The sequence below is a fragment of the Cydia pomonella genome, chromosome 4 (genome assembly GCF_033807575.1).
Source record: "Cydia pomonella isolate Wapato2018A chromosome 4, ilCydPomo1, whole genome shotgun sequence".
Taxonomy (NCBI): domain Eukaryota; kingdom Metazoa; phylum Arthropoda; class Insecta; order Lepidoptera; family Tortricidae; genus Cydia; species Cydia pomonella.
Genome location: NC_084706.1, coordinates 2166748 through 2310926, shown reverse-complemented (window position 1 = coordinate 2310926; position 144179 = coordinate 2166748). Strand labels below are relative to the sequence as shown.

Here is a 144179-nt window from a genome sequence, read left to right as displayed (position 1 = left end):
GTCACTTTGACATAAAGTGCTCATGTCGAGTACTAGTGCAGCGTCGAACACTAGTACTTCTTATAGCGAGCATTCTCAAATCATTAAAATTAAAAAAATTCAAATGCTGCTCTTAAAACTTGTATTAGGTACTTTACACGTTTTTACGGCTTTAAAACAACCGTACGGATTAATTAGCTAAAGTGACATTCTCGTAGATAAGCTTTGATAAATTAAAAATATATTTAAGGAAAGGTAAGAAACACGCCAGATTTTCCACGACATGGGATCAAAGTTGTCGAAAGTGTGTGATCGGATTGTCGGCACATTTGCCAAGTTGGCTGCAACGTCGATTCCCGCGGGCGTGATCGGTGCTCTTACACGGTAAGGAATTGTGTGGATCGCATTTACCTACTCTTTCTTATTTCATTCCAGTCCAGACTGAAGCACGGCGAAAACACTTAGTTTTACAGATGATATGGTATTATCCGAGCTTTGTTGGCTAACAAAGCTACATTTTGCTAGCAAAATTGCATTATGCATATTTATTATAAGTACAGTTCGAAGATGAAGTCGAAGAATCAAAAAGTCACCCCGTCTCACGCTCCACCACAAAACCACGGTTTGCGAACATATTAAAGCAACTTAAAGTTCGGAAACGTTATTTGTGTCGTCAATCGTCATTACATATTGGATTTTGCATGTAGTGAGTGAGAAGTGTGACTGTGTGCACGTTTCCTCCCGCAAAAATGGCAGAACGATCTGTAGGTAGGTACGGTAAGATGTCACTTGCGCTTCGCCCTTCCGACGTGGGCGACGTGGCGGAAGCCGGTGTTGCTCGAAGCTCGGACAATAATTGGGTATTGATACTTACGGTCAGTTTCACAAAGTCTGAGTAAAGTATTAGATAGATAATTAACAAATAAATTAACTGCCAGATAAAACTCCCTGCAAAATGAGCACTTTATGTACCAGTTAAGCTTATTTAAAGATTGTGAAATGCCAACGATGATTTCATTCGTCAGATAAGTGGCAAGTAGCTTATTCAGGACTTTACTTCAACACTGTGAAACAGACCCTTAATTACGTATTAAACATGTGAACTGTGTTGTAGTAATTGGGATGTTTTATGGTAGCCTAATGTTCATTTAAATTGTTAAATCAACATTACTTATCTAAAAATAATAATTACCATTATGATAATCTTACTTACTTACTGATGTGGCGCAGCGACTCGAAGTGGATCTGGGCCTCCAACACCAAAGACCGCCATGCTTCTCTGCCCAAAACCGTTTCTGTCCAGTCGACGGCGCCGAGTTCGCTAAGGTATTCTTGCACTTCGTCTCTTCAGAGGTATCTAAGGGTATTATGATAAACTACCTAATACTTATTAAAATAATCTCCCTTGATCCTCAGTTAGCAGCACGCGTCGTTATCGCAACTTGTTTGCCGAAGCCGAACCCGCGGCCAGAATTGCAAATGGCGATAATTCCAACTACACCAATAAATCAGCTACACACGCTAAACTTTTTTCCTCGAGGGTGCCTCCCGGTTCCCATTGTTGGTGATTGATCGTCTATACCTCAGGAGCATGTGCGAAAGTTCCATCTTGACATGTACGGAATCGTAGAATTTATTGTTTCTTAATTTGTGATCAATGAGACTTATTTTAGATACCTGATACGGTAACGACTACATACATAACTAATACCGTGGTAGTTATACCGGGTGTGGCCTGTGACATTAACATGAGCAAAAAATGAAACTGTAAGCTGTACTCCTCAAACTAACCAACATTTGTTCAGCGGCTTTTAAAAATTATGAAGACTTTAGACTTCCTATTTTTTATACTTATTAAAATACCTTCAATGTACGCCGTCATCAGTGTAATTGACGTTGCTTGTCACGCTTCAAACATGACAAAATTCGCTATACATTGCGGTTTAGAATAAACTTTAAAGTGCGCTAAAAATCAAAAGACAAGTTATTTTAAAAGTCGCTGAAAAAATGTTGCAGTTTGAGAAGTCTCATTTTGTATAGGATTTAGAAACAGCGCGCCAAGCGGGACGAAACTCAAAATCCCATACAAAATGAGACTTAACGCAAACGCGTACGTCACGTTTCGCTATCGAATAAATTTACACTAGGGGTACAGAGCGTGACTCCAACTGGCACTTGGTGGTTTTTAACTACCTCCGTGTACAATAGTGTACAAGTACATGCCTAATGATTACCGATACCGGCCTGATTCGAGCTTTAAGATAAGTCAAATATTAGGTCTAGATACGACGTGACGTTTCTTCAGACAAAAACGTCACATCTGACACTGACATATCCGATCCATATCGTATCTAGACCTAATATCTGAGGTATCTTGAAGTTCGAATCGGGTCGTATACTACTGACAATACTGTGCCGCCCGCATGCATTAATGATATCTGGTTTTCGAATGTCATTTATTGTGTACAGCGGCGGTTTCTTTGTTAGGATCCAATTAGTGCAATACTCGTATACTGCGAAATTCCAGTTTGAATATTAGTGAGGCTGCCTTTGTACCTACTAAATTAATTTCAAATTTTGTTGCATCTGCATAAATCAATCAGAGGTTCCCAGTTTTTTCGAGTGTGATAATATTACGATAGTTTTGGCATTAGCAAAACTGTAAGTACATTATGGGCTAAAATAGAAATTGATATACAGTGGAACCTCGATAGCACGACGAATCTCAAGGGAAGCGCCAAAAAGTTCGACTTATCGAGTTTTTGTAGATTTTGACCGTCTTAAAGAGGTTTTGAATTCGAGATAAAACTTAATGAAACATTCTTAATAGAGGTAATTATACAAACCAGTAAAGTACAGTCTAATTATTTTCTTCGAGTGACAGAAGTTTTTAGTAGCTAGTAACTTTGAGAAAAATAAGTCGTGAAAAAATGCGTCCATTTTTAGGGTTTCGTAGTTACCTAGAAACCATAATAGTTTCGCCGTGTCCGTCTGTCCGTCCGTCCTTAGCTTTGCTCCGAGATCCTCAGTGTTAAAACGAATAAGGGTCTCCAAAAAACATTTTTTGATAAAGTTAATATTTTTAGGAAATAATCGCGTCGAAAAAAAAATGTGCCCCACCCCCCTCTAACTTACACCATGGTTCAAAAAAATATGAAAAAAAACATGACACAAAAGCTTAGTAAAAAGTTTCAATGAAAACTATAGCTAACATGATCGGTCTAGCCATTTTTGAGTTATTACAAAAATCTTATCTTAGTAAAAAGACATACAAAGCGCTAATGCGAAGGTACTCCTTATGCTTGTAATGTACATAATACTTACTAATGAATAGCCCCCGTTTGGCCTGTTCTGACAGAATGGTAACTATGAAACCCTACTCTGAGCATGGCCCGACATGCTCTTGGCCGATTTTTATTTTGAGTTACAGAGGTCAAATTTAATTTTCGAGTTAAGGAGGTAAAAATTTTACTTTAAATAAACGTCGAGGGAATCGTTGGACACTTCGTCTTAAAGAGGTTAAATATTTCGAGTTATGGAGGTTTTGGGCTTTGAAGGGAAGGGAATAGCATTTTATTTCGTGTTCCAATGTACCTAATATAATAAATTTCTTATTATGACGAGTTTGTGAAAAAAATGTGGAATTGAGGTCCTCATTAGCTTTTTATCGCAAGCAAACTTGAATGTCTGAATCAAACCATATAACAATGACCAGACATGACGTTGCATATTTCTTCGAATTTCAAGCTTCTAATTCACCAATAACAATAAAACTCGTCACCATATTTGGCGTCAGTTGATTGCAACATGTCGTGTGTCGTCACATAATGAGCTGGATAAAAAGTCGGTCGGTTCGAAGAATGATCGTTATTTTAAGTAAAAAGCGAATATCTGCGTATAACATCGTTTGTCCGCGTGTGATTCCCTTCAATTAATGCTATAAATGCTGTATTGTGTCCTAACAACCTGTCTTAAATTACGAGGGGATTATTCTGTCTTTTTTGCTTATGAGGAGTTGCGTTTGCGTTTGTTTTATATCGAGTTTTCTATTGTTAGAATAGTTACTGATATCACGTGTTAAACGACATAGAAAAATTACCTATATGTAAGACTGTTATGAAATGGAAGTAAAATTGACAGGAAACTATTATTCTACGAAAACGCGCATAGTGGAGTCCTCGATGTTATAAGTGCATTACTGAACATTACCGAACTGCAAACAAAAACGTCACTTTAGGCACTGATATATCTGATCCATATCGTATCTAGATCTAGACCTAATATTTGACGTATAAGGTTCGAATCAGGCCGTATGCTTTAGAAATAAGCACATAACTAAAATTGAAGATTTGGGAGATTTTAACATTTAGTTTAAGGATATACCCGGGTATATATATATATAGTGGTGTGTAGTTTTTAGGGTTCCGTAGCCAAATGGCATAAAACGGAACCCTTATAGTTTCGCCATGTCCGTCTGTCTGTCTGTCTGTCTGTCTGTCTGTCTGTCTGTCTGTCTGTCTGTCTGTCCGAGGCTTTGCTCCGTGGTCGTTAGTGTTAGAAAGCTGAAATTTGGCATGGATATATAAATCAATAAAGCCGACAAAGTCGTACAATAAAATCTAAAATTTTAATTTTTTTTAGGGTACCTCCCCTACACGTAAAGTGGGGGTGAATTTTTTTTTTCGCTTCAACCCTAAAGTGTGGGGTATCGTTGGAAAGGTCTTTCAAAACTAATAGGGGTTTTCAAGAAACATTTTTTGATAAAGTGAATATATTCGAAGATAATCACTCCGAAAGAAAAAAAAAATGTGTCCCCCCCCCTCTAACTTTTGAACCATAGGTCCAAAAAATATGAAAAAAATCGTGGAAGTAGAGCTTAAGAAAGACATTAAATGAAAACTATAGCGGACATGATCAGTTTAGCTGTTTTTGAGTTATCGCAAAAAGTTTTCCCTTCATAGTAAAAAGACTTCTTTAATTAGGTACTGATTATGCAAATTTGCCTATTTGTTTAACTCGGGTGAAAGGTACCATTTACTACACTTTAAGCTCCAGTTTAGCTTATTGTGACGGAAGAGTAACTACGGAACCCTACACTGAGCGTGGCCCGACATGCTCTTGGCCGGTTATTAATATATGGTAAATAGCGTGCAGACAGAAAGAGATCAAGCAAGTATGACAATTAAACAATTGTACTATTACAATCTCAAACAGATAAAGATAAGATAAAGGTAGACGTCAAATAAAAGCTACACCGGCTCTAACCCTACACCTCTGATCCGAGAAGATTTAAATCCCCCCTCAATTGGAGGAGGGTACCCCAATATGGACCGGCAAGAAACTCGGCGGGACATATCTTTTCAAAACATTACATCTTATAATTAACATGCATTTAATAAGAAAAATAAAATACAATTTAAATTACTATAGAATCCATACAACATATCGCTTTATCGCGTTATCGGGCCGCTGCAGTGTCGCATTTACATGAATAGCCCTCGGTGCGTAAGAAAAGCGATAAATTATTGTTCGATGACGCCCTCGGGAGCCGGCGATTTATCGCTGTCGCTAATTGCCCTTAATTTATGTTCGTTACGGTATCTATACATGTATGTCTACACATAAAGTCAATGCCGAAAGTTGGTGGTCAAAGTTGGACAGGGAATTGTCTAAAATTTATACGAATATAATTAAATATATTAAAACGGGTTACTCACGTATTCTAAGTCGAAAATCGCTCGATATGTGGCGTGTGTGTGGATGTGGGCGCGGATAACTGCAGCCCGCAGTCTGCGCCTGTCCGCGAACGCGACCTCCAGATGAGACTCCTCGGTACGGAGTGAAACATGTCAAGCGATTTTCGATTTAAAATACGTAAGTGACTCGTTTTAATATATTTAATATGTCTGTATCACACGGAAGTTTTGTTATTAAAATTATTAATGTATGTAGGTTGGCTTACGTATGTTTTCTAGTGAATTGTTGGCAAAACTATTGCTATTCACTAGCTAATAAGTTAGAATCCATTTGTAAAATCCGTTTAAGAAAAATCTGAAAGCACAGCGTACTATCACTTATAACCGCGAAAAAATAAAAATGTATAAAAAACGTTGCAGAGGCCAGTGTAAAATGGTATATTCTCTACGTAACCATATCAGTCGTCTAAACAAGTTTAGCACCTACCTAAGTAATAAGACTGCTCGAAGAGACGATAATTCTTACATTCTGAAGGAACCGACTAGTTGCCAATCATCTCCTAAAATAGAAAACCGAATGTTAATTATCTTTTCACCGATACCACTAATTATGCCGTCGACTCAAAGGAGTGGAGTAGCAATGTTGCACTTATCGGTGAAACAGTTGGGTGAATCCCGCAAGCACCTATGGGGAAGAAACCTATCACTATTTAGCAGAGATCTATAGCACAATTAAACTAAGAAAGTGTATACTAGAAATTTATTCAGTGTTTACATGAGAACTGTTATTGACCGACTGACATACATAAAAGTAAACAAACAATTCATAGAACCGTTGCTACACAAATACAAATTTGACAGGGTTCCGTCTACTGCCAGTACTGTGGCCCCTTAAAATAGGCGTAACCAGATTCTACAAATATCACATTAACATAATATTTCAATAGCACCAACTCATTTTTAAGTTTTTCCCAAGTAGATACCTATTATTTCTTACTGTCATTGATATTGGTATCAAATACACTAAACATTTAATTAAATGCTTCCTGACAAGACAAAAACTTTGGCAAAAAATCTCACAACAAGAGACAATATTTTCATTACACCTTTAGCAAGTTAATATTCTAGTGATTTATTCCGCTTTTTAGGGTTCCGTAGCCAACTAGGAACCCTTATAGTTTCGCCATGTCCGTCTGTCTGTCTGTCTGTCTGTCCGAGGCTTTGCTCCGTGGTCGTTAGTGCTAGAAAGCTGAAATTCGGCATGGATATATAAAACAATTAAGCCGACAAAGTCGTACAATAAAATCTAAAAATTTAATTTTTTTGAGGGTACCTCCCCTACACGTAAAGTGGGGGTGAATTTTTTTTTTGCTTCAACCCTACAGTGTGGGTTATCGTTGGAAAGTTCTTTCAAAACTAATAGGGGTCTTTAACAAACATTTTTTAATAAAGTGAATATATTCGGAGATAATCGCTCCGAAAGAAAAAGAAAATGTGTCCCCCCCCTCTAACTTTTGAACCATAGGTCCAAAAAATATGAAAAAAATCGTGGTAGTAGAGCTTAAGATAGACATTAAATGAAAACTATAGCGGACATGATCAGTTTAGCTGTTTTTGAGGTATCGCAAAAAGTTTCCCCTTCATAGTAAAAAGACTTACTTTAATTAGGTACTGATTATGAAAATTTGTCTATTTGTTTAACTCGCGTGAAAGGTACCGTTTCATCCCTTGGTTAACAATTACTATCCTTTAAGCTCCAGTTTAGCTTATTGTGACGGAAGAGTAACTACGGAACCCTACACTGAGCGTGGCCCGACATGCTCTTGGCCGGTTTTTTTAGATTGTATTGTTTACACCGTACTTGTGTAGATATTGGATAGATCTATACCGTTAACAAAACACCTTGTAAACGTGTATATTTGTATAATACGAGTAAAAATTACGTAGGCATAGAAATATTAGATTTTTTCTATTAATTCAGTGTTTTTTTACCTTTGAGGCAACAAAAAGTCAAAAATATTGTTCCATACGTAGCCTGCTACTCGTATAATTCGATCTAGGACACAATTAGGTATGAAACCCTTTTCCGCCATAGCTCCACTAGAAGTTTCCATTTCTTCATTACGATGCTTCCGGGCCACTTCCAAATCAATTAACGGCCCGCGGAAAATGTGAGGCAGCCCAGTCGGTGACGCTGCGTTACCGACAAACTTCGTTATCGAACACATAATGTATACCATAATATAGCTACAATATTTAAGAATTAAGTCGAGACATAATATATTATTACGCTAATGTATCATAAATTAAAGCATACTCTATTTACACATGTTACAGTATACAGGGTGATTTCTGGGTCGTGATCCAGTACCACTTTTTCTGAATCTATAAATGATTTACATTATCATACGGTAGGTAGTATTTGATTGAAAGATAATTAGTTTGATTTTTATGATTTTTCAAGTAAAATTAATCTTATACGAAGTAATCATGGTCACCCTATGACTTTTGACATACCCCGTATGGATAGCGACAAGACGTCACATTGAGTAGGGTGACCAAACTGTATGCAAACATGTTTTTTTCTACTTGTTATCTGAAAAATAATCATAATTATTGGTGATAATAAATAATGAGCCACATCATTAGACTCATCTTTGAATTCTGTGTGATGTCTTGATCTCTTGCTCCACGACCCCGAAATCACCCTGTATATCAAATTACAGTCAACAACAGTAGATTGTTAACCAAGGGGTGAAAGGCACTCATTCCTGTCGAGGTAGTTTGAAATGGTGCCTTTCACCCATGTTAAACACTCTACTTTTCATTTCGAATACGAGGAAAGTAAAATACATGTGTATTTAAAAAACTTGACTAACAAGGAAAGGTACCCAACTGTCCGGTTCCGATTTGATTTATATTTATATATGTTATAGAGTAGTCTAAAATAACGGACACGTATTTTTTTTTAGCTGCCCAAACTCAACCTATTGGGAGAAATTGTCCTCCAAAGTACTAAAAAGTTACTAAATCTTCTAACTCCTATAGAAAGTGATGCTCGGGCAACTTGCTAGTTAATGGCTTGTTTGAGTATATGTTTGAGAGCAGGAAAAAATAATGTACACGTGTTTTGTTATATCTGCTTAAACTCAAGTTTTCCTAAAAAAACACCCGTCTTTATGTGTAACTTTAGCAATAAGACATTATGAAACTTCGAATGTCGATTTTTTTAGGAAAGTGAGTTTTAGCCGATATAACAAAACACGTACTCATTATTTTTTGCTGCTTTCAAACATATACTCAAACCAGCCATTAACTAGCAAGTTGCTTGAGCGTCACTTTCTATAGGAGTTAGAAGATTTAGTAACTTTTTAGTACTTTGGAGGACAATTTCTCCCAATAGGTTGAGTTTGGGCAGCTAAAAAAAATACGTGTCCGTTATTTTAGACTACTCTATAACATATATAAATATATATCAAATCGGAACCGGACAGTTGGGTACCTTTCCTTGTAAGTATAATTTTATAGAATTTCTTGAGAGTACATTCAATTAAAAATTTAGGTAAAAGTATTGTAGTTTATCGAATGGGGGGTTAAATATCAGAATGGAAATTGTACAACTGATCCATTTAACATCAAATTTTAATTGCTTATCGTAATATAAAGAAAAAATCTACTGGGAAAGTAAAATGCTCTAGTCTAGAAACGTATCAATTTCTGCACACTTTTTAGAACAACAACGACCCACTTTCAGAGCATGAGAAATGAAAAATTAAAAGTTACAAAAGGTTAAAATGAAACAATAGATAATATTGAAAGAAAAAGTCAATATTTAAGAGTATTTAGTTATTAAGAATCAATACAATCAAATTCTATAGGAAGCGCTGGTGGCCTAGCGGAAAGAGCGTGCCGACTTGCAATCCGGAGGTCGCGGGTTCAAACCCTGGCTCGTACCAATGAGTTTTTCGGAATTGATGAACGAAATATCATTTGATATTTACCAGTCGCTTTTCGGTTTAGGAAAACATCCTGAGGAAACCGGACTAATCCCAAGGCGTAGTTTACCCTCTGGGTTGGAAGTTCAGAAGGCAGTCGCTTTCGTAAAAATTAGTGCCTACGCCAAATCATGGGATTAGTTGTCAAGCGGACCTCAGGCTCCTATGAGCCATGGCAAAATGCCAGGACAACGCGAGGAGGAAGAAGAAGACAATCAAATTCTATATATTAGAGCAATTGTTACGATACAGCGCCACAAGCCTCGCAAACGTCCCTGGGGGCCTAGCTAAGATAACAATCGTTTGCAAAGAAATAAATCAAAACGATATCTGTCTCTATCGGACTAATACGGAAGAGTGATAAAGAGATAATAGCGTTTCGTTTCGTTTTCTAAAGACAATTGTCATCTTGTCTGGGCTCTTAGGGCACGTAGCCTAGGTGCCAATCGCTAGTGAACGAAACGTCAATGTCTCTGTCGCATTAATATAGAAGATTGATAGATCTTCTCTCTCTCTTCGGTCTCTCGACTACGCTACGCTACGGAGTGTAAACTATTGGCATATTGGCTAGGCAGCCTGTACCGTCAGCGAACACGTCGGCCTCCGGGAGGCGCTGGAGCATATCGTTAAGCAAATTTTTTGCACATCTATGTAACTTTGTATCTGTCCGTACCAGTTACAAGCCGTTTGTACTAATTCGAAAATTTCAACTCAGGGTTGTTAAAAACTTAGTAACATTTTTTTGGAATTAGCGTACACATCAGGCAGCTTAGCGACACCTTCACTGCTACCACGACTTGACAGGACGAACAATAGGGTGTACCGTGGAACACGAAATTTTGAATTCAGGAACCCAATAGGACTCAAAAATTGTGTAATTTTTTGTAGATTACAGAAAACATAATACAATTTTTTTACATATATACACGGTGGGCAAATAAGGGAATTTGCATTTTAATTTTAATTATATTAAGTGCAAAATTTATAAAATATTTTTTCATAAATATATTATTGAGGGTTGGCAATTGTATACTTACTGAACTGAACATAATTTCTGCCAAATGTCTACCTCTAGGAGCAAGCAATTTTTTCTCAAATGTTTGTGTTGTTTAAAACACGTTGTTTGCTCGATTAATGTCGAGAAAAGTGGCACTATTGACTTATTCCTGTGGGGTTGTCTAAAATTACGTGTCTATGCTAAGAAGCTGATGAAATTTAAACAGTAAAAACCGACTATCCAACACAAATTTACTAAGATAACGCGAATATTGCGGTAATTGCGATGATAAGGGCTTACATTTGCCTGCAGTTAGAGGTGGACTTATGTCAGATATTATATTCCGCGTGTACAGTTTTGCCAACTCTGTATAATATATATTTAAAACAATACTTAATAATCTTTGAACATAATATAGATAAAATTACCCATAAATATCTTTTTTTTTATTAACTCATTTCGACCATGCCTAATTTAGGAAAATGCCTTTAAATATACTTCCCATGGCAAATTTATAATTTAAAATCCTACGATGGACTAAACTCAGGCCAAAGTCTAAACATGCAGTCACAATTCTAGCAAAAATTAATCGATAAAATATGTTTTTAGCGTATTTCATTACTTAAATATTACATTACTAAATAAAAGAATGTGTAAAAGTTCAAAAAATTACTACAAACCTTTTGTCTGACAGCTCCTCCATATAAAATCGGACAGATAGTCGGACATGACGAATCTATAAGGGTTCCGTTTTTGGCCATTTGGCTACGGAACCCTAAAAATGTCATAGGGACCGTCATTTGACGCGAGATGTACCTATAGTTTAGCCCAGCACATCCTCTACGAGTATCTCTATCTCACCACCACCACTAATCATCAGAGTGTGAACACTGCGAACCCTTCTCGAGTCCATAATCGTTTACGTTTCGATACACGGAGAAATGCTCCAATAACACACACATTCGTATGAAATAACAATCGCTACATATCAGCCACGACGCGAGTCGCTCCTGTTTTAATAATCGATTTAATTGAGCCAATGAACAATTTAATTAAAATTCTAAAGACACGACTCACGATCGTGGGATGCGAAGCGGTGGCGGGGAAAGTGGGAATTAAGGAGTTTGAATAATGACTGGAAATAATGATAACGGGAATGATGTACCTAATTATAACTGAAGTGATATGGAAATACTTATTTATGCTGTATACATTTTAGGAAGAAAGAAAATAATTGTTATAATTAAAAGCAATGTGCTATAACTTCTCAAACAGAAATGAATAAGTTATGATCTACAATGATTAAGTACTATGTAATATTAATTAAGTTTAGGGTAACCTTAACTTGTGTTTACGGTTTTTGAATTAAATACTTCATAAATAGATCGACTTTATTGGAATTTAAATGTGGCGTCAATGGTCAGATTGTTTTTGTTTATACTTAGTCGGTGGCAAACAAGCATACGGTCCGCCTGATGGTAAGCCGTCGTCCTAGCCTATGTAAATTCTTATTCACAATGGATGATACAATTTTGATTGAAATTTGCGGTGACATTCACAATTTTCGCATCGGGTGATTTTTTAATTTACGTATTTATATCCTATTGTTCAAACTCGATGGGTAGACAGGTATCAGTTCAATACAACTTTGTGATATTTGGCGTTTTTAGGTTATAAATTATATGGAGATATGGCACCTGTCACCCTAACAATCGAGTTTGACAAATTCTGTAGTGAATATATAGGGAGCGTGCATGAACTGTAGGAGGCAGCACAGGAGCCGTCAGATTTTTGGCGCGAGGCGTAAATGTGATGTTTATGGTTCCGATTCAGACCACAAGATGGCAGACCCTCCAACACGCACGGTCCCTATACTCCTTTAACCACAGTTAGGTATAGTGCCACAGTCAGTAGGCTTATTCTGATTGTAATAACAGGTTATAAATTTGATCTGGACGTTACTTTTGACACTGACAGATCATATCCATAACAAATCCAGATCGGATTCACAACTTGTTATTATAATCAGAATACGCCTCAAGCATGTAAACGATCATTTAAAGTACCTATTCCCTATTTCCTGATTTAATATTTCGAATTTACCTAATATTGTTATCGGACTCGGTGATGGTTAGTTCAATTGAAGGTTTAGACAATTCCAATAAAGATCAACTTTTTTTATTGGCAGCGTCTTGTCTAAAAATATGCGATTATTAAAATGTCGGGAGTACAAATGAGCGCGGGGGCGCGCGCGCTATGCAGGTATGTATTTACGGGTTATTGGGGATCGGCGCTCGGCTCCATTCCACTTGTGTTATTGTTTGGGCACTGATCTGCCTCATACATGCCCCACAAGAACATTATTAGGGCCTGGTACTAGGACTAGAATACTTAACTATAGAATTCTGAGTAGAACTCAAAGATGTCTCCACGTATATTGTCCCGTGAGCGTCTCAAATATACTGCGCGTAGCTTGACAACGCCAACATATTGTAGTGCCGCACAAGATATTTGACATAAAGATTATTATTTTAGTCAATTACAACCGTTTATTGAAGTCAAGAATGTATCTATCTACCTTCTAAGAGTTTCGTCTATTTAGGGGTCGTTCAGAAATCATGTGATTATATTTGACCTATTTTTGACCCCCCTACCCCTTGGTGATATTTGGTGATTTTAACGCAACCCACTCCCCCTTGCCACAAGATCACGTGATAATAAAATTATGATGCCCTTACCCTTAGACGCTAAGCAAATCTAATGTCGTTTCTGCTGTATATGTTCAAGATGCTATCGCTCAAAAACAGGCACCGTAAAAACCTGCTCATCACTTATATGTATACATACATACTTTCATATGTATTCATTCGTTTTTCATAGAAATGGCGGATGATTGAGGAAAAACATCTCATAGCTCCCGCAAATTGTGACAGTTCTAAGTTGCGGTTGAAAAGCATGAGTAATGTATATAGTACTTATATAATAATTAGGTAGGTAATTGAAAAACGGTTATAACAAAGTGAATAAAGTTTGATTGAAACCACTTCTTTTCTCCTTGTTTTCCTTTTTTTAACCTCAGAAAAAAAGATCCTTGTACAGATTCCCAAGCTTGGACATCATATAAAAATACACATTGGATGCTAATAAACAAATAACTGTGAAACCGTGAGTCTACTCCGAATTTTTCTAATATTAATGTTTTAAAATTGGTGCGATGAATGTTTATTATTGGGTAAATACGCATTTAAAATAGAGCGAACTATTTGATCTGATTACATTTTTGAGTAATATTGTTGTTTTTAGCTTTCCCGCTTTGAAAAAAAAAATCCACGTGATATCTTCTCTGATTCCCCCCTCCCCCATCGTGATCATTCGTGATATTTTTCTTACCTCCACCCCCCTCATAAACGATCACATGATTTCTGGACGACCCCTTACATGTATAATGTTCAGTCGCTGTTACTTACCGTAAGGAACAAGCGCGTGTCTGGCCATGCTCTTATTCTTGTGCCCTAGACATTTGACCTGTCTATATAGTTTTAAAATATTACATTGTACGTGTTTTTTTTTACTTTAGCTCGTTCGTGATGCGCGTGCCGACTTCTGACCGAAGGGTGAGATATTTCGGCGGTTCCGCGGGAATCTGCCGAATCCTACTCTGTGATAGAAAACTGTCACCGACATGATTTTTTTAGCTTATTAGTGTTTATTGGATATAATATGTTAGTTTGTGAGGTGGGCCTTGTCTAGTTGCCTGAAAATAAATGATATTTGATTTGGTTTTTAATTCATTTATTGTTTTTCAGGACCTTTATACATTATTATAGCTACTTTGTTGCTTCCTGAAGGTCTAATATGGGTAAATCAAATATAGGAAATATAGGAATCCTCATGTTGAAATAATCATTAACACTGTTACACAATTGCAATTGCAACAACAGATTTGCCACCCGAATAAGTTATGCAGTTAGAATACTTAGAATAAATATTTAAGGAAGTGTAGTAGGAACAATATCAAAATCTCGAACATAATTACGAATCTTGCAATGCGTCGAGTTATTTTCTTATTTTCAATTCAAGTTGAAAATGAGTATAAGGAGTAGGTATAAGGAGAGGTATCTTTATTTAGTGCTTAATTAAATTACTCGCCGTTGCAGGAATATTTAGGCCTGTATGTATAAACGTCGTCGCTCCAATTTGTTTTTTTTTTTTTTATTGTTAATCACTGCCAAAAGTCAAACTTTATTGAATACGGCCAATTAGCCTCGAAAACGCAACTGATTTTTTACGATTATGATAACGTTTTTAAAACGTCGTTTCAGTCCTGAAGGATAAAGAATTTTAAGACAACATCTTAAGGGCTATATTCCGCTAACTAATCGGTGCGTAGCCTAAAGATTATATGGCCATAAATTGTGCTTTAGGTAAGTCGTGTCTCGCTAGTGTGACCAGTTGTGGGGGAGATATCTGCGGCCGCGTGGCCGGCGCGTGCGGCGGTCCCCGGTAATGGATAGGTCTCGTGTATGTGGGACCATGTTTGATATTTTTTGGCTAGGCAATCAACGGAACACTCGATATTGTATTTGATCCGTAGAAGTAGTTATATAATAAAGCGAATAAACATAAGGCAGCGATAAATTCTCACTTCGATCGTTTTCGCACCTTTTTTTCACTGTTTTTTTTCACGACTCGTAGGAGCTTGGGGTTTGCTAGGCACCTAATTCCAAGAATTGGCATAGGCACTAGTTTTTACAAAGCAAGAGTCAGTATACAGCAAATAAACTTCCTACAAAACCGAAGTTTGACAGCGATTCAGGGACGATACGATATGTTGTCCCGTTCAAATGTATGGCACTATCCCTTTCGGCTATTGAGGGTTGTCAAAATTCAAGTCGTTATCTTATCTGTGGTTCAGCATGCAAAGGGACGTCAATTTGTGCCAACCCTAGTTTGCTCGGAGCAATGCAGAGCTGAACGAGTAGAGAGCCCTGGTAGTCTTGATAAGTCTATGGAAAATTTGACAATAGTAATTAGGTATTGGCAATGTACTCGTTACGATCATTTCTCACAAACAATAAAGATTATGATTGAAGAGGTAAAACTACGCCATGTTATGATTTTTCCGGTTTTCATACCTGTGAGCCGAGATTTGAGCCCGCGACCTCCAAATTGAAAGTCGCACGCCTTACCGCTAGGCTAGGGTACCAACGCTTGATCGTTTTTAGGGTTCCGTAGCCAAATGGCATAAAACGGAACCCTTATAGTTTCGCCATGTCCGTCTGTCTGTCTGTCTGTCTGTCTGTCTGTCTGTCTGTCCGAGGCTTTGCTCCGTGGTCGTTAGTGCTAGAAAGCTGAAATTTGGCATGGATATATAAATCAATAAAGCCGACAAAGTCGTACAATAAAATCTAAAAATTTAATTTTTTTTTAGGGTACCTCCCCTACACGTAAAGTGGGGGTGATTTTTTTTTTCGCTTCAACCCTAGAGTGTGGGGTATCGTTGGAAAGGTCTTTAAAAACTAATAGGGGTTTTCAAGAAACATTTTTTGATAAAGTGAATATATTCGGAGATAATCGCTCCGAAAGAAAAAAAAAATGTGTCCCCCCCCTCTAACTTTTGAACCATAGGTCCAAAAAATATGAAAAAAATCGTGGAAGTAGAGCTTAAGAAAGACATTAAATGAAAACTATAGCGGACATGATCAGTTTAGCTGTTTTTGAGTTATTGCAAAAAGTTTTCCCTTCATAGTAAAAAGACTTACTTTAATTAGGTACTGATTATGCAAAGCCTATTTGTTTAACTCGGGTGAAAGGTACCGTTTCATCCCTTGGTTAACAATTTACTATACTTTAAGCTCCAGTTTAGCTTATTGTGACGGAAGAGTAACTACGGAACCCTACACTGAGCGTGGCCCGACATGCTCTTGGCCGGTTTTTGTAATGTTAGCCACGAAATGCAACTCAGAGTAATCCTTAGAGTGTATGCTTGCGGGCACCGATCGGGCACGTGCCAATTTATCTGCGGGCTCGGGCACGACCGTGAGGCCGGGCCCGGACTGAAGGCTTACCGCGAACCACGCTCGACGTGTTGTCGGTCACACTTACGTACGAATTTACAAGTGCGACAGAGAGGCAACACGTCGAACGTGGTTCGCGGTAGGCCTTCTGCCCCGCGCCGCGGCGCGTCGAGCGGCAAATCAAAGCCATTCATACATTATTTGACATAGCATTGTTTTTTGTTTCTTATTGATATTATTTATTTTTTAATTATTTTATCCTTTTGTGGTGAAAATTTCCATATTATAATTATTACAATGAATTTATCTGCATTATCTTGTTTTTATTTGAATTCATTTCTGACGAATCACAATGTAGATCTCTTTAAAATGACATGAATGTAATATGTACTGCAATCATATGCTGTATAATAAAGAAATCTGTATCTGTATCTGAATCATTTGGCCGAGCCCAATGTATGAATGGCCTTGACTTGCCGCTTGGCGCCCCGCGCGCCGCTTCGTCCAGAGCGCGGCCTAACGGGCAGACGGGCACTGACGTAGCGAGCGCTGTACAGTCAACATCAATAGTAACGGATGAAACAATGAGCCAAAAGGATTCCGGATAACTTTTCCAAATATAGATAATTCTCTAAAATTTATCTACAAAAGTATATCTTTTACAGTCTAAACTGTTCTACATATAAAACCATCACTTTTTGTTAAGCTGTTACAGAATGGTAGACACTTTTGAAACCTTGTTTGATCCGCTACTTTTGATGCTGACTGTACTAATGTGCCTAATGACCGACGCTTTTGATAACACTCGCGTTGTGAAACATAGAGGGTAGAGTCCGCTTATCCTCTTCTAAAACTTGCCAAGACAAATGCAAGCGTTATGTTATTCAGTTTTATACGTAATTTGTATGTTTACTTAATTAATAAAGCAGATCGGTAATTATGAACAATGAGGTCGATATAACCATAAAATTGTATATTTAAGATTACGAAAACGTTACGGGTATGTTCGTTAAGAACGCTTTAAATCGTGGAGATGCCTGACATCAACCTCAGCATCTTCATTACCGCCGCACTTAGCATAGTTATACTAAACAAACATTATCACAAAAGGACACATTAACATCACGACTTACTAATTCATATTATTCTCTCCCTCGCAATACATTACTGTCATTCTCACGGCACTTATCTACCAGTTACATTGCTATAATCCTTATTTATTCTAACCGCTAAATAAAACCAACGCCAAACTTAATGGAGTGTAATCCCGATTTGCTGTTAACACCCCGTGCGACGGAAATCATAATGGGGCTTATAGTTTCCGATTTGTGATCCAAGTGGTTTAAGGGCCATCCCACACTAGCGACTCTCGAGCGTCGGCGACTAGTCAACTCTGTGGCTGCTGCTCGACGTAACATTGGCGCACCTGCGCACCGACGCCATTTTCCATAGCGCTGACTAGATGCCAACGCGCTTAGGATGTTGCGGTCAGGAATTGTTAGCCTCAAGCGTTGTCCCCATATAGAAGTAGGGTAGGGTAGAGACTGGTTGGACGTGGGCAGTACAGATAAACTAATTCGCATGACTTCAGATAGAATGGCATATAGACATAAGGTCGCCAACCTCCGGGATGGAGAAGGCACTTAAAGAAGAAGAAGGGTAGAAGGGCCTTGCAACTAGCAACCGGTTTGAGCAGGTCACATATTATTGTCATAAACAGGCCAATTCGGACGTGCACTAACATCAAACCGATATTATAATTATGTTGGAAACATATCAGTTAGCTGTAATTCGCGCGGGCGCGTCGCTCGCACTAATACTTGTGCAGACAAGTCGTAGCGAAATGAACGCGCGAATGGCAGCTAAACGTAAGCGACCACGGGCCCGCATCGCACCCATCGAACGCATCGCACGAAGCCAAGAATCTAGTATAACTGGATCAGACATGGCATGAGCGGTGGGGGGAAATGACCCAACGGGATAGTCTTATGTATCTTTCAGTAGGACTAGCAGAGAAAGCGCTATTATTGTGTGTCCTTGTCACAGTCTCTTTTTTTTGGTGGGCAACAAATAACCCGACGAAATTAAGTAGGTTGTTTTTGGTATGTTGTCAGGAATGTAAAACGTGTTTTTAATTTTGTCGCATTGCGTATGTTCCGTCCTTCACGGGTGCGGCATGCACGTTTATAGGATCCTATCATCCATGCACGAAACGTATTCTGTGTAGGTATATAAAAATCACACAAGTGCGTGCACTGATCCGCACCGTAGATCCACATCGTGGATCAGTGGACGCTTACCTTAACTGGCATGATTCCACTATCATTCTAATATCGGTTTGATGTTAGTGCTCATTCCAATTAGCCTGAAATTTGTAAACATTTTATCTAGTTAGTTATAATTTCTAGGGAAACGTTTTGATTTTAATGCTTTAATTTTTTCGAAAATAAAACCTGTTAATTTATAAATTGCTCATTGAATTTGCCTTATAATAATAATAATTAAATCTTTACACACGTCACACAGGAAAAAGATAACGAAGTAAGTAAATAAATACTGTAAACAATCTTGTGTACATATTGAGTATCGACCCTCTGTTAGTCCCGTGTAAAGCTTGTATATTAAGTACCTTAGGTACTTGGAGGTAATAAGGCCTATAGTACTCGTATAATAAGGCCTACCTGAAAAATAATGTACTTACAACAATGTAACCGTTTTGGTTATTAGAATAACATATAAAATGATACAATTAAAAGTTTATTCACCGTTGTTTAAGTATAATGACTAATATATGTTCTAAATAAAGCTAATTACTGAAACATTTTTCATTATTTTACACTTTTTTTTAATCATAAAAATGGACAAGGCCTTATTATGCTACCTTGGTACGCGATTTATCTTTTAATTGTAGTGAATATTCTGACGCATGAACACGTGTATTTTATTTGTATAATGGTCTGAATTTACAAGGAGATACATTAGCTGGGTTTAAATAAAATCTATATTTAATAAATAACGATTTCAAGCGATTTGAAGTTATAGAGTATTTGTTAAGTAATAGAGTCTAAATGTGGTAAACCACTTTCTTGGCTGACTGTACCTGAGGGTAATAAGGCCTGCCTAACTTCAAATCGCTTAAAATTGAAAGCAAGCTATGTCATGTTAAGCCGCATCATTGTAACTTAAGAACTGAATTACAGTTTTTTTCTACCTATTTATTTATTTTAAACTTTATTGCACACAAAAAAAAGAGTACAACAGGTGGATTTAATGCCACCATAGGCTTTATCTACCAGTCAACCATACATCGGAACGAGATGTTCAATAATATCTGAACACGTACTCTAACGCCTTGACAATAGAGGCGTGTTCAGTTGAGATATTTATGAGCGCCTTGGCCGCTCCGATATATCTGATGGTGACTGAACCTAGGAGTGTTTGTTAATCTCGAGAGTTGAACACAACCATCGTGCATAAGTGCAAAGATTGGATGCCCTAACTACAACTATTATGCAAACCTACACTGATTGTCAGATTACCTACACACGAAATTACAGACAACTAATTAATTTCTCTCTGAGCGGACGACGCATTTACAGAGACCAAATAATTCTTATTAGCCAAATCTTAATTATCTCGCGGTCTAGATGCAAACAAAATATTAAGTCCCGATCTCGGTGGAACGTTAATCTAAGATCGCACTTATCATTTAATTAGATCCGTGTCGAGCGCCCTTGTGACTTCAATTTTATTTTATAACGTCATACACACGTTCCTACGTTTCCCCAGCTTACTATAATGCAAATTGATGTTATTTTTGCAAACTCATATCTATTCTCTATCTGCTTTTGTAAGGCCGTACTTGATGCAACGCGATAAAGTACAAATTTCTATGAATTAGAAACGGTACTACAATTACTACAAAGTAACCCCTCGTGGACTTAAACAATAATAACGATACTGTTGTGAAAACTTTACAGTGAATTATGTGTTTAGATATAAGGGCGAAATTAAAAGGAATTCGGATTCCGAAACAGCAAATTGTGCACCATTGTTTGGCGCGCGTCCCTACTGTTACGGTGGTCGTGCTCTATTCGCTGCTGGCCAGTTGATGTGTGCAAATTAGTAGGGTTGCCACTTTATATATATATATTTTTTTAAATTAAGAGTTAAAATATATTGTCTGGTGGTACCCGACGTCTCAGAATATATACGACGCTATTTATTTAAACAAATATTTATTCTACAATTAAATAAGACGATCAGTACCAACATAAATATTGTCTAATGTTTATAAAATTATTTTACATACCTTTATTTAATATGATTTTTGGTAAAAATAAAACAAGGATAGAAGTTTTGTTCAAAATGGGTAGGTTTATTTTTTCCTTCAACCTTGATGCATTTATCCCATTGTTATTCATACTTCTCTATTCCCTCTAACGTTTTATCAAAACTTTCAAAATATGCGTTCGTTGCGTCTATAATTTCATGAGTCAAACGAAATCTTTTTCCACGCAGCACCCATCGGGCGAATAGTTTCCTCATGTCTAAATGATTGTTTGCCACGTCGCTCCCCGGATAGTCTGGAGAGAGTTATTATGATGGGCAAAGTTGATGGCACCAGACTTCAGGACCCAGGTGCTCAAATAACTGTTACAGTACTTATGCAATTAAAACTGCACGAGGCCATGCGCTTGGTGAGGAATAGAAGCCCATGGAGGAACCTGGTCTTCAACAGAAGGTCATGATGTCAAGATACTCAGCATTGAGGGACGAACTGAAGAAGAAGATTGTGTAAAATATTAGGTTTAAGTACAAAATATTTTCGCACTTTTTCGTCTGGAGTGCCTGCAGTTTCAGCTATCTCACAAACTTTGACTCTACGGTGGCTTAATGCCATATCATGGCTGTTTGTCACTATCTCGGGTATAGGGGCCTCAAAAATACGTTCAGCATCATTTCTACTCGTACTAAGACATCGAAAAGCGTAAACCACTTGTAAATCATTTTAATCGACGGAGCAGATTCCCCGTAATATTTGTCAAGTCTCTTTTATAACCGGTTTTTTAGAGAGAAAATAATGTTTCATCAAAACTCGAAACTGACTTTTTTCCATGTTTGTGAGAAAAGAAGGGATTGTTTTTTTTCATAGCTGTAAAAATTTTAATAGTATAAAATACATATTCACCCTAAAAGGTTGAACCACAAGTAAATAAAATGAAAAACTCAAACCAAATATTTACCAGACTTATTTTTCGGTCCTCGTACGGGGGCAAGTCAGAAAATGTATTTACGAAATAACCACTTATGGGCATTGGGCATTGTAAAAACCTTTGACACAGGACAGAAATTTAATAAGATGATAATGTCATTTGCTAGCTTTGTGCCCCTCTAAGTGCACAGCAACAAATAAACGAACTAGCAGCAACCCTACCAGTTCAAACTGCATTAAAGTCTTGCGCATCCCCGGCATATAAAGCCCCAAATTTAATCACGTCCCTCGATATTAAACAGAAAGAGCGTTTTTTTACACAACTCATTACACACCGTGATTCCCACGATATCAGACGTTTTTTAAACTAGCTCGAACATACAGTGACTTAACTTTATTTGTGCTTTAACAGACACACGTTTTTTTTATGAATGCTTGCATTATTTTCACAATTAGTAATGTGTTCACGCTGCATAATTTCTTGGATCCGTTATTAAATTGAATGGACGCGGTATTGTGTCGGTTACAAAGATCGAAACGCGCATTTAATTTATCTTTTGCTTGTTAATTTAGGGGATAGGATGTACTTGGAATGTTAATTTTTTTCTGTCAGGGTTAGATAGCAAAGTTTGTATCAGGATCTTTAGTATTTACAGTTTACACAAATATATAATTGCAATGTGGGTTGTAGAATAATTATAATTACGTAGCTACTATTATATATACCTATACTATTTATTACTCACTTAGCATGTATTAAAAAAAATTACAGGACTGTAGGTTTACGAGAACGTGATGCATGCATACCTACTCAGAATCTCAATGAAGTTAAATCATAATCAAACATAAAACTAGGTAAAAATAGCTTAGCTTAGTTCATACTTTCCTGCTACCCAAAGGTTGTCTGGAAGAGATCGCTTCTTAGCGATAAGACCGCCTGTTGTTACCTAACTTTTACGTGAATTTTCATTTCCTGTCTATTTTTAACTGTATGGTGCACAATAAAGAATATTTAATTTTACTTACTTACTTACTTAGCTTATGTCACTAGGTCTAAAAAAACGAACAAAAGTAGTAAATTCAAAATAAAATTAGACAACGGCATAACTTGACAAATCTGAATACAAACAAGCGAAACGGACCAACTGCCGTCAGAGTGTTTAAAAATTACCTTCCCGTAAAAACTGGAGTTTAAACTGTATTTAAATTTGCATCAGCGGTAGCGATGCAGATGAGTGACGTCACGTGTTGCCCGTGGGGGCCTAATTGACGTCTCCCTGTGGAGGTCCTGTTTTTTAAGTTATGTTTTAACCACCCGTTTTTGTCTTTACCTGTACTGCTGGGTTTTATGGGGTATTGTTTTTTCAGTAGCTTTAATTCTGGTTAAGAGTTAGGATAGACAAATAGATAGTCTGTTCGGAAAGAGAAGAGTTGTGGAATGTAATGGGCCGAATACATTCCACGACTTTTCTCTTTTCGCACAGACTACATAATTATATTTCATTAGTAATATTTCAGTTCTATAAGCGATTGAGGGAGGTAACGGGAAAGCGATTGAGGGAGGCAACGGGAGACCGTCGCGCAGGCAGCTTTCTCGCGAAAAGGCTAGGCGTCGCGATACAGCGCGGGAATGCTGCCTGCGTGATGGGCACCCTGCCAAGAGGCCAGGGTCTGTTTTAGGTATCTTTATTTTTTCTAGGTAGGTTTAGTTTTAGTAGTTTTATTTTATAAGTTGTCATAATTTAATTTTATTCAAAATGTATCATTTTTTCATCATAAATAAATATTTCAATAGTGTCAATTTTATTACTCTTATTCAGACAGAAACTCGTTGCCCAATTTAGTTACTCAATGAGGGTTGCCAACGGTCTCTTCAATAATTTTATCCTTGGAGGATTTAACAACTGGAGTCGCCTTTAAGAGTTTACCGCTCTGTCGAAAACCTCGGCCAATGGTCATATATATTGTATGGATTGACGTTTATCTGACATGCCATACATTTGACGTGCCACTCCCCACGAAAAAATCGGCAGACTGTATGTACAGAAAATTAAGGACAAGGCGTCTCCAGGTGCAGCTAATGCAACAGTAATGCAGCTGCAGTCTCAACCGAATGCCACTTTAACACTTTAATTGGTAATGTAGATTATACATTTTTAACTCAACTTTTGACCCTCGTTTTGTACTTTTTTCCTAACCAGAATCATCGATAATCACGGACAATCGAATGGAGGCTTGAACCCACTAATTCGGCTATTGTGATATAATTCATGTTTAAAATATTTACTTATATTTCTTTATAGGTTGAATTTGCTGCACTAACAGAACAGATATTAGTGTTACATTTGTTCATTGGTATGTTGTATCCGTCTTTATCAGTCTCAATCACTATCACTCCCGGTAGCTACATGGACGTGCACCTAATCAAGGCCGGGCTGAACACGTATTTGTCAAGGCGGCCGGCGGGGACCGATCTTAGAATCAATTTCCATTTATTCGCGGCTTATCCGCGCTCGTGCGTGCCCGCGCCTGCTGCAAATGTACTGTTGTGACCGCAGAGCAGTGCGCGTAACAGAGAAGTTCAACAATTTTTTAGGGCGTCCGCTAGTTGGCGCGGGTGCACGGGGCGGGCGCAAGCACGCGGGTGCCATTATAGGTAAAATCCGCCGCACGCGTCAGCGCCAGTTGGCGTTGCTCATACTATTTTTTCGTTAATGCACTCCGTGCAACTGGGTCAGCTAGCGGTCGCCCTCAGCCAGATAAAAAAAAAACCAGAGATTTACTGCTTATTATACTTAATTATGTTCAATCAAAACAATGAATTCTGAGTTCAGTTCTCGATTACTTGCTTCACCAAAATTCAATTGATACAAAGTTTTTTTACCTATGCAGGCATCAAACAGCTACAACAGAAGAGGAATAAATTTCAATTTGGCAGCTGAAGCAGATGTCACTAAACGGCCCCGTATATCCAGCTTCTTCTTCTTCTTATCTTGCCACCTCTATCCTCCGGGGTAGCTTTGATGAGGTCTTCTACAGTGCACGTAGTTGGCCATAGGGAAACCTCCATCATATGTTGCGTTGTTTGTAGGTCGCCATATTCGCATAGTACATCACTTTGTCCCGAGTTGATTCCCGACTTCAAAAGGTTGTCTTTAGATCGGTCAACTCCTGATCTACTTAGAGACTTCCGGGTTATCCATTTTTCTCTTGCGCCAGGGGGTAATAAGTGCTCGTTAGGTGTTATGTTTAGCGAGTCTTCGTCATGAGGAGGAGCGATTCCGCTAATGTGGTAGAGTTGATCGCGTTTAGTAGGTTTACGACACCCGGTGATCAATCTACAGGTTTCGTTGAGAGCAGTGTATCTACCTGACCTGTGTGTGCAAAGTTTTTCCACACCAGGCATGCGTAGTCTGCAGCTGAAAAACTAAGCGCAAGTGCAACCCCATGTCGTTCCAGTGATCCAACGAATGATGTTATTTCTTGCCGCCACTTTCTGTTTTGTGTTAAGGCAGTGTGCTTTGTAGGTCAGAGATCTGTCCAGCGTTATGCCCAGGTATTTGGGGGCGAAGGTGTTAAAGAAGTATTCCACGGGCTGTTCTTCCTGTCCCGTACGGACGGATTTTATTTCCTGTGTTGCGACTTTTATTTCGGCGTTTAAATAGCATTTCTGTGCATATTTTTGACCATTAGTTAGTCACAGAAACGGAAACTCTTGTACCTGTAAATCTTCAAAAATTGCGTTTCTACGGGACAACGGTAGATCATTTCATAAAATGCTCCTAAAGTCAAGGATTGCAGCTTGCGCCGTGGCAGAAATATAAAACACTCAGAGATTTTTTTTCTTGTCAATTTTATGTTGCAAATTCAAAACCAGCGGAAACAAATATTTACTAAACAGAATGTTGATATTCTATAGAAAAGTGAAGTTCAATAGAAATTGCAAATACCTAATGTAAAAAAACTTTATCTTCATCACGTCGTAGTATCGCACTTTTTAAGGATAACCATGAGTACCATGACCTTGTCAACATTTGACGTAACGTTACACGTATACGTAGTAATTTTATTAATAATTTTGTTTAGTTAAAATATATGTTGTTAATATTTCAGTGAAAACAACCTCCTAAGACCTCAACCTCGTAAGAATTTTAGGTTATATGTCAAATAATAACAAAATCTATCGTATTTGTTTACATTATTTGCAATTTCTATTGAACTCCTCTTTAAGTACTTACTTACAAGGTATAATTAAATTTGGTCGCGTAATGAACAAAAGCAGATTTATATCGTTGCGCGGCCTTTGTATAAGTTTTTACAATCAAAGCAAAATAAAACCTCAATTTTTGACAAACGCACCGCTAACCAGCAACGCTGCTTCAGTCGTTATCCGAATGTCACCTTTAATTGCAATTTGGTGGTTGCACATACTTAGCTAATGAATGTGAGGCTGCAAGGCTGGTAAAATGAGTATTGAATAGTAACTAATTGTTAGCGACACTTGAGATTTGAAGCATAAATTTCATTCCAATTGAAAATGATGCGTCTCTCTGAACTTGCTTTTACTCTGTGCTAACGTATGGCCACGAGGCGCCCGAATAGTCTTAGTCGGTACGGCCGCAAAATCTTTACAAATGCGGGGCGTTATCGCCAGGCCGACTGACCGCCTCAGCTTGAAAAATACCGGATTTATTTAATTTTATGACCCCGCGGCGTGCTGAATGGCCGATCGGACGGGGGTAGTTATGTTCATTTGTTTCTTTGTGACTCATTTTGTTTCGTTTTGGGTTCCATAAATCCTGAAATCCCCTTTCTTTATTTTGTATAAAATGGAAGATTTTGCAGTTATGAAATGTTAGACGTGACGTAGACTGACGTATGGCGATAGAACTTACGTACGTATATAATAAAATATACTCACGGATCTGTCACTTTTAAATCTGGTAAAAACAACAAATAAACAGAATGTTAATATTGGCTATCGCTACAGTTTATATGAGGTATTGTTGGCTAGGCACCTACTTACGTAAAATTGTGTATAGTATTTAAAATATTTAAATGTACAGTAAAATTGTTTATTGTTTATTTATTAACTGACTTACACTAACAGATATACCAAGCATGTAAGTTACTATACATTGAACTTAGTTTAACAAGACAACACTATACGAAACAGATAAACTTTATAAATATAACAAATTATTGTATTACTACTATATACTGTATAAATGACTAATAACACTTATATTAGGACGGTGTAGTCGAGGGTATGGAGATCGACTCCAAATACCGAGTTGCTGTGGCTAGGAGTCTCGGTTCCTTCTGTGAAAATATCGAATCAAATGAAACGTCATTGTCATTATACTGACTTATTAAAAAATAACAAAAAAAAACTGACTTAGCTATCATGTTCACCGCCGTCAAAAGAATCGGGGGTTTATTTTGAGAGCGCTCGACTGTTTATCGACTAATTTGGAGATTAGTATAAGGCAGATTCCCCTGTTTACATTTCCCAGGCCCTGTTAGGGGCCGATCTCGTTATTCAAATCCCCATAGATAATTTCACGATTTGTCACGTTGAGAACTGATTCGTTTTGCACGAATTCTTAGGAAATAGGTGTGTCGGACATTTTATCGATCTTTTATAGGTACAGTCAGCATCAAAAGTAGCGTATCATTTCCTGATAGTTTAATAAAAAAAGATATCTCTCTATACCGGGTGTGGCCTATAACAGGAGCAAATAGTTTAAACATGGATTATACTCCTCAAACTTTAGTACAATATTTTTCTTAATTATCAAGTATATTCCTATTTTTCGTACAAATTCAATATTATATTCAATGTAGCGTACATCGGTATTATTGAAGTTCTTTGTCATTAAACATAACAAAATTCACAATACATTGATTGCGTCTCAGAATAAACTTTAAAACTGTGCTAAAAATCAAAATACCTACAAGTTATTTTTAAAAGTCGCTGTACAAATGTTGGTCAGTCAGAGGAGTACAGCCTACAGTAAAAAGGTTTGCTCGTGTTATATGGCCCGGTATATGTAACAACTAGCTTCTGCCCGCGACTTCATCTGTGTGAGATGATGACTCTGATAATGATGATTGATAAAAACTATCAATCCTTCCCCGGGCCTCAAACTATCTCTCAGCCAAATTTCATCTAAATCAGCAGTTTAAGCGTGAAGAGGTAACCGACAAACACGGAGTTACTTTTTCATTTATAATATTATATAAGTAGTAGGGATTAAACTGTTGCAGCAACCACATTTGAACGCGAACTCTCGCGATATACATATCTCTAGGAAAAATAGTCAATGGTAGTAGCTTTGGCGTGCTGTTTCATACGCTACACTTACAATAATTTTCAAAAAATATGTGCACTTATTCATATTCATATTCCTTTATTGATAAAATTACAAATTTAAAAATTAATAATAAATAAAATAAAAAATTTAACTTTTTTTTAGTTTTTTTTTTTAGTACCTATAAGAAAGGTTATAAGTTTGAAATGTGGTATTAATAGATGAATTAATTCGAATTACATCAAGTTTCTTCTAAAGTCGTGTAAGAGTACTTACATTACGATAAAAGTGCGAGTAATAGGAAATTCGCAACGAGTGGGGATAAATTCTCCCCCCGGTTGTGTTTTAAATCGACACGAGTTGCGAGAATTACCTGTTCGCACATGTAAGCATGTAACGTACGTTTTACTGTACATATGGTCCTTTTAATTTTCGACAGTTAGGTAACTAACACACGTAACGTTACGTAACGTTACATAAGTAATGTGTTAATTATTGCACTAGTGCGGTAAAGTAGCGCCATATGTACTGTAATAGTACATTACGATACAAGTGCGAAAAATAGTAAATTCGAAACGAGTGCCGATAAATTAAAACACAACCGAAGGGAGTGTTTTAAATCGACACGAGCTGCGAATTACCTATTCGCACATGTATAGTACAACGTTTTACAGTAACATATGGCCCTTTAAATGTTCGACATAGTAACGTAACATGCTTCGACGACCGGTCTGGCCTAGTGGTCCCGGGTTCAAATCCTGGTAATGTATTCGTGTGATGATCATGGATATTTGTTCCTGAGTCATGGGTGTTTTCTATGTATTTAAGTATTTATATATTATATATATCGTTGTCTAAGTACCCTCAACACAAGCCTTATTGAGCTTACTGTGGGACTTAGTCAATTTGTGTAATAATGTCCTATAATATTTATTTATTTATTTATTTATGCTAATTTTCGACTAGTGCGGTAAAGTAGCGCCATATGTACTGTAAAATTCGTTATAGGAAACTGTTGTTTCCCTCGAGTGTCGTGGTTCATACGTTTCTGAAAAAAAAACTTATTCTAATAATAAATCTGTTATTGATAATATAATTGATACCAATTGGTGTATGTTGTTCGCATCAATATATGTATAAGTGCGGGCTCCATGGCCTCAATGTGCAATATGACTAATATAAGACAAAAAAAATGGAGACAAATCGTTACATCAATGTTTTGCAATAATGGTATAAATTGCGTTTACATAAATGAAGTCGTTATTTTTGACAGTAATTTGGTGACAATATTTCACGGTCTGTGCTTGCGTTGCACCGCTCCATTGATCCCGCTGGTATGTTTTTTGCCTAGTATCGCAATATGCTTCATTTTCTTTCCAAAGCTCTTATCACGCGAAAATGAAAGTTATCAAAAACCAACTCTACTTCATTCCATTAAAGTTGTATTTAATAATGATAATGTTAGCGTAATAACAGTTAGTGTTTTTCCGCATTATACACCGAAATTAGGATATTGTACGCGAACCGTTAATTCTTTTTTTCTGTAATTTTCTATTGACCTCATTGCTTAATTGTGACTTTCGATATTTTTTGTCTTTTAGTTATAATTGGATTAAAGACAATGAACTTGACAAAATAAATTGGTTTATTTTTTTGTTTCATTTTAAATTTAATTTAGAAGTTTAGTGTCAAATTATTCATGGTATTTAATCGGCAAAATGTTGGAATTTTTTTATTAGAAACACTGAAATTTTAGAAACATGTGCTGTTAGGTATTGAACTAGTTAAATATACAATGTGTGGGAGATCGAGATTTGCTCGGAAAACAGATAAGTATAAAAACTCATAAATGGCGTTTTCCCAGAAATAAGAGCTAGACCGATTTTTTCGCCCCCGCAAACCCCCATAGAAAATTTTGTCGAAATCGTTAAAGTCCTTTCCGTGATCTCCGATAAATATACTTGCTCATTTAAAGGTACTTATATATAAGATTTACTCAAACAATTACATATGTTCCAGACTATTGCCTACGTAATTCAGTTCCATAGTTATTTAATGTTAATTATGAATACTAATAATTGTCGTTAATATTTAAATACGAGTAATAATAACATTTATTTTATGCCAAATAACTTCAAAAATTTGCCTTAATTTGAACGCAACAGTGACTCGTGACTGTTCTACATTTAAATCGTTATAGAAATCCGTTATATCGTCTCTTTCTGGCTAACTAAAAATAAACGAGACAGTATTATTTTATCGTACATCTTAATCATCGTTGAAGGCTGAGGATCCTCGCGTGAGAGCCTTAAAGCCGTCATTAACACACTTTAGTTCCAAAAGAAAACTACGTACAGAAGGTGCGCTGTTCACAAAAGTTGCATTTTTTGTGAATGACATATAATATAGGGTATTGTTTGGATTCCGACTACACACACCGACTGCATTACTGCCGCAAATGTCAAAAAGCCGGGCAGGAACATCGTTTTAGTCATTTGCGACAGAAATGCAGTCGGCAGTATTGTTGCCCTGCAATACCGCGCGGCTGCATTACTGCCACAAATGACAAATTTAGCACAAATGCTCGATAACATGTTCTTATAATACTGCCGACTGCATTTCTGTCGCAAATGTCAAGATTGATGTTGGTGGCCGTATTTTTTGACATAAGCGGCAGTAATGCGACAGCATTGTTATTGGCGGTATTGTCGATACTGCTGCGCCACATTCATGTTATTAAATATTCATTACTCAAAATTATCGCTTGAAAGTACCTACATCCTCCCAGGTCAAAATTTATATCAAATTAATTTGTACTCTAGAGGGTAAAATGCAGTTTTGCATACTGATTTCAATGAATAAAGAGAGCCTGAGTCACAAGAACCTAGCCGCCCCCTAACAATCGAAGTTACGCTTTCATATTAAATGGCATGCTAAAATAAAATAATTTTGGCATGAATAATCAAGTTATATATAATCCATGTCTGGTATTAGTTTTCGTTTTTAGGGTTCCGTAGCCAAATGGCAAAAAACGGAACCCTTATAGATTCGTCATGTCCGTCTGTCTGTCCGATTCTGTCACAGCCACTTTTTTTGAAATTGTAATACAAGTAAAATAGAGCGAGTAAAAAGTTTTACATACAAGACTTCTAATGCTTTACTTTATTTTACTTAACTAAATTATTTAGCAAAAAAATAAAATTCCATATATATGTGTTACTATATGCATATATGTGTGTAGTGTATATATGTGTTACTTACTTATGTAATTACCGCATGTCGTTTCAAAATGTGAGCGGAACTTCTTGTATGGGAGCGTCTTTGGCGGCGGGTTCTTGGTTCTTGTGTCTCTTAAACGCACAACACAAAGCGGGCCGCAGCCTGCTGTATCCAAGTATTTTGTGCCTCGTGCAAAAGGTGCCTCGGTTAATTTATGCAAATTCCAGTTTCGTTGTTTTCTTTACGAAGACTTATCACGGGGGGAGGAGGGATGGTAACTGTTTCAGTAATCTGGCGACACGATTTCACTCATTAAAAGTTTATTTATTATGTAAAATTGTGTCAGCTGTCACCTGTCTGTATTTTAACGAGTAGGTATATATCCACAACCATACATTACTGGTTCATTTCGATTAGGTTAACGCTTTTTTTATGTAGATAAATGCTTCTTCTTTCTTTAGCCTATTTGAGTATCCCGCTGTTAGGCAAAGGCCTCTCCCTTGGTTTTCCATCATTTCGGATTGCAAAGCGGTTGTAAAGCAAGGTGTCAAAGTCTCGCCATCTCCTCCTGGGCCTGTCCCGCCCACGCTTCTCTACTGGCATCCACTTGGTGCCTATGTTAGCCCACCTATCCCCATGGGCCTAGTCTCATTTGAACCTGGCGGTTTTTTGCCAACATCAGCAATGTGAGTTTTAGAGTGCAGCGTAGTGTTCGGGACGCGGTCGGTCCTCTAATCTCGGTAATGTATGTATGTATGTAGGTTAATTATTTTACTGTAATTAAATAATGCTGCATTGGGCGTATAAAAAAAGCTGCCAAGTGCGAGTCGGACTCGCCCATGAAGGGTTCCGTACCATTTATGACGGATTAAAAAAAAATTACTTCCTAGATCTCGTTCAAACCAATTTTCGGTGTAAGTTTGCATGGTAATGTATATCATATATTTTTGTTAGATTTTTCATTCTGTTATTTTAGAAGTTACGGGGGGGGGGGGGGGGGGGCACACACACATTTTACCACTTTGGAAGTGTCACTCGCGCAAACTATTCAGTTTAGAAAAAAATGATATTAAAAACCTCAATATCATTTTTGAAGACCTATCCATAGATACCCCACACGTATGGGTTTGATGAAAAAAGATTTTTTGAGTTAAAGTTCTAAGTATGGGGAACCCCCAAAATTTATTGTTTTTTTTTCTATTTTTGTGTAAAAATCTTAATGCGGTTCATAGAATACATCTACTTACCAAGTTCGAACAGTATAGCTCTTATAGTTTCGGAAAAAAGTGGCTGTGACATAAACGGACAGACAGATGGACATGACGAATCTATAAGGGTTCCGTTTTTTGCCATTTGGCTACGGAACCCTAAAAACTGTAATTTGGGTGGTCGGTTAAGTATGTAGTAATGTCATACTTTACAGCGAATATAGGCAGAATATCTAAAAAAGAGTAAAATCGTCTCTAAATCTGTACAAAATGAATGTAATTGATTACATAGTTACATAATGACGTCGCACACAATAGTGTGTATCAATAAACAGGCTAAGCTTTCCATCGCCGCAGCAAGACTAATAGTCCGTTTGCAGTCCGGTCATCACTCCGGCACAATAGCCACAATGGCCCCAAATAGCCAACAATGCCCCGTTTACCACTCAATGCCCAGAACCCGAAAAACTTGGGGAACCCGATAAGAGTGATTAATTGGTTTAAGTCGTATTCAATGAAACGCCGCCATTTTTCGAGTTGCGAGGATAAGACGGCTTAGTGCCCTGAAGATTAATTCCGTTTGGTAGTGAGTTTGTTTCTAAAAGTAGGATGTTAAAAGTGGCGTTCAGGTATTATGGCTGGTTATAAATATGGTGGTTTTGGCAGTAAGTGCTAATAAATATTGAGTACCTTTAAGATATAAAAAAGATGTTGCAAGAATTTAAGAGACCTACTTAACTTGGGAGGTATATGTATAGCTGTTTCGTTGGTTGTTCATAATATAAAAAAATTGTGGAGCTTTCATGTTCAATTTTTTGAATGGGTAACTGAACATGACCGGTTTTAACATACGGTTTAATAAATGGAGCGTTAAATTATGTGAGCACAAAGAGGAAAATTATACATAAGAATTAATAAGGAATATAAGTTGCTTTAATTGTATAGCCCATTCAGATCGCTATTCATTGTAACATCCTTTCATTAGATGCGAGTGTTTCAAATAATTTAATAAAGAGCGCAACAAGTACAAACAGGTTTGCTTGTACTAACATACCTAATACCAAATGGAAATTATAGGGTATTCAGTGAAATATGAGTTTAGCAATTTTATTAGCGTCTTATCAAAATGTAAAATATTTAAAATTCGACTGTATGGCGTACGAAATAAGGTGTATTAAGTTTTTTGTTATTAGCAAAGGTGTAATAGTAAGAATATAAAGGTCCTGTCACAGTAACCCTTCCGCGGCTGGAGGAAGGGTTCCAATAAAGAAGCTGACAATGCGACAAAACACCGCTGAAAATACTTAATGTTAAGTGACTAGGTCGCTCTTCTTTGGTGTCGGCTTACGTGAGCGAATAACTCGCGAACGCGAAGCGGCGCGGCGTGGCGCGGATGAATTCAATCCTTTGATACCTATGGAAATGTCCTACGTGGGCTTTCTCGTTGTGAACGCGAATGCCGTTGGGCCGCCGCGCCGCGCCGCGTCGCATCGCGAGTTATTCGCTCACGTAAGCCACTGCGTTAGACAGCCATAAGTAAAGTCATCAACTCTACAAATAGGAATTCTCGAAGCTAGAAATCTCGAGGCTCTTGTCCTTCGTCGTGACGGGAAAAATAACTCAATGTCTCGAGAACTCGAGAAATAAATATCTTGTGATAAGTAAAAAGAAATCACGCGTATAACACGTGATGTGTCTATTGTGTGCGTATAACACGTTATGTGGCCGTATACGGTCCGATTCTAAGAATAAAAAAAATACGATAACGATAAGTTCTGGTTTAGATAAGTTCTCATTTAGATATCGTTTGTATGTCGTATAATTGACAGAAGAAGCTCGATTCGGGCAACCGATGTCATTCTGACGTTAGAAATATCGTAGATAGATCTTATTGGGATCACTGCGGAATCGAAATAAATGTCAATTTTGACATGTTGTTTAGTTATCGATCTTTTAAAGATCTTTCCAAGATCTTAAACGTGTCTTAATCATTCTTCGAATCGGGCCGTGTGAAATGTTCGGACGTTTTCTCATAATTTGTTAGACTAGTTAGTGAAAATGTTATAGTATGTTATATATTTGTAATCTATTGACAAAGCTTTTTCATTTGATACCCCACATGGTAATTTTAAAATAAAAAAATAACATTTTTTTCATAGTGTCTGGGTGACCGTTCTTTAACCCACCAACCGCGGCAGCTGACGTGCATGATGCATCATGAAAAAAATCTTTTAACTACTTTACTTCTTATCGCCCGGGAAGAAATAACTAACGAAATATTTACCAGGCCTTGGATACTCTGTTCGCAACTTTCTCAACATTTATAAAGCAATGTAAGTATTTTTTGTTTTCTAAAAATATACCTATTTTTACAACGTCATCTAATACTAGGTATGTATAAATAGCCGATAAACACCAATGCAGCGATGTCAGGAAATGCAATTAAGTGAGGAACTAATTAGGGCTGACAAGCAACGTCATAATTTGAGAGGTCGCGATCGCGTTAATTTAAATAGTTTCGAAGCAATTTAAATATTTGGTGGCAATATACACGCGTCGAGTTACTTCATTAGTGTAGCAAATCATCGCGCGGTGGTGTTTGGTTTCTTTCTAAGTGTCGATGCGGATAAAAAAGAATAGGTACATTTTTTTGGTTAACGTTAGATTAATATAGGCACATAACATGTTAAACTTCCACGTTGTGTACACAACTACACATATTTAATAATTTGAACGGGTCTAACACGATATAATTTCGTTGTTTTTACCTTATCTGACGTTTCAACTGGGTTGCACCAGCTGTGGTCACGGACGACTGACGTCCCAGCAAAATGTCAACGGGCATTCGGAAAAGGAAAATATAATGAAAATACATCGCGTTAGATGCGTTCAAATTATTGAATACTAGTACTTTGCCCCGAACCGAGAACAGTGTCGCCAAAAACTTAATCAGTCACGGACGACTGACGTCCCAGCAAAATGTCAACGGGCATTCGGAAAAGGAAAATATAATGAAAATACATCGCGTTAGATGCGTTCAAATTATTGAATACTAGTACTTTGCCCCGAACCGAGAACAGTGTCGCCAAAAACTTAATAGAGTAGATTCATAGACATATACAGGATGGACAAATAAATTAAAATTAAATTAAATTTTCATTTATTTCGACCATCTGGGATCATACAAACAAACATAATACATTACAATAAATTAAATAAATAAATAAGTTAATTAATAAAATTTAACATTCCGATTAACATAATATTCCGATTACATTAAAATTAAATAACCATGTTAGTACCTACTTATCTTACGTCTAGTGTTAGTATACAATATTATTATTACATATTGTCGAATACATGGAGCGCACTGCAGTGGTTCAGATACGCACCATCCAACCTGCTTGCAAACATTGCTAGGATGCTGTTGGTGCTGGCCCTCACCCTGCTGATCAGCGAGGCGGCGCGTTTGCGCATGATGGCAGAGAAGCTGTCCACGCGCGCCTCCGCAAACATTAACGATGCGCTGCAGTAGCGAGGCAACCCCATCAGCACCCTAAAAGCATTGTTGTATTGCACTCGCAACGCGCTGTACTGTTTCTGCGTGTAGTTAACCCACAGGCTACTCGTATAAAATGAGGTACAAAATGCTCGGAATAATGTTACCTTTACGGCAGTTGAGCTACGAGCAAACCTGCGGGCAATCATGTTTGCTCGAACAGCCAGCGCCCTTCGCTCCCTTTCGACGTCGGCACCGTCCTTGAAGTCAGAGGTGATGATATGCCCCAAGTATTTAAACTGATTGACCAGCTTCAGGGGATTCCCATTCAACTTTAAGGCTGGTACTGTCGGCAAACACTTCCCTCTGACTCCAAACACCATTAACTCACTTTTCGCGGCATTGTACTTGAGCCCATGCGTAATAGCATACCTCTCACAGACCGCTATGAGTTTAGAGAGACCACATGGCGACGCGCTCAGCAGCACCATATCATCCGCGTAGCTAATATTGTTTACGTTAATGCCTTCCACGTGACATCCGATATGCGTACTACTGAGCTCGTCAATTAGTGCGTTCAATAAGAAGTATACATTAAGTTTTTAAATTTTAACTATATTAATCTCAGAGATTATTAAGTTTTAAATAACGGATAGAATCAGGCGTTACTTTGCGGAAATCCATATCAATTAAAACACAAAATACTACTTTGCTAATCCGCGAAAAGATAACGTGCTAGTCAATCAGTGCTAACCCGTTATATTTACTTGCGTATTTTTACATGTAATAATTATTCCCACGCATGTTTAACGGGATCATGCGTACGGGGCACTACCCAGAAGCTTGGAAATTTGGCCGGGTCATCATGGTCCCTAAGGCAAGTGGCAAGAACCAGAGACGATTGACTAACACGTTATTTTTTCGCGGATACAAAGTAATATTTTGTGTTTTAATTAGTAAGTTTGGTTTTAAAAATAAATTATTCAGGTCTGGCAAATACATGCGAAACATAATATCTGACATATCTATATAACATGTGCCTCTAACGGCAGGCAAATAAGTCAGGAGCTTCAAAATTTGGGGAATTCGGGTGCCAATCACTGTCACTTTTTCTCGAAATAAATCGAGAAAACAACGTGTTTTAAACAACACAAACATTAAAAAAATTGCTTGCTGCTAAAGGTATATTTGGCAGACATTTTCTTCCGTATACAATTGCCAACCCTAAATAATATATTTAAGAAAAAGTATTAAGTAAATTTTGCACTAAATATAATTAAAATGTAATATATATATTAGTACGGAACCGTAATAACACCTTGTTCATTTACAATGTCGGTTAAATTGTAGCCTACGCGTCATGAAAACAAATGGATTGTCATTCTTGGAAATCGATCTGATTAAAATACGGTAGAATACACGATGCATAGGTACTTATACACCGTGTTTTTTTGATTTCCGTTAATTTCAAGGGTGCATCCCTGAGCTTAACTTAAGTAATTTCGGAGATAATCAATTTTTATCTGATAAGACCTTACGAGCGTGTATACTCTCGGACGATCGATGTTCGAAATGACATGGATATGTCACAGTAGGTATTTTATTGTTTGGTTGGTTAAATATAATACCCGTGTTATAACAACGCTATATGCAACATTTAATTAATTTTTACCCGACTGCCAAAGGGAGGAGGGTAATGTTTTTCGAGTGTATGTATGTATGTCTGTTTCTTTGTGGCCTCCTGTAGCCTAAACGGCTTGATGGATTTTGATGTATGAGGTATCGTTAGATTCGTCTTGATCACGGGAGTGTTATATGATGTTTTTTGGGGGTAACTAAAAAGTTATAAATAAAAAAAAATTATAAAAAAAAACAAAAAACCCGACTGCACACTAAAAAAGAGGAAAACAAGCCCCACAAGAATATTGTTGTTGATGGCAAGTATCGCAAGCGGGGACCAACAACTATACAACAACAACAAAATGACTATAAGTAACCCTCTGTTGGTCCCCGCTTGCGATACTTACCATCAACAACAATATTCTTGTGGGGCTTGTTTTCCTCTTTTTTAGAGTGCAGTCGGGTTTTTTGTTTTTTTTTTTTTATAAAAGTTTAAATAGAATATATATATATACTATAACATATATATATTTAATAACTATGCCATTTAGTTTCCTTTAACGTACTAACGGATACCCCGAAGTTAACGGAATTCAATAAAAACACGGTGTATATACATACTGGTATATCTACGGCCTCCTAAGTAGCCTAGTCGGTGTCGGTAGTGACCCTTCCTAGGGATTTGGTGGTCCCGAGATCGAATTCCGGTAAGGGTATTTATTTATTTGTGTGTTTATCACAAATATTTGGTGTTATCTATGTAACTAAGTTTTTAATAAATAAGTTCTATAGTTTTTATTAATATTTCAAAGTAACTGTTGTGTATTTATCTGTAGGTAAGTTCGCCACCCCTAGTACGTTACGTACAAGCTTTGCTTAGTTTGGGGCTAAGTCGATCTGTGTAAGACTGTCCTGAAATAACAATCCCACCAAAACATTTTTATGTAAAATGTTGCCAAGACGAAACTAAAGGGCTGGGCACTGTCAAAAAGTTATCAGATCTCTTGTAGAGCTATGCTTCTAACTCTACAAACCATAACTTCACAAACTCTACACCTTAGTCAAAATATGCGGCTTGGCCGTTTCGCTACCGCCACATGGGCGCAAGTGAAAAATTTATTCCCTATTTTTTTTTTATTATACAATGAGTATGTTTTATTATACAATAGTTTTTGTAGTACTCAATGGTTTTTGTTATATTCTATTATACGTAATATTTTATAAAATCAAAAAACATTATTTTTTATACGAGGTAGCAGTTCTAACCTAACCTAACCCTTTTATTTCTGTTGAGTTGAGACCTAAATATAATTATATAATGTCACTAAATATAGAACAAATGTGCTTTAGAGTATGTAATAATTATGGAAGTGTTAATATAACCCAAAATGCTTTTACAGCCCTGGATGGATTTAAGTATCTCACTAACAGATCTATTTATTTTTTTAATAAAAAAAATATTCTTCCTATTCCTGTTCTCATCCACTAAAAGAATAGAATTATCATTACTTTTGGATCACCCCTCGTGCGTTAAAATGCCTTTTATACAAGTTAGATATTTCACTTGCCTTCATTCCCTAGCACAGCAACGCAAGCACTGGTCAATAAACTACTCATAGCCATAAAGCATAAATAACTACTAGCACGCACTAATTAAAACCATTATGGTCACAAGTCGTAAATCATTCTTTATACCCCTTTTGGAGCTAAATTGATCCAAGCCCGCATAAGATGGATGACAACTGTAACAAGACAACTTTTATCCTTTAATAACTGCGCGCGAACCCTTTCTTTATTCACGCTTTAATTCAATTAAACCTTTATAAGACACGTTTTTTGAGGTTAGAAGGGTAAGTCATCCGGCATTGGAAATTTGACCGTTACTTAGACTTAAAGGCCAATTCGAACTTACATTTTGACATGATATTTAAGTAAATGATGTATTTATATCATTCCCCGTGCGGCTCGCGTCAATACATGTATGGACAAGTACGAGCGAAATACACACGCGAATGATAACTAAATGGCGAATGATAGCTGTCATTTTGATGTCAAAGTACGTTCGAGTTGGCCTCCATTTCTCTTTATAAGTATGTAGTTAGAACGTACATGTACCTTGCGACGACGTGGCTACTTGTTTTTATATGTGCGCTGCAAATTGCGGACCCGGGTATGTCCTTAAACTACGTCCAAAAGAGAGGTATGGGCAATGTGAATGTCATCTCGCCTTGTGTGGTAGGGCACAGCACAGCAGATGTCATTCCAGATCTAGAGCAGAGCCCAGCTGGGGAAGTACCTCCACCTTACAGAAAACCGCAGCCAAATAACACTTGACCCTACTCATAGTGTTGTGTTCCTGCCGGTGAGTAAGGTTGCCAGAGCTCAACGAGGGGGGTGGGGTTAGGGTCGGCAACGCGCATGTAACTCCTCAGGAGTTGCAGGTGTACATAGGCTACGGAGACTGCTTACCATCAGGCAGGCCGTATGCTTGTTTGCCACCGACGTAGTATAAAAAAAAAAATACCCTGTTAATCGATTACTGGACGGTTAACTTTTCTTGACATTGGGTAATTAACTGCGTATGTCTAGTAATTGTATCTATTACCCCGGATTCCCGGCTATTAAAGTGTTTTGAGAAGATATTAAATCGTGGCGTTCGGGCTATTTTTATGTCGACTCGGTGCGAATTAGCGTTAAGAGAAAATTACTTAACGCGAGGTAACCGATAGTATCGATATATTATTTATTTATTTGTCAGTCAAATTTATAATAAATATAAATAATTTGAAACAAAATTATTTATATTTATTATAAATTTGAGCATTTTTTTATAGTCTTATCGTGTTGTAAAAGTCTGCGTTTAAGTACCTATATATATGGTTTTATATATTATATACTGATCCAAGAATTTAATAAAAAAAATATTACGTGCCCATAATACGCCATTACCAAACTGAGTCACCCGTAACTAAATTCCTTTATAAATAAATAAATAAAATAAAATATATTATTAAATATATTTATATAAATTAATTAAGTAAATTCCGCCGAAGATATCTAGACTTTATTTATGTATGTGCCTTATATTCTCACAAATACTTTAAATTATATTTTTAATGTATCGGTAGAAGAGATTTTCAATATTTGGTTACGTCAATCAGTGTTCTTGAATAAGATGATACTTTCACTGCAACAAGTACCCTTCTTTTAACTCATGATAGTTTGAAATTATCATATTCGCCCTATTTCGCCAACCTGTTTTCTTATAAGCGAATCGAATGTAATCCATGGTATTGTACGAAGGCCGCCGTTGGCTCTGGACGAGGTGTCGTCGACTAGTTTTATCAATGATGAATGCCCCTTCCCTTGTATTCGGCACATTGTATCGTAGCGAGGAAGACTGCATTCATAGATCCGCATCGTTTCAATTGAATTATTTTATTTCTTTTGTGGCATGATGAAAAATTAATATGTGTGCCTATTCAATATAGCTTAGTAGTTTGAAAAAATAAGGCCGGTATTAAATAAAATAAATAAATAAATATTATAGGACATTATTACACAAATTGACTAAGTCCCACAGTAAGCTCAATAAGGCTTGTGTTGAGGGTACTTAGATAACGATATATATAATATATAAATATTTATAAATACTTAAATACATAGAAAACACCCATGACTTGACAAATATCCATGCTCATCACACGAATAAATGTCCTTAATTACCAGGATTTGAACCCGGGACCATCGGCTTCCTAGGCAGGGTCACTACCCACTAGGCCAAACTGGTATTATTAATAAGTTACTTAAAGATCGATAATAATTTGTTACTATTTTGTCAAGTAAGCAAGTTAAGTTCCAGTAATTAAACATTTTTATGTTTTTCCCGCAAAAGTTTTTTCTCTTTTAAAACTCACTTAATTAGCATACGTTTAAATTTCATTTAACTGACACCCACAAGGAAAACATAACGTAAAGAATGAAAATTTATACTATATTATGCTATTTTATCAAATTTTTCCCGGCGGTAAGAAATGGGTATACTTAGATACCTATTATAATATAATACTAGGTAGGTCAACTTTTGGGTAACTTTTTTTACTTATCAAAAAAGTTGATAAACCTTAAATTTTTGTAATACTCTTGAAACATATTTATTTATCTAATTTTCATTAAGTTTGAAAAATGAGTAAGCGCTTAATATATATTATTTAATTAGTATGTGTAATGTGTACATTACGGTAACAAAACAGAATTATTAACCATGACAATTAAATAAGTATTTAACTAGCAGCTACCTACATTAAAACCAGATTTACGTATGTAACTATCTATTGAGTTAAGCCTGTATATGTGTGTGTGGAATTTATCGACATGCCTCTAAAATATGTACCTGAATATTTTTATTTCAGTTCTTCCTATGCTCCATTCGTCATCCGTTTTGCCTCTACATACAGACAAATAAGTGCAATATTGGATATAAACAATTCTGCACCATCGTTTAGATTATTATTGTAAAGTGAAGTCGCCATCCAGTTACAATTCGATTGATATTATAATTTTTTATTTAGGCCTATACGCTGCGCCGCTTAAACTCTGCCCACTTACAGCGTCAAGCGTCGAAACGACGTAAGCGTCGTCGCGTTATTGCGCGAAAAGCTCCGCAAATACGGAGCTTTCGTACGGGAAAAGGAAGGGTAAGTATCGCTCCCCACCTAAGCGACGTCCCGCTCATTCGCTGTCTAGCGCGCGCGGCAAGCGCACGTCCCTGCTCCGCGTACTCATTCCCGCACGCGATCGCGAAAAACTTTTACAAGTGCTGTGACATTACGCTGAAAATGAACATTTTGTGCCGTGATTTTCATTCAAACTAGTGCCGAACTAATCGACCGTAAGAGTGTTCTGAAGAGGCTAATTACGAGTCGCTAGACTAATTGGCCGGGCCGGCGTTTCATGAAGGTGAGCCGACTTTTATTTCCGTTCGGCAATCCCTCTAATTACGTCAATTAGTGTAATGCGGCGACAGCTTTGAAGAGTTCGCTTAATGATCTCCACCGAGCACGCTTTGAAAAACTATTATAAGTCGAGGACGCACACTCTCAAACTAATTGCATTTATTATACCTAATTCCAATTTAGCGATTGTTGTTAATGAAATTACAATATAATTTCACTTATCGTTAACCAATTAAGTGTCTATTTCATGCTTGAGTAGATGTATAAAGTGTCTTGTAACACGCAAGGTGTTTAAATTTTAAATCAAAGCCGACACGGTGATAAAATTGATATGTATGTTTTTAATTCTGAGTCATTAAATTTACTTATTTTTATGTCTTTTTCTAGGCTTATAGATTTAATTTGGATTTATTTCGGTCATAGATAATATTTTGAAAAGTTTTGTTTTAAGTGTATTGTAAAGTATTAAATATGAATTTAATATCATCTACACGCTGTCCATAAAAAAAAGCAAGTTAGTTCAGTTAGAACACATTATAACTTTGAACTATTTCAAATGACGAATGAAAATAAACTTATCAGTCTTTAGTAGATAAGCAGCGACGTAATGAGAGGTTGCTGTGGGGTGATAAAACTTCCGCTTTTAGAAATTAGATAAACAATTCGTGGTTAGGTTTTTCCATGTTTATTTACTTTTTATCTATTCCTCTACAAATACCTATGCAATTTATTGATGTTATTATCAATCACTTGCGCCTACTTTAAATTGATGTAAATGATGTATATTATTTAAATGAATACCTATTAAAAGTTCACTCGTCAGGTGGCGCAGAAAATAAATGTTACATACAACCTTATACATATGACTTAAAACATAACCCTAATTTTAAATGTACATATCGATACATCTTAAGTATACTGAGGCAAGTGTCAATTTTATAATTTTAAGTTTTTTACACATTTATGATTAAAATGCCAGTATTTACCTCACACTGAAATTATATGCTGAATTTCCAATTGTTTTCAAAATAAAGTGACGTATATTTAGGCAACTAACATCAGTTCATATACTCGAACATGTCTACTGAGGCAAGTCACATGCATCACAGTACGCGGTACAGTTAACGCGGAGGAGGGTAAAAAAAGTAAAAAAAAGTGTGGTATACTAATATAACTCACTGGGTCGACGTGGGAAGAAAACAGATACTAACAATTTAAACTACATTTATTTGATAAATTTTAAATGTTTTGATAGGTAGCTAACATAAAATTCTACTTTGAATCAAATTTTATCTTAAAAAATGACACATTTTGGCGTATTGAACCAGTCAAGTGTTTGTTGGCTCCGCTAAAATTCACTGGAGTATACTTAGGTCATAAGTTCTGTCACAAAGGTTTTGACTGATAATTAAACTATAGGTACAGTTCCCTTATTATTCATTAGAATGGGTTAAAAACTTATTTAATGCTAAATTACTTGCAATATAGTTTAACATAATATGCTGTCTTAGTTTTGCATAATTCTATATATCATTCATGTGTATTGGATTGCCAAAATTGCAACTGTATATGTTTTATTTACTAAACTTACTCGTTGGATGGCAGTCAAAAATTTGCGTGTCACTGAAAAGTACCCTAAGTTTGAAGGGTAATAGTTGAAGTACAGACTTGTCAGAGAATTAAATGCTGGTGATAAAATAACGTTCTAATAAAGTTAATTCATACAAATAAACAAGTGTATCTATTTTATTAATGTGACACTGATTTTTACCCCCCTTTGTAAAGAATAATTTTTCACAATCTAGAAGCATATTTGTGTGTAACGACAATCCCAAAGTAAACAAGTACCTAGTAAATAAAGACGCGATATGAAATTTAAATTAATTATATTGCGTTTCGATCATGGCAAACTTTTTTATTAAAAGGTTTGTATTCCATTTCCCATTCCATTAGCCATAACCTTTGTGATAGAACTTATCACCTAACTAAGTATACTCTTATATCATTAACTGCGATAGATTTCAAAACTCCATTAATTCATACATAATCTAAGAGGGTCCGCCAGAACAAATCCAAAATCTTATGGAAATACATTAGGAAGTTACGTTCCTTTGTAGGTACCTTTGAACCGCTCTCCTGCATAAACCTGATTTCGCGAATATATAAAAAAAAATGAATCTAATTCATCTTGAACTAATTCCGTTAGGTTAGTAACCCCGTAACTTAAGAAAAAACTAAGCTGTAGAAAAAAAAGGACGTACCCCCATCTTAAATGCCGGCAATCCACTTGTAACCCCTCTGATTTTGCGGGTGTCCATGAGTGACGGACATATAGGAGGCTAGATCATTTAAAAAAACTTCGCCAAGTTATCTAAATAACATAATGTTCTATACCAAGAGCCGTACAATGAAACAAAATACAGCTCCCAGCGCGGTTGTCCCAAAAGCCAATTAGAAGGCAGTATCCGCTTGTTTATTCGCTAATTAGCAAGTGGCTCATTAGAGCTACATCACTAGCCCAGTGTAGCGATGCTTCATTCGTTTTAATTATGTACGCTGTGTTCTTATAATTACCGGGAACAATTAAATTGCGCTTTAACGTTTTATGTTAAGCATTATGGCAGTTTTTTTGGATTAACGAGAAGTCTACTGTTCGTTTCTTAATTTGACCGAGTGATTTTAATATCGAAGTTAGGGAATGTTAGAAAACCAGTACTAGGAGCACAATTTAATCGAAGTCACCTAATGGCTTATAGATTGGTTCACGATGATTTTTTTTAACACCGAAAAGAACTATTTCGAGTGCCCCATATATTATTTAGGGTGACCAGATCTGGTTTTACGGAACAACTGCTTTAAAAATACGGGATTCGAGGTTAAAATACGTTTTATTTATTAAAAATCATCATTCTTTTTTTAATACTAAAATTTGGCGTAATCGATTAAATTGCTAAATTTCTTAATGAAAGACTTTAAAAACCATCTTAAGTATTTAAAACACAACAATTTTTATTTTATCCAAAAAAGAAAATATGAAATAATATACATACAAACTTTGATTTTCTTTATGATTTACCCTTAAGACAATCATAAATCAACAATTTGTTAATTATTTAGATCAGAAAATGTGAATTAATTAACTTTATAATAAATACAAACAAATTCTGACTTTCCCAATTAAACACCCTTAAAACAATAATAAATATTAATGTAAGTACCTACACAACAATTTGTGAATTGGAAAATGTGGTGTGTTCAATCGAATATGCGTTCGCGCGGATCGCGCGGTGTTCACCGCTGTGTGCGAGAATAAAATAAATATTGTTCGAAAAGGTATTTTTATAATGAAATGCTAATGAATCATAAAATAAAGGGACAATGTACTGTCGCGTATTGGTTCGCCAAATTACTGGACAATGAAAAATTCCTGGCTGAAATATGGGACAACCCGTAAAATACAGGACATCTGGTCACCCTATGTGCTGATGTGCTGCATACGTAGTAAAATTGGGGTCAAAATATTTTAGACCCTGTGGTTCTAATAAGAAATCCCATTCAAAAGTAATCTTTTGTATGATAGCAATAAATGTATTTTATTTTCAAAATTTTGTGCTTTCCCTGTTGCATCCTAAAGGAGAACTGGCTGACGGTCAGCTGCAGAGAAATATGACCCCCCCCCCCTGAATAGAAGTTTGTATGCAAAGGTGCTAAGCGAATAGTATTACTGACTGTACATAAATAAATTTCCAAGAAAAGTCATGCGATCCGGTGCTCGAACCCAGGACCACCGGTTTTGAAGTCGCCCGCCTTACCGATCACGTTTTAAAATATACGTTTCACGTTTTATATCAATCCCCTCAATATTAGGAAAACAGTATAGGTATTAAAAATATGCTAGTCAAGAAAATTTCAATCTATATTTTCGCTAAAAATATTGGAAATAAAATCGTAAATTTAATTATAGTGTAAATTTACTTATAATATAACTCATTGTTAAATATGCAGTATTTAATGTCATTTCCACACACGAAGTTATTATCGTGATATATATAACAACAGAGTCCTTTCCATTAATTAATTTTGGCTTAATAATAAGGCTATAATATAATGAATGAATTGAGCTTGTTTCGTTTAATTAATCCGTGTTAATTGGTCGATCGGTGACGTAACCGCGCTTCGAACATTACATTATTAGATTTTGTATAATGTTTGAACTTATTAGGATATGAAAAATAATCCCGTTCCAATTTGATGTTCATATTGTTTTAATATTCGATACGGTTCTTATTATGTCCATAAATCACGGGGCTGTTGATTTCTTAGAACAAGTTATCAGGTTAACATTATCACAAAGCTTATTAGAAATAAATGATTTTTGCTTAATACAAAATTCATAACTAGTTCAACGAGGGGGGGGGGGGGGGGGGCGGGTTTAGGGTCGGCAACGCGCATGTAACTCCTCTGGAGTTGCAGGCGTACATAGGCTACGGAGACTGCTTACCATCAGGCGGGCCGTATGCTTGTTTGCCACCGACGTAGTATTAAAAAAAAAAACTAGTTTCCTATATATTTTCTTTCAATACAGCAATTCTTAAGGAAGACAAAAAGAACATCAAGCTTCTTTGTTATGAAAAATAAATGCCATTAAAATTGAAACATTCTCAATCCCAAACTGGCGGTATTTTACCGGTCCAAGGCTTAAGATTAATTTGATAATACACTACATACATACATACTGCACTGACATATTCAAAATGTTTTGCATAATTTATGAAGTATTCGGGATATTGATTGGATGTAAAAGCCTGTAATTATGTTTGACATCCATCTTGCATACCTGTACCTAATAAAATTGTAACACTGACAATGTATGATTGAATAAATGAATATGAATAGGTTTTAAGAAATGTACTTCCTTCGTTTCGAGCGCGATAGTACGACACTCGAGGTCCCGGAGGTAGACTGGCTATAGTAGAAGACATCAACATCTAGCTACCCGCATTTATTATTCTTAATATTGTTTTATTTTTAAGGTGTGCCTATGTATGTATAGGTACATAGTATCTACAAACAAAGCAATTGTCGCTTAATGCAGTGTTCGCAGTTCGCACACGTTATTATCAGTTTTGAACGATGACTGAATGCTCGTTTTAGAAACAACAAAGAATGACAAATTCCCACAGTGTCACTGTCACCGCTTCTAGCCCGCAATGTTGTACAGCTGTTAAATACCACTTCACTAGACCCGGGCCAGTTTAAGTCAGGCTTCTAATTAAGAAAGTGGACGACCGAAACGCCTTTCCCTACAAACGTACTCCCCATTTTCCTCTTTGGAGATTAACATTATTGAAAATATTTTGATACAATTTGATGTATATCAACTACAGCTAAGATATTCGAAAAAATTAAAAGATGAGGTTTGTTTTTTTTAGAATTTCTTATTATTATAAGTTCGGAGAGTTTAAAAAGGAGATCATCGATTTTGGGCCCACTTAGTACTGACGGCGTGTACTGATCATACTATTTTGATAGTTAAATACGCATTGTATTTCGCATAATACACATTATTATATGTCCAAATAAAAATACATTTTATTGTCCCTTTTTACCGACTTCAAAGGGAGGAGGTTATCAACTTCATAACTCCGTCATTTCTGAACCGATTTTGAAAATTATTTTTTTGCTTGAATCTATTTATATACAGATTGGTCCCGTTTTTGTCAAAACTCAGTTCTGATGATGGGATCCATGAGGAATCGAGAGAACTCTTCAAATGTGAAGAGCATACATATAGTGATTTTTGTATTTTCATCAACAAATCAAGCATTTACATTTGAAAAGTGACATTTGATGAAGTGGAACTGCTGATGATGATCAGAATGGAACTGTTCAATGACGCATCGTCGTTCACGTCACATTTTTTTGTCAAGTTTGGGTTCTGACGATGGGGTCCATGAGGCATCGAGGGAACTCCTCCAATGGTCAAGGCATATATATAGTGATCTTAGTATTTTCATTATCAAATCAAGCATTTACATTTGTAGAAGTGACATTTGATGAAGCGGAACTGCTGATGATGAACAGAACTCTTCAACGCCACATAGTTCACGTTTGGCAATGGGTTCTCTTTGCGTGTTTGTGAAGCAGTTAGGTTTTCAAGGTACATTTTTGTCAAGCTTGGAATTTGATGATGGATTCCATGAGGAATTGAGGGTACTTCTCAACTCTTTTAAGCAAACTTTTAACCATGTTTAATATTATTTCATGCATGGTGTGAAAAAATGTTTTTTAAATATAGTCGAATACCCTATTGCGGGTATTTTACCAGTCTTTTTAATTTCATTGTATGAGATCCAAAATCAATAATATTTTTTCTTTCACCGGTCTCCCTCATTGAAGTCGGTTTTTTTTCTTAATAATTATCTCTTAAGAATTTTTGTTGAAGCTGCGGTCAAGTTATACGTATTAGGAATAGCTGACAATCGAGAACAGCGTTTTGTTTGTCAATAGGTTAGGTTAGCCTGATATTGCGCTATCGGCTGCGGTCGCTGCGGGAAGAACAGACCGCAAAGCTGGCCAATTGAACCCTTGTGTCATGGCTGGCTATGATAACGATATTTTTATGTTTATAAATATGATTGTTGAATCATAAAACCTATTCAAAGGTACTAATAGGATATATAATAAATTATTTTATTAGAATATATTAACTGATTAGTGTGCCGCTGTGCCCGGTTGGCCGAGCGGTTTTAGGCATCTGACGCGATTAAAGAGGACGCTGGTTTGATTCCAGCGCTGGGCACTGGAGGCGTTGGTCGTTATTTATAATATCGTATAATATAGCATCTTTTCAGTTTCCTATTCAAAGGTAGAAAAGAAGAATGATATTTTTTTATAATAGTTACCAACTCTAAGTAAATACTAATTTATTATTATTATTATTTATATTAAGGTAAAAATTAAACTATTTTTTGTTGAAATGCTTTAATAAAAGCGTTAAGAGAAAAATGAAATGTCCTTAATACACATATTTTAGAGCATGGATATTTGTTCCTGAGTCATGGGTGTTTTCTATGTATTTAAGTATTTATATATTATATATATCGTTGTCTAAGTACCTTCAACACAAGCCTTATTGAGCTTACTGTGGGACTTAGTCAATTTGTGTAATAATGTCCTATAATATTTATTTATTTATTTAAATAAATATATGTATTAACGTGTGTATATGTGTATTACAGTAATGTTGGTTAACAGCGGTTAATTTTAGCAATCAGTAGGTAACATAAGACAACTTTAGAAATATAAATGACGAGAACTATAATCCTATAAGTATTGTCTTGAACATAGGTATACACATTCCAATATGTAATTTGAATTGCAACATTATGATTCACCCTAGTTTGGTCCTAATTAAGTACTTGTTTAGTGAGAATCGCAAACATATGGCGGTCTCACCCTTCATTAGTCTACAGTTCGTGTAGCCAACATGCCAATCGTTAACGCTCCGTAGCGAACGAAATGCAACTGTCACTGTTGCACTGATATAGAAGAGTGTTAGACAGAGATGACTACGCTACTTTACGGAGCGTTAACGATTGGCATGTTTGCTACGCGGGCAGGGCTGTCAACTGTTACTTTTTAAGTCTGGCATGACATATATTATTTTAATAATTTGGGCAGTTTTAGATTGCATTTTGGTTACCTCTTTATGCTAAATAGCTTAATCTGATGTGTTCTTCTTATGAATGTTCGATGTTTTCTTTCGTGTTTCAATGTAAACACTAAAAATAACAAATAAGTGCTCACCTATAAAACAACTGTTTTTGGCTCTCATGATAAGTTCGTCTCTGTAAAATGTCGGCTGTATTATTTGTACTAAATAGATCTTAACGCTTAATTTGCATAGTAGTAAAATCTTATTGTAAGAGCCTATTGCAATGGAGTCCACAGTATCATCCCACGCGGTCACCAGCAATGCTGTGGCGCTGTGCACATTGTCAGAATTTTAGTTTTTAGTATTTATTTTAAAAATAATACTTCAGTTACTTTCAATACGATAAATAAAATTAACCTTAAACATGTTTTCATGGTTTTTTATTTTCGTAGCGCCACTTGCACCATCCCACTAACTCGAGGTTAACCGGTTAAACCGTTAACCCAGTGTCAAATTGTACTGGTAACCATGGTAACTCCAGGTTTAACCGGTTAACCCCGGGTTGGTGCTATGGGGCAAGGGCCTAATTATACTGTTAACTTTATTTATACAGTGTGTCCCTAGCCATTGGATAAAGCCGAAAGGTACATATACATTAGGGTATTTAGAACCAGTGTACAAAGTATCATAACAGCCGGTGTAGCGGTTTCGAAGAAATTAACAAATTACCAATTTTTACTTTGGAGCAGCCTGTATGTTAGTAGCTCCTAAGGTAATATCCTCAAACAATAGTATGGAACCTTGTTCAACCTTTTTGATTATCTTTTTTAGTTATGACACTAATAAGCTGCTGACTTTTGAAAAATGTCATCATTTTCAAATATTTCGAACAAATTGTCAAAAACACTGCCAAAGATTAACACAGTGTGTTTCTTTTTGGTGTCGATTATTGCAAATAACTTTTGTTCGTAAAAATATTTTTTTATCTTTAATTAAAAAAATATTAACGTCAGACCATTCCTGAGAAGTAACCCTACGTGGGATTTCAGGGTTTGTCCAATGGCTAAGGTCACCCTGTATAACATGAATAATGTGTTGATATTTGTAATGTAAACCGCAGAAATAATAATTGATACTACTGTTATATGTTCTATATCATTCTGCTGTTATTAAAGCGGACATCCCGACGACAGTAGGTACATATGTCATAATTAGTTTTATCATTATTCATATTCAGAAAAAAATTGTCAGTGACATTAAACTTATCTGCATTACTTCCGCCAGCTTGCGAATGTGAAAAAACGAATACAATTGGTGAAGAATATTCAGAATTCAAATTTCGTCATTCAAAATTCCAGATCTGGAAACACTTTCTCTAACACAAGCGTTAAGTATATCAGCTAAATACGGTGCCACTACGTCGATTACAGATTGCATGCCTTTCACAGAGATCCTCCAAAGGTCCTCGGTATTCTTTAATTTCAAGGACTTGAACGTTGTTATGATTTCATGGGGGTCAGTAGAAGTATAATTCCATGCTGCATTTCTGGACATTGTTTGTATCCAAGTAAACACCAGCCTTTGCTGGAGTTCAAGTTCCGTGTAGTATCTGTGGCTATGTTGGTGAAAAAGTGTTGAAAGGCGCCAGCAACATCCAGGTCTGCAGACAATATTCGGTGTTGAACTTTCAGTCTGTAGTGGCCATCACGGGGTTTCGTTTTTCCAGTTTCAGTGTTTATTACAGTCCAAGTAGCTTTTACTTTATTGTCAGCTGACCTGACTTTCTGACCTATGAAGGCAGACTTAGCCGCGGGGCAGACTTTCTTAAACATTTTTGAATATTTTCTTACATATTCTGCAAAATTCTGGTCATGGTTAATATTCTTCATTTCATACAGGTCATACAATCTATTCCTGCTTTTATGGATACCCACTGTGGCCTATTCACTAAACCTTGTTTTGAGTGAGCCTTGCTTGAGAGTGTTTGTTTTAAACATATTCTTGATGGCAAAGCTTCAGTTTACAACCACCTATTCATTAATACGATTAAAATAGCTGGTTTAATAAACAACTACTTTTGACATTTTATTTTACCATTTCACTTAATCTAGTCAGAGATTTGATTAAATTGCTTAACTGTAGAGTAAAATGTTATATTCGGTACTTGCTTTCGTCATTTCACTAAACCAGTTCAGAGATTTTATCAAATCACCAATACATACCATCTTCCAGTTGAGACTATCATTTCACTAAACTTGTTTAGCGAAATGATAAAACCAGTTGACTTTTTGAGTTCGTTTTGTCAACTTACTGTCCTGGTTAGGGATTTTGTCAAATTCCTAAACAAATCTAGCGTAATGAAAAAGCGTGTCGCGTTTATTGGCCGAATTTTTCTTTTCACTAAACAGAGTTAGTGATTTGGTCGAATCACTGAATTTTTCTCGGGAAATGATGATATGGTATCGCCATTTTAACATCCTGCGTGATTTGATCATATCCCTTAGACATTTGTTCAAATCTTTGTTTTCATCATTTCCCTGCGACATAAACATTGTGTAAATCAAATACGGGCGATAAAATTTGCCAGATATAGAATGTAGCCGTGTATAGTACGTGTCACCCACGATGACGCGCAGTTTTGTCAAATCTAACCTTTAATGACATGAATAGTCATGTCATTCTCGTATAGACGAGTCAAGGCACGCGTCGTCGTGAATGACATGACATATAATCATTAACTAAGAAGTTTTTTAAGTTGCACTTTATTATGAGAACGTAATTATTTTTTTTAATTTTACTCAACAGCAATACATTGCAAACATTACCATGACATGACATAACGAGATACAAGCGTTGACAGTTACTTTAAAAAGTTCGTATCTCGTAACATGTGTATTGTTTTACATTATCGGCGAAATATTTTGTATGGTTAATATTACCATTGTATATCTAAGCATAATTTATCTCAATATACTTCTATGGTCCTAAGTTAACCACCGCACCGTTTAAGTATTGGCCCGTATTAAATGTACACACTGTATAATATTTGTTTTCACTAAATGCCATAAAGGAAGCTTTGTTTATTCCAGCCATAATATTTTCAATCGATAATCGGCTAATTGGGCCGTCGGCAGCAATTCGAATACTCTGTTATTAGGCAGGTTAATTAAAGAGTTATCGGTAATTACTAATTACCCCGTTTCGGAACAGTCCGCTGCGAACACCACTAATTAAGACATTCCTCCCTCATTAGACATAGATATATTCTCGAGAGCTCCACACTAACATGACCCCGTTTCTGTACACGACATTGTTGCTGTGTGGGTAATTACGAGTAATTATTAGGTACTCCGAAAATATAGCTTATTAACTCTTTCGATACATCCGATTTTAAGTAGGTAGGTTCGTAAACCTAATGAAGTAAAGCGCCAATTACACGCCAATTACATCCACAGTTCCCGATAACGGGCCCGAAATCAGTCCCGATTTCGGGCCTGATGACCGTTGTGTACGGTAGTGTCCGTCACTCTCAATCGCCCGGTGTTAAAAAGTGACGGTTATTTTATCACGTGAATGAAGCTATCGATAATACGCCTGCTGCAGTTTTTTCAAGTGTCATGCGTCACTTTCGCATTTACATACTTGTTAGAACGTGACAGGCATGGTGATAAATGATAAAGAGCCGACCATCTTAGCCCTACAATATCTAAATACCATAAGAGGTCCGATATAGATTTGGAAAATTTTAAGACAACTAATATATAGTTAGTCTTAGTATATATCTATTTTATCCTCCGTGAAATGTCATATATTTATCACTGTTTTAAAAAGTACAACAGCTAATGACGTCCTCTTGACTAATGGGTTTGAACAGAGACCCTCGGGTTATCTATAATTAAATATTAACTTGTTGACGTCAAGTGTCAATCGGCGTTATCTTCGGGGGAGCCTTATTACTAGTGCTCAGAGCAAGTGTACCAATTATCGATAACACAATATGTTAATAAGTTAAATCCCTACTAATATTAACGCCAAAGTAACTCTGTCTGTTACCTCTTCACGGACAAACCGCTGAGCCGATTTAGATAAAAATGTACACAGACAGTTTCCCGTTTCGTCAAAGCCCGAGAAAGGACATAAAGAATAGTAAGATAGATTTTTTAAGGTACTCATCCCTCAAGGGGTTGAAAAAGAGGTGGAATTTGCTATATAAGCAGGAAATTACTAATTTTATTTATATAGATTTATTCATAACAATTATAAGATAGTATAAATATAAATTGAGTACCTTGATATTTTTCATTTTTCATGCTCTCAAAGTCTCATTGTTTATCTATGAAGTGTGCAGAAAGTGATACGTTTCTAGGGTGTTCTACTTTCCGAGTATGTTTTTTAAATTTTGTTTACGAGGAGTAATTAAAATTTGGTTTTAAAAATGTATTTTTTTTTTCAATTAATTTCATCACTTGCTTAACAATTTAATAAATACATATCTTTACATTATCATCAATGTGGTGCCTCATTGATTTTCCGAGAAAAAATACGCCGATTTTTATTTCGCAGATAACGGTTCGCAGACTGGTTCTTTGGCAGCGGCACCTAATGATTCTCCGACAATCTTTTAGCGGGTTATGGTTTTGCTGAACATCGTTTCGCAGAGTGATTTATTTGTAGATGTAACTTGTGGTCGACTATCGTTTGGTAGACTCTTGGTTCAGACACCGTTCAGTTAGGTTCTGTGTAAATTAGCAGAACTGTTATTAGAAGAATTTCATATGGCAAAGTAATCTTTTCGTTTAAGTAACGTTTAGTCGAATAACGTTTCACATTTTCACTTCACTAAAAAAATCATTTCTACCAACCAACAAGAAGAAAACCTCACAATCCGCATCAAGTTACTTTGAAATAAAGATAACCTCTACGAGCATTCTGTATGTCAACTCTAATAACTAGTATAAACTGTTCATTTATACTATGGTATCGATTTTAACTCTAAATTAGACATGGAAGGAAATATGACGTCTGTACTGTACTAATTAGTTGTTATATACAAGAGTTAACTAATTAGTTGCCATTTTGTTTATATACAAACCTACATTATCATGTTACTTAAAGATAACTGCAAAATATAAATATAACTAAGTTTATCCTTACAATGATAGTATTGACATGACATGACATGAAGCGCTGCTGGCCTAGCGGTAAGAGCGTGCGACTTTCAATCCGGAGGTCGCGGGTTGAAACCCCGGCTCGTACCAATGAGTTTTTAGGAACTAATGTACGAAATATCATTTGATATTTACCAGTCGCTTTTCGGTGAAGGAAAATATCGTGAGGAAACCGGACTGACTAATCCCAATAAGGCCTAGTTTACCCTCTTGGTTGGTCGCTTTCGTAAAAACTAGTGCCTACGCCAATTCTGGGAATTAGTTGTCAAGCGGACCCCAGGCTCCCATGAGCTGTGGCAAAAATGCCGGGACAATGCGAGGAAGAAGAAGATAGTATTGACATAAATCATCCAGGCTTCCTAAAAGTCTTTGCGCAAGATCACCTTATAACTAAAAATATAGCTACTAAAAATAAACGGGGGTAAATAATCGCTCCGCACTCATTCGTCCGAGTTCAAGTGCTCATGAGCTTTATGTTTTTTTTTTCTCCGAAAAGAAATGAAAAAAGTTCGAAACTTTTTACAGAACTCTTTAAGATGCTCTTATTTGATTTTGAGTATTTTGAAGGAAATAAATGACAAGTATCTATATTATTACAAAAAAGATAACGCTTAGCCTCAAATAGAGTAAATTTCGCGATTTTGACAAAAATGTCTAAAATTTTAATAATATTGCAACGATAGGAAACGCCTGTTCAAAAATTGAGGTCGCCTCATTTATCGACGATTTTAAATTTACTGCTTTCGAAGTGCAGTCAAAAGTTTCGTAACGACGGCCGCCCGGCAGATTTTATGCAAATTTTGACAAGTTAACATTAAGTAGGGGAACAAACTGTGTCCACGTTTTACGGCTTTCCTGTCGCCAGACCCTTTTTAGGCCTTTTAAAATACCTTAATTTTATGAAACATGCTTTTAATCGAACTCGGTTTGATCCTTGTGCAACTGGCGATGACTTCATCGTGCTCCAAGAACATCCCATTATGACCCATCCTCGCGCCATCTGGATATATCAACATTGGCGGCCTCAAAGGGATTATGGAAAACCAATAGTTCAGGTCTGTGCCGATGTATCACAGTGCCCCGAGCTTAGCTTCGGTTGTACTGTCGGTGGGGATAGCGAGGGCTCACGACTAGCTGGTCGGCTGCAGCAGTAGTATAGCCTAGTGAAGACGTAAGAGCTCAATTAGGCCGTTTTGTTTGCTCGCCAAACGCACTGTCCAGCTTAGCCTTTGGAAGTGTGTGCTTTAATTAGGGTTACATAAGTATGTTTAGGCGTCATTATATGTATTCAAGTATTTAGAGTTTGCATTAAATTGATACATTGATGGCGCCGGAAGCTATCATCCTGTTAAGAATTAAGAGAACGATTACAAACAGTTGGTGCAATCTGCCATGAATCATTAACTTATACCGTGCATCTGTACCGTCGTACCCTGTGATTATTCGCGTTCCTCGCCACATCATTTCTGCATGCGACTTTCGTTATATTGCGGTATTTGTTCGAGCGACTGAATTCATTGTACCTACTCTGTAGTTAGCAATGTATCGAATATTGCATGCAAGTTCTCGAATCGTCTAAATGGGGTTTTAGTGCAACTTGAAAGGCATTTTACACATGATATCTTTCTTTGGATTTAAGTGTGTTGGTTGATAAGGAAAGCGTTATTCAGTGATTTCTCTGAGTGACGTGGAGTGCATGGAGCTGGGTCGGTAATGAACGCCCGGGAATGACCGCCACGGCAATTTGAGCGCGCAGTGGGCCGGCTCGCACCAACAGTCCTCGAAATTACTACACGATACTTATGCTTAGAATTATGCTCCTTTACTACGCTTAAAGGAGGATATAAATACCAGTGCAGTGTTTTTTTAGAGTTACGTATCTCAAAAGGACCCTGTTTTCTCTTTAGATAATATCTACCTGTCTGCATGTAAAGTCCCTTCTTTCTCGAGGTATAAAGTCAACAGTAATATCTATATAAAATATCGATCAATGTTGGTCTTAAATAAATAATTATTATTTTATTTATTTTTATTTATACTCAAGCTCAAGATTATAGGATCCCTAGGAGCTTGGGTAAAAATGAACTACCAGGTCAAGACATTAAAAAAGACTGCTATTTATGTTGCATATTTTAAGAGTTGCACTCGCAAGGTACTTCAGGTGGCAAACATCATTTTGAGTTGACATTTAACTTTCTGACAATTACATTTCAACTTCGCAGTCTCGTTGTGGGAGTTTTTCACACGAACGAGTAATCAAGTTCTATAAATACATTCTCTAACTAACATGATGTTATAATCAGATGGTAAACTCGCAAATATATAGAGCTAAACGAGTTAATAGCTGAAATCACCGCGAGGTAGAGCGGTCAAGTTATCGCACTAGTGCTCGCGTCGAGTCGGGCTCCGCTTTCAATTTAGCAGAATTAATAACAGTGCAAATCGTACTTATGCGGCTACGGCTGCCCGCGGGAGACTAATAAGTTAATAACCAGTTATTTGCGGATATTTGTCGTTAATGCATAGCTTCATCCCTACTTCATGGATAGGTAGACACATTTATAGTACTTTTATGAACTTAATCGTGTCTAGTTCTCTACATACGCCTTGTATTTTAGATATAGAAATAAAACCTTATTGGCCGGGTACACGATGGCAGCGCCGCCTAGCGTTGGCAACTTTCTAGGCCCTCACGAATAATGAGCGCAATTAAATAAGATTACTCCTTAAAAACATCTTTATAATGCAGTTTAATGCGCGAAATCTATTCGTTTCTAATATTAAACAATTTTGCTTTTTAGCTTTATTTATTTATTTTTTATTTATTTAAACTTTATTGCACAATACATGAAGGGTACAAATGGCGGACTTAATGCCAGAGGGCATTCTCTACCAGTCAACCATGAGCCAAACCGAAAGATCCTAATTGGTGCAGGGTCAGAATACAGAGTAAAATGACAAAAAAAAAATCACAAAATTATATAAAATTATACGTACATAAATAATATGATACATAAATATAAATACATACTTACATATATAAATACATACCCATGCTTTAATGAAAATACTAAGAATTATGTGTATTTAATATTATAATTTCCATTTTTCTTCGTTGTTCTTTCGTTACAAATTATTATAAAAAAATATATTGTATTATATTTTACTAGCGTACCTTGTGATCCTTTTCTAGGGAATTCTTATGATGCGTTCAAGTATAAGAGCGTTGTTCTTTGAATGGATTGTAAACAGAAACTACTAAACTATATTATGATTACGTTATCTCGTTCGGTTCCTTTACGCTTGACTTGACAGACGACAGACAGAATTAAGTTAAGGACATAATTCATAGTTTCATAGAAGATTGAAGTTAAAAATAACACTTGCACATTCAATATTATCAGCTGCCAGACTAGCTAGGTCTAACTCTATCAGTCCTACGCGCCAAAAGTATGCTTAACACTAAATCTGTGTTGACATATGCTAGATAAAATGTTTAGCCGTTACGTTTTGTTTATTCGAAAATATTAAAATTATTTTTAACATGTTTTGATTCCCTTTCGGCCATTGGGAGCTGGAAGACGAGTGTTTTCTGAACCTACATATATTGCTATATGTTGCCACAGGTCTCATCTTTGTATCAGATGACGTTAATTCCATTTTTTCGTACCAGACTTACTTTCGGCCATTTGGGATCTGGCAGACGAGTGGTTTCTGAAGCTGTATATAAATTCCTATCTGTTGCCACCAGTCTCATCTTTGTATCAGATGAAGTAAATTTCACCGCTTTTTTTGTAACCGGAAGTGGTACTATTTTCATGCTTTCGACCAATTTTTTTGTAACTATTTTTTCCAAACTAAGCATCACTTTTATGAATGTGTGCCATGCGGCATATCCTTGTATCAGACGACGCAGTAGATCATACGGTCCCCGCCCGTACCTACTAGAACTTCTGTGATTCCTTAGTAATGTCTTCAATATTACGAGTATTTACGAAAAGTAGAAGCTTTATAATGAATACCTTTGATGCATTCCGGGTACGAAATCAAATGGCATGTTTATCAAACCAATTCGTCAAACGTGACTGACTGAACCCAATTAGAACGCTAAGCTAAGCGTGGCTACTAACTTGCGGCGGCTGAAAACACCTCTAATTATTATGGATACGCCGAGCCTAGACTTACGGGCCGATTCGAACGTGCACTGACATCAGAATAACATTTGAATCATGTTATTTAGTTATCATGCATTTCGCTCGTACTTTTCCGTGCATGTATTGGACCCCTCAAGGTAAATATATTGGATATAGGTGCTTTTCAGAGTATCTTAGCTGTACCGAGTAATTCCAGGATAGATTCCTCAGTGGGATAGATGCCTCGATTTATTCTATTAGTAGCAGAACTGTGGGAGTAAAACTCCACTACATTAGCAAGCGCTCCCCCAGCAAGCCTAAATGTCGCTACGAACATAAGCGCAAGCGCACGCGTTTCGTTCATAAGTGCCAAAACCTTCCGCGGCTAGACTTCAAAGAGTATGAAAATAATATTGGTAAGTATTTGTCATCAAATAACTTTTGACTCGCTTATAATTAAGTTAAGCTAGTTTAAGGGGTTCGGGGCCAAAAGTTCCAAATTTTAGAATGTTTGATGTTGTTTGTGTTCAAATAATAGCTTACATACCAAATTTCAGCTTTCTAGGTCTTCAGGAAGAATTCTAAGTAAGAGTTTTGATGATCATCAGTGTGTGAGTGAGTCAGTGACGAAATCGGGGTGTTTTAGATATTAAAAAAATCTAAACTATAAGAGCTATGTAATTGAAACTTTCAATGTTTAATAATTCAACTATTTACATCATATCCCGAGAGTTTTGTTTATCTGGTATAATCCAAACCCAAGTTATGAGGGTTCAAAAAATGACAAAGCGCTTCGAGACTACCGTGTCGAGACGCACGATAACTAAATAACACCATTGCGATGTCAGTGTACGTCTGAATTGGCCCGTGAATGTAGTTTACTGGGCTCCTTCTGGGAATATTGGTGCTTTATTAATTTCACTTCTATACAGAAACTATATCCTGTACTGACTGGTTTCGATCATTTACCTTTGACTGTTCCTTATAATTATCTGTCATAATAACTCATTGGAATTTTGGAGGTAAAATTGAATGACAGATAGGGGCTACCTGTGAGCTGTAGACCTTTATTTTTTTTACTCTCGTTGATGATTCAATATCGATTAAAATCCCATATCACTGCAAACTCACAGTAGTCTCGAGTGCCATAGACCCTGCCAGTTAAGATCTTTAAGCCAATTTTCGCATATTTGTAAATTTTCCAAAAAAACTAATTATATCTAAGTACCGAACCTGTTCACAAAAGGAGAAGCGGTTAAGAAATGGGATCTGCAGAGGAGAACACCCGGACTGGATACTAAAGCATAAACGGAGAACTTCGCTAACTCTCGGGCAAATTCTCGCAAATTTGTCAGTACTAGCAATACGGAAAAGGAATTGGAAACTTGCCCTGCTTCAGCCAAATATAAGTACTAAAGGATGCCTAAATAGCGTTAGATGCGCATAACAAAAGTATGAGAGTTTGATTTTGGTTTAAACTTTTAAAATAATAATATTTGTGTTATATTAAAATTTATAACTATCATGTAGGTTTTTTATATATAAAAAAAAAAAAATAATTCAATTCTCATGCGCGAGAGGGCTCGGGCTATTTTTTATAAAATTTAAAAAGTAGGTGTCCTACGTTCTAAATTTTATAAAAGTATCTGTCATAGTTTCCGAGTAAAATGGCTGTGATATACGAACACAATTAGTAGGAAGTACAAAGGTAAACTTATCCCTTTGAGGGATCCCTTCCAGTTAACCTTAACATTATCATTGGTATCTGTAACAGTATCAAAATCAGTAACACTTGATGATGATATAGTTATAAAAGTTGATGAGTTGCACTCTAATGTGCATTGTTTATCGTATATTGCCAGTTGCCTTGCGTACATTCTGACCCGTTTGGTGGTTATGCGAATGTAGCCCCTTGATAGCTAATCCAAGCATTCAACTGAAAAAACATGAACTTAGAACATAAATACTAAGCATTAAGGCCTATAGAAAAAATATTCCCACAGTGAAAAGTGATTGAGAGTTGCACAATCGGTGTAAATGAACGCAGGGGTGCGCAACCAGCGGGTCGGGCGGCCGCGATTCAATTACGCGCGCATGTGTCATCGATGCTGACAAATGACGCCGCCTTGTGTCATTCCCGTGACGAATGTCTGACCAGGAAACGGAACTGCACGGTAATGACGTATTAATGCCTAGATAATTTAAAAAAATAGGAATATGTTACAAAATAATGAAATAGGTATGGTATAAGTTAGTTGACATCTAATGCAGAAATACAGTGGCAAAGTACGAGAAAAAGATTTTTTAATTATACGAGTATTTATACCTATGTTGACAATATTGGATGATAATAATTTAAAAGTAAATATACTCAAACACGTCGATGAGGCTTCGTCCATCACACACATTTTTAAAATGCTTAGATTTTTTTATTGTTTGCTGGACTTAATGCTGTGGCGTTAACCTAAAAATATTGCAAACAAACAAAATATCAATTTAAAAAAATATTCGGAATTACGTAACTTATTCCATGACTGATCACACCCACACCACATTACACTACCATTAGGTACATTGACACTACCATTTCAATCAAAAATATTCAAACAGGTTATGATTTCAATATACTTTAATGTGAAATTGGCTTCTATTCTGAGAAACCAGAAATCGGTTACATTTCCCGGTACAGTTAGAGCTTCGGCCGAATGCATAATGGGTGGAAAAATGTCAAGCGTAAGTGTATTAAGGTTGGGGCGGTCTTGCTGCGTGCCGGCGCTGATGTATGGTCGGCGACAAATTGGAAACAGTAGCAAATGGCGCGATCGCGGGCGCGCTCCACAATCTAGCGTTTACTCGGTTTACTATGCTTTTAAAGTCCTTTGGCCTGTTCACTGAGACAATATCCGGGTCGTTTTCGTATTTGTCCTAATACTTATTCGTTTTTCATCATACAATTCCTTGGTTAGGTAAGAAAAACAGAGCTTTAGATTCGCAGGTTTTTGCGTAAATACCGAGATATGTGTAGGCGCTATAAGGAGCAGAAATGACCATATTCCATTACGGTATCAATGTTATACCCCTTTGACTTGAGAGTTTTGCAAATTGTATTGTGTTGTTTGTTTACAAAAAAAAGTATGTTAATCTAGTTGGGTGTAGGTATATAAACTACTTTAGGTTACCTGTTTTTATAATGAATGTTTGGTGCACGGTGTGAAAGCGGTTTCCTAATAGAACAGTTTTCAATATAGTTTCGGTGGTGCAGAAAATGGTCTCAAAACGCGTGAGTGCCCCTGAATCCCGGCGCATAGAATTACAAATCGGTCCGCTATTTCACAAAACATAGAACCACTTTTTCTCTGAACATGGTTTTCGTGGCATTGTTTTTGCGAGATATTATTTTTAAATGTAATTAATTACATTACAAACCCACGTGGATTCAGGTCATTCGTATGGGTATTGTTATAAAAAATATTGTTATCTTTAAGCTCTCATAAAAGCTAACAAATTAACCTAGTCGCACAGTAAGCTCAACGAGGCTTGTGTTGGCTACGATAAATACTTAGAAAACATCCATATCTGTGGTAAATGCCTACAATAATTGTCCTGCTTCGTTGGGAGTAGGGTCACTACCGACGCAAAATTTGCATAACAGTAATTATAATGAACATAATTATTGTATAATTACTGGTGTGCAAATGTTGATGCTGATTTGACCAGAAGTCATCGATACTATAATAATGTTAATTCTTAGGTTGCGGCCATTCAAGTTAAATTTCAAATACTCCGAGATTTGTACTGAAATCCCGGCGAGGCAAAAGGGAAAAACATAATAAAGGGTGTTTGTCCCTCGCAAATAGTTAGATTATATAAATACGCTCGGAACAGTTTAGACGATACGATCTGCGGTCGGACCATACGGACGGACGGTCGTCGACTCAAATTGACTGGGGTTTACGGAGTTTTTTTTTATTGTTACTACTGATTTTATTACGCTAAGTTGCTAAATTGTAGATGAAATATATTTTAACATGTAAATGCGGCATCATTTTAGAAAATAAGTAAGAGGCATCTACGGCACCATGCCGCAGGGGGATAGTTTTTAATTATTTATTTTAAGATTAGTTTTATTTATTTTTAGATTTAGATGCTACATAAATTATGTTCAGAAAATTATAATAAATATATTATATTCATATAAATAAATATTAGTAAGAGGAAGTATTTGGATACTTTCGTTAAAATAATAGAACATTTGCAATTTTATATTGAAGGTTAGAAGAAGGTTAGGTTTTAAAGGTTAAGGCTTTTAACCTAAGATAGTTATAAGGAAATATTGATACCCTAGCAAGCGAAAGATTCTCATGAAAAGATAACCATGAGCGTAGCGAGAGCAACAAAAAAATGGTCACCATACCAATGTGACGTAAATATTATTACAAATCAAAATAAATGCAATTGAATCAAAGAAAGAACTCAAAATTTGCATCTAAGTAATTACTTTGCCACTCTTGTGGATAAAGAGCAACTTTCTCATCCGTTTTTGAAGAATAAGTGAGCCTTTACGAGCTGGTGCTGGGAAAATATATATTTGTCTTTTTTTAAATCTATTACTACGAGTAACGACTACTACAAAATTACATCACTTTCATCATTCGATTTTCGAATCTAACACGTATATTTGATTGAAATGTTTATTTTATTTGCAGGTAATATAATATCCTGCATCCTGTGGTAACCAGGTTGGTAACCAGAGCTCGAAGAGCCGCTCGAATGCCCAGAGGTAGGCGACTCCGATACCCACGCCACCCGCAGGTTAACACCCGATCCTCTGCTAGCTACTAGATAATTTACTTATAGCATACGATATACTTGTTGTTTCTCTAGATTCTCTAAGTATTCTAAAAATAGCATTCTTCTTTCCATTAAAATGTGATATTTATCTTTCAATTTAATGAACAAAAAATTCCGACGAAACCCTCATTTTGAATTTTATAAGCACGATTTAGACTGTTCATGTTCAAGAACTAACATGTAGTATTCAATACATTGCTAACTACAGACTACAATGAATTCAGTCGATCGACCAAATACCGGATTGTAACGTAAATCGCATGCAAGTTGTGCACCGTCTAAATGGGGCTTAGAATATAATATTGATACGTCTGGTAGATATTAGGCTAGTAGGTACAAGTCCAAGTTCATTTAGCCCGAAACAGTCAGGTTGCTTCAGGAAATAAGAAATGCAATCTTTTAGAACAATCAAACAAATAGCGAATATCTACAGTGACCAATTCGAATTGTAGTCCCAAGCTCGGCCCGGGGAGGAATCCAATCAGCGAAACTAGTTCTAGTGATGCCTATCACTAAACTTTCACATTCAAAGATTTGTTTCTCGAGATTAAATCAAAGGCGAATTACAGCGGCGAAAAAGAAATATGGCCAAGCCGGCCCCTGCACGGGCAGGGCGGGGTGTCTTGCTGAAATTGCTTTTCAATCCCTCGGACTTTGGACTTGTAAAGAAGTTATTACCTTCCGCAAGATAGCGGCGGGTCCGGCGATACGGATATATGTCTTTTTCATATGTAATATTCCTTTTTCGCGTTTTATTAATGGAAAATGTTTCGTGGGCCAGTGCGGTTAGCTTCTTATATTAAAAAAGCTGTCGCTTTAGCGTGGCTCCCTTTATACGATTGCCGCAAAGTGGTTTATATTATTGCAGTGGAGTTATTTTCGTTAAAAGTGGGTAATTTGTAAATTTTGATGGTGGACATTTTACTTAGTGTCAAGTTTAAAGGAATACTTTTACAGGTGACTACAAGGAAGGATAAGTTAGAGGTTGTTTGTTTAAATATTTTTAATGTTTCGCGTTGGAAACTATGAGGGTACCAGAATATTTCCGGTTTTGATGGGAAGACATGGAATTATCTATTATCTATTGGCATTGTCTTCTCGAATGTAACGCAAAATAACTTTTGGCATTTCTTAACTTTACTTTTTTTGACTGATGGCCATCGGATACAAAATAAAATAAATGATGTTTTTTTTTATTAAAATGCGTTGTATTGAAGGGGTTGCGCTGTGCTAGCTATCTAGCTGTGCCCGGCTCGCTTGATAATGTTACCTACTCAAATTAAGGCCACTACATCAATGTTTGGAATTAATTAGTGTATTGTTTAATTGGCTTCTCTTGTTATCTTTTCAGAGGGATTATTTATTCATTAGTGGTATTTGTGACAGCTGAGGTGTGTTATTACGTTACAAATCTATGATGACTAAAAAAACACGCATTCAGATTTTTGCGTTGAGTTTTGTTGAATAGAGTGGAGCATTAAAACGGTTTAGGCTTGACGGATCGTTAATTTCATAAAAGTTGCAATAACGTCCCCAGTTGTTGTTGTCAGGGGTATCAAACGCAGGCCCGCAGGACAATGCGGCCCGCTACAAGCGCGTGCGGCTTGATTACACCTGTCCGTCACGATTAATAGAATATTGTGTGATTCAAATTGAATTAGCTTGCCATTGTCGAATTACCCGTGTATGGTTCGTACGGACTATTGATTTTGAATATTTAGTAGCCAATTTAGACTATGTTTGTACTGTGATTTGAAAATTGGATATCATTGTTTGATAGTGCATAGGTAATTATTTGCATACTTATTGTATCTACTTGCAGATTGATTGGTTTCAAGCACTTTACTTTATTTGTTTACACATTATGACTTATTCTGAAGTTGTTTACTTATAAGGCCGTAGTAGCCATCAAGGTTTCCCACTCTGTGATTCCATATTTACACGCCGTAACTTGGTGTGTTGAAATCGTATAAGTGGGTATATTTGTTAATTTATTTATAACGCTAAATATAATATAAGTAGGTATGAATAACTACAACGAAATCACAACGAAACTAAACTATATATAGTTTAGGGGTGATTAGGGGTGAAATCACAAGGAAACTATATATAGTTTATGGGTGATTTCGTTGTAGTTATTATTCGTTGTTTTATCACCTTGTGTTAATTCTTATTATAGAAGCTTTGTTTTAACTTACTTTCAACGACATAATCTAAGTAAGACGAGTAAATATTTATGCAAGGCCGGACGTTGAACAAGCATGACCATATCAACCATTCCATACAGAACATTGCCAAACAAAGGTACCTATATTGGTAATTAACTCATCCAAGTACCGGTTGGTACAAGTAACATCATGATAGTAGATATGCGACGTCCGTGAGAGTTATTATATGGGATTTACTATAATTCGAATTTTAAATGGCTGTAATATAATTCTCTGTAAGATTGAAGTCTAGAAAACGACTAATAAAATGAGAAACTAATACCATCCCTGTAAACTGAAATAGATGTTACAAAGGTACGAAAAAATAGGCAAAACATCCACTGCCCATATGACATCTATATCTGGTGCTTAACCGCGAAAATAAAGCTTGTCAATTGCGGGCATTTTTCTCTGTCACTCTAATTAATTATGTCTTAGTGAGAGTAAAAGAGAAAGATCCCCGTAATTTGCGAATTTCGGTTTTCGCGGTAGGTGTTTCTGTTTATGATTGACATTATAGTGTTTTTTAGTAATAGATAACACAATTTAAAATAATTTGATCACCGTCACACCGACGCGGAACCGTTCCGGAGCGGTTGCGGAGCGGGGCGGTAGCAAGGCGGTGATGTCACATTGAGCGCGGTCGGCGGATTATAAGCGTTTTGATCGCCACGTTGTAAGTTACCGAAGGCTACTAACTTCAATTTGTAAACCGTATTTCTGTTATATTTGTGTCTTCATGAATATTGTGTTGAACACACTTAATCAGTTTCTCCGTAACATCCGGCATTGTAAACAATATTGTTTACTTCATTCCGCACAACTGCTCCGCCTCTGATCCGCGCTCAATGCGCCGCTTCCGCCCCGCGACCGCTGCGCGTCGGTTCCGCATTTGGTCGGCAGATCGAGGGCGGATTGAACGCGGTGCCGCGCTTCGGCAGTGTGGCATAGTTCATAACATTCTGTGCATTCCGAGTTGCGCGGCACCGCGCGCAATCCGTGTCGGTTCCGCTACCGCGTCGGTGTGACGGAGCCTTAAATTAATAATGTAGAACAGAAATACGGGTTAGGTCAAAATTATTTCACTACGGTGCCGGGATTCATGTTCTAGGCTTCGTTTTTCTATGATTAGATGTATCCTAAACCTAGGGGTTTATGTGTACAAGTATCTTATTATAGGTATATAATCCTGAAATATAATAATTCATTTTTGTAGTTTTATAATATATTTCACCGTTGTAGCTTTCAGTCTAACTTGGTGCTCAATATTCAGGTACCTTTACTTTTTCTCGCAAACAATTGTTCCTCTAGCTGAGCCCTGTCATCGGCCCCTCTCTGGTTCCACCCAATTGACCACAAATGCTGGCCCAATATTTGTTCAGAATATAAAAACGGCAGCTGCTGGCCTCTCGTTTGATTTGTTGATCGATTGAAAGCTGTATTTGTATTTGGGCAACACGAAGTTACTAAACACCACGTATAAGGTCTGTACCGAAAAAAAATTGTAAATTTCAAACGGGTGTAATTTTGTTTCTGAGCAAGATGACTATGACTTTTTTACCGCGATAATAAGTCTTTTTATTATTTATTTATTTAAACTGAATTGCACAAATAAAGCAAAATGTAGAAATGGCGAACTTAATGCCAAAAGGGATTCTCTACCAGTCAACCATTGGGACAAACAGAAACATTTGTGTTTGTTGGTGCAGGAAAAAATAATAACAAATAGTAAGGAAAAATTTAAACGTGAAGTCAAATAATATTAAAGATATATATAAAGTTAAATACTTATTACTACTTATATAATGTATAAAAGATAGACTAATACATATAATTATGTACATATACATGATGGTGAACCTTATTTCAGTTCTTCTGACAGAAGATATATGCTTGCGAAGTAATCGTTTATATTATATATTCTCATATAATATATATATTCCCTGTCTACGAAGCTGATGGTCCCGGGTTCAAATCCTGGTAAGGGCATTTGTTCGTGTAATGAGCATGGATATTTTGTTCCTGAGTCATGGGTGTTTTCTATGTATTTAAGTATTTATTAATATTTATATATTATATATATATCGTTGTCTAAGTACCCTCAACACAAGCCTTATTGAGCTTACTGTGGACTTACTCAATTTGTGTAATAATGTCCTATAATATTGTTGTTGTTGTTGTTATAAATAATTCTAGTTTTACGCTATCCGACGTTACACAGGTCCAAATAGCAAGAAAGTTTGTAACATCTTATATGCTTGATTTCTAAATACTGAAAATTACCTTGAAGTTTCGTGCATTCCATAATAAATAACTAATTTAGTACCTATGTTGGCGCTTGGACAGAGGCCTCGAAGCGGCAGACCTCTAGTAACAAGTGACCCGTCAGAAAGGTTACTAATAGAATTTGCGAAGACGTAACTTGTCTGTCATATTTATAGTAAAAAACCGGGCAAGTGCGAGTCGGACTCGCGCACGAAGGGTTCCGTACCATTATTTATAAAAACGGCCAAAAAATTATGTTTGTTGTTGTATGGGAGCCCCTCTGAAATAATTATTTTATTCTGTTTTTAGTATTTGTTGTTATAGCAGCAACAGAAATACATAATCTGTAGAAATTTCAACTGGCTAACTATCACGGTTCATGAGATACAGCCTGGTGACGGACGGACGGACAGCGAAGTGTCAGTAATAGGATCCCGTTTGACCCTTTGGATCAGGGATCGGAAACCGGTATTTTTTGTATGGGAACGAAAACGGTATTTTTTCGTTCTTCGTTAATTACTTCATTTCTAATTAGGCAATCTAATAATACGAAGTCGTTATCTGAAAACACAACTGAGTCCTACATTTGAAGTATAAAATAAACCGAAATACGAATATTTCGAAGTTTTTGCAAAAAACCGGTTCCGATCCCTGCTTTGGATACGGAACCCTAAAAACTGGGGTAGATATGCGATTAAAGTGGAACAGACTACGACGAAAGTCAGTTCAGTTCAGTTCTTCGTACGAAGGTTAATAAGGATAGCTAAAATATACCCCATATAAGAGTTGAGAAATTATTTTGATAGAAACCTATGGTTTTATTTTATATATTTATATAAGTAGTAAATGCTGGTATATAATCGTAGTGGCTGCTGCACAGATCAATATTTATTATTTAGAACCGTGCAAACGGGTGACTTCGAGCTAGAACTAACAGTACCCTAACGTAGTCGCGTAGTATTACTCGTCCTTTACCCAAACTCATTTACCTTCAAGATCCTAAGTTAGCTCCAGCCAGGGGAGCCATGTAATAGAATACGTCTGTTTAGTACAAGATCATCTCGTAATTAATCCACTTATGACGCAGGCAACGCTTTGAAACGCGATGCTCAACTTAGCGGCTTCTCCAGGGAGTGTTGAGTGTTGTTCGGTGTATAGTGTTGCGGAGGCGTTTGTTGTGCAGTTCATATTGAAAATGGGAACTTTTGGGAAAGTATAAATATAGATTATGTAAAACTACCCTACTATAGTACCCCTTTTTAGGGTTCCGTAGTCAATTAGGAACCCTTATAGTTTCGCCATGTCCGTCTGTCTGTCTGTCTGTCCGAGGCTTTGCTCCGTGGTCGTTAGTGCTAGAAAGCTGAAATTTGGCATGGATATATAAATCAATAAAGCCGACAGTCTTACAATAAAATCTAAAAATTTAATTTTTTTTAGGGTACCTCCCTTACTCGTAAATTGGGGGTGAATTTATTACCCTACAGTGTGGGGTATCGTTGGAAAGATCTTTCAAAACTAATTGCCTCTCACTAAATAAATATAAATACTATAGGACATTATTACACAAATCAACTAAGTCTCACAATAAGCTTAATAAGTCTTGCGTTACTTACAATACTATATATAAATACTTAAATACATAGAAAACACCCATGACTCAGGAACAAATATCATCACACGAATAAATGCCCTTACCATGATTTGTATCAGTATGAATTTAGAATGAATTAGAGAGAATACGGCAAATAAACAGTTGAGTTTTCTAATAGGTATCACGGATTGCGTGGTGGAGCGGTGAGGGACTCTCTAAGATCACTCAACAAATACCTACGTCTTGCCTAATATGAGCTTCGGGGAAAGCTAAATTAAAAGCCTAAAGCTCTAAAAAAAGATTAGGCCTAATGTGAGTAATATTCTTTACTAATACCTATCTTTTGTTAAATCACCATTAGAAGAAAATAGCAGTACAGATGATCTGTAGAATTTGTGATCCCCGATACTCGAAGGAAGACGTGACCTGCCCCAACAGTGTCTGAGTTGGCGCGCGGACATGCCACCATCGATTTATACGACGAAGGGAAACCAGAACAAGTAAGCGGAAGCATAGGGTACGAAGAAAATAACATACAAAATGTATTAAAGCTCTGTTGTAGTTAGATGCGTCTATGTGGCGTTGGATTTATGACGTTATTCTATCGTATATGCCCAGCCTAGGCAAGCTAACGCTCAGCTTCTAGGCTTTACATTGCCTAGGCTAGCGACTAGGTTAAGAGGCCCTGGACTAAAGATATAATAATGTATAGCCAGCTGCATAGAAAAGTGACCCCCCCCCCCCCCCTGCAACTTTGAATTTTTATGCGAAGGTTTTTATTTTTAACAGTTCCTATTATTGACTGTACATTAACTTTGCATACTCGTATATGTATCCTAGTTATTGTTTAAAACAAAATAACATATTTATGTTATACTCCGTGTACTTGAAGTTGCATCTCATTATCCGTTGTCTATAAGTAACATGTAAACACAAAGAATCATTAATTAGTACCTACTTGCAATCCTTTTCAATCGTTAATTGCTGTTGTTAATCAACTTGGGCTGCAATCACGTTAACATACTTAACTAGAATATGCATTGCCTTATCGGCTGCAGCAGTAAAATTGATTGCTAATTGCAGGAAATGAAATAATTCCGTATCTAATTAGCGTGATCGAATTAGAATGGTTAACATACCTTCGAGCCGGCTCAGCCAAACACCAGTCGTTGATCTACAGGCCAATTTGAACGTATACTGATATCGGAATGATATCTGAATGATGCCATTTAGTTATTTGGTGTCTCGCTCGCGTTAATACACGTACGGACAAGTGTAAGGGAAATATACGATAAGGGTGAATTGCAATTTTTTTGTACATAATGAAGCGTAGTTAAGAACCTGTGATTAGTCAATTGATTCATTTGTGTTGCGAAAACGAACCATGTAAATTGGATTGTATTTATTGTACTAAATTCATACACATATAAAAATCTATAGCATACGCTTACACGCTTTCATACATATAATTTAAATAGAAATGGCTTAATTATCATAATACAATGGAATTAATAAACTTTCGACGAATTACAGGTCCTTAGCTATGCACAATGTTTTTGCAATACACTCATAAGTGAATGACATCATTTAGATGTTAGTGTACGCTCGAATTGGTTGGTAACTCTGCGTTGCTTAGAAAACTCCATGGAACCAATGTCCATCCACTGGCCACACCAATGTTGCCAGTAAGCCCGTTGAAGCCCTTAGGTTTCGTCAGAATAAAACATGCATTTACACATATGCCATCACACACAATATCACACATGGGTAATATTATTTATTAAGTATTAGTGTAAGTACGTAGTATAAGTCTGTTTATTTATCCGATCACAATGCTTTAGTAAAACTACTGTCAGACCTCCTAGTGGGAATTGTCTTCGGATGTAGGCGCTATATCTACCTTTACCATTTTGAAATCATGCCTGTAAATGTTATTAGCCTGTATCTGTTTTTCTCCCCAATAAAGAAAATAAAGAATAATTATCAGATGCTAAATAAAAGGTAAAGTAAATGGTAGTTATATTAGGAGTTCCTAATTATGTTAATTAGAGTAGGTACTTGTATTTTTTTACGGCTTACAGGAACCGGACATGGAAACTGATTGATTTTCTAATTACTGGGGAAGTACCTCCACCTTACAGAAAACCGCAGCCAAATAACACTAGACCCTACTCATAGTGTTGTGTTCCTGCCGGTGAGTAAGGTTGCCAGAGCTCAACGAGGGGGGGGGGGGGGGGGGATGCTAGGGTCGGCAACGCGCATGTAACTCCTCTGGAGTTGCAGGCGTACATAGGCTACGGAGACTGCTTACCATCAGGCGGGCCGTATGCTTGTTTGCCACCGACGTAGTATAAAAAAAAAAGACTAACTGTTGCGAGAAATTAGGTAATTAATTCTAATGCACATAGGAGACGATAAGTATGATATTAATTAAACTTGTACGACGGCGCAGTCACATTTTGATTATGAGTTTTTGATGTTTCGGCATTGTTCCGAGTACCATTTTAACGTGAAAAATAAACGCATTAAAATTATACATATATGTATTGTAGGTAGTATACTTACAAACAAAATAAATACATTTTTTATCAGGAAAATCAAAATTATTTAATTGCATAGTTGTAGTTTCGTTATTGTTTAGTGGCTGTGGCTGTTCCGCTAGCCAAAGGTTGTCCGGAAGAGATCGCTCCTTGGCGATAAGACCGCGTCTGCCTGTACCTTTAATCAATTGTTTTTGTATCCTTTACTAAGGTGTGTCAATTAAGAGTATTCTATTATTTAATTGTAGTTGTAGTAGAAAATTTATAGACTGACATTTTAATCTCGTTCTTCTTCTCGTCACTACAAAGCAATAATTTAATCAGTTTCACAGAATGGAATCAACTAACTTACGATAGATGACAGGTAGGCCCAATGCCCTTGAGCGTCTGGGTCGAGCTAAGCGCTCTGTGTCCGCACCACTCGCTTAATACCGCGTACACTGCGATCGTACGTGAATTTTATCTCGCTGCAACGCAACGAGGTCCAAAGAATAAGATACAGCCCAGCGGCGCGCGTTTGGCGCTACACTAGTATTTGTGTATCTTGCAGATATTTTTCGTTTGGGTATAATCATGATGATCATGAGTTTGATCATACATTTAGTTGAGATATGGTGGTAAGTTTGATTTTTTCCTGTGACTTATAGTTTTTCCGTGAATAAAGATACGATAGGCCGTTTTTTTAGTTGTGCCGTTCTCGAGAATGTTCTGCTTTTACTATGGGGAATGTTCTCGCGCGAAAACATACTCCATACAATACGGGGAACGTTCTCGAGAACGGCACAACTATAGCCGTTTTGCTATCTATTAATCGATTATAATTATTTTTGAACTAAAACTAAATGTTCTAACAGGTAGATTTAACAAGTACTATACATACAACGCTTATGCTAAAAAATAAATTATATTATTTATTGTTTAGAAACGGAACATTATTCAAAATAAACAACATATGTCTGTTAGAAAACATTTTCTCAAACATACGTCCGCGAAACATCTTCGTAACAATGGGCAAAATTTGTCGCAAAACGGCTGGTGTAATGTTTCTTTTATAGAAAAACAGGAACGTTAAAAATATTGTACAGTCAGCGTCAAATACTTTGTAGCAACCAAAGTAGCCAATTAGTTCGGTACACCATATATTTAGTATGGTGTACCGAACTATTTGGCCACTTTGACTGCTACAGAGTATTTGACGCTGACTGTACATAGAATGAAAATTTATATATAATTGTTCCATATTTCTTTTGTTGACCCATTTAGAAGAAATAGCCTCTACAAAGTAACAGCCTAGATTCTTACCTATGTACCACTCTTATTTCAAACACTGTCCATCCCACATTAATTGATAAAGTACATCTCGTTCTATCGGTAAACTGATTGAGTAACTGGTCGCATTACGGGCGATCACCTGAGCGGTGGCATGTATGCTATGCGACCAATTAGTCACTAGCGAATTAACTGTATTCAATTCACAAAATAGGCCACGCCAGGAGAACATGAACTTAATTAACTTCTGTGCTAATTACATTTTGAGGATTGTTGTATTTCGTAAATTTACACCGCACGCCGTTGCCACATTTCGGTATATAGGTAGCTATAGGCACTCAAGCGTAAAAAAGGGCTATACACAAACGTACGTACCTAGTCATTTTATACCATTTCAATGACAATGACCACAGTTGACATCAACTTATTGCTCATAAGAGTCAATAAGATTATAAATTATTTCATGAAGCGACTATTATCATAACCAGATCATACGACTATTATTGGGAAGTTATTAATTATTTTTCTGATATTTAATAATCCAAAATAGAAATAGTTGCAAAAAAGTTAAGTTTGTTTCGGGTACTATTTTAATCAGCAAAAAATACTGACCTAAGTAACCTAACCTTAAAACTAATTGCACGTCAAATCATCATTCTGATGTGCGAATAGGTTGTTCTGCTGCGCAAATCAGTATTTTTTAGGGACGATTTATTTTTTTGAGTGACTATTTATTATTATTATTTTATACTACGTCGGTGGCAAACAAGCATACAGCCCGCCTGATGGTAAGCAGTCTCCGTAGCCTATGTACGCCTGCAACTCCAGAGGAGTTACATGCGCGTTGCCGACCCTAAACCCGCCCCCCCCTCGTTGAGCTTTGGCAACCTTACTCACCGGCAGGAACACAACACTATGAGTAGGGTCTGGTGTTATTTGGCTGCGGTTTTCTGTAAGGTGGAGGTACTTTCCCAGTTGGGCTCTGCTCTAGATCTGGAATGACATCCACTGGCTGTGCCCTACCACAGAAAGCGAGATGAAATTCACAATGCCCATACCTCTCTTTTGGACGTAGTTTAAGGACGTACCCGGGTCCAAAACAATTATATTTAATTTATGTTTATTTTCACGTAACTACGACTAAACCGGTGGTTTATTTATGTCTATCAAAAAAGCACATATGGGTGCTTATTATCCAGCCTAAATTATATTGGCTTAATTGTAATATGTCAAGAATGTGCAGTGTCGTGGGTGGGGAGCCAATCACGGTAATCTATTCAGTTAATTAGTCGCGACCGGCGACTAATGATCCGTACTTATGTTATTACCGCCACGTTGTGTTTCTTGTAATAATGTAGGTTTGTAGAACTAAATAGGGCTTCAGTAAACCTTTATAGGTTAAATGTCTGGTTGACCAAAATATATCTGTATCACTGAAATTGCTTGTAAATAATGGTGTTTTTGCGAGTTCTTCGGTTGTGTGATAACTTAGGAAAATTATTATTTTTCCAGTATAGATAAAGTAAGAAGGGACTTAAGAAAACATGGTATCGATCTAGGAATATGGCATAGAAAACGCTTTTTCGAAAGTTCATACACATTACGAATATATTTACATATTTATAAAAAAAAAAGTTGAAATAAGTAAAGGAAAAATAACTCCAATTTTCGGGTGGGGACACTCCGGGAGACGATTTTGTTTTGCATCGCTAGGAGAAGTTTCTACTTATTAAATAAAATAATTTAGCCTAGACAAGTACGTAGATATTTACATTTGTTTTCGGTACTACGTACGTATGATCCCACCAAAAACATTTTGATGTAAAATGTTGCCAAGAAGAAAACATAAGGCTCGCACTGTAAAAAAGTTATCAGATCTCTTGTAGAGCCAGGCTTGTAACTCGACAAGCCCTAACTGAAACGATGGATCCTTTATATTTTACACCTTTATGTACACAGTTTACAATAAATAAATTACTTACTTACTTACTTACTTCACAAATCACCTTAGTCAAAATATGTGGCTTATGGTTACATCTTGGCAAGGGTTTTGGGGATAAAAGTTTCAAGTTTTAGACTTTTTTTGTTGTTTGTGTACCAATACTTGCTGACATACCAAATTTCAGTTTTTTAGGACTTGATGAACTATCCTAAGAATATTGAAGATCATCAGTGAATGAGTGAGTGAGTCAGTTACGAAAACAGTTTGTTTTAGATGTCAGGAAAATGTAAAGTATAAGAACTGAAACTTTTTAAGTTTAATAGGTCCACTATTGACATTATATCCCGAGAATTTTATCTATCTGGGATAATCCAAACCCAAGTTACAAGGGTTCAAAAAACCGGAGAAATGCGAGTCGGACTCGCCCACCGAGGGTTCCGTAATTTTTAGTATTTGTTGTTATAGCGGCAACAGAAATACATCATCTGTGAAAATTTCAACTGTCTAACTATCACGGTTCATGAGATACAGCCTGGTAATAGACGGAAAAAGTCTTAGTAATAGGGTATCGTTTTACTCTTTGACCCGTTTAATATTATAAAATTTCTATGAAAATATTTTTCGCTCCTAACTTTTGTAGTAATCAAAAAAAACAAACGGTCGGACATAGCTGTGACTAAAATACATAAAATTCTGTAAAAATAATTTCTATAATGTCAATATCAAGCTAGCAAAATGAGGACTACGTTTGTATGGAAAATCGATCGTCCCCTTTCCTCTTAAGGGAGTTCCCATACAACAAAAGTGGTTTTTTTGCCCTTTTTTTATACATTATATAAAGTTAGATCATGACATCCTGTAAGGGCACACAATATTTTTTTTTTTGATATTGGTACGAAACCCTGCGTGCACGAGTCCTACTCCCACTTCGCCGGATTATTTTTTATTTTTTGGCGGTCGGTCGAGGTCTCAGTGCAGCCGCAATGAATGACTAATACTGATAACAAAACGTCAATAATAACTACATTACGTGTTGTTATATCAATTAAAGTTATCTATTATTTGAAATGAAATGTGAAGTCAATAAGTCACCTTCCGACCTACGAAATCCGAGGGAGAGGGGAGCAATTTAGCAGCAATTTTAATAATAAGTCCCCGGTATTTCTATTATAGCCGGGAGGCGATCAGGTGGGTCGCCGAGGGGTTTAATAACTCATGATTAGCCTATTGGAATCGCTATGAATGTTTGCTATTTTTTCTATATTGCCTGAACACGAGTTTAACGAAAATATCAGTGATAAAGGCACCGCAATGATAAAAACATAATGAAGGTAATGTCATATTTTTACAGCTCTTATGACTTACGACTCATTTGTGTACCGGTAACTTCAATATACGGCCCGATTCAAAATTCAATATACGTCAAAAAATTGCTCAAGATACGATATGGATCGAATACTTATGTCAGGGTTAAAAGTGATGTTTTAAATAAAAATATCGTCACATACAAATGTATACTTATTAAAGTTTGAATCGGGACGCCAGTAATATTGAAATGAAATTAAAAATATTAAAGCTAGTGTGGTGGATCCGGTAACACCTGATAAATCTAGAAATGCATACGTAATTAAATTATCTAGTAATGATACACCTAATGTAATGTACCTAAAGAACCGAGCTACTAAATATTGTATTCTATGTGTCTAAATATATATAACCCCTAGACAGACGAACTGACCTTATCATCGAGCTTCCGTTTTATTTCGTGTTATTCTTGTTATTTCCGCTTGCTGCTACATTTATGTACATATCGGATTCTGTTTTCGTATCGGAATTTGGTGTTCATGATTATATTTTTCTATTCTAGTCCTTCATCCGTTAATTAAATGACTGACATTGAGATATAAATCAAGTTCATTTGAAACGCGCCGCGAAGGTGCTAAAAACGTACCGTTCCGATTCAGACTACACCAATAGTATTACAGGGTGACAATACTGCCGACTGCATTGCTGCCGCAAATGTCAACATTCAAGTCTATATGTCCATAGGATTATAAGAAAACTGCTTAGCAGTCATCTTATGAATAGGTACAGTACAAGTGTTATTTTTTTTTAATTAATAACTTTTTAAATTAAGATATTAAGGGTACATTTTGTCCAAATGGAAAAAAAATACTTAGCGTATTTTAATTATTGCATTTATCTTCTTCTTTCTTATCTCATCTTCCCATCTTGCGTAGGGCCATTCCCTATTACAATTTTGGTCCATCTCTTGTCTTGAAAGCGTGACACATGGCCTGCCTATTTCCATTTTAAAGTCAAAGCTTGGATTAAAGCGTCTTTTGGTTTTATAATATAGAAATAAAAATATCAGGCCAGAACTGGCTACAAACAGCTCAGTCAAGAACAGAATAGTTGTCTTTGGAGGAGGCCTTCACCTGTCAGGGGTTCTTGCAGGAAGAACATTAACATTAAGTATTAGTTAATTAAGTATAAACTGTTAAAATAAGGCAAGAAATAAAAAGATTTTTATTTTTTTATTTTATTTATAATTACATTTAATTTAAAAGTATTTTTAGAAAATGTAAAACCAATTTTTATTTAGGCCTCTTTGAACGCAGCCGTACTTTTATTTGTAGTTGTGAAGGTTGTGAATCGGGTTATTATGAAAGGTAGAGGCAAGGAACAAAATCTCCATATACCAAAAAGTGTCCGACAAAAAACTATAAATAGGTGGCGCTACAATACCTAGAATACTTGAGAAAAAAATCAAATCATAGACAGCGCACTTCACTCCGTCAATAACGCCTAGGTTCTTAGCTACTCTAGCGCTACTCTGGAGAGATTTGGAACTATTATTTATAGCTGACAGCTGGACAATTTTGCAACAATTCTGCCTAAGGAGTTTCTGTTCCTTGCCTCTACCTTCCATACGGGTAATATTACCTTTTGTCTATAAAATTTAAAAAGTATTTATCAAAGGTTTTACAAAATTTGTGGTTCTAGAACTGTTGTCTATAAATTTGTAAATACTTAAATGAATATAAGTGACATAAAGACTTCTTATATATGTACAGTCAAGCTTTTAGCTCAAAGAGTACGAAAGGGGTAATTTGTTATCAGGAAAGTCTACAAACAAAATTTATTTACTCTTGTATACTTCGATTTATTTCATCATTTTAGGTGTTTGCTGCTGTCTTGGAAAAAAAATATATAATTTAACTACATTCGTTATGCGGTATTAAATAAGGTCAATGTTATTACAAAAATACCTAGTCTAAGAAAGTTACTTTTCTCATTTGTCTATTTTACATTAAGTAATTCTATTCATACTAGCTTACTTAAAGACCTACAAGTATACTTATCAATGATCTAATATGATTTTGACGGCCTACTAGCCGAGTCGCTAGTGATAGTGACTGTGCCTATGAAGCAGGAGGTTCCGAGTTCGAATCCTGGTAAGGGCATTTATTTGTGTGTTTATCACAGATATTAGTTAAGTATATGGATGTCTTCTATGTATTTATGTGTAGTTATCTGTAGGTATGTATCTAACTATTATATATAATATATATATATATATCGATCGTCGTCTAGTCAAGCCTCACTGTGTACTAGGTCGATTTCTGTAGGATATCCTATAATATTTATGTACTCAGTAATTCTGGTAAGTGGTCTATCAAAGATCTGGACAATCTAGGTCAATTAAAAAAATATCTGAAGCTGTTTTTGATTAATTTTAATTAATATTTTGATAAAGACAGTAAATGAAAATATTACCGTGCTTTGTTTATGTAAGGAAATAATGTTATACTACAATCAAATCATACGTGAATGTATGAGTAATATTAATTTAATGAAATGTGCGAAATAATTGTAATTTAATCACCCTCTTATATTGCTGTGTCCTTACAGGGTGTCACATGTATACCTATATGTTCCATTCCATCCATGCTTGTATTGATATGCAATAAACTATTCTATTCTGTTATATTCTAAGTTTATTTTTCTTTACTAGCTTATTCCCGCGAATTCGTCGCCGTGGAATGTTGATGATGGATATGATTATTGATAAAAACTAATTTAAATCGGCTCACCGGTTTAAGGTAACGAGGTAACAGACAAATAGACAAACAGTGTTACTATCGCATTATTAATTAGATGGGATAATTTATTTTTAGGGTCATAATTTAAAAACCGGTCAAGTGCGAGTTTGTTTTTCTCGCGGCTCGAGGGCTCCGTACAAACTTTGAATTATCTCGTGTAACTATAAGGCGAAAGACTTTTGATCAGAAGTACCTATACTGAGTATATTTGTCTACAGCGCCATCTATCGGAAAATTGTCTAACTAATTTTCGCGAACTAATATGCAAAAAAAGTGAAAAAATGGTGTCATTAATATCAATGTGTTTGGGTTATCGTTGTTTATAACTATCCCAAATTTCAAAACGATAGCTTAAGTGGTTCTCGAGATGTTTAGCGATGTCAAAGAGAGACAGACGGACGGACGGACAGAGTCACTCTAAGGGTTCCTTTGTATCTTTTTGGTACGGAACCCTAAAAATTTGGCTTTATTATTAGAAACCGTGGGCATCGTCGTTCATTATTATTTCCATGGCCAATATTTTCAGCGAAATTTCGATAACCGCTACTTACGCCGAGTATTAATAAAATAGTTGTCTGTGTTCTGAGAATTTTTAATTAAAAATGATAACGCGTAATGTGCAGTACGTACTCGTGACTCCCCATATGGGTGGGGTGATTTTTAATTATTACATTTTCTACGCCGGCGGCGGCTCCAATATTTCTTTGATACTGTAGCCGTTATATGGTGCTTTTATAATTTATAATTATGTTTCTATAAGTATGTTAAAGAGATTCGCTGTCAATAGATACTGTTATTTAATTATTTTTAATTACTGTTATTTAATTTTAATTATTGGCTCGTTGGGTGGACGACATTCGGAAAATTGCGGGACACTTCTGGATGCGATTAGCTCAGGATCGGGACAAGTGGCGTACTGGAAGAGAGGAATATGCTCAGCAGTGGGCGATAAAAGGCTGATATGATGAATTATTCTACAAATACTGGAGTAAATACATTTGCTGCCAATTTTATTGAAACATTGTTAATTAAATTGTATAATGCATATAGGACAAAGGGATATACGTTTTCTGCAATTATTATGAACTTTATTTGAAATCGAAAGGGTTTCAAGTCTATAAATATATTTACTTAGTAACTTCGAAAATAACGAATCATTAACTGCTCATAAACGTAATATTCATAGACGTAAACGTAGTCTTATAATAAAAGTTTTTAGCAAAAAAATCGTTTTGGGTACAAGCTTTTATCGTTGGCTATTCTTACCACAGGCAACTAACTCTCATCGAGACAATTTTATTCTAAAAACCCGAAACACCATTTGGTTCCGCTGTTTCATCACAGAGTTCCTATGGCCAACTCCTGTCTCCATCATCAGATCAGCTCCATAGCACCATAATATTGCATTGTCACCCGACTTACAAATGTATAAAAAAATTCAGCTCAATCGGAAATCGGGAAGTAGGTCAAATTTAGCTTCAAAGATTTGACCCACAATAACACACTAACAAACTTACGTACTAATAATAAAAAGGAAAGTTAAATAAAAGCTTGTAAAAACAAAGCTCAACATGAAAATATTACTGGCCAGTATATGATATATTCTGGTGTCGTCCCTTAGTTATAAAATGAAAATAACGGAATGTTTTAATTTCGCTGCGAGTGACGGGTCACGTGCCCCCCTGTCATCGTCACTACTCTGGACAATTAGCTGCGTCCTCCATTTGAATGAGCATTTTGTTTGCCAGATTTTTATGTTGCTTGCAACGCGTGCCTGCTTGTTCAAATGAAATGTTTCTGACATGTCTTTCCATGGATATCCTATTATGTAGATAAGGCGGTGTTTACCTAGATTTGAAATAACGTTGGGCTTCGCTGCTCCTCTTTTTTCTGCTTATTGAATGGATAATTGGTACGTAAAGAAAATACTATCCTGTAATAAAGCGATAAGCAAAGTTGCTAATATGTGGTTTTCAGTAGCATTCGTATATTTTTATTGACGTTTTAGTTCATCTTGTATCTATAAGTTCGAGAAAGAATTTTGTATAATACTATAGTTCTTCTAATTTATGTATAGCCGATCCCCCATTCATAACAATACCATGGACGATCGAGCAAATTGAAAAATTGAATCAAAGATTACGGCGGCGGGCGGCGTGGGACTTTATTCTCAAGCGCATTTAAATAGTATTAAAAACTAAATGCCAACAACCATACTTGTTTGAGTATTATTATGTTAGTATTCGTCTTCCTCTGATGCTGTTTTCATAATATAATAATCTTTTAAATTGATCTAATGGACGCTCGATATTGGTCTGGTCTGTCATTGCCTTTTAGTTCGTGTAGCTACCGTTGGCGCTTGTTGCGTATGCAGCTGTAATGTTCAGCCAAGGTATGGATGGACCGGACCGATACAGTGTTATGTTTACGTTGATTGATATATAAATAATCTTTACTTAATTTAGTCGTTATATTTTATCTATTTTTCAATTTGTTCACTCTATATTATTTTATGTCTTTTTCCTTCTTGTCTGTTACCTTTCGTGATTTTTCTCACTTGATGGTCTCATCGGAAGATCAGCGCTGGAAGCTACCAGCAACATGCTGAGATGAGGCCATTTCGTGGCACTTTATACTTTCTTTGTTTTTGTTATATCATGTAATTTAATGTGTCATGTTTGTGTTTACGAATAAAAATTATTCTATTCTATTCTAAATAGTTGTCTGCGTTTGCTCATTCTTCGGACCAAAGTGTGTGCGAGCGTAATGCACGGATGTGTAAACTAAATTACAGTAGTATTTCCATTGAATATTTGCTTCTAAATACGGTCCCTGGTGCGCAAATGCTCTTAATTTTACGCTCGTGCGCCTATGGGAGCGCTATCGCGATTGAGTGTTAAGACGCGTTTTAATAATTGAATTAAGTGTTACTGAGCTTTATATTCCTAGCAGTCGGGAATCGGATTAAAGAGCTATTGTTATTATTGTTCAATCAGGATATTTATTCAATTGCATAACTCTCGACTGAATACTGATACTTACATGTAAAACCTTTTCTGTTATCATCTTGTACCATACGTATTCTGGCAAATAAAGAAGTTCTATTCTATTCTCTTTGCTATAAATACTGTGAAATATGATGATCATTATTAAAGTTTGATCGAATATGTTATTTTCTAATTTATACCAATACATTATAAGGACCGCAGCTCCTTAGTTTTTGAGTAGGTACATGTAATTATTTTAAGAATAATGGGAACTAAACGCCATCTATCGCCACCTCAGTTAATTAATGATATAGGTGCTTACCTATGTCCAATCCTTTAGTTAGGTACCTGGTCCGGAGAGGCCGCAGAGTCAAAACGAGCTAAAAGTCCCCTTTAATAGACGTGTTGCCATCCAGTCCAATTAAAATTAATTAGCTTCAGAACACACTGCGAGCCGGCTACAAATCAACGAAGATGCCCACGCGGATAGCTAACTTGCTGGATAAGACAGGCACAACTCTCAGGCAAATTGGACTCTGCGCTGGTAACCTTAAGGTTTGAAACTTGGTACTCTGTTACGGCAAAATACAATTATGTATTACAAAAAATCTACACTGCAATTATTAGCGTTCATAAAAGGAATGTTTTACTTTGACATAGCCTTGTCCAACGTTAGTAGCAATTGCAAAAATAAAAATAAATCTTGTTTCATGAAAATAATTATTAATATTTAACTCATGTGCCCGTTTTAGTTAATACGTAATATTACATTTTCCCTGCATTCAGGTAGTTTAGGTACGATTTATTCGCGGCTATGTTCGACTGTTATGTTTGTCGTAAAAATGTAACAAGTTGTTATAAAATAGATATTTTTGCTGTCGATTTATCATTGTGCCAGAACAGTTATTAATCAAAACCCGGGCGATGCCAAATGCCAACATGTAACTTGCGGTACTATACGATAGTTATTTTAATTAGAAGTCTGTATTTGTGTAGGTATGAGTGAAATGAAATGGATGCTGGCTAATAACGGATACTTGGAGACTACATCATCGCGTGAATTCATTTGAAAAGTGTAATTATATTCCTGAAATACAACAAACACACTCATATAATAGGAAGAATATGATAATTGAAATGGCATGTTTAGGGAATAAAGTTAAAAAAGGCCGAACCCGTTACAACAAGGTCTTCACATATTAAAAATCTCGTGAATTCAATTAGCAGGAAAGCAGGAGAGGGCGGGGCCTAATAAACATAATATAAATAATCTGTGGCGATAAATCTGCAGCGCTTTATGGCAGGAGTGGGTTGTCATTCGGGCTAATTAGCGCTAGTGCTGGGTCGGCGCCACCGCACCGCGGCCGGGCCGGCAGCGATGGAAGCGCTGCCGCTGTCGTATTAGCACTGGTACGGATTTGAACTTGACAATTACAATGTTTTTGAAAGCACTCTCTATTAAACTTAACCCTTTAACGGTCAGGATTTATTTATTTATTAAATCTTTATTGCACAAAAGAAAACCTTATAGTACAAAAGGCGGACTTAATACCATGAGGCATTCTCTACCAGTCAACCTTTAGGCAAAGCAGAGAGATTGATTTTTACCAAAAAAATCAAGTCCTTAAAGTTCTGAAAATTCTGAATAAGAAAAAAATACAGAAGGTTGTTGTCGTAGAGTGGCCATTAGTGCCATATAATATCTAAATGTGCCATATAAAGGGTTAATAAACAAAATAACGTTTAATCAACAAACAACTGGCTTTACAAAACTGTATGACGTCATTCCTTCATCAGAGTTTCACTTCTCCAAATGTCACTTATCGAGATAAAATGCATTAGTTACTAGAATACCCAAATCGTAATTGATGTACCTAGATAAAATAAATAAATATTATAGGACATTCATACACAAATTGACTTAACCTCACAGTACCCGGACCCGGGTACGTCCTTAAACTACGTCCAAACGAGAGGTATGGGCATTGTGAATATCATCTCGCTGTGTGGTAGGGCACAGCCAGTGTATGTCATTCCAGATCTAAAGCAGAGCCCAACTGGGGAAGTACCTCCTCCTTACAGAAAACCGCAGCCAAATAACACTAGACCCTACTCATAGTGTTGTGTTCCTGTCGGTGACTAAGGTTGCCAGAGCTCAACGAGGGCGAGGGGGGGTTTGGGTCGGCAACGCGCATGTAACTCCTCTGGAGTTGCAGGCGTACATAGGCTACGGAGACTGCTTACTATCAGGCGGGCCGTATGATAGTTTGCCACCGACGTATAGTATAAAAAAAAAAGTAAGCTCAAGAAGGCTTGTGTTGTGGGTACTAAGGTTACGATAAATATACATAGAAAACACCCATGACTCGGAACAAATACCTGTGCTCATCACACAAATAAATTTCCTTACCGGTATTCGAATCCAGGACCATCTGCTTCACAGGCAGGGTCACTAGTGTCACTACCTACTAGGCCAGACCGGTTGTGTAATATTTGAATAGTTCTTTTTCTAGAATCCCATCATCAATCTTGAAGCAATCATAATGGAACCAACTGTGAAGTAAACTCTTAAAAATAAAAAGATTTTTCAATAAAATATAATTCAGAACATCGTGGAACATAGGAACTGATAACAGAAAAAGGCTCCGTCGAAACCATTAGTTTATTAATAAGCGATTTAAGCTTTTTTTGTAGAATTTATGTATAAATGTCGGCATATAATACGAGTAGATACTTAATAGAAATAATTAAGCTTAAAGCGCTAAAGCCGCTGCGTGTCTCATCTCTCCTCAAAGCACTCTTCATCAGGCTTAGTTAATTACGGGACATATCAAGTTTATTATAATTACTCATTTTAATGTTGCTGCGCCTAGCCTCAAACACGACCGAGCCCGAACAGCTCCTAATGAATTGCCTGTGCCTGTTATACTTATTTTGTAAGACATGCATACTGATGTCATTAGAGTCATTTTTAATCCGTTAAATAGTGCGACTTAATGATACAGTCCAAAGGCTCCGGTTTGAACTGTACGCACGGTTTTTTTAAATTAATTATAAGGAAAACAGCTTCCTGACATTTGCAGAAACTGTCGAAAGTAGCAGCAATGTATATGATGCACCTAAAGTCAGGTTTTCTAACTTTGCTAAAAATACTAAAATGAATGTGTTCACCCATCATGGATGTCTGGAACACCATTGACATTTGGGAGGCGTGCGCGGTGCCGAAGCCACCACTCAGAGTCACTTTAAATACTTTAATGAAATGTAAGGGGTACCCTGAGCGGATGCTGCCCTTGCTCGTTTCATGGGACGCACGCTGAGGCAGCACCCGCCAGCGTGTAAGATGTAAGTACTTTTGTTATTATTAATCTGGTATGATATGATCTAGTTTCCCACATTTTAGTACTCTTAAATTTTATGTCACCTTCAACCTGCTGTATCTTGCGTTAATTTTATAAGCACAACATTAATTAATACGTTTTGATACCCATCACTTCAGGAATGCGTTCCCATCTCAAAGTAAACCAAACAGCTACGCAGCTCAGAGCCCCAAATATCCCGGTATTCCGGTAACGTGACGTAACGTGACACGTCATTCCCGCGGTATCACTAGCACGCACCATTACCTCCATAATTTAATTAGCTTGGAGTGATCATTTCATTAATAGGGGCGATATTTGGCTCTCTCCGGCGGCTTTGTCAATTTTAATTAAACCTCAATAGGTGGACCAAAATGTTGAAATACTTCGTTAATTAGTTAGGACGAGATTTCTAATAATTTAATTAATCCAGAGTTAATAAGCGGCGCCGGTATTCCAGCGACGCAGTTTGACTCATATTGTGTGAATAATATTCATTTTTTACACCAAAAATGAGGAATTATTGTTGTAATTGCTTTTGGTTAATATTTTGCCGCAAGTCGGATAACTTAATGGTAATCTTTATTTTCCTAACTGAACAATCTACAAGTGTTATACAGCTCAGGTCTTTCTAACTATAGAATCTATATCTATTGCAGATACCGGGTGTTTCCTGTAACAGGAGCAATCAATTAAACTGTAGGCTGTACTCCTCAAATTCACCAACATTTGTTCAGCAACTTTTAAAAATAACTTATGTTTTAATTTTTATAACACATTGAAGTTAATTCTAAGACGCAATGTATTGCGAATTTTGTTACGTTTAAAGTGTGACAAGCGACGTCAAACACACTGATGTCAGCGTAATTTGTATGAAAATAAAAATCTAAATTTCATAATATTTAAAAGTTGTTAATCTAAAGTTATATCGTTTTAGGAGTACAATATATGGTTTAATTATTTACTCGTGTTACAGGAAACAGCCGTTATATACTCGTATGCCCAATATTATTAAATTAAAAATTAGTTATTATTTAACTTTACATACATTTTCATTCATTCTCATTTTCTTAGTTTATATAAGCAAAGTACCCTAATACCTAATGTAAGTATTTACTAATTAACCTACAACTAAAAAGGTGCTAAGCAACGTACTATAGTCCACATTCCAGATTTATAGACATTTTCACCAACATTCCGGAAAAAATTAAATCCGAGGTCAATCCCACCGCCTTTAAAAACAATCTTAAGAAACTGCTCATTGAATAATGCTACTATACCGTTAATGAATTCCTAAACGACACCGATGTATGATTTCTATATAAAATGTATTGTACTCTATATTACTTAATTTCGACACACATATTGATAAGTACGAATAAATTAATAAAAGTATTGACATTGCAAATTAAAATTATTTTTATGTTACTTGCACGTAAGAACTGTAATAATGTATTATGATTTGATTATTTTTATTATTAATTAAGTGTTAGATATAAGTAGTATATTGCTTTGCCCTATCCGGGTTCATGTACCATAGTAATAAGTCCTAGACATAATTAATTGTACATGACTGCAATAATTTATTTGTATAAACAGGTCGCACAGTCAAAACCACCAGGTGCCTCTATATGCGACAGTCGTATCTATCAGGTAATACACTGGTATCAAGAAAGAAGAAGGTGCGCAAGGCGCCTCGTAAGACTCAGTGTGGTACCGCCGAACCGGCTAATTCTGGCTTGCGGATTGCTACACCGAGTAAGGCGCTGTACGTATCGCGCTTGCATTACACCGCCACGGCTGCTGAAGTGGTGGAGTATGTACACCAGAAGACCGGCTACACGCTGAGGGTGTTCCAGCTTCGATGGCGCCACTACGTGCATTTCAACTCTTTTGTTGTGCGCGTGCCGCGACCGCTGCAGGGGACCATCGAATGCGCCGACTTCTGGCCGAAGGGTGTCGTGTTTCGGAGGTTCCGGGGCAAACTGCGGAATCCGACACAAGAGCAGCCGATTCAATGGAGCCACGCAGTTTTGTCGCCTAAATAGTGTTTAGTTGTAATTTTATAAAATGTATATGTATGTTAGTCTGTAAGGTATTTGTAATATGGGCCTTGTTGCCCGAATCAAATTTTAAATAAATAAATAAATACTTTCAGAATGCTGTTGGGATTGGGACTGCTTCTCGCTCGTTGCATTAAGGACGCTGAGCGTTTACGCAGGATAGAATGGAGCCCGTTTGTGCGCTCGGCGTGGCTCTGCATACATCGTCGAGGCACTGCAGAGCCATGGCAGCCCCATCAGCATTCTGAAATCGTGTAGAACAGTGGTGGGCAAACTTTCTTCATGGGGGGCCAGAAACTTTAAGAAATTTCAGAAGGTGGCCAGAATTGCAGCATTTTTTTTTATGAATTCACGGGCCATATACCTACTAATTATTTCGAAGGACCTTCGGCGGGCCTGATAAAATATTTTCGCGGGCCGGAGATGGTCCGCGGGCCGTAGTTTCCCCACCACTGGTGTAGAATGTCTGACTGTTGAAGAGCGTTAAAATAACGCTTTACAGACAAAGCCTTGCCTGTACAGCGAGCGAACCTGCGTACAAGCATATTCCCACGAACCGCCAAAACGCTCTCCGTTCTCTCTCGATGTATCTTAAGAGGAAAAGGGACGGCCGCTTCTCCATACAAACGTAGTCCCCATTTTCCTCTGTGGATATTGATATTATGGGAAATATTTTTAAATGTTTTGATTGATGTATATTAATCATAACTATCATAAGCTATGCTCGTTTGACTTTTTGAGATGTTTTGATTATTTTAAAAATTAGGTGCGAAAACAGATTTCATAACAAATTTTTAAATGCTCCTAATTCTTTTAAATATTCTGAAAAAAATTACACAACAAGGTAGGGGTATAGCTGTTGTTGATATACAACAAATTATGCCAATATACATATTTTCAATAATGTTAATACTCAGAGAGGAAAATGAGGACTACGTTTGTATGAAAAGGCGATTTCGCGCGGGTCCTCCACTTTCGTCTTAATGTATTATCAATCAATCAATATCAATAAATAACATTTATTTGCAAGAATACTTCATTATAGTTACAGGATGTTCTTGTAGAATATTGTACAGTATTCTATCGTAATCCGCACGTACGTTGTCGGTTTTCATGCACATAGTCCTCTAATGCTGTCTCATTATGACTGTAATGCATGCTGTATGCATCGAAGGCCATGCAATTGACGAGCCCTTTTAGAATAAATGTCATGCAAATTGCTAACGGCAGGTTTACCCTTATACTTGGGTTGAAAATGCCGTTAAGTTAAAGTGGGCTGTTGGTATTTTCTTTGGCCTGGAAAATTCTTTATTGCTACTTTTTGTTACGAAACATCAACAATACGTACCAAAACGTTGTAGGAAATAAACTTTTTAATTACATGTATTTCTAGTCACGACGCACGCGGGTTATACTTGTATTTTTGATATAACCACAAACTTGAACGAGACGTAAGTTTTATTGGTATGAAATGATTCTGAAAGAAAATTGTAATTTAACTTTTAACTCCAACAGCATAATCTATATTTGAATTTTTTTCGTGCGGCAATGTATTTCGTACATCGTGATCACTTGTGATAAGTTGTGACGTCGCGTCGCGTCATTAAGGCTGCACCCGACGCCAACGACTTCGCGCGTGTCGGCGGAGCTTATACCCCTCACCGCATCGACAGTGGCAAAAGATCAAGCGCGTAGAACTATACGTTTGAAATAGAATTTCGGTTGCTTGCGCGTACAACGCAGCACGGGTCCGTCTAGCAACACGACTTGCCCCGCACTGACTATACGGACGATGGTAGGAAACTAGGCGGGATTTAGGCTTATTTTTATAGGAATTGATGCATAGTTGTATGAATTTGCAAAAAGCAAGAATACCAAATCATTTAATAGTATTTTGTGATAAACATTGTAAAGTTTCATATATTTTCTATAAAAGTTGCAGTAGTAATAAGGATACAACTGAAAGAAATAGGGGTCAATTCAATATTTTTTTTCTTTACTTATTTAAATTAAAATAGATTTCCAGAAAAACCATATCATTGCTCATATCTTGTAGCATGTTATATATTTTTTTCTGCTCAAAAAGTGTCATATTGAATATAAAAAATGGTTCAGAGTAACTTAGTTTTACGGTATTTTGCGGGATGAGGAACCTTAATGCGTTATTTTGAGTTCAAACAAAGTAGTGATACATTGCTTGCTGAATTATTTTATATGGAAAAATAAAAGTCGTAAATTTTTATAAAACCAAGAAATTGTGTTCAATAAAGCCTAAACAAACTATGATTATGTTGTAACAAAATACACGCTGTATACAGATTATGTGTACGAGTACACTTAGTCTTAAATACGAGTACGAAAATTAGTAGTGTTTTTTTTCGAAAATTTTTAATCACATGAACCCGCCGCAAAAAAGCCGTTCTCATACAATTGAAGTTACTCTTTCATTTTAAACCGACATGCTTAAATTACGTGAAACTTGGCATACAAATGTATGTAACATATTTTGATATGTCGGGTATTCGTTTTCCTTGCCAAAAATAGTTATACAAAGAAAATAGAGAGAGTAGAAGTTTTGTATGTAAAACTACAACTATATATAGGCGGTCAGACAAGTTTGTCAGTAGAAAAAGGCGTGAAATTCAAATTTTCTATGGGACGATAACCCTTCGCACCTACATTTCTTAAATTTTCCGATTTTTTCTACTGACATAAACGGCTTGACAGACTAGATAGAAAAGCATACGCCGTACGTACTCCACGTACACTACATGTACAATTACAATAAGTGTATTAGAAAACGTAAAAAAGTTGCCCACACTTTGTTTCTTGAACATTTTTTATAGTGTACACTGTACACAGTGAACGACAAACGGAGGCCAGAGGGACCACCGCGAAAACCTTCGCCTTAATTGGAGTAAATGACAAAGACGTTCACAATCTGTGAACTTCGGAGTTCGCGTTAGGCCCTAGGAGCAGGGACCGGAAAACCCGTTCATTTGCCTTACCCGTTCGGAATGGGTAACCCCTTCATACGATAAGCTAATCGTTTGGGTAACCCGTTCAACCGGTTACCCAAAAATAATGATAACCCGTATTATTCAGATTAACCTAATCGTAACAAGTGGTTACCGCTTACAGGAGCTGATTCGGTTTGTGTTTTGCGTGTACTAACCGGTAACCTTTCGGTTTAGGGTAAGCCTTACCCCTCTCCCGCGCCTTTCCCCCGCCGCTGCGGCACCGCGGGAGAGATGGGCATTACGTAATTGATTCGATAGGTATATTGTAACTACCGACGTAAAAGTACTTTTCGTTAATGTTGACTTACTATATAGATGCTTATTTGTATCCGGTTTATAACAGGTTTTAGTAAGATGGCGGCCACACACTTTGTCATAAAAATCATCATTTTTAGGTTTTAGGGAGTTCCGATTTCGAAAATGATGACGATTTTGGAATTCAAGATGGCGGCCATGCAGTAAGTCATAAAAGTCGCCATGTAAATCGGTTTTTAGGTTTATGGGAGTGCAGATTTAGAAAAAGATGACCATGTTGGAGTCCAAGATGGTGACCATGTACTATGTCATAAAAATCGTCATGGATGTCGTTATATAGGTTTTAGGGAGTGCAGATTTCAAAAATCATGACTATTCATGACTATTTTGGAATCCAAGATGGCGGCCATGCAATTTGTCATAAAAGTCGTAATGGATGGAGTCCAAGATGGTGACCATGTCATAAAAATCGTCATGGATGTCGTTTTATAGGTTTTAGGGAGTGCGGATTTCTAAAATCATGACTATTTTGGAATCCAAGATGGCGGCCATGCAATTTTTCATAAAAGTCGTCATGGATGTCGTTTTATACGTTTTAGGGAGTGCGGATTTCGAAAATGATGATCATTTTGGAGTCCAAGATGGCGGCCATGCAATTTGTCATAAAAGTCTTCATGGATGTCGTTTTATAGGTTTTAGGGAGTGCGGATTTCGAAAATGATGACCATTTTGGAGTCCAAGATGGCGGCCATGCAATTTGTCATAAAAGTCTTCATGGATGTCGTTTTATAGGTTTTAGGGAGTGCGGATTTCGAAAATCATGACTATTATGGAATCCAAGATGGCGCCCATGCAATTTGTCATAAAAGTCGTCATGGATGTCGTTTTATACGTTTTAGGGAGTGCAGATTTCGAAAATGATGACTATTTTGGAATCCAAGATGGCGGCCATGCAATTTGTCATAAAAGTCTTCATGGATGTCGTTTTATGGGTTTTAGGGAGTGCGGATTTCGAAAGTCATGACTATTTTGGAATCCAAGATGGCGGCCATGCGATTTGTCATAAAAGTCGTCATGGATGTCGTTTTATTCGTTTTAGGGAGTGCAGATTTCGAAAAAGATGACCATTATGGAGTCCAAGATGGTGACCATGTACAATGTCATAAAAATCGTCATGGATGTCGTTATATAGGTTTTAGGGAGTGCAGATTTCGAAAAAGATGACCATTTTGGAGTCCAAGATGGTGACCATGTACAATGTCATAAAAATCGTCATGGATGTCGTTATATAGGTTTTAGGGAGTGCAGATTTCGAAAATCATGACTATTTTGGAATCCAAGATGGCGGCCATGCTTTTTGTCATAAAAGTCGTCATGGATGGAGTCCAAGATGGTGACCATGTACTATGTCATAAAAATCGTCATGGATGTCGTTTTATAGGTTTTAGGGAGTGCGGATTTCGAAAATGATGACCATTTTGAAATCAAAGATGGCGGCCACACATATTGTCATAAAAGTCATCTTGGTAGTCGTTTTTTAGGTTTTAGGGAGTGCGGATTTCGAAAATCATGACTATTTTGGAATCCAAGATGGCGGCCATGCTTTTTGTCATAAAAGTCGTCATGGATGGAGTCCAAGATGGTGACCATGTACTATGTCATAAAAATCGTCATGGATGTCGTTTTATAGGTTTTAGGGAGTGCGGATTTCGAAAATGATGACCATTTTGAAATCAAAGATGGCGGCCACACATATTGTCATAAAAGTCATCTTGGTAGTCGTTTTTTAGGTTTTAGGGAGTGCGGATTTCGAAAATCATGACTATTTTGGAATCCAAGATGGCGGCCATGCTTTTTGTCATAAAAGTCGTCATGGATATCGTTTTATAGGTTTTAGGGAGTGCGGATTTGGAAAATGATGACTATTTTGGAATCCAAGATGACGGCCACGTACTATTTAATAAAAGTCATCATGGATGTCGTTTTATAGGTTTTAGGGAGTGCGGATTTCGAAAAAGATGATCATTTTGGAATTCATGATGCCGACCATGAAATATGTCAGAAAATTAGTCATGGATGTCGTTGTATAGGTTTTACGGAGTGCGGATTTCGAAAATCATGACTATTTTGGAATCCAAGATGGCGACCATGCAATTTGTCATAAAAGTCGTCATGGATGTCGTTTTGTAGGTTTTAGGGAGTGCGGATTTCGAAAGTCATGACTATTTTGGAATCCAAGATGGCGGCCATGCAACTTGTCATAAAAGTTGTCATGGATGTCGTTTTAAAGGTTTTAGGAAATGTGGTTTTCAAAAATGATGAACCTCAACCATGTGTATCGTAAAGAACTCGTCAAGACATTTAAAATGAGCCTAAACTCGATAGCATTATGGGAAGTCATCGATGAGTTCCGCTGACACCTTCCGATTCCACCATCAGACCTTCGTCACCATGTGTATCGTAAAGAACTCTTCAAGACATTTAAAATGAGCCCTAACTCGATAACATTACTAGTAGTTATCGATGAGTTCCATCAACACCTTCGGATTCCACCATCAGACCCTCGCCAACATGTGTATCGTAAAAAACTCGTGAAGACCTTTAAAATGACCCCAAACTCGATAGCATTACTAGTAGTTATCGATGAGTTCCATCAACACCTTCTGATTCCACCATCAGACCCTCGCCACCATGTCTATCGTAAAGAACTCGTCAAGACATTTAAAATGAGCCCAAATTCGATAGCATTACTAGTAGGTATCGATGAGTTCCATCGATACCTTCCCATACCACCATCAGACCCTCGCCACCATGTGTATCGTAAAGAACTCGTCAAGACCTTTAAAATGAGCCCAAACTCGATAGCATTACTAGTAGTTATCGATGAGTTGCACTGACACCTTCCGATTCCACCATCAGACCCTTGCCACCATGTGTATCGTAAAGAACTCGTCAAGACCTTTAAAATGAGCCCAAACTCGATAGCATTACTAGTAGTTATCGATGAGTTCCACTGACACCTTCCGATTCCACCATCAGACCCTCGCCACCATGTGTATCGTAAAGAACTCGTCAACATATTTAAAATGAGCCCAAACTCGATAGCATTACTAGTAGTTATCGATGAGTTCCATCGATACCTTCCCATTCCACCATCAGACCCTCTCCCCCATGTGTATCGTAAAGAACTCGTCAAGACCTTTAAAATGAGCCCTAACTCGATAGCATTACTAGTAGTTATCGATGAGTTCCATCGACACCTTCCGATTCCACCATCAGACCCTCTCCACCATGTGTATCGTAAAGAACTCGTCAAGAGCTTTAAAATGAGCCCTAACTCGATAAAATTATTAGAAGCCATTGATGAGTTCCACTGACACAGGAGATGTGCACAGACAGCTAACGATAAAGAAAGTGACAATAATAGGAGTAATAGGTACTAAACAAAAATATACCAAAATCAATGCAACGCCTTACCATATTAGGTAATTTGCCTTAAACCTTAGCATGTGTTTTGAAATCTACGTTGTGCGCTACTTGACTTAACGTACACTTTTGTTTGAATTAGCAATATTAGGTCGGCAAATTACAAAGCCTTTGACAAATACCGACTGCCGCCGCGCCGCGCCGCGCACTCGCACGTGCACGTAGGGAATGGAACCGCCGTGTTTCGTGTCGGGCGCTACGTTAATAGACCATATGCAGTTTACGTAAAAGCTAAAACAGCTTGTTCGTATTTAATCAGCGCTTGAAGCGATAACCCTTTCCCGGGTTTTTAATATCGGTAAGCGCTAACCTGAATTAATTCAAATAAAAGGATTAGCTTCTTAACCGGTAAGCCAATCAAAAGCTTACCGAAATGAAGCGGTTTTTGGAACACAGCTTTACAATAACCCGGGTTTTTGAACGGGTTAGGGTAAGCGGGTCCGGTCCCTGCCTAGGAGCCTAAGTTTAAAATTAAATAATGTTTTTTTTTTTCTTTTTAGGTAATAACGATCCTGCCGTATCCTTGCAATCGTGTCCAGAGTCCACGCAACTCCAGGGATTGGTGTAAGCGTCTATCATTGCGCATAATTGTTACCGATATCTCGTACATGGTACACTATGAAGAGACATCGGATTCTAGGGGGAAATTATAATGATAGGTGGGGAGCTTCTATATCGATGAACTCAATTATAGACGTTTCTCCCATAACTAGTATATGGGAAAAACGCTCCAAGTTTTGATAAATAAAGCCTAAGCGGCTGCTATACTCCAGTAATACATTACGAATATCCCATAGTATCCCATAGTTTCCCATATACAAGTGCAAAACATAGGAAATTCGAAACGAGTGGCGATAAATTAAAACACGACCGAAGGGAGTGTTTTAAATCGACACGAGTTGCGAATTACCTATTCGCACATGTATCGTACAACGTTTTACAGTACATATGGCCGTTTAAATGTTCGACATAGTAACATAATATGCTAATTTTCGCACTAGTGCGGTAAAGTAGCACCATAATATATGTACTGTAAAGTAATTTTATTACAAACTAGAATAAAGTTGATATTTTTTATTTACTGTAATGCAGATTGTAAACGTGGAATAGACTGAGATAGAAATTCAGAATTCCTTCTATTTTTGATGGTGAGAAGCAAAAGATGTAACAAGTTGCTAAGAGATCTTTTCCGGGGTTTTGCACATCGCTGAATCTAAAAATCCCTATTAGCACTTCGACATATTACTCCTTGTGCCTGAAATCCAAGATGGCGGCTAAATGAGTAAAAAGTTGAAATGGCTGAGAATCTGTTATTTTTTAAATATTTCTGGTGAAGTCTTTGTTCGTTTTAATTAATTAAGAGGACATCCCAAGTAATAAATAAAAGGTTTTACAGAAATTCATTTAGTCGTTTTTAATTTACGGCAATGCAAAATCAACTCCTAAACTTGATTTTTTTTCAATGTTTAAAAAAAAATGCTTGACCAGTGAGTGCAGATATGGTAACATGTTATATATTTGTTATCTACTCAAGACGCACTTTCATTTGATACCCCACATGGTATGCTTATATAATTTTTTTTTTTTGGCGGCCATCTTGAATTTGAGGAAACTATTGATAATTCGAAGTGCTAATAGCAATTTTCGGATTCAGCGATTGCCAAAACCCTGAAATAACTCGCTTATCAACTTGTTACATCATTTGCTTCTCACAACCACAATTTTGAATTTCTATCCCAGTCTAGAAGCTATTATTTAAGATGAGGAGCGCCAATGTGTAGTGACCGCGAGTTTTATGAGAATTAAAAAAAATGTTTTTGTATATATTGGGTAGGCACATCGAAACTGTTTTATAAAGCTGGTTTGTAGGCACTTCAGTAATAATAATGAAATGTTTATGATTATAATGCAACTAAAGTAATGTGATTTTTATGACATCAGACATTTCATATGTTTATGGTAACTAGATTTTGAGTTACGTACGTAGGGATATCAAAAGTGGCTGCAAATGGTTCTTGTAACACGGCCGCTGCGTCGCCAAGTTCTCTTCTTTAGAACTTGGCTTGGCACACTGCCGTGTCGTGTGTCTATATCTCCTGTTCACTTTAATGATTTTTCCCCCAAACAAAACAGGAAGTGAATTATTAATTTGAACTACGGTAATTATACTCGTTTCGAAAGTTAAAATATAGCTACCTAATTATGGAAAAAATGGCACCATATGTATGCGTTATTACTTTAGTAATGTAGAAATGCCTACCCACTTACTACATAATTATATCACTCTTTCAACGATTTCACGGATAAATAGACCTCTCGTGTCGAATGATGGTTCCCATGACAGTTCCTTCAAGTCTCTTTTGGTTGCGATTAATTTGAAAAATAATTTAAGAAATATGTGTTAAACTTCCGAAAAAATACCGTATTTTTATTGTTTTAAACTTCCAAAAAATGTCTACAAATATTTTACCTGAGGTCTTGTTGGGACTCGTGTAACTTGTGAAGTGTTTTAACTAGGGCTATCATTTTGATGTCAACTTTTACCTGACATCCTGTACCATTTAACAATTAAAAAAGAACAGGTCAACGACCTCGTTTTCGAAAAAAGAGATAAAATGCAAAAAAAAGTAAATTTTTATCTTTGTTATCAATTCTCGAGTAATTCTGGAAAATTCTCTGTGACATTTATGCTTCAAATTTATGCCCTAACTCATAAGCTATCGAATGTTTTTTTTTGAATGTGCGATAGGTAAATGGGCAGATAATGGTACATTAATCCAGTGCAGTAGTGTTTGGCACCATACAACTTTGAAAGGGTGCATTTTTATAATGGTTGAGAAAAAAACTTTTTAACAAAAAATAAAACCGACTTCAAATATTACCAAGAGCACCATACATGTACCTATAACATTTGAAGAATTCCCTCGATTTCTCCAAGATCCCATCATCAGACCCCGACTTAGTGCCAACGGGACCATCTCAGGGTTATACCCGTTCGATTAAAAAAAAAATTGAAAATCGGTTATGATTCTCGGAGATATCGAGTAACATACATACAAAAAAAGAAGTCCTTTTTAGAAGTCGGTTAAAAAAAATAGGTATGGGGGTGATTTCTCGATAAAATTCATCGTACTATACGTGTTTAGCGGCTCGACTATACGTGGACAAACACATTGTATATCGCGCACGATTGAACTGTAGTGTACTGGAACTACTTTACTGGCCAGTTCTTTAACTTTTTTTAAAAATATATTCAAGCCGGATTTACTGAGCATGATCGTACACGTCCGTTCCGGGTTTTGAATTCTGTAAAGGACCGTTCGAAATTCGTAATGCCCAACTCTACCAGAGGAGGTCGCGGATTGAAATTGAAAACGTGCACCACGCTCGTCAGTTACCGATTACACGCAATTAAGTGCCTACGCTAATTCGCACCGCTCGGAGGCATGAAGCTGGGATCCATTGGCAGGATTTATGAATAAATAGGATAAACGTGACTTTCATTCGGGTTTTTGTTAAAATATGACGCTGACTGATAATAAACCACAAAGACACTCTTGTAGGTATATATTTAGTTTCTAACGATTTAAAATAAATCAGTAAATCATCCAGCTATATCACAAAAAAAAAACTTAAAAACCAAATTGTAGTTATTTCCTTGAAGAAAAAAAGAAGGAATTCACTCCTCAATACGTCCAGGAGTTAAAAAACTATCAGGCGATAGTGTGGTTGTTTCGCATCCTAATCCTGCGGCCGACGCGGCGGGAAAATGGCGGAAATTGAAAATAAACATTTCATCTGCGCCCCGGCACGCACTGCCCAAATTGACAATACAACCAATTTGCCGCCGCACACCGACCACCTTTGTATGAGAATTGAAAAATAATATTAGGTACACTTTTTTCGACCACTGCACGTAGGCAATCTCGAAAATAAACTATGATTCTTTGATCGTTCTCATTTCAGATACAGATAATATAAACATGAAATTGTTCCTTTTTTTAAATCTTTATTTTATAATAATAACACTTAAGATTCACTACATTTAATACTTACCTGCATACCGATTAATAAAGTACATGTACAAATTAGAAGCTAACTGAACAGAACTAAAATTAACTCAACAAGCCTTTTATAATTTGTATCTCGATAATAAATGACGTGCGGCCGTTGTCACAGCTCGTTATTCAAATTGTCGCCTAACTTTTTAATCCATTGGCTTGGGAATCTCTCGTTACATTTTTACCCGCTCTCAAGGCAAAGGTGTTATCGTGCCAGACAGGAAGTAGTTCCATAGAGAACGTTGCGTTCATTCATTAAGATTTTACTACAAGATCTTTATGTAAACACAATATTTGTGAATGGTTTATTTTCATCATAACGTCTGTTTCGATGGCGTTGTTGAAACAATAAATAATAATCTTATACCTTTAAAGGAGTTCTTGTATACAGGGTGTTTATTTAGTCAAGGTCAGTCAGCCAAAATGTATGAAACAGACAATTTTATTTTTGCGATTTCGGGGTTGGTCCGATAGTAAAAGTTGCTCAGTACGACATAGGTATTTTTTTTTTGGGAAACATACAGCACATAATAATACAATAAGTTACAAGATAATGTTAGAACATCAGCCAAAATAGTTTCCACTTATAGCTAGTACAAAATTCCTTTGCTCGGAAAAAAGTACAATAATTGGGTATTTTTAATTTAAAGTTGAATAACAGTAACATTCAGTATATAATGTATATATATTCATCCCGTAAATTCTTGCAGGTGACTAAATAAACATCCTGTATAATATATTTATATATTTCGCGGATCTCAGAAACAGCTCTAACGATTTCGATGAAATTTGCTGTATAACCCCCGCACAGAAAATTAACGGGGGCGAAAAATCGATCTAGCTAGGTCTTATCTCTGAGAAAACGCGCATTTTTTTTTATGTTTCATTCATTTAACATCAAATATCGGTCTCCGAGATATTTGATATTAAATGAATGAAACAAAATCAATTTAATATGTACCAACGTCTCAAACGAATTAGCAACGTCCATGGTCACGGGTAGGCTAAGAAAATCATAAAATATAATATACTCGTATCACTGACAACATTACAACATTACTTACAAACTTCGCTGATGATGCCTGATGGGCTAAGATTTAGTATTAAAACCGTGGATGTAGTCGTTATTCCCAGCAGTCACTGTGGAAGAGTGGTTAGCGTCGCCCGAGTAATTAGCAAAAGAGGCCGTCTAATTTAATAAATGATAATTAAATGTAATAGACGCCCCTCCATGGGTCACAAATTAATGAATGTATAATTAAATGACTCGCCACAGATATTTTTCTAATGGGTAAATGCCAAGCGATGGGATCGAGCGGTGTGAGCGAGTTTTGCTGTAGGTACGAGTATTATATTATCAGGATTCTTTTTTATATTTTTTTCGTAAAGTTAGCTTTTAACAAATGCCACCTCTTATATTATCCTTGCTTACGCCATCTTAAACGGATAGCAATCCAATTTAAGGGTATAAATAAATCATAGATTCGATAGCTTTTGTCTAATCTAATAAATGTTTTATAAGAATTGGGTAAATGCCGCACCCCGTAGGCGGCGGGACCTCATTGCATTAAGAGTGTTTATTATCTTAATCTTGTATCTCTCTAATGTTTTGCGTTGGAATGTGAACTTTATTTTCAAAGGAACGTGGTTGCTTCTGCAGTAATGACATTAAGAGAAATAGGAGTAAACGAAAGTTAAGAGTAGTTAGAGGGACTGCATAATGTCAGAATTGACACACGATTGCGGGAACACCCTAGTAGCACTCTACTAATATTGTTTAATGGAATTCACTCCAATTTCGTGTAAGTAAAGGGCCTTACAAATGTTTGAGGGCAGGTGCAAGGCATACTAGGTACTTTTAAAGGAACCTAGGTAATTTATTGTTAAGGACTAGTCAATTTTTTTGCCAAATTCAATGTGTGTGCTTCCATTTATTAAGTAGGTACCTACTTAATGCAGAATCACATACCTATAGGTCACTCTGAAGTTTCGACTGCGTAGTGTATATAAAAACAAATCGTGTTTTAGTTTATTTATATTAATAGCTTGCTTTTTGTAAGATTAGTTAGATAATATAACATTTACATTTAGATTAAACTTTCGGTAGTATCTATTTTAATCGATCAACGCTCGTGCGGAACAGCAGCGTAAGTTAATTATAAAAGTCAATTGATTTAAAAGGACGGTCGCGTTATGAGTAACAGAAAAAGTTTTCAATTTCACTAAAAGGGACTGGTTTGTATCTCGGAAGTCTCGTCTGGTTATCGGCTGGTAATGTATGAAGTTGTACGCGGTATTTTATAACTCGCTTCACGTAATACAGACTAACTCGGTTTGCCGCGAGCCGTTTTTTAATTAAAGTCTTGCTCTCATCTTGCAAATTGATTATGATTGAAAAAAAATGCTTGTTGTATTATTTCGGTCTTTTTTGCTGCTTGTAAAGTTTATTTATAACTATTTTAATGTTTTTATTAATACTTCTATCTCATAGTTTTCCAGCGGAATCTAAATACTTTCTTACATATTCGACATAGGTATTGTTTGTCGGTTTTATTATAAGTACATTAATGGATATTAAATATTTCCATAGTAAGAAATAACTTCAATGTACCATAAAAGACTAGTGATGTGATTGTCATAATAATGTGGATATCGTCATAAATTGATCCATGAACATGGTTCATAAATTATCACGACAACGATTTGGAACATTTTACAACTGCCATGAATTCTTTACGATCAGGAATGCGACTGAGTCTCATAATTAATACGAGACGTTTGTTTTAATAGAGACATAAAACGTCAGCAGAATCAGCCGTAATGTTACATCGTTATCCTCCTTACACTCGCATATCTTTTTACTAATCATAAAACACTCCCGATCTTATCTATAGGTACATTTACAGCAGGATTATAATCAGAATCACATCAAATGTACATCATATATTAAGTAAATTATTTATATATTTTGTGTAATATAGTTTAAATAAATAAGTTTTTTTGATCTATGTTAGTATTGTATCGGCTTCACTTGACTCAAGGTACTGGTGGTTATATTTATACTGCGAGAATTCGATAAAAGTCAAATAGGGATATATCCATTAAGTTAATAGAATTACATGTTAAATTGATAATGTAAGTTGGTCAAAACAATTAGATTACAATTCTTAATTAAGGCGACGATGTGCGTTTAAGTAATTACTTACTTTCATAGTTAATTAAATAGCTTATATGGCGGTATGTTACGATATATGTTTTAATTAATAAGTCTGATACGTTATCGTCGACTCAAAGGAATGTCCGGGTTTTCTATATATATGTTTATGAAATAAAAAACAGTTTATTAAAAAATATTTCGTTATTTACTTGGCCTTTATATAGGGCAATAATTATAATAAAATGAACATATTTTGCTAACATTTACAAGCACGTATGAAACGCTTCAGTACAATGCATGGATAAGACAAGATGTATTTTAGAATGAAGTTTACCACCATTCTCTTTCGAAGTACGTGCAGCAAATTTACTCCGAGCTAAATTGAGTTCGACATCGCAAATAGATAAAGTGATATCCACCCGTTATGGAACAAACTTTATAGTTTTGTTTTTGGCAGTTTTGACACTGCTTCTATCTACTTAGGTATTTGTTCCTTCACTTGCATCTAACTGAAATGAAACTTTAACTTTCCCGACGTATCCACCTGAGTATCTATCTGGCCGCATGAGTTTGTTTATTCGTCTTTTGTTATTTTATCTTCTATATTAGAAGCTACTTCTGTCCGATTGTTTGAAAGGTTTGGGGTTATAAACTTGAATCTCGATTGTTCTAACGTGTGTCCGGGCATGCAATAACCGCTCAGGGCGTAATTTCACGAGATGGAAGGCGTTTGTAGATAAGAGTCGCATTGTGCGTCTTCAGGAGGCCGACAGACACCTGAAAACAATAAACACGAAACTGCCACAATAATCGGCCCTCATGATCACCGCCACGACTGTCAGACAATGGGGCAGATTACGCGATAGGGGTTTAACCGAATAGCAGCTAACTCGATTATGCGGCCATCCGTGATTGTGTTTGAGCCTATTAATGTTTGAATTGCCTTATATTATTGCGGCGGGCGGGTGCCGCCAGTAATCCAATATGGGTCGGTATTAACGAAATTTCACGTCGAGCCCGCGGTTTTCATTCGGTGAACGAGTGATAATGTTAGTGACATTTTAGTTTGAATTAGCGCTACTGTGTGGCTTTGATCAATTTTCTTTAATAATATGTTACACAAAAGCGTTGGCTTAATGCCGCTACGACGATAATTGCGTTCGTCGCGGTGGTGGTCGCGGTCGCGGTTAATGACGCGGTGTGAACTGTGAATATAGTAGCAATTCTTTACGTATACCCTAACACATGGGTGTCAGAATTACCTGTATAAGATGCATTTTATGGGACATTAGAAAAGTTGTAAGACGAACGAATGCAGTGACGAGCAATGCAAACAATAAATACCTATAAGCGAATAAAAACGACGTGTGAACAATGAGACCTCTAACTTAAACAAAGCTCTTTCATAGTGGAAGCGAAAAATAACTATTGCGGTACATATTACCTTCACTATAAACTCATAAAAATAGCAAAAATTATATTTATTTTTAGTTAGTGTTTACTCAAACACCTTTGTTTCCAGTACCATCGTTACAACAATGTCTCATGTTCGTGCAGGAGCGTGCACATGGCCGGATATGGAGATGCGTAGGGTGCGAAAGTAAGCGCCGCGCCGGCCATCGCCAGATTAAAGAACAACTTAAAGGAAAGCAATCTGCTAAATAACTGCCGCCGCCGCCAACCGCGCGGAAGGTGGCTCCACTTCGTTTTTTCCGCGCTCTATTATATGCTAAACTAATTTCAGCCTATGGGCGAATTAAGCCGTCTCTCGGGTTTTTCAACACGATGGAAACTCGAAACAGTATTTGTATGTGTATGGAAATTAAAGAATAATCGTTTAATACTTATTAGGTTGTTCATTTGCCGAAATGACGAAAAAAAACTACGAAATTTCAATGAAAATACTCGTAATAGGTACTCGTATAGGTAAGAATATATTATGTATGATGTATAACAAGGTACTAAAAATCCCGCTATTTTTAATATTGAATTTGCCTGCTTTACTTTTTGTGGTTGTAAAGCTACTCATTTAATTTTATGAGGTATACATAAATTCTCACACTCAAATTTATATACCATAGCCGTGACCGAAACAATAAAACTCATAAAGATCTTTTAATTTCCTATAAACGTAGTGTTAACGTCGTTAATTGGTACACTTTCGTATGGTAAATGTGAATATAACGACTTAATTAACGTTTATATTTTAATGAGTAAAAAGGGGATTACAAAGAACATAAAACGATTCAGTGCGAGAAATTATAATATTAATTAATCTTTCAACGCAGCAAGTTCCGAGAGAAGATTTAGAATCCTCACTATAAAAACATCAGTCTCGATCCAGCTAGGAAATGCTGCCAGCGTTTTCGGTACTATGCCGCAGGGGCCATTTTTAGATTGATTTTAGTTTTATTTTAGTCATATTTTAATTTTTTTTCTTTTTTTTTTATAAAAATTGATTAAGTCCCACAGTAAGCTCAATAAGGCTTGTGTTGAGGGTACTTAGACAACGATATAAATACTTATCATTAACGATGTTAATATTTATAAATACTTAAATACCAATAACAGTTTTAGTTTACTTATAGTTTATATTATTAATTGTACTTAATCATTATTTTATATTAGTCATTATATACCTACATATTATGTTTTAATAAAATAAGACATGAAAGCTTTCCAATACAAGGTTTGCCCACGATTAAGGGATAAATAGCTTATACGCAATAACAATTATACTAATGAGAATATACTATTTTATATAACAAGTGCACTTAATATGTTTTAAGTTATTTTCAAAAACATTTGTTTTAAGTTTTAAGCCAGAGCTATTACCACAAAAGTTCTGTTACCACCTACGGGAGAGCGGTGTCTCTTGGCACAAGTGTTATGTAAGCTTAAAAAGAGGCACCAGCCCAGTTAAAATTACGTTTGTTTGTGCTAACTCAATAAACATTTTATTTATTTATTTAAACACCAATAAGCGGAATGATCATAGCAAAAAATCAGATGTGAATGCGAGAGAACTACATATAATGTTAATGTTAAAATTCCCTCACTATAGGTAGTTAACTTTTACTTTTTGGCTTCGAGTTTTCGCTCGACATAAACTTCAGCATTGTTTGACTTGTTTAAGTATATACATATATAGCGAGTTTGAAACGGGGAGATAAGCATTTTAATTAACTGCACACGTAAAAAAATTAAACGAAGTATCTTTAATATCAAATGCCATCAAAAACATAACTTGTAAAAAAAACAAGTCTCGCAACTCAGTTCTTCTACCGTAAAAAGTAGTGAGATCGAATCCATGTAATACCAAGTCGGTTAATTTATTCAGTTCCTATTTAAGGGACCTTCTGTCTTAAGTTATTAGGTACGTAATTAGCTAACCTCATGAATGTCACTACTTTTTACGGCAGAAGAACTGAGTTGCGAGACTTGTTTTTTTTTTACAAGTTATGTTTTTGATGGCATCTCTTTTTTTTTCCGGTACCTTCTACTTCTTAAATTCTATTATTTTATACATACATATACAGGTACCCATATTCATTCTGCAAATAATGTAACTTTGTAATCCTATACATTTATATAGGATTACATGGGTATTTATGCAGTTGGTGTATCTAAAACACTGGACTGAAATTGCAAAATATTTGAGTTTTTCCGTGATCTATATACTAAACACTAATTGTATTCTAAATTTGAAGCCTCTATGTCTGCTAGAAATGCCATAGAGTTTTAATGATCGGTCAGTCAGTGAGTGAGTGACAAAATTAAGAAACTTTGACTAGTTATAATTCTTAAACTACTTAAAACGAAATTTGAAATATACTGTGTTTATACAATGACTGCTTGGTTACTGAATATTCAGGCTTCTAGTTTTATCCACAACGAATTTATAGGGGGGTCGAAAATGGCCTGAACTGCTTCGAGAAAAAGATGGTACGGCCGTGTCGCTTTTTTTCTCGACTTGGCGGGGGCTCTGCCGTGCCCCCAGATAAGGAAATCCCAATTAGCTCAACGGGATTAACAAAATAGTTTATAAATTTAAAAGTTTATAATTTTAATTGAAATAAAATCTTTTTAAACTTAGGTCAGTAAAAATATACTACCAATGTGTGAAATTACTGATTTGATCGGAACAGTAATTTTACTTACATATTTAATTTACAAATATTAGTTTACACATGTCGTTGAGACCAGGGATGTAACAATAACGTTAACAATTTTAAATTTTCTCATAATTTCTTACAAACGTCTTTTAGCTTATGGAATTATAGTTTATAACGTTACCATCATATTACGATTTTCTAGAATCGATAATATATGAACGTAAACGTGCGTATGTCTAAAAATCGAACTCTTAAAGAATACGTGCTACCCACCTTCTTCGAAACGCGAACCATGAAACACAAAGCAGAGCCGCATGCACTGCGATAGTGTGCTGAATAATTGAGTCCTCGTCTCGTTACTTAGCCTACGTTTCCGCAGGTGTGGCAATCATATTGTTGCTCTCCCACACAGGCGGGGGCTCAGGGGGAAACGGGACAGGAGATCTCTCCCGCTTATTCTTTAATCTCGCAGATGAATTATGATTAGCAGAGTGCACTCAAACCTATTAGTGTTCTGTCTGCGTGGAACATTTGATTTGTTTTTGTTTGTTGACGTGGATCTACGCTTCATTCATGTTAGTCAGGTGGGTTTTAACTTTTGAATCGAGTTTGTATTAAGACAAAAATGTGCCTACCTGCAGTATTTAATTGAACTCCTATGCATATATGTTCAAGAAGGTTAAAAATATTATACAACTAAGAATGTATTTATTTTTTATTTATTTATTTAATCTTTATTGCACAATACATGAAGGTACAAATGGCGGACTTAATGCCTTAAGGCATTCTCTACCAGTCAAACAATAAATGTATCATTTATTTTTTAAATTTCGCGATATAAAACATAAATTTATATAAGACTAAATGGATAGATATTAATAAAAACTTAAATTTATATAAGACTAAATGGATTTAAAATAAAACTACGATAAATCTAAAAAAGGCCCCTGCGGCATAGTACCGAAAACGCTGGCAGCATTTCCTCGCTAGATTGTTAAACTAATACGCAGAGCGAGGAAGCTGCCAGCTCTTCGGTCTCTTATGGCGTCTCTGAGTTTCTTTGACAGGTCTTTGAAGAGACCCAGGGCGCCAGGGCCCCACGGACCAAGGGTCTCGACGCATTCAACTTATTTAATATACACGATTGGACTGTAATGTTTACCCACGTATTTATCAGCATGATATCAGCTAATTACATATCATGTTAGTTCTTGCTTCTCTAACATGTTTTGTGTAGAAGCAGTAACTTTTCTAACAATTTAATTTATACACTAACGTATCGAAAATCGCATGCGATATCGGTGAGGTTTGTAGAGCTTATTTAAGCCAACAAATACACGTCTCATTTATGTATAATATTTTCACGCATATTTTTTGATATACCATATACGTGCTTACTAAAAAGCTCTTAATAAATTTGCACATAAGATAATAATGTAAGTAACTGGCTCAGTAAAGTCAGTAAACACATTTTTTTAACATACCTAAAACTATATTTAACATAAATTAGCACAAATTCAAAATAGACTATGAACTAATTACACACAGTCTGGACTCTGGACACGAAATATTTCCTGCACTTGCATCCCGAGAGATTTTTCGGTAATGCACGATCCTTAATAAACATTATTACACTTTACCTGAACTGCATTCGGAATGTTCATTAAAATTTAGCAGCAGCTCCACAAAAACCTTTATGGTCCGTGCTGCCCGTAATAGCTCGCCGTGGGACCGCAAACTCCGAATACCCAAACAGAAACACTACTGAAATTTTAACGTGTAATTGATTATGAAGTTGGATAATGGGCGAAAATAGTTCTAATTTGGACCGTGCAGAGTAATATAATTGGTCTCCGGCCGCGTCCGCGTTAATCATTAACGGGACCGCGAGCAGGTCCCGGCGGCCCAGGCGCAGCCTTCAATTTAGGCGAGCTACGTTGCTGAGCCGTGTGCAGTGAGGTAGGTTAGGCTTTGCACACTATTTTCAAATTATTTTGATAGTCGTTTAATATTTAGAAACCTGCAGCATGATACACTACAAGATTGTATGGTACTTATCGACTTTTAGCGTGGGTTGTTTAGGTTAGCAGTTTTTACCTAGATATAAAATTATTTCATGGGAGGTTTATGAAACCTTTTTTTTAATTAAAACCTAGCTATATAGTGTCCTACTGCTAGACAAAAAGTGGCCTTTGTCCAGCAGTGGGCCTCTATCTCCACCAGTCTTAGTTTAAGGCAGTCTCCGACCACTCGTTGAGCCATCACCGCCTGGGCCTGCCAGGTCCTCGTCCATTTTGCGGCACCCACTTTGTGGCTATTTTACAGCTATCATGTATTTATTCTGTGGCTATCATGCGGCAGACATGGCCCGACTAATCCTATTTCAGCTTGGCGGTCTTAACTCAGTAATCCGGGTTTTTGAGCGCAGCGTAGGATTTCAGATACCGGTGCGTTCCATAGCATTTTGCCCCTCGGTGAGTGTTCATGTTTGAGCATCATATGTTATGATAGGTAGGAAGTATGCAATTTAAATTAAAAATTAAATTAAATATCATTTATTTTCAGGCAACTATCGACAAATGCCGACGAATTCCCCTTTAAAGTCAAAGGAAGCCTCAGTGCCTCCTTCGTAGACCAATAGCTTCTCCACGCGTTTTGGATCCATTTTACGCCTTCTTTAACCTGTTTACTAAACTAAATAATTGGCCTAGATACCTAAGGATACACGTACCTAAGGACCCGGATGTTTTGTGCTATTGGTCATTAGTTGCAATTATACATGAAACGCTTATAATTGTCATACTACTGCAATACTGCTACAGTTCACAGTTTCGGCATAGCACAAACCCATTTTCATTCGCCATTCACGTGATTGCACTTCGATGAATTTTCGTGAACGCCCTGCGATTAACGAAGTCACGGTAATGACTGACGTCTATTTTTTATAGTTCTCCCTGCGCGTATTTACGTTTATCGAACTCCATGCTAATGGAAGGCATGATCTTTTTTGCTTTTGCTGTGTCTAATCTGAGAGTTGCATTCGCTACGGGCTGTTTGCCGAGTGGCGTGGCCTGTCGCTGTCACCGACTCGTAATTATTCACGAAGGCTGGCCTCACGAGCTGTCAACTTGGAAAAAATGCCCCGGACGTGCCGTACCGCCCTGTTGCCTTCGACAAGATATTTCGATTCGATCGGGGTCGATTGCAAACCAACTCTGTTGTGTGATTCAGATAGTGTTGGGTCGTTACCGGTAATATTTCCAAAGCGAGTATTTGCTCAGTAATGCTACCAGTAATATTATCGCTCAACGGAAATATAGAGAAAGATAGAAAAAAAATGGAAAAACTACTTTTTTGTGTTTAATATATAAATAGTATGCTACCATTTTTTAACTAAAAATACATAGAAGACCTAGGAGTAAATTACCAATCTTACTGGAAATATGCCCTTGCTACATTCTAATTACGAGTATTTTGAATATTATGTCCCTGCTCCATTCAAATTTTATATATAAAAAACAACTTGACACCAGGTTGATAAGTTACTCGGTATTATTGGGAATATTACTAGTCAAAATGGTAATTTACTCCCTGAGGTTTCCTATGTATTATGTTTAGTTGTAAAATGGTAGCATTACTACTATCAATTAATATAGAAATAATAAATCATGTCCTATAAAAATCGTCGATATGACGTAGATAGAATATTACCGGTAAGATTGGCAACTTACTGGTAATATTCCCAGTGGAAAAATACTGGTAACGAGTATCTTACCTGCGACCCAGACGCGATTCAGACGCTATTAGACCGTTTGTCAATAAAGTTTAGAGTTATGTTATGACGGTAAACAGCTATAATATTTAATATGTACGTTTGATGTGCTCGTAAGTTATCAGTGTTATCATATCACATACATATGTCACCAATTTTCTCAGTGATTTCACTCTAGCAAATTTTATAGGTAGTTATAAATGGTTCTAGCTGTCAGTATAGTATGGACTTGTAGTCATTTTACTTTAGATATAATCATGCAATGATATTTAACAGAATTTAGGTGTAATAAAAAAGTTACTTCAATTCATAAAAAAATACACAAACGCGCTAATCTCATATTACTCGTCATAAATGTCAGATTACCTTTAATTCTGGAAATTACTTTTAACCTTAAATATGCTAGAGTAACGACCAACGAGAACTCAAATCTTTGCTCCAATTAGCATAGTTTCCTGTGTAAACAGTAATTGACACGAATTGGGCCAGGGTGCATGTTTCCGGCCAATATCCGCATCCTGTATTATTTATGGTCCGATCGGTCGCACTCTCCAAAACATACAAAAAGGAAAGACTTGGCCATTCGTCACGGCCGCACAATGGTAGCATTGTTTCGGGCAGTGCGCTTAATACCCGATTTCGGTGGCCGAAAATAATTTGACAAAATAAAAACGACAAGCAACATTAGGTGGAGAGGTCGGAACGAAATCCATCAGGCATTCTTTCAAGCAATTGAACGCCTACGTGCGGAGCTGGACGCTGGATTTAATTGAAAATGTTAATAGCGCATTTATTCATTACGCCGACAGGCTTTTAAGGGTAACGAAATTAACTAATTGAAAGTAAAATGTAGTTTCAACGAATTCAATTACAATACTGCAAACACTAAACAAGTCATTAAAACCTTCCGACTTTTACGCGGGCGAAGTCGCGGGTATACAGTCAGCATGGGTTACCACCAAGTTATTTCCAGTGGTAACTACTGGTAATTTTTTTCCCACCTTTTACCAGTGGTAGCTACTGAATATAGAGTACTTTAATATACTGGATGATTTTCCGGAAACCGTGTTCAATATGACCATCTCAATACATTTTTGACATTGAAGATCCCGAAATCAGCCAGTATAATTTATGAGTCGATTAGTGTTTCTGTAAACAGCCTTGAATTGAAAGTGATTTGAAATAAAAACAAAACAGTTTTACCTACTACCTATACAAGTGCAAAAACTAGACTAGACAGACTAAATAGTCAAGGAGAAATTAACGTTTGGATGAAATTAACTTATTTATTTTAATTGGATACGAACAAATAAATAAATCAGTCAAACTGACTATTTTTGATCACTTTAAGGCAGTTTACTGAAACACTAATGGACATATCTTTATTTATTAAAGTACACTATTATGTATACTGTTATTATTAGTTTTGAATTTTAACAAAAATTTGGTGGCAGCTACTGGAAAAAAAATCCCAGTAGTTACCAATCGTAATAACTTGGTGGTAACTAGTGGGAATAACCCGTCAGCATCAATAATAATTAAACAAACAACAACGCACTAAAAGTATCTGGTATCTGCCACCCTCAAATACTTTTCCGAACAGAGATATATGTAGATCTCTACGGTTGGCGGTTAAAATTATCTACCACGGTCTACGGTTTAATTGTTCTACATTTATATGTATATCACTTATTTATACGTATATTTTGACGACCTGTCTGGCCTCGTGGGTAGTGACTCTGCCTATGAAGCCGATGGTCCCGAGTTCAAATCCTGGTAAGGGCATTTATTTGTGTGATGAGCGCGGATATTTGTTCCTGAGTCATGGGTGTTTTGTATGTATTTAAGTATTTATAAACATTTATATATTAGATATATCGTTGTCTAAGTACCCATAACACAAGCCTTATTGAGTTTACTCTGAAACTTAGTCAATTTGTGTAATAATGTCCTATATAAAAAAAAATATCACTTGTTGTTAAGCTATTAGAGAATGGCAGATACTGTTGACGTGTAGTATGATGATTGTACAGGCGATTTATACCATGAAGTAAGGTTACCATACTTCATTAGACCATTCTATATTTCGTTGTGAAAATACAATTATTGTGCGTCCTCGATTAACCGCTTCAGTAGTTTTGCTATTTTTTTGCAGCTATGAATAGCGATTAATTTCATGGTTCTGAGCTAAGCGATATGATTTTAAACGATTTGACGAAATGCAAGGTTTTACAGCGTTAGTTATCTACAGGCTGTAACTGTATTTTTAGTGCGACCTGTCACAAAAACGAATTGCGTATAATTTTCATTTACATCACACCGTAGTAGCAAATGAAAGAACGCGTCAAAAGTATCTGCCACCTTGGAACACTTTTTCAAACAGGGATGTATCCATCTGTTCAGTTCGCGTTCAAAATAACTAAGTGTCCTACATTTAGAGTGATATCTCTTTATGTTACTTTTGATGCTGACTGTACCATGTACCTAGTCTACAGCGATATCAAAAAGATAATCTGGTTAATTCTGAGTAATAACTGATTATGACAAAGTATTTATTTACAATATCAGACTTGATTGGTAAGTACAGTCAGCTACATAGAGAGGTGACTCCCCTGTATACAATCAGTCTGCGCAGGGGTTGGATAAATTGGATAATTTTGGAAAAAAAAAATTAAAGGACGAAATAATGTTTATCCCTCTATAATTTTCGAAGCGTTGGTAGCCTATCGGTGCGACTTTCAATCCGGACTCGTACCGATGAGTTTTTCGGAACTATGTACGATATATCATTTGATACTTACCAGGCGCTTTTCGGTGAAGGAAAACATCGTGAAGAAACCGGATTAATCCCAATAAGTTCTAGTCAATAAGTCAGATGACAGTCGCTTTCGTAAAAACTAGTGCCTACGCTATTTCTCGGGATTAGTTGCCAAGCGAACCCCAGGTTGTCATGAGCCGTGGCAATAGATAAGTCGGGACAAACGCTAGGAAAAGGAAGATGATCGGTTGAGCCATTTTTGAGCTTTCTTTAAAAACTCTAGTAAAAGGTCGTAAGTACACCGTAAATAGAAATAGAAAATAGAAATAGAAATAGAATTTGTTTTATTCATAAACACACAAACAGTAATAGACAGACATAAAAGAGAACATAGTGAGAGTAAAGTGTCACGAAATGGCCTCATCTCAACATGTTGCTGGCGACTTACAGCGCTGATCTTCCGATGAGACCATCGAGTGCGAAATAGTCACGGAAGGTAACAGAAAAAAGGAAAGAAACATAAAATAAACATGACGAACATACTTAACACTAAATAAAATTGCACGGATACACACTTATGCGCGACATACACTTATCTAGAACATCGATCCCATATTTTAAAAGTAAATACCTTCTTATTTAAAACAAAATTGTTAACTACACATTATCAAAAATAGCCTCTCACTGATGATTACCTTTTTTTTTTCGAAAATTAAGCGTCCTATATGCTTTTGTTAACACTCTTCAATAAAAAACAATTTAGTTCTTAAATCTCACTTTTCAAATATTTGTGACATTATCTATGAAAAGGGACCTTATTGTCGATGGCGCTTACGCCGCACTGCGTAAGCGCCACCGAAAATAAGGTCCCTTTTCATAGATAATGTCACATTTTATTAGCAATACCCACCTAAATGAGTAAATATGGGTATTTATATTTATCGGGTGCTTTGAGTAAATACCGAGTACCTTTACCATGAGTTTACCGCGTGAGTACCTACACGTTAGCGACTACGCGTTACTTCATTATGAGCGAGCAGTCGCTAACGAAAATGGCCACGTTAATCTCATGGTAAGGGCACAGTAATTTTGTATTGTCGAGCAGTAAGGCTAAGATGGTCGGCTCTTTATCATTTGTCACCATGGCTGTCACGTTCTAACAAGTATGTAAGCGCGAAACTGATGGGCATAGTGACAAGTGACAAAAATGGAACCATGCTGCCACCGCTGATCTGGAAATGAAGCCAAAAGATGAATAGTGTAACTTCGTTGACTACTGACAGGTTTCATAAATGATTTATTTGACAAGTCTAATTCTTTGTAGGGCTAAGATGGTCGGTCTTTTATAATCTGTCATCATGCCTGTCACGTTCTAACAAGTATGTAAGTGACGCATGACATGACAAGTGATAAAAATCCGGCCACGATACCGCCGCTGGGGGCGTTAAGTCCAGTCGACATAAATGGGGTAATAAAAAAAAAACATAAGGGTATTAATATTTGTTTTTTGGTCCTTAGTGCGAGAGGCGAACGCCGCAACAGGCGAGCGGCAGTCCCGGGCTGGGCGTGCAGATGCTCGCCATGGAGGTCAGCAAGGAGGCGCGCGCGTCGCCGCTGCCCGCGCCCGCGCAAACGTCCACCAACGGCCAGACGCAACCGCCGCAGCCACAGGTGCGTCATACACAATAAGCTTGTCCGCTTGACACGGATCCGCATTCCACTGATGACAATCGTTTGATGAAAGCGAAACGAATTGCTATTGTCTCTATCACTTCGATATTAGTGCGATAGAGACTGTGATAGTGTTTTGTTTCGTTTTATGCCAAGATATCAATCGTTGATAGAAAACGCCAGTCGAAACTTCAAGTTTTTTAAATAATGTATGGAAATAGGCACGTGACTTTTCGTAGTATTTGTCATCCCGATACATTTTTTCTATTCGTTTGGCGTTTCTCGATGTACGATTGTCATCTTGGCTAGGCCCTCAGGAGTGCACCCTTGAAATTAACGGGGTTCAAAAAAGCACGGTGTATAACATGAGTATTGTATACCCAGATATGCGCTGGCTGCAGCAAGGTGATCACGGAGCGCTACCTGCTGAAAGCTCTGGACCAGCTGTGGCACGAGGACTGCCTGAAGTGTGGCTGCTGCGACTGCCGCCTCGGGGAGGTCGGCCACACGCTCTACACTCGCGCCAACCTCATACTCTGCAAGAGGGATTATTTGAGGTTAGAATGATAATCAAGCCTTATTGAGCTTACTGTGGGACTTAGTCAATTTGTGTAATAAATAGTAATAATGTCCTATAATATTTATTTATTTATTATTAATCCTTGTGCCTGTAACTCCTCTGGAGTTGCAGGCTTACATAGGCTACGGAGACTGCTTACCATCAGGCGGGCCGTATGCTTGTTTGCCACCGACGTAGTATAAAAAAAAAAAAAAAATTGTGTTTCGCTTGCTCAGGTGTCAATATTAGCACGAGGAGCTAAACAACTACTTTGCTCCCTTGAAAACAAATAATTACTTCCTGGCCGAAGTATAATTATGGGTATTAAGAATTAAAAGACTTTTACGAGTAATGTTCGAGCTCAGTTCGGCTCAGGCGACAAAGAGGGTTTACAGTTAGATATTATTAAATCCAGTTATTATAAACTTTATCGTACCTACTTACCTATTTAAGTTACCTATTATAGTTAATATGTAGCCTTTTTGTATTTTTGTTATTTTGGCTCACAGTACATTAAGTACATCAGTTTATATATATTAAATAAGTCAGTATAGTCACTATATCTTTGTTGTCAGGCTTTTCGGGAACACAGGCTACTGCGCGGCGTGCAACAAAGTGATTCCGGCATTCGAGATGGTGATGCGGGCGCGAAGCAACGTCTATCATCTCGAGTGCTTTGCCTGTCAGCAGTGCAATCACAGGTGAGTCTACTATACATTTTTAGCAGGTTTGCGTTAAAAGACTGCCGAATTTAATAATAATATTACAATAAAAAGTTTAAGTTTGTTGGCAGACAACTGAAACTACCCTCCACCATACAAGTAGGTATTATAAAATTAATACTTTTAACTCCTTTAATGCAGTATTATGCATTATAGGTTTATTCTTGCTGTTTTTCAATTAGAAATGACCGAAATTAGAAAAAAAAGCTTACCTCTTCACGCTTCTACGGCGTTCCCTGTTCATTTCACTCTCATGTCAAACGTGGTAGCCGTGAAAATTGAGCGGGGACTCTTATAATGAATACAAGTCCGGTTTGGGACTTTTCTTCTCTGAGAGAGACAAAACATATCAAAATAAAGCGAAGTAAAAAGAGGACGACAATATAGTGCGGCGAGAAGTTATATGGTTTATTCATCTCACGGAGGGCAAACAAAGAGCGCGATTAAATTTTCCGCTACATAATAAACCTACATGCTGGGAAGAAAATATTTGAAGTGGTTTTGGGTCCTTTTGCTCCACGACATTGGGTTGCGATTTAGTTTCTGATTGAATACGTGTGTTGTTTGAAGTTACAGTCGCTCTGAGTAATAATTCAAGGATTAGTACAAGTACTCGTATAAACTATGGTTCAATAGAAAAAAAGAAATGGCAAATAATGTATACAAATATGACAGTATTTGTTAGCATTTGTTTAATATTGTCCTTAAAATGTGCAAGATTCCGAAGTTAAATTGGTCTGTTCACATTATTTGCATTTTTAATGCTAATTTAGAAATTGGCTACTCGTGGAAAGAGTGAAAATTTAATGTCATTTCTAAAGAGAGAACCTACAGTTTTAATTTACCATTTGGGAAATGAATTCCTAACGTTATACTACGAAGTAAGAAGTGGGTAGAAGGGTCAGTAAACCGATTTTGGTCTTTCGTAAAGCTTTATTTATCGAGATTGATCATACTCTTAATTACTCATGGGTTACTACTGTAAAAGTATTAAGACAGTTTAATCATTCAAAGATCACCGAAAGGTAATGTAATTTAAAGTAACGTACAATTGATTGACATAGCTAGACTGCCTATGAATAATTTTGATTGTTGGTCACATAGAGGTAAAAGATTTACAGAAGGAAGTCACGTACGACAAGCAGTGACATATGGCGGACAGTTTGAATGTGAGCGTGTAGGTAAGATACCATTTGTAGAAAATACAAATTTTACAAAGATCCCACTTGTTCTTTGAGACCATACCGTTTGACTTTATAGGTTTTAGGGCTCATTATCTAATCGTTAAATGAAGTCAAGGTTAAAAAGGAATATTTTCCAGAAAACTTGTATTACAAATTAATTTATGTTATAACCAGTCCCTGGTCGGTGCAGGCGCCGAAAGAACAATCTTCTTGGACTGCGTCTGCTTAAATAATAGAGAGGTCACAAGATTGGAGCCGCCTGAATGGTTTATATGTCACTGTGGGTCCCCGAGCGCGGGCAATCTTGCCAAGCGTTTTCGGAGAATTATATATTTATTCTAGTGGACTTTTGTGATGTTGCTGGCTTTTACCTGAACGGGACAATTGACAGAGTTATGATTAATGTATTTAATTTTTAATACATGTATTGTGTTTATAATGAATTAATGATGCACTGTCTAACTAAGACATCTCTAAAAATAGTAATTGTATGAACTGCATATATTTTTATTAATATGTGTTCGTGCCTAGGAATTAATTTCATTTGGGCATCACATCACAAAAGATCAGAAGATCGTAGCTTAAGTTAAATGAAATTACTAAGTAACTATTATCATGAGCATGTCACCTGGTATGGTAGAGTAAAAGCAAGCAACCTGCTGTCAAATATTGAATGAGTTTTCCAGTGGCAGTTATGGCTGATATGTGTGGTGAGGCATAAACTAATCGAATAAGAGCAGGGCCTACCGCCAACATCGAAAAACGTATGTACGCTTCAATTTGCCTACATAAAGAAATTAGGAGTAAATTATACAACCAAAGCAAATCGTTGCAAACATATTTCATTTAGTCAAGTTTAATTTAGTCAGTATTTGTATGTTTACACGTTGCAATATGAAGCGCAAACTGCCCAATATCACGTACCTAAAAATCAATTTCGACGCCGGCAGAAATCTGAATCCAATTTGCGGGCTGTCCGATCGAAGCCAACGGGAGATATCACGGGCGAATATCGCTAAACGGCTAAATAATTTAGTAGCAATCTGCCGGAGCCCGCGGCGGAAGCCGCGTGTGATCGCAGCTCGCACTGCCCGGCGCCGTGGCGGCTGCACTCGCCGGCTGGCGGCCCACTGCCGCGGTCGCGCCTCCAATAATATCTGCTCTCGCTCCAACTGACTATTACGTATTTTCCATAAATTAGTTGAATTTAATTAAAACGTAATATTACATTATTGTAATATGAAACCTACAAGAGTGTTTTGTTTTTTAGTTAATCTACTTATTTTAAATGTTTTATCGCGGTTCGCATTAGGTGCTAAGCCGTGATGCTGTGCAGGCTGTTACGGGTCACCAGTTCTTTTGATGATATTTTCTTGGCATGCGTACCTAGGCTTTGTATTTAAAGTTGTACCCATCTTAATTCGAGAAAAATAGTGTCCCCAAAATTTCATACATTTTTTTTGTCTGTGTTGTTACGGTCATAGAAGGTTGTATTGAAAACGTGTCTAAATGAACAAAAATAAATGTCCCCAAATGTCTTCAATAAAAATGAAAAAGGTGTGATTCCGAGTAAAAATAATATAAAAATTCCCAATTTTAACACAAAAGTTGGGAGGTGCCACTTTATATAGAAAGCTATAGAAAAATCTCAGCTATTGCTGTGTTATAAGCAATAGCAGATAGCATTTCGCATCTCCCGCCCACGCTCTACTGATATTCCCTAAACGCTTTTGTTTCACGGCTCAGGGAAAGCAGTCAATAGCCGCGTCCGCTCAAAACATCAAACTTCGCACTGTCGTCGCGACACAATAGCGCTCCGCACAAAGCTTAACTTGCAGCCAGTCATTAAAATTTCGTTCTACATCTTTTCCATTACGCGTTGCAGACAAAAAATAGCAAAATAATAAAAAGGGACAACTCCTAAAAACAAAAGTCGGCAACGGGGAGAACAGGAAATAAAGTTAATTAAGAGCGGCGAAATCGACTGAGTTGCGGTGGAAATTGGCCCCTTAAAAAAGAGACATTTGTAGCGGAGCTATTGCGCTTAATTTTTGTGACAAGTGAAACAAAAGAGTTGGTAGGGTGTCCGGAGAAGAGGGGGTGCTGTAGGAAGACGTGCGGGGGACGGCGGGAGATAAGGTCGGTGTTATCGCGCGGTTCCGGCGCGGGCGGCCGCTGGCGAGTCGAAGGCGATACCTTTTGTTGTGGCATCGAGGGATGCGCTCGCGTGACGTTATCGGCGTGACGTGCGCCTCCACTGACCTTTCCACTCGCGATACTAAATTTTATTCCTTAGACATTTTATAGTGGCCGCTTTCCGGCTCCTTCATCAAAGTAATGAGATTCACGATTAGAAGTATGTTAACAGACGTTTTTGGGCCAAGGGCTAGTTAATGCGTTGAGAACTTGGTTTAGCGATAAGACCGCCTGTTGTCACCTCTGTCTTCATGTATTATGTATGTCTCTCTGTAAATGTTATTTTGGGGTTGTGCAATAAAGAGGATTTGTATTGTATTGTACGGCTACCGTCTTAGATCTAGTTACAAAGCTTTTTTTAAATCCGTTAATTTAAGGGTATTTGAAGATACTTAATCAATAATTTATTTTTGTATTAGGGCCTTTTTACATATTGATTAGTCTTTGGTACGAGTTCATACATTTATTTGCTGCTAAATTTGAGTGTGAGTTAAATATAATGCCCGTGTTTAAAAAATGAAAATTTACGAAAATTATGTTATTTAGTTTCCTTAGATAATATACTTAGCCATGCCACGATGTTAACAGAATTCCGAACACCGTGTATTGTGTGTTTGCTGCTTAGGTTTATCAGAATAAGGTGTACCTACATATCTAGAAGGAAATGAACATATCACACCACAACGTCAGTTACAACAATGGTGGTTTACAATCGTACATTGAAGGTAATATATAATTTGTATGAAAAAGAGGAAATCGAAATACTTCATAATTTAAAAAAGTTATCGAACAAAAGTGTCACCGCCGTTTGAAGACTACAATCTAAGTTTATGTTATTTGCTCGAGTTACAGGCCCCACACCCGTTATACATTCGTGCCATATAAGTAATATATATAATATAACCCATATAAGTTATAATATACATCACCTGATATTAGTACATTACTGTATTTCATAAATATGCATTTCAGCAGCTAAGAACATCGATAAAATTACAAAGTTCAAGTTTTATTTGTACCAGAATAAAAACATCAAAACGCATATGTTGATAAGCTGTAGGCCTGTCCATCTTTTACGGAAAAAGTAAAGATAACTTCTATATGTATTCTTTCTCGTATTTTCGTAAGTTTTGACATTGTAAATTTATATTTTGGATTTTGTAAGTATTTACCTACTTACTGTTATTCTAATGTATTGACAATCCTTATTGGAGCTATAATTATATTTCATTAGTACTGTTATTATTTTCATTTTTATTTTATTTTGACGATCATGATAGAAATTCTTATATTTTTGACATCAATGCAAATTTATTATGTAATTGTCTTTCATGAAATAAATCATCTAATCATCGAATCTAATCTAATCTATGGATAAGTCAATTTTTCACCTTAGATTAAATATTTATATATGTAATGATTGGGACGATTACAATACTCTCTAAACACAAACAACAATGAAACTTGATCACACCTACGCCTAATTAAAGTGTCACTATTATGTCTTGCGATAGATACATGCCAATTAGTCAGCAATTTACACAAACAGGGTTTAGTAACCAAAGGCTGATTGGTATCAATATCACAATTGGTAATTGGACCTCGATGATAATAATACCGAACATACTCTGTTGTTTCAGTTTATCTTATTTATTTATTATTGTTATAGGTTCTGCGTCGGCGATCGGTTCTATTTATGCGAGAATAAGATTCTCTGCGAGTATGACTACGAGGAGCGCCTGGTGTTCGCCAACATGGCATACAACCCGCCGCCGCTGGCGCATCTTAAGCGGCAGACCACGCACCTTCCACCACCACCGGTAACCTGTTATTATACTTCATATTCTAATGTCCATATCTACTATTTCTTTTTAAATGTTTGCGATGAACTAGCGAAATATAAATAAACTTCGGACAAGCAATGTCTTATACAAGAACCAGCATTAAATTTAACCGTTTTTTGGAAAGAAGCTTTTATTTGTTTTCTCTTTATCTTGGTGGTATTTATTTTCTCCTCACCAGGTCAATCACTACTTACATCGTGTGCTTAGAATTTTTATTCTATTTTTAGCAGACAAGCAACGCAATGGGGCTGATGAACGGTTCGTCCCGCTCCGGGGACCTCAACAATAATATGTCAGGATCCTCTCCTGCCCCTTTTTCGGCGCCTCCGCACCTCAAGCCCCTCGGCCTGTCGGCGCCAAGCTGAGATTATCGCGCGTGAGACGCGGCCCACCCGTACGCTAAGTACCAAAACTAAGTGACTTTTGCGGGCAAGTTCGGACTACCACGTAGTAACAATGAGACTATTACAGATCGTTTTTATACGCAACCAGAAATATTGCACGTGGATATTAAAACTCACGTCTAAAATTTTAAGAAGTGCGAAGGACATATATGAACTGATGTAGAACTTAAAATCGATGTTACATTTTTCGTTAAATATATGCAATGACTTGCATTGTAGATAGAAAATTCTGTCTTAAGGTAAAGTTGTACAACCCACCATGCTGATCTTATTACTGATTTGTACCTTCCAATGCATTTTCGATGTATATATTGTAATTAAAAACAAAGTATATGCCAAATTGTAGGTTAAAGCGTCACTGTTTCGTAACCTAGAATCATTAAAATGGATTTGTAAGTATTTCAAGCTATTCTGAACATGAAAGTAGTTTTATTTGTTTGTAAATCTAGCAGTCTATAGTAACTAGTTGCTGTTGCCTTCAATTCGATTTGAAGATTTGTAAGTTATCTCAACATGGGTGTAGTTTTGTTACTCTAAATAGGGATAATAGGTAATATCGAATTATATTTTTATTTTGATTAATTTGATCTCATACATGCACTTTTGCTAAATTAGTGTAGTTTTGAGCTATTTATTACTTCGAAAATATCTATTCTTTTCGTTTTTTCTCTAATATTCAACTCAATATCATTTTGATCACCATTTGACCGTGTAAATATTCCTCTTGTAAGCGAACGTTGAAACAACCCAAGGTCAATGAGGGTAATACCGGCATTTACAATTTATTCCTGGGAAGACCGTCAGAGGGCAAGAACTCTCGTATTTGTATACGAACGTCGCTCAGACAGTCGAAAAGGAAGAGCTTCGCTCCTGCTCTACTGACGTTTCCCTTATAGATGGTCTTCTTCAAATTGATCTAACTTACCCATTCTTGCATCGATAAAGCTGGCGTAGTACACACGGCTAGTTAGTATTTTTATTTTTACCTACTTGCGATAATACAAATAAAGATAACATGCGTATATTTTTGTGAATATAGAACCAGCTGTCGATCACCTTAACCGTTCCGTATCATCCTTAGATTAATATGTACTCTAACGTCGATATTTTAAAATGTTGTGAACTAAATATAACTAAGTATAGTTATTGTGTCCAATTATATGTACATATTCTACATAATTTCTTTGTTAACGTGTAAGTACCGGTAAATGTGCCTACTTTGTTCCCCACTGGGTATTTGTGCTCCAACAGTTTTCACGTATGAAAACCATATCACAACCTCTTTAAGTGTTGCAACGTGATAGTAGTGATGGTCTACTTGAAATTGGCATATATATCAACATACTTACTACTTAGAATATAACTATTTTAAAATTTAAATAAAATTTTGTATTTTGGAGTGAAGTAGGCACATTTTACGGTACCTTTAGTGCCATATAAGAAAAAGAGTCCCAAATTAAACAATTATGTAAGCGATCAAAATAATTAAGTTTGTCTTTTAAAAATACGAATGTTTGTTTAATTGAACTAAGACAGTTTAGTAACTAAATTTAATATTCATAAATAGATCGAGGAATCTCATGGCTAAGCCGAAAATTTTAGTTTTTTTTTAATTGCTTTGTTATTTCGTTTTGTACCTATATTGTATATTAAATGTTAAGTTTACTATCTCTACTATGAACATTGTTAAAATGTTTGTATTATTTATGTACATAAAGTATTATTGTAAGTAGACTATTGTACTATTGATTAAAGCGATAATTATTCATCAATTAAGTAAATAGAAAAATGTCAAATATGTGTTAAATTAAATAATATGTGTAGGTCAAACAAAAATAGTTTCGTTAGTAGGTAATAGAGCAAGATCCCAGAGCCGCCAGACCTTACTCATTTTATGATGAATAAAATGTATGGGATAATGTAGTGTTAGTACGAGTATGTACTTTTAATGACTGCATACTTGCTATATTTATTGGCCCGATGGCCATTTGTCCGATACAAGGTGCTAAAGGTAGGTAAAAAAATACTAACTTTTCTTAAATTCTCATAGCTGATTTTTATGTATGTATTAGAAAATATTATTAAAAATTGATAATCAACATTGCCAGACCATTTCCGCAGGCAGTAACTTTTAGCAGACGCTTTAAAGCTGCCAAAAAATATTGTAACTTTACTTATTTTCTCACTCTTGATTTTTAGACCCACATAAAGTTTCCCTATGAGTACGAGTGCAATCGTGATTATGAGATAGTTAGCCGAAACTACAAAAGCTAGAAAGTTGAATTTTGCACATCATGTTTCGTTTATAATATATACGAGACATAAGAATTTTTCAAAATAGAAAAATTCGACCCCTAAGGGGGCTAAAAAGGGGATGGCAGTTTGTATGTGGTACGAGTTTAATTTTAAGCTAGAAACATGAAACTTCATAAAAAGGTATAGGTATTATAATAGAAGAGTAAATTCAGTTTTTGAAAATTCATCACCTAAGGTGGTAAAAAGGGGTCGAAAGTTTGTATCATGATCGAACGTATGTGTGGGGAGGGACTTGAAACTTTGTACAGTCACGTCTGAAAACATCGACACGATCGAAGTGCCAAAAATATGTAGACACGACTTTATGGCCCGTATATATAAGTTCAACTTTCTAGCTTTTTTAGTTTCGGCTAACAAAATATCGATACCGACAAAGTGACAAAAATATGTATACACTACCCTCATATATGGGCCATAAAGTCGTGTATACATGTTTTTGGCACTTCGATCGTGTCGATGTTTTCAGACGTGACTGTACAAAGTTACAAGTTCCTCACCCACACATACGTTCGATCATGATACAAACTTTCGACCCCTTTTTACCACCTTAGGTGATGAATTTTCAAAAACTGAATTTACTCTTCTATTATAATACCTATACCTTTTTATGAAGTTTCAAGTTTCTAGAGAAACTTGTACCACATACAAACTGCCATCCCCTTTTTAGCCCCCTTAGGGGTCGAATTTTTCTATTTTGAAAAATTCTTATGTCTCGTATATATTATAAACGAAACATGATGTGCAAAATTCAACTTTCTAGCTTTTGTAGTTTCGGCTAACTATCTCATAATCACGATTGTACTCATACTCATAGTGAAACTTTATGAGGGTCTGGGGGATGATTAGGCCCCTCCAATTGCTCTGGCTGCTTACAAAACGTTTTGTAATAGTTCCCTCTAAGTATCATATATAAAAATTAAGAGTGAGAAAATAAGTAAAGTTTACAATATTTTTTGGCAGCTTTAAAGCGTCTGGATAAAGTTACCGCCGGCGGAAATGGTTTGGCAATGTCGATTATCAATTTTTAATAATATTTTCCAATACATACATAAAAATCAGCCATGAGAATTCAAGAAAAGTTAGTTTTTTTTACCTACCTTTAGCACCGGAAAAATGGCCGTCGGGCCAATATAGCAAGTATGCAGACATTAAAAGTACATGCTAACACTGCATTATCCCATACATTTTATTCATGAGAAAATAAGTAAGGTCTGGCGGCTCTGGGATCTTGGACAATAATATGTTTAGGGATAAACCGTAAATATTCACATTGATTATTGTTGATCTGTTTTTGTGGCCATCAGTTATGACACAAAAATGGAGTAGATCCTCAGTCGGTGTACCCATACCTGTCTACCGCAGTGTGTAAGTTGTCGTTGTGTGTAGGTATCTGATATACCTACTCTTCGAACTCCGGTAGCCGTTTAAGATGTGTAATGCTCTTACGATATATGTCGCTTGGCGCCTCCTAATATGTGTGATATGGTGGAAACATTCGCTGTCATAGAGTGAAGTCTCGGTAGTTCAGTTGGATGAGCGATGGCCTAGTGATCCAGAGTCACGAGTTCAAGTCTCGTTCTAGACAGGGATTTTTTCCACTTTTCATTCATTTCTAAGCTTTATATACTCTTATTCAGGAAATGTGAATAATGCAAATAAGCGCGGTGCGCCCTAAGTCCAATTTTTATTATTTCTGCATTTATTGTAGTAAGTTTCATGCATTCCTACTTGAGATGTTGCACTGGAGAAATGGTGTCGTGTACACATTTTGTTCAATATCAAGTGTCTCAGGTTTATGTAACCAATGATACGACCAAAGATGTAGCTCATTAAAAACTTGTTCAAATTCGCTGTCTTGTGTTCTTACGCCAGCAATGGTTTACCCATAAAATTAATAAATATTAAAATTTGCACAAACCATCCTAGTCTCAAAGTAAGCTCAATAAGGCTTTGAGTATAAAATAATAATGAATCTGCAACTGCAAACATTACGTTGCCATATTACAAATTTAAAATACCTATGGAGATTGTGACAATTTCACTAGGTATACTACAGCGGTATTAATTATACGGGACAGGTACAAATACGGGACGCGGTCCTTCAATAAGGTGACAGTCCGGTATATACGGGACGTATGGCAACCCTAGTCATACTGAACAAGGTTACCGATATGAAAATGTTAATATTTTGCCCCCGGTCCCAAACGTTTCGTCTACGTCTAGGCCTCAAGGTGTCGATTAGATTTTTTTTGCGATTTTGTCGCTATTCGCATATTAAACCTTGTCCAGTATGACCATATCAATACACTTTTGACATTCGGGATCTCGACACCAAAATCGCTCAGTATATATCTACACTTTGTGTTTTAAACTATCATTCACACTCGTCCGGCCTGATTGGAACTTTAAGATACGTCGAACATTTACCAAAGATACGATATGGATTAGATATGTCAGTATCAAAAATGAAGTTTCTTCAAACAAAATCGTCACTTTTGACACTGACATATCCAATCCATATCGTATCTTTAGGACATTTTTGACGTATCTTAATTTTCGAATTGGGCCGTAATTCTTCCACATTCAGTGAATTATATATTTTTGTAAAGCTGTCAGAGAATGGTAGATACTTTTGACGCGTAGTATGATCCGTTACTTTTGATACTGACTGTAGATACACGTGCTATGTGATTATTAAATACAACTGAATCACATCTTTTACTTTTTTATTTATGTTCATCGTCAGGCGTCATAGTGCGGCTTCTAAACCTCAACTATGGTCCCATCCGGCAGAAAGCACGGAACTTGGCATGTATATAGCTTTCAGGTTTATACAAGAATAAATAGAAGTAGAAGCACGCCGAGAAGTTATTGTTTCCCTCGCTTCCCCCACTTTTATATCCACATTTTTAGTTTTTATAAATTTTCATGAAAACTCTGAAAGCTACAATAAAAACGTTTGGGAGAAGTATACTCTTCATTAAATTCTGTAATTATAATATTATTTCTGGAAGTATATTGTTATGACTTATAGTATTCAAATCATGCTTAATTTCTCCTAATAATATATATATATATATATATAGGAAAAACAGATCACAATCAACTTTCGTCCATCACCTCGCAATACCGCAGACACATCTGATACACAGCCGTCCATATATGCAATTTTGAAAGTTTGTACGAGAAAATAATACGTTAAATTTGTACCAAAAACGCGCCAAAACACATGGAACCAGCAGGGTTACCCCACACTAGCGTCTCTAGAGCGTCGGCGTCTAGTCAACTCTATAGCTGCTGCTTGACACAACGTTGGCGCAACTGCGCAGCGACGCCACTGGCCATAGTGCTGACTAATAGACGCTGATGTGGGGTGGCCCTTAGCGTCCTTTCTTAAATATAAATAAATAAAATAAAATCATTTATTTGCTTTAGTACGCATTATTAGAACTAAATATCTCAAATTGAATATCAAGTAATCTATAAAGTAAATGTACAGCATCTAGATAATTTCAGTTCAGTATGTAAAACACAAAGACCAACTAGGTACTAATTTGCTTCCTCGCGCCGACTAGAGATGGGTAGGGTTGAGTAAATACTGAGTATTTACTTAAAGCACCCGATATTTTTTTAATATTTTATTTGAATTTTATTTTTGATAGTTAAAGAGGATAAACATTATCTCGGCCTTGACAAACGGTTTTTTTTTCAATACAACTTATTTTTGGAGACCCATTTAATTATGATGATGATTTAATGATGATGTGACGTTGGTGGTTTCTGCTTTTTGTGTGACAATTAGTTGCATGTATGGATTACCCTCTTAAAAATATATCTTACAATTTTGAGTAAGTACTTAATCCAGTAGCGGTTTACAAAATATACCTATATTTCAAAATTAATTCCCTTTCCAGCACACTAAATGAACTACGGAACCTTAAAAATAGTTTCTACCCACAAATTGGGTATAAAAGAGTAAAATGTTATTGAGTTGAAATACTCAGTAGTTACCCGTGAGTATTTAATCACTACCCATCTCTAGCGCCAGCAGACAATAAACAACCGTAGAACCCTAATAAGTTGACTGAATAAAAGAAAACCGAGGACGAGTACAGAACGGGCATAAAAATAAATTTACACAGACTATCACTGAAAATATCAGTCTTTAATTTTTGGTACATTGGAGCGGCCAAGGTACTCAAAAATAGCTTAATAATGTATGCACTTTAAAAAAGGTGGAAAGGCGCCGGTGGCTGGTGGTAAGAGCATTTGAATTGCAATCCAGAGGTCGCGGGTTCAAACCCGGCTCGTACCAATGAATTTTTCGGAACTTATGTACGAAATATCATTTGATATTTACCAGTCGCTTTTCGGTGAAGGAAAACATCGTGAGGAAACCGGACTAATCCCAACCAAGCCTACCCTCCGGGTTGGAAGGTCAGATGGCTGTCGCTTTCGTAAAAACTAGTGCCTACGCCAAATCTTGGGATTAGTTGTCAAGCGGACCACAGGCTCCCATGAGACGTGGCAAAATGCCGGGACAACGCGAGGAAGAGTATGCAATTTAACGTCTTGATAATGGAGGCTTCGTTCAGATATTTGAGAACAACTTGGCCGCTCTGATATATCTGATAGTGGCTGTACCTGGTATTACACTTCCTGGAAGTCGTAGTAAAATAGCTTATCCTACGTGTTTCCGATTTTCTCTGTATCTCCACTTTTACAACATGCAACAACATGAAATTTATCGGGTGTAATTAGTTAAATCTATACAACAACAACAAATAACTAATACTTAAGTGGTACTCAATAGAATTTCAAAAAGAACGAGTAGACTGCTCCCTACTACAAAAAATACAACAAGGACCGCGTTCCCAGGTCAAGGGGTGTTAATATCCTCAAAATGTACAATAAACTCAATGAAAAGCAAAAATGTTATCACGGGTGGAGGTGAGCGGAAATTTGAAAAGGTCCTCCTTCTGGGAAGGGAAAATGATGGCAAAGCGATCTCATATCGAGCATAAAGATGTCGCGGCCATCGCATTATAACATTCAATGATAGCACCTGAGAAGTGAGCGCCGCGCCTTTGCCAGCGGGAGGGTCAGCATGAACACGTCTCCTTTTCCTACGAAAAGTAGACGTGTAGCAGTAGGCTATTAAATAATGACACGAAAAAAGTGTCGAAAATATGTATACACGATCTTATTGCCCATACAGAAAGTTAATGTGTAGGTACATATTTTTAGCACTAAGTCCGGGTCAATATTAAATACCTTGACTAATACAATACTTACACTTATTTTCACAAAATTATGGTGGTTTAATCTGCCTACAAATTTTCTAGGATAAGAATAACAAATGTTTATTGTTTTATATAATATATATATGATATGAATATTTTTTGATAATGTATACAAGTAGTTTTTTCTCACCTTTTACCACCAGGTTCAACTGAAAAAAATCTTAGTAGTAACCATCTTATCACGAGGTCAATGGCCCAATGGTACGTAGTTTTGACAATTAGTAGTCTACACACACAAAAAAATCTAAAGTATTCTAACCTATATAAATACCTGGATAAATATGGAGTGGGTTAAAAATACTACAGACAGCTTAACTAACAGTCAGGGTTTGCAATCCAGATCTGAAATGGATGAAATTATCCAAGATTTCAGATCCATCGTGCAAACCCTAATAACAGTGTACACAAATAAATATTGGTATAAAATAATTCATCGTTTCCGTCGGCAGTAAAAAAAAAACTCTGATTTTTTTTCTTTCTTGTGATCTTTCTATCTGGTCACACACTGTCAAAACAATGTTATATTACCTTGGACACCTTGCTTTGCCGACACTACACGCTACTCGTACATGGACGTGCAAAGAGGAGAAAAATCATCCCAATTTCCCAGCTTCGCTGCTTCATTGTCGGCCGAGCGTAACCTGATAGGATTGTTATCGGCGCCATCTTTAATTTCGGCCGCAAACATAACTGCTCGTTATCACCGCAATCCGGCTTAGCTAGATTAAGAAACAACACTGCAGTGTAAACAACGAATTTGCATCTAATTCTATTCGTCATTGGAGCTCATTTAGTGGACGAAGCACTGAATGTGTGCTTGCTTTACTTTTAAATTCCCAGTGGCAAACAAGCATATGGTCCCCACGCCGCGAAGGGAAGGTAGTGTAGTCTATAGACGTATGCAACTACAAAGGTCTTAAGAATATCGTCTTAAAAAGTTACTTGTTGTAACTCTTTTCTACTTGAGGTAATCAGGAAGACTACTGAACTTTCTAAGTACGTTTTGATTTCTTTTTTTACGGTAAGTAATTAAAATAGTAGATTCCATAAATAACGATATTTTTACTTTAAGTGTTATTTGAAAGAACCCTCAGGAAATACAACTGAAGTTTATACTTAGCCGTGTTTTTAAATGCACGTGTATTTTACTTTCCTCGTATTTGAAATGAAAAGTAGAGTGTTTAACTCGGCTGAAATGCATTATTTCTGAAAGGTGCTATTCATCCCTTGGTTAAAAATCTACTATACATGTGCATTTACCCATTACCTTAATTTGCTATCTAAATATTTTAAAAGAAATACATTTTTAAATTATATATAGTCGTTTTCTTTTTAAAATGCGCTTCATAATTAGTCTCCAATATAATAATTCAGTTGCCAAATAAATAATTGGTACTTACCTTAAAATAAACAAATGCTGTAACGGCTTTAATATAATGCTCGTATTGAAATATTTTAAGACTCCGCTTTTGTCGCCAAACTATTAATTTTAGTACCAATTTAAATTTTTGTTAGCTACCGATTTTTTTTTTAGTTGACCGGTTAAATACGTGCCATAACTTTATGGCAAAAAATTCATTCTTGGTACAAGCTTTTATCGCTGGCTGTACTTTTCTTTCCACATGCAACTAATACTCATCAAGACAATTCTATCGGTTGACAATTCTAGACGGTTGTTTTATCACAGAGTTCCCATGGCCACCTCCTGTCTCCATAATCAGATCAGCTTCATGTCATAATAATATTGCACTGTCATGTGATTTACATAATGTATGCAAAATTTAAGCTCAATAGGAAATCGGGAAGTGAGTTTAGCTTCCAAAATTTGACCCACATTAACTAACAGGATAAATTAAATAAAAGCTTGTAATAATAAAAATAGCTGTTGTGCTATATCCAATTAAAATGCTTATATTAAAAAAAAGTGCTGCTAGAAAATATACATGCATTAAAAGATATATAGTTTTATAATCGTCGACTGTAATGGTTGTATTAGGATTTCGTATACCAAACTACAATACTACTCTTTAGTCTTTTCTATGAGAGTGCGGCAGCACGTGATTGGTACTCTTTTTTTTACAGTTGACTGCAGCGTATCGAAATGAATCTTATAGTTGAGTGGGAGCCCACATATGAAAAGTACGCAATTATAGTTAGTTATACGAAATCTAGAGCAAACATATGCATGGTCAGATTGCATAGTTTACAGTCTTTTTATAGGCAGGTATTCATTAATTTAGCTATATTTTAGGCTCATAAGATTTTTTTTAATTAATAAAAAATTAAAAATCTCTCAGACCCGGCAGGCTATTTGTAAAGTACGTAATGGGTTAAGTTAAAGCGAAGACAGTGCAAGTACTAGGGGCATATCCAATTTCAAAATGGTTGATATAAATCGGTTTAAATAATGTATGGAAATAGTTACGCGACTTTTCATATCATCTGTCATCCCCATGGACCTAGACTACTAAGGACGTAGTTTCGCTAAAACACAACTAGGATTCCATCATCCACCAATTTACTAGTATTTACGCGTGACACACTCACATTGACAGTTAACTTTATGGCCTCATCATTGGAAGGTAGAGGCAAGGAACAGAAACTCCTTAGGCAGAATTGTTGCAAAAGTGTCCAGCTGTCAGCTATAAATAATAGTTCCAAATCTCTCCAGAGTAGCGCTAGAGTAGCTATAAGAACTTAGGCGTTATTGACGGAGTGAAGTGCGCTGTCTATGATTATATTTTTTTTCTCAAGTATTCTAGGTATTGTAGCGCCACCTATTTATGGTTTTTTGTCGGACACTTTTTGGTATATGGAGATTTTGTTCCTTGCCTCTACCTTCCATAGCCTCAACCACCTAACTGCCGTCAGTCAAATTGGGACGTCAATGCATTAATTGTTCGAAGAAAAAAAATTAATACGCCGGCAAGCGTGGTCAAATGTTGCAAAAATTATACCAATTGAAAGAAAAAAAGAGACAGGATAAATTTTCATTGATAAGTTAATCAATTATCACGTTATCTTTTGTAAAATACGATATTAATACATGAAGTTGTGCCTAAAGTGGAAGGCGCTCCCACTTTTTTTACCATGCTAAATTCCATACTATTACCGAGCTAGAAAGGTGTTCGTACCAAACTAGAGAAAATGTACTAAATCCGCCTAGGTATAGATTCGTGACACGCACACATTGGAGCCGTCCGCCATTGCAGTGTCACAGCTGGTCATCAGTAGCGCGGCCTCTGTCAAATTGTTCCTCTATGGTCATCCCGATACATTTAACCTTTTCTTCATTTTTTTCGTATATTGTACGATTGTCATCTTGGCTTGGCTCCCTGGGCTTTTTAGGCACATGATTCTATTAGAGATAGGCATCCCAACTGGCGGGATGATGTAGAGATGTACATATTATTAAACATGTACAACTGAAAATAAATGGTGTTAAGTATCATGGCGCGTTATTGGTGTCAAAGAGCAGAATATCCAAATGAAGCGATTACAAATAAAGGCGTATCGCGTAAACAAACCTTTACAGTCTAGTCCCTCGAGCGTGAACGACACAATGAGGTGCGTGAAAAATGGAGCCACTATTTCTTTAACCTCGTATCTTAAATGTTTACATTTATCGAAAGGCATCCTTACTTTCGGACAACTTAAAGCTCATATTTCATAATAGTGCAGCGAAACTTATGAGGTTTGAACAGAATGCTAGCAGTCGAAACAGCTCCATCCGACGGCCCATAAATCAAAACCGTGAAATCGTTCGACGAAAAAACGGAAAATAAAAGAAAACAGCGAACCGGAGCACACCACTGATGGCTTCTTGCAATAATTTCCGTTTTCAATGAACGCATTTTTCTTTTTCTTATCATCGCACGAACTAGGATGGTTGGGAATAAATTGAAATACAAAATTGATTGTTGACTTTTCCCGGCCGCTTTATTACTGTCACAAATGGGAAAGAGATTGAAAATTGCCTACAGGTCGTGTCGGCGGATATGATGATTCCACATTGCCGTTTCTTAAGGTGAATCAAAGGATATTGAAGCAACGTTTGTTTCCGTGTAGATTTTAGGCAATTGTTTCACGTTCATTGTTTTTATTGATTCATATCAAATTCGTATTTTAACAAATCTGGCGTATAGGTACTATGATCAATTGATCATAATTGTAGAATTGATTTCTATATGATCATTTCTATGATAGTATAAAGTCTAGTTGATATAAATATGATCTAATATGTTTAAAGGAGTAATTGACATATGAAGAACCTATGACGATGAGATTGCAACATAAGAATCATAAGTAATCATCATATAAGTACACAGTACTTGAGGGGACATTTTGCGAGCACGTCAGTTAGTAAAGTTTACAAATAAATTAATAAATTTTCGAGTTGTTAGAATAAGGTATAGTATTTGTATCCAGGTATTTAAACATAATGACGCATAAGTTTGATTTATATACTCTATGATCATATTTCTTTAATACAGTGACTTTTATTAACACGCTTTTATTAGGTCGACCTGTATGTAACTATGTAATGGAATCTAAGGTAACTAATTTAACCATCTTCCAAAGATCGTAGCGTCATGAAAATTGGCATCTGTATGTAGTTCTGATGACAATACAATAATATGGTACTTACTGTCGAACTGATCTGATGATGGAGCCGGAAGATATGAACTGGAACTTCATGATGGAACATCGTATCATAGCTGTGTTTGAATTTGTTAGAAAAGTCTTGTAATGAACTTTGACCACGATTAGGTTTCAAGGTCTGATGATGAAGCCGGAAGATAGGCACTGGCATTCCATGATGGAATATCGTGTCATAAGCGTGTTTTTCTAGTTTTTTTTAAAACTATTAATTTATTTGAATGGGTTGAACAATAGCATTAATGGATTGGACCTTGGCTGATTTTGATGACAGCCCGAAAAGGACAGGCATCCTGCACGGAGCCGGCAGTCAGATTGGAATTTGAAGTATTGCACCCAACCTGACTATATTCCTCAGACATTGCATTCTGTATTTTATATGTATTTGAATTCGTTTTAATTATGCCGTTCGTCGAGTATCATTAGTCTACGTTATCACCTAATAAAAGTTTACATAATGACTCCACTCTAATTATAGTTAATGTACACTGCAAGTTGGAATCCAGGTATTAGAATCAAATACTAAGTCGCGATTACAAGAAGAAAGTATTAATACACCATTTTGTTCCAAAAATAAATCAATACTAAATGTTCAAAAGTTTTTCATCTCCGATCGCGAAAAGTTAATAGTCAACTCTATCGTTTATACATACACACACGACGTTAACTATGTTTTTACTAAGACAAAATCCCGATAACAAAGCAGGTTTTCAAGAAAACATGGTTTCCCAAAACTATTTGTACACAATAAATCTAGTACTGTCCCGTGTCTGACCGAAGCGAAGAGCGCGGTAAAAGTTTAAAAGACAATGGAATTGTAAGCGGTTTTGTTAAGATACCCGCAATCTGCCGCAATTTATTAGTTGTCTGAGGCAGTTAGCGAAGCAGACGCGGAATTGACTCGTCTAACTTCAACTGGTCGGCTAACTTCTTGCTTGGGTTTGGGCGGTACGAGATGTTTGAGTGAGATTGTAAACCGTGTTGCTAAACTTCCCAAGTCGAATGGTGGTCCCTATGACACCTTAAATTGTCTTTTGGTTGGGCTTAATTTATAAAAGAGTAATATTTTACCTATTTTATTACATAAATGTGACTATCCATATCAAAAGGGACCTTATGGCGGTCGGCGCTTACGTCGCGTATTAGTATTGGCGCCATAAGGTCCCTTTCGATTTCGATTGTCACAAATGTTAACTTTTTGCGCTAAATAAATGAATTTGTTAATTTTCCAAAAAACGTCTACAAACATTCACAAACGACGACCGATCTGGCCAAGTGGGTAGTGACCCTGCCTATGAAGTCGATGGACCCGGGTTCGAATCCCGGTAAGGGTATTTGTTTGTGTGATGAGCACAAATATTTGGCCCTGAGTCATGAGTGTTTTCTATATATATAAATATGTACGCACTCTCAGCTGCAGAGAGAGGTGACCCCCCTGCATACAATCAGTCTATACCATAGGGTCACCCCTCTCTGCATCTGACTGTACCTTTTTATCTTTATACGTGTGTATATCGTCGCCTAGTTTCAGGCAAAGTCGATTTGTGTAAGATTGTCCCTAATATTTATTTATTTTACATGACAGCTACAGCTACTCCATATAAAATGAACTGTCATATAGATCTTCATTCGACGCGAGAGGTAGGTATAATATTGATATGTGTGATTTGCCTTCACCCACTTCTGTATTATGTAAGCTTTTGTCCGCGAGCTTGTCTACTAGGTAGATAGGCGAGGTATCTCTTGGGAACACATTTTACTTTTTCCTAGAAGAAGCATACCTATAAGACTCAAGGTTATCAATTAAAAATGAAATAATAAACCAAAGAACGAAACATGAAAAAAATAAAAAAATATTTATATATATTTATTGCATTAATAGTGCATGCTTGCGTGCGTGCGTGCGTGTAACGTTATAACACCAGTAGGTATTTTTGTATGAAGAAAAAACCGGCTCTTTCATGTAGTCAAAATCGAAGTGATCTTCCATTAAAATGCATAATGCATAAATCTAATAGAAATCTAGACAGTTTTTGTAAAAAAAACATTAAGAATTTGAGCTAAATCAAAACACTCAAACAAACTTTCGACAACAGCCTCTAAAAATAGACGATCATTGATTTTCCCTGTAATTAAGACTTTATGAAGCATAATTATTCAAAGGAGTATGTTCGTTAGTATTTAAAAAAAATAACACCGCGAATAAACTACGAGCGGTTGTATTACGGGGAAGTAATGAAATCGTAGATTTACTTCATTAATTTTTAATTAAATAAGAAGAAAACACAAGCTTTTAATACATTTTATAACGTTTTTAATAACGAAATAACCAAACGCGTGAAATTAAAAGGTATTTTCGATATTTATTATAAAATATACGAAATTGAAACGTATTCCGTATTTTCCAGTAATTTCAGAAACTACCGCATATTTCATTTTATATTAATTGAAAACTAGTGGCTCTGTGGGCCGTAAACCTCACCATAACCTTAAACAAAAAGAAAAAAAAAATACTTTATGGAATTTATTTACTTTATTTTCATTGCGAACTCCTTATAATCTTACATACCATAGACATTGCTGGCATTTTGAATAAAGGTAATAAAAATACCGGACAAGTGCGAGTCGGACTCGCCCACCGAGGGCTCTGTACTTTTTAGTAATTGTTATTATAGCGGCAACAGAAATACATCATCTGTGAAAATTTCAACTGTTCATGAGGTTCAGCCTAGTAACAGATAGACAGACAAACGGGCAGTGGAGTCTTAGTAATAGGGTCCCGTTTTTACCCTTTGGGTACGGAACCCTAAAAACGAAACGATAGAAAAAATATTTCTAACAGCTACCGAACCTACTTACAATATTTCACGAGAATCGGTTAAGTAATGCGACCTGCAAATGAGAACATCCACAGACAGACGAACGCATTTTAGTCCAAGCTGCAAGGAGACCTTCGCTTACGCTTGGTAAATAACAAGGTAGACTCTGACCACGCTAACTTTGCACAAACTTGGCCGTAAGAACGCAGACATATCCCCATAAGCTACATACTTGACGTAGCACTTGGCATGACAACTTAGCGTGGTCAGTAGGATTTCTTTTGAGAAGTAAACACACTAACATACGTAAAATAAAAATATAAAACGTTATAATTATTTTATTTTAAAGGGTATTTAGTTTTTACGAGGTACGTAACCCTACCTCAGTCGGAAAAAACGGAACCCTTATAGGATAACTTTGTTGTGCGTTTGAGCTGACGCTCCTGTATGATCAACATTTTGTTAAATGTTTGGATGGCTGCTGTTTCTCAACCCACCAATGGAGCCGCAGCTGGCGTTCACATGGCTTCATTATACGTCTTCCATAACCACGCTACTGGTCATAGAAATCTGTTCCTGGCTCGCGGTCTATTAGTTTAAGAGGGGTCGTAAAGCTAGGAATTTAGAAGGAAACGAAAGATATGGCGCGTCGCACGAAACTTGTGATGATGAAGTGAAGATATTGCGTGGGTTATCACTTTTATCTCAATTACTCTGAAAATATACTTCTGTGGAAAAATCAATAGCTATTTTATTTATAGCTACTAAAATTATACTGCTATGGTATGCAGAGTAACGATACCTATACAACTGGAAGTAAATGAAAATTAGATACAGGCTGACGCAACTAGGAACAAAATAAGTTTTGTATGGAACTTGTTTCGCAAAACTTTGCCAACGAAGAAAAATAAAACGTCAGTGCTATTTATTCTGTCAAGTTTACATCAAGTCAACTGTCAGCCTAATTGTTTTGTTTGTTATGAAGGCTTCAATGTTTTGTTCGGGTATTTCGTGCAATTTCTTTATTATTTAGTGAAAATATCGAAAATAGTGAACCGTGATCAGAGTATAGAATGCGTTTGTTACAATGCCACCGAGAAAACGGTTTACTAAGTGTGAAATATGTGGCAAGCGAGCCACTCGAGAAAATCACGAAAAAAGGGATTTTATGGCGAAATTTCCTTTGGATAAAGACCGGTACGTCTTGCTTTAGATACTTTTGACCTTATTTTGGTGCAGCAGGCTTTAAACACATCGAAAATTTGATATTTTATATTATGTTTAGTTGTGAACTAGGGATGTACTAAAACTATCGATAATTGTATGTTTATTTGTATATTAGTGTAAGTAATTAAATAAAATATGTGAAATTTCCTGAGAACTTGCATGCAATATGACACAAAATTAATTCGTCGAAGATTTTCAGTGGAAATCTATCATCTATGCATTAATGGTCATTATTTAACATATTAATAATATATATAGCTGCATCCCGACTGATTTCTCATATACGGGTTTTATTTGGAGACTGTGGGTTTTAGGTGGAAAAAAAAAATTGATTCGTATAGAGCTCGGAATTTGTAGGTCCAGAAAAATATGGATTTTTGGATTCGACTTCCGGGTCGAAAAATGTTTAAGAGCACGCCTAAACGGTAAGACTTAGACGGGGGGTGCTCGACCAAATGTCATAGAGGACCCTGGGCAGTTTCTAGAGCCGCCATTTTTTTTTCAAAATGGCGGATTCAAAATGGCGGCCGATTTTCAAAACGGTCCTAGCGCGCTGAAATTTTGGTCACGGAATCTCGGGACCCTCGAGATGCCTATGGAAAAAAAAAATTTGGAAAAAATCCAAGATGGCGGAAAAAATGGCCACTTTAGTTTTGTATGGCAACTCTGAAACGGTGCGCGATAGGTGGGGGGTGCTCGACCAAATGTCATAGAGGGCCCCGAGAGAAAAAAAACTGCATCAAAAAATTTTCAAAATGGCCGACTTTTTTTTTTTTTTTTTTTCAAGTTGGTCCGAGCGCGCTGAGATTTGGCATGCGGCGAGCCTGGGGGCCCGAGATTACCATGTGAAAAAAATTTTTTGGAAAAATCCAAAATGGCGGCGGACAGGGGCAAATCAAATTTTCGAGTAGGTTAAGCGAGCCCGAAGGGCGAGCTTCAGGCCGGGAGGCCGAAGGCCGACCCCGCGACGGGCCGACAGGCCCGGAGCTTCACCCCGAGTGGCCAGGCGCGCCCTACCCCCAGTAATTTTGAGCGAGGCCGAAGGCCGAGCTGCGGGAGTGAGGAACAAAGCGAAATCCTATATAAAAACTGTCTTAAGCGAGCCCGAAGGGCGAGCTTCAGGCTGGGAGGCCGAAGGCCGACCCCGGCGGAGGGCCGAAGGCCCGGAGCCTTCACCCCGACCCCCAAGCGTGCAACCCCCAGTAACTAAAAGCGAGGCCGAAGGCCGAGCTGCGTGCGTACGGTGCTCCCAAGCGTTCCAATAAGTAAACTGTCTTGATAAGCGGAGCCGGCGGGCCGAAGGCCCGACGGCGACGCGTCGAGGTTAGCGAAGGCCGAAGGCCGAGCTCCGCGTAGGGCCGAAGGCCCGAAGCGTCACCTGAGAGGGGGAAGTTGGAGCTTAAACACGACCCAATAGGAAAAGTGTCTTAGACAAGCGAAACGGCGGGCCGAAGGCCGAAGGCCGTAGGCCCGACGTGAGCTTGTCAAGACACTTTTACTATTGGGTCGTGTTTAAGCTCCAACTTCCCGCACTACTCCCGAAGCGAAACCAACCCTCCCCGAGTGTCTTAGTAAGCGAAGCGGCGGGCCGAAGGCCCGACGCTGAGCTTCGAAATCCAGCGAAGGCCGAAGGCCGAGCTCCGCGTAGGGCCGAAGGCCCGGAGCGTCCCATTGGATCGCCCAAGCACGCGAGGCCGAAGGCCGAGCTGCGAGAGTGCGGCCCAAAGCGGAATTACAACCGCATTACCTTTCCCCTTTGGAAAACAAATATTCTTTATACTAAAAATAACGGGAAAAGTGCATTTATAGAGCGAACCGTTCACAAGTTAACTGTCTTAATAAGCGAAGCGGCGGGCCGAAGGCCCGACGCTGAGCTTCGAAACCCAGCGAAGGCCGAAGGCCGAGCTCCGCGTAGGGCCGAAGGCCCGGAGCGTCCCATTGGATTGCCCAAGCACGCGAGGCCGAAGGCCGAGCTGCGAGAGTGCGGCCCAAAGCGGAAGTACAACCGCATTACTTTTCCCCTTTGGAAAATAAATATTCTTTATACTAAAAATAACGGGAAAAGAGCATTTATAGAGCGAACCAATTACAAGTTAACTGTCTTAATAAGCGAAGCGGCGGGCCGAAGGCCCGACGCTGAGCTCCGAAACCCAGCGAAGGCCGAAGGCCGAGCTCCGCGTAGGGCCGAAGGCCCGTAGCGTCCCATCAGATTGGCCAAGCACGCGAGGCCGAAGGCCGAGCTGCGAGAGTGCGGCCCAAAGCGGAAGTACAACCGCATTAACTTTCCCCTTTGGAAATGAAATCTTCTTTATATTAATAACAACAAAAATAACGGGAAAAGTTATAAAGCGAACCGGCAACAAGTCAACTGTCTTAATAAGCGGAGCCGGCGGGCCGAAGGCCCGACGGCGAAGCGTCGAGGCTAGCGAAGGCCGAAGGCCGAGCTCCGCGTAGGGCCGAAGGCCCGAAGCGTCCCCTTCGAGGCTCGCCAGCGGGGAAGTTGGAGCTTAAACACGACCCAATAGTAAAAGTGTCTTAGACAAGCGAAACGGCGGGCCGGAGGCCGAAGGCCGTAGGCCCGACGTGAGCTTGTCAAGACACTTTTACTATTGGGTCGTGTTTAAGCTCCAACTTCCCTTCAACCCCCAAAGTAACTATATTGCGAAGGCCGAAGGCCGAGCTCCGCGTAGGGCCGAAGGCCCGGAGCGTCCCATTGGATCGTCCAAGCACGCGAGGCCGAAGGCCGAGCTGCGGGAGTGCGTGGTCGCACGCGGACCCTTCCTTGCAAGCAAAAGTACAACTGCTTTACCTTTTCTCTTTGGAAAACAAACTTTTTCACTCAAACAACGGCACCTACAACAACAACTCATCAACAACAACATCAACAACAGCACCAACTACAAAAACAACAAAACAACAACACGACTACCGCGGGGCCCTCGGGCCCCGCGCACAAAGCAACATACTAGTTAATATATATATAGCTGCATCCCCACTGATTTCTCATATACGGGTTTTATTTGGAGACTGTTGGGTTTAGGTGGAAAAAAAAAAATTGTTTTGTAAAAAGGGCGGAATTTGTAGGTCCAGAAAAATATGGATTTTTGGATTCGACTTCCGGGTCGAAAAATGTTTAAGAGCACGCCTAAACGGTAAGACTTAGAGGGGGGGTGCTCGACCAAATGTCATAGAGGACCCTGGGCAGTTTTGAAAGCCGCCATTTTTTTTTCAAAATGGCGGATTCAAAATGGCGGCCAATTTTCAAGTTGGTCCTAGCGCGCTGAAATTTTGGTCACGGAATCTCGGGCCCCTCTAGATTCGTATGGAAAAAAAAAAATTGGAAAAAATCCAAGATGGCGGAAAAAATGGCCACTTTAGTTTTGTATGGCAACTCTGAAACGGTGCGCGATAGGTGGGGGGTGCTCGACCAAATGTCATAGAGGGTCCCGAGAGAAAAGAAACTGCATCAAAAAATTTTCAAAATGGCCGACTTTTTTTTTTTTTTTTTTCAAGTTGGTCCGAGCGCGCTGAGATTTGGCATGCGGCGAGCCTGGGGGCCCGAGATTACCATGTGAAAAAAAAATTTTGGAAAAATCCAAAATGGCGGCGGACAGGGGCAAATCAAATTTTCGAGTAGGTTAAGCGAGCCCGAAGGGCGAGCTTCAGGCCGGGAGGCCGAAGGCCGACCCCGCGACGGGCCGACAGGCCCGGAGCTTCACCCCGAGTGGCCAGGTGCGCCCTACCCCCAGTAATTTTGAGCGAGGCCGAAGGCCGAGCTGCGGGAGTGAGTAACAAAGCGAAATCCTATATAAAAACTGTCTTAAGCGAGCCCGAAGGGCGAGCTTCAGGCTGGGAGGCCGAAGGCCGACCCCGGCGGAGGGCCGAAGGCCCGGAGCCTTCACCCCGACCCCCAAGCGTGCAACCCCCAGTAACTAAAAGCGAGGCCGAAGGCCGAGCTGCGTGCGTACGGTGCTCCCAAGCGTTCCAAGAAGTCAACTGTCAAGAGGCCAGCGAAGGCCGAAGGCCGAGCTCCGCGTAGGGCCGAAGGCCCGAAGCGTCACCTGAGAGGGGGAAGTTGGAGCTTAAACACGACCCAATAGGAAAAGTGTCTTAGACAAGCGAAACGGCGGGCCGAAGGCCGAAGGCCGTAGGCCCGACGTGAGCTTGTCAAGACACTTTTACTATTGGGTCGTGTTTAAGCTCCAACTTCCCGCACTACTCCCGAAGCGAAACCAACCCTCCCCGAGTGTCTTAATAAGCGAAGCGGCGGGCCGAAGGCCCGACGCTGAGCTTCGAAACCCAGCGAAGGCCGCAGGCCGAGCTCCGCGTAGGGCCGAAGGCCCGAAGCGTCCCATTGGATCGCCCAAGCACGCGAGGCCGAAGGCCGAGCTGCGAGAGTGCGGCCCAAAGTGGAAGTACAATCGCATCACTTTTCCCCTTTGGAAAACAAATAATCTTTATATTAATAACAACAAAAATAACGGGAAAAGTGATAAAGCGAACCGACAACAAGTTAACTGTCTTAATAAGCGAAGCGGCGGGCCGAAGGCCCGACGCTGAGCTTCGAAACCCAGCGAAGGCCGAAGGCCGAGCTCCGCGTAGGGCCGAAGGCCCGGAGCGTCCCATTGGATTGCCCAAGCACGCGAGGCCGAAGGCCGAGCTTCGAGAGTGCGGCCCAAAGCGGAAGTACAACCGCATTACTTTTCCCCTTTGGAAAACAAATATTCTTTATACTAAAAATAACGGGAAAAGTGCATTTATAGAGCGAACCAATTACAAGTTAACTGTCTTAACTGTCGAAACCCAGCGAAGGCCGAAGGCCGAGCTCCGCGTAGGGCCGAAGGCACGGAGCGTCCCATTGGAACGCCCAAGCACGCGAGGCCGAAGGCCGAGCTGCGAGAGTGCGGCCCAAAGCGGAAGTACAACCGCATTAACTTTCCCCTTTGGAAAAGAAATCTTCTTTATATTAATAACAACAAAAATAACGGGAAAAGTTATAAAGCGAACCGGCAACAAATCAACTGTCTTAATAAGCGGAGCCGGCGGGCCGAAGGCCCGACGGCGAAGCGTCGAGGCTAGCGAAGGCCGAAGGCCGAGCTCCGCGTAGGGCCGAAGGCCCGAAGCGTCCCCTTCGAGGCTCGCCAGCGGGGAAGTTGGAGCTTAAACACGACCCAATAGTAAAAGTGTCTTAGACAAGCGAAACGGCGGGCCGGAGGCCGAAGGCCGTAGGCCCGACGTGAGCTTGTCAAGACACTTTTACTATTGGGTCGTGTTTAAGCTCCAACTTCCCTTCAACCCCCAAAGTAACTTTATTGCGAAGGCCGAAGGCCGAGCTCCGCGTAGGGCCGAAGGCCCGGAGCGTCCCATTGGATCGCCCAAGCACGCGAGGCCGAAGGCCGAGCTGCGAGAGTGCGGCCCAAAGCGGAAGTACAATCGCATCACTTATCCCCTTTGGAAAACAAATAATCTTTATATTAATAACAACAAAAATAACGGGAAAAGTGATAAAGCGAACCGACAACAAGTTAACTGTCTTAATAAGCGAAGCGGCGGGCCGAAGGCCCGACGCTGAGCTTCGAAACCCAGCGAAGGCCGAAGGCCGAGCTCCGCGTAGGGCCGAAGGCCCGGAGCGTCCCATTGGATTGCCCAAGCACGCGAGGCCGAAGGCCGAGCTGCGAGAGTGCGGCCCAAAGCGGAAGTACAACCGCATTACTTTTCCCCTTTGGAAAACAAATATTCTTTATACTAAAAATAACGGGAAAAGTGCATTTATAGAGCGAACCAATTACAAGTTAACTG

The 144179-nt window shown here is 37.1% G+C and overlaps 2 protein-coding genes across 3 annotated transcripts; one reads left to right on the top strand and one right to left on the bottom strand.

Annotated features, from left to right (window-relative positions):
* Positions 1–35982: 35982 nt before the first annotated feature.
* LOC133517426 (uncharacterized) lies at positions 35983–36630 on the bottom strand. The gene has a single exon (XM_061850742.1). It carries the CDS (start codon positions 36628–36630, stop codon positions 35983–35985), a length of 648 nt encoding a protein of 215 aa, XP_061706726.1.
* Positions 36631–42122: 5492 nt separating this feature from the next.
* Positions 42123–126223, top strand: LOC133516838 (LIM domain only protein 3). 2 transcript variants are annotated; one of them, XM_061849831.1, is made up of 6 exons: positions 42123–42718; positions 114995–115147; positions 115532–115704; positions 116282–116407; positions 121478–121628; positions 121883–126223. In XM_061849831.1, exons 1-6 carry the CDS (start codon positions 42713–42715, stop codon positions 122015–122017), a joined length of 744 nt encoding a protein of 247 aa, XP_061705815.1. In that variant the 5' UTR covers positions 42123–42712; the 3' UTR covers positions 122018–126223. The 2 variants fall into 2 exon arrangements, with proteins under 2 accessions (XP_061705815.1, XP_061705814.1); XM_061849830.1 differs by having other exon boundaries at positions 121880–126223.
* Positions 126224–144179: the final 17956 nt, after the last annotated feature.

Coding starts and splice junctions, on each gene's coding strand:
- LOC133517426 (XM_061850742.1), bottom strand. CDS start 36,630: ATGGTGCTGCTGAGCGCGTCGCCATGTGGTCTCTCTAAACTCATAGCG.
- LOC133516838 (XM_061849830.1), top strand. Junction 116,408..121,477: donor TGTCAGCAGTGCAATCACAG/GTGAGTCTACTA, acceptor TTATTGTTATAG/GTTCTGCGTCGGCGATCGGT. Junction 121,629..121,879: donor CGCACCTTCCACCACCACCG/GTAACCTGTTAT, acceptor TTCTATTTTTAG/CAGACAAGCAACGCAATGGG.